Genomic DNA, 144179 nt, shown 5'->3' with positions numbered 1-144179 from the left:
CACCACCCAAAGGACATCCAGCCAACATGACACAACTGTGGGAAGCCTTAGTCAACATGAACCAGCATCCCTGTGGAATGCTTTTGACACCTTGTAGAGCATACCCCGACAAATTTAGGCTGTTCTGAGGCCAAAAGGGGTTGCAACTCAATATTAGGAAGGTGTTTCTAACGTTTTGTACACTCAGTGTATACCAAATAAAGACTTTTTCAGAAACAACCCAGCTGAAAATTGTATGATTTCATGTTTGTGTCACTAACGCAATACCCTTTCGGCGAGGGTATCTAATTCGATATTGCAGCTCTGCCAAGAGGAGCGAACGACAGCAGTTCAGCAGAGGACAATACCATGCTAGGCTTTGGCATCTTGGCACAGTATGCGCTGAGGGCAGGGGTAAAGCTAAGCAGTGACCCCTCCTCCCTCTAACCTAGTGCCCTCGTGACTCCCCAGGGATGCCGATCTCTGTGAGATCATATTATGTGATCATTACAGCTAATGCTGCCACTTGGAGAAGTGCCATGCCTTTCAAATAATCTAATATGCATGCACTGCTATACAAGTATTGGCATTACAAGCTATGCCATCCAACTTGAGGAGAAAAATATGAAATATATTCCTCTAAGACAACTGGAATTTGCCTTTATTTTCAGTTATGAACAACTTCTTATTTACAATGACAGCCTACACCGGCCAAACCCAAACAACGCTGGGCCAATTGTGCGCCGCCCTATGGGACTCCTAATCACAGCCGGTTGTGATACAGCCTGGAATCGAACCAGGGTGTCTGTAGTGATGCCTCTAGCACTGAGATGCAGTGCCTTAGACCGCTGCGCGACTTGGGAGGCATAAGGATTTGCTGGATGGAGATTCAAGTTCTTTATTATTTAATACATTTGTCTGGGAACATTTATCAGACATTTGATATATTTCACTAGGATTTAGCACAAGCTACTTCTTATCGGCAGTCCCTGGTTCTAGAACAGGCAAACCGGTTTCATTTATTTAATTTTGATTGTTATTGATCTAGTTTTGTCTTTTGGGGCATTCTATAAAATAACTTGAATGATATAGTTAATTAACTAGAAGATACTCTTAAAACGTTGCAGCTGTGATATACTATTTAATTACATTAGATACGTTGTGGACACCAAATAGTTTAGGCTCCATTGAATCCATGCATTTCCTTAAGTCTAGACCACATGTCAAACACAAGCCTGCGGGCCGAATCCAGCCCCTGACACATCTTTCCCGTGATTTGACACAATGATTTGTGTTGTCAAATAATTTTGGCCCGCTTCCATGTCGCCCCTGATGCTCTACACTACAAGTCACCGCAAGTACTGCCAAAGTACTGCCAATGCACTGCCAAAAGGCAGTGCCACACACACACCCCACTCCTCCCAGACCCACACAACCTAATCTTCTACCGGACCGAAACTTTAAACATGTTGTAGGCTAAATGTTCATGCCAAGTTTCTGTTCTAACAGGTCATTGCTGAAAATGTAATCTTGGTTGTCAAAAAGTCATGAAATAAAGGATTTGCACGCGGACAATAGGACACACAGCGAGTATAAATAAGTAAACAGCTGAGTCATCTACTCTATGGAATTACAGCCTGATGCACTTGCATTGGGTGAATGCAATGTCAATTGCGCTGCTTTCGTGTGTCCTGTTTACAGGAAAGTGTACAGACTAGAGGCCGATTTCAAGTTTTCATAACAATCGGAAATCAGTATTTTTGGGCGCCGATTTTCCGATTTCTTTTTTTATTTCTTTCTTTTTTTACACCTTTATTTAATCTTTATTTAACTAAGCAAGTCAGTTAAGAACACATTCTTATTTTCAATGACGGCCTAAGAACGTTCTGCCTCGGGCAGGGGCAGGGGATCCAATCTTGCAACCTTACAGTTAACTAGTCCAATGCTCTAACACTGATTACATTGCACTCCACGAGGAGCCTGCCTGTGCCGCGAATGCAGTAAGCTAAGGTAAATTGCTAGCTAGCATTAAACTTATCTTATAAAAAACAATCAATCAATGACTGTCATTGCTCCAATGTGTACTTAACCATAAACATCAATGCCTTTCTTAAAATCAATACACAAGTATATATTTTTAAACCTGCATATTTAGCTAAAAGAAATGCAGGTTAGCAGGCAATATTTACCAGGAGAAATTGTGTCATTTCTCTTGCGTTCATTGCACGCAGAGTCAGGGTATATGCAACAGTTTGGGCCGCCTGGCTCTTTGCGAACTAATTTGCCAGAATTTTACTTAATTATGACATAACATTGAAGGTTGTGCAATGTAACAGGAATATTTAGACTCATGGATGCCACCCGTTAGATAAAATACGGAACGTAATAAACGTTTTGTTATCGAGGTGATAGTTTCCGGATTAGTCAAAGGTATATGGTTTAGAGAGAAATAGTCGACGTGTTATAATTCCTGTAATAACTTGTGGCTGAACTTGAAAGGGGTTCCTTCGTTATTTTACCGTTCATGTCTTCCATAGAGAATGTCTTGATCTACTTCAAATGAGGTCTGTGTTTCGTGCAGGCTTAAACCGCCTCGACGTTTTGATACCCATGTAAATCTCACTAGGATAAGGTAACGTTTGTCAACATATTTTCATAAATCCATTCTACAAAAAAAATGATCTTCGCTTATATTTAGCCAATATTGATCAGAGTTACCTTGTCCTATGGATATCTACCGAGTTATAAAATTGGCAAGGTGGTGTAAGCCTACACGAAACACTGACCTTATTTTAAGTGAATCTAAAAATATCCTATGGAATAAATGAAGGAACCGCTTTTCAGATTTTGCTAGAAGGTGTCATGGGAATTATGACTCGCACTTTGGTCATCAATTCTTACCATGCCCATTATTAAAATAGGATTTCCTGCATATAGAAATGACAGTTTTTGTTTTCAACATTCATCACAGGTAACTTGAACTCTATTTTTATTCAAACAGTTGAGAGTTTGTCTCCTAAGCAGACTCTTCAGTATCATTGTCACTTCAGAGCTGTGTGTGTGTGTGTGTGTGTGTGTGTGTGTGTGTGTGTGTGTGTATTTATGTATTATATTAAGTTAAAATAAGTGTTCATTGTTCATTCAGCATTGTTGCAATTGTCATTATTACAAAAATGTGTGTGATATATATATAACATATATATTTTTTTTTTTATAAATCGGCCGATTAATCGGTATCGGCTTTTTTTGTCCTCCAATAATCGGTATCGGTATCGGCGTTGAAAAATCATAATCGGTAAACCTCTAGTACAGACAGCTTGGATTTTGGCATCTAGGCTACTAAAATGTTGCAGTCTGGCTTCATTCTTTTAAAGCTTGACAAAAAATAACCAATAACCAACCCAGGCCTATTACAGCAACATTTGAGCAGTGGCCTAGGCTGGCTACTCAACTACAAGACATATTGAGCGCACCATACAGCAATGCTGCATTCAACCTATGATTGCTATGATTCATTCAACACTGACCTTGACTTAATTTAACCCTCCTGTTGTGTTCGTTTCATGTTAATTAATGATGTGTTCCCGGTCCAAAATGACCACCCCATTATAGCTGATTATAAATCAATAATAATACATATATTATCACCTAATGTTGTGTTAGATCTTTTTATCAATTTAAGTTCTTGTGAACATTACAAGTTTTGAACTTCTATTTGCTATTTATAGCCTGTAGGCCTCATTGACCCGAGCTCATACAACTCATTTTTGAGTAAAAAAAGCATAATGTATGGATTATTTTGACTACAACAGACACTCAGATGAAACATATTGTGCTATTTATCACAGACTATTTTGTGTCAAAGTTTAACAAGGACTCTCTCCTCCTCACCAGTGTCATGATCAAAGATATGATCAAGAGCCTCACATACAGTGTATCGTTTGGTCATTGTGCTGTCGCAGAATTAATTGTGAGCAAGGCCTCAAAAAAGCTTTATATACCAGAGCTGCAAGAAAAGTTGTATATATTATTGAAACAATGTTGCGATTGTTTGTGAGAATGCCAACAGGTGTGGTTCCCGTGGGGGAAATATTCTATTGGGGAAAGGTTCCCGTGGGGGTTGCCATGGAAGAGTGAAGAGTGAAGAGTGAAGAGTGAGGAGTGAGGAGTGAGGTGTGTATGTGTGTGTTGTGTGTATGTGTGTGTTGTGTGTGTGTGTGTGTGCTTGCTCAAACACACATGCATGTGGGGGTTTGGGAGAGGAAGTGTGTCCATCTGATGAATGGGCATGTGCCTGAACTAAATTTTAAACACTAATTGTAGTCTCACCCATTAATTTCTAATGACCGGTCCGGGAACACCACAGCTGTACAAAAGTTAAATAAAACACCCAAAATGTTATGAAAATCATCAAAATGTATTTTGTGTGTTCAGATGCCCTGAGTGGACAAAGTCATGGAACCTTATGACAATCAGATCAAATTATCTACATTTTTCAAAACTTGTAAATCGGTCCAAATCTACAGGAACACAGCAGGAGGGTTATTATTAGAGCTGGGGGTATTTCGGAAAGGTTGTTTTTATAGTTATTAGTTACATATCCAACAATACATGTATAAAAAAAAAAAAAAAAAAAAAAAAAAAAGTTATTTCTACACTATGCTAATAATATCTGATAATCATTCATCACCAATATCTTGACTTTCAGTATTGACAACTAATGGTTTCACAAACATGTCTGTGCACAGAACTTTAGAGAGGATGCGTACCTAAGTACTTTATCCACTCCTGTCTGGTCGCAGGGATCAGAGCCCTTTAGGATTGTGTTCAGTGATTCATGGATCCAGTGGAGAGCGGCCATCACAGAATCCCTCCTCTTATCATTGTTGATATTGGTCACACCACTTGGGTCCTGGAAACTGTTGTCGAGGACCTCACTGTGGCTTGATATCACAGCAGAACATGTCGTCTAAACACAAAGACGAAGGGGGAGGAGGGTTTTAGCAAGAAAAAGCAGTGGGTGGAGGCAAAACCTACTATGATGCCTTTTAGAAGAATGATGATGCTGTCTACTACATAATCTACTATAGTCCTAGGAATACCATGATACAGTGCCTTGCAAAAGTATTCATCTCCCTTGGTGTTTTTCCTATATTGTTGCATTACAACCTGTAATTAAAATAGATTTCTATTTGGATTTCATGTAATGGACATACACAAAATAGTCCAAATTGGTGAAGTGAAATGGGAAGAAATTACTTATTTCAAAAAATAAATAAAAACGTAAAAGTGGTGCGTGCATATGTATTCACCCCTTTTGCTACGAAGCCCCTAAATAAGATCTGGTGCAACCAATTACCTTCAGAAGACACATAATTAGTTAAATAAAGTCCACCTGTGTGCAATATAAGTGTCACATGATCTGTCAAATCATCTCAGTATATATACACCTGTTCTGAAAGGCCCCAGAATCTGCAACACCACTAAACAAGGGGCACCACCTCCAAACAGGTCAGGGACAAAGTTGTGGAGAAGTACAGATCAGGGTTGGGTTATAAAAAAATATCAGAAACTTTGAACATCCCACAGAGCACCATTAAATCCATTATTAAAAAAATGTAAGAAAATGTTTTTCCATCGGCAGGGACTGGGAAACTGGTCAGAATTGAAGGAATGATGGATGGTACTAAATACATGGAAATTCTTGAGGGAAACCTGTTTCAGTCTTCCAGAGATTTGAGACTGGGACGGAGGTTCTCCTTCCAGCAGGACAATGACCCTAAGCATACTGCTAAAGCAACACTTGAGTGGTTTAAGGTGAAACATTTAAATGTCTTGAAATGGCCTAGTCAAAGCCCAGACCTCAATCCAATTGAGAATCTGTGGTATGACTTACAGATTTCTGTACACCAGCAGAACCCATTCAACTTGAAGGAGCTGGAGCAGTTTTGCCTTGAAGAATGGGCAAAAATCCCAGTGGCTAGATGTGCCAAGCTCTTAGACATTTTTTTTTATTTCACCTTTATTTAAACAGGTAGGCCAGTTGAGAACAAGTTATCATTTACAACTGCAACCTGGCCAAGATAAAGCATAGCAGTGCGACAAAAACATCAACACAGAGTTACACAGAAACAAACGTACAGTCAATAACACAAAAGAAAAGAAGAATAAAAAGATCTATGTACAGTGTGTGCAAATGAAAATGAGTAGGGAGGTAGGCAATAAATAGGCCATAGAGGCTAAAATAATTACAATTCAGCATTAATACTGGAGTGATATATGTGCAGATGATGATGTGCAAGTAGAGATACTGGAGTGAAAATGAGCAAGAGGGTGAGTAATAATATGGGGATGAGGTAGTCGGGTGTGCTATTTACAGATTGGCTGTGTACAGGTACAGTGATCGGTAAACAGCTCTGACAGCTGATAGTTAGAGAGGGAGATATAAGACTCCAGTTTCAGAGATTTTTGCAATTTGTTCCAGTCATTGGCAGCAGAGAACTGGAAGGAAAGGCGGCCAAAGAAAGTGTTGACTTTGGGCATGACCAGTGCCATATACCTGCTGGAGCGCATGCTACGGGTGGGTGTTGCTATGGTGACCAGTGAGCTGAGATAAGGCGGGGCTTTACCTAGCAAATCCTTATAGATGACCTGGAGCCAGTGGGTTTGGCGACGGATATGTAGTGAGGGCAGCCAACAAGAGCATAGAGATCGCAGTGGTGGGTAGTATATGGGGCTTCGGTGACCAAACGGATGGCACTGTGATAGACTACATCCAGTTTGCTGAGTAGAGTGTTGGAGGCTATTTTGTAAATGACATCGCCAAAGTCAAGGATCGGTAGGATAGTCAGTTTTACGAGGGTATGTTTGGCGGCATGAGTGAAGGAGGCTTTGCTGCGAAATAGGAAGCCGATTCTAGATGTAATTTGGGATTGGAGATGCTTAATGTGAGTCTGGAAGGAGAGTTTACAGTCTAACCAGACACCTAGGTATTTGTAGTTGTCCACATATTCTAGGTCAGAACCGTCCAGAGTAGTGATGCTAGTCGGGCGGGAAGGTGCGGGCAGCAAATCGGTTGAAGAGCATGCACTTAGTTTTACTAGCATTTAAAAGCAGTTGAAGGACACGGAAGGAGTGTTGTATGGCGTTGAAGCTCGTTTGGAGGTTTGTTAGCACAGTGTCCAAAGAAGGGCCAGATGTATACAGAATGGTGTCGTCTGCGTAGAGGTGGATCAGAGAATCCCCCGCAGCAAGAGCAACATCATTGATATATACAGAGAAAAGAGTCGGCCTGAGAATTGAGCCCTGTGGCACCCCCATAGAGACTGCCAGAGGTCCAGACAACAGGCCCTCCAATTTGACACACTGAATTCTATCTGAGAAGTAGTTGGTGAACCAGGCGAGGCAGTCATTTGAGAAGCCAAGGCTATTGAGTCTGCCGATAAGAATGCGGTGATTGACAGAGTCGAAAGCCTTGGACAGGTCGATAAAGACGGCTGCACAGTACTGTCTTTTATCGATGGGGGTTATGATATCATTTAGGACCTTGAGCGTGGCTGAGGTGCACCCATGACCAGCTCGAAAACCAGATTGCATAGTGGAGAAGGTACGGTGGGATTCGAAATGGTCGGTGATCTGTTTATTAACTTGGCTTTGGAAGATTTTAGAAAAGCAGGGCAGGATGGATATATGTCTATAACAGTTTGGGTATAAGCTGTCTCCCCTTTGAAGAGGTGGATGACCGCGGCAGCTTTCCAATCTTTGGGGATCTCAGATGATACGAAAGAGAGGTTGAATAGACTAATAATAAGGGTTGCAACAATTTCGGCGGATAATTTTAGAAAGAGATGGTCTAGATTGTCCAGCCCAGCTGATTTGTAGGGATCCAGATTTTGCAGCTATTTCAGAACATCAGCTGTTTGGATTTGGGTGAAGGAGAGGGGGGGGGGAAGCAAGTTGCTGCAGGGGGTGCTGAGGTGTTGGCCGGGGTGGGGGTATCCAGGTGGAAAGCATGGCCAGCCGTGGAAAAATGCATATTGAAAATATCGATTATTGTAGATTTATCGGTGGTGACAGTGGGAGGAGGTGCTCTTATTCTCCATGGACTTTACAGTGTACCAAAACCTTTTGGAATTAGTGCTACAGGGAGCAAATTTCTGTTTGAAAAAGCTAGCCTTAGCTTTCCTAACTGACTGAGCATATTGGTTCCTGACTTCCCTGAAGAGTTGCATATCGCGGGGGCTATTCAATGCTAATGCAGAACGCCACAGGATGTTTTTGTGCTGGTCAAGGCCAGTCGAGTCTGGGGTGAACCAAAGGCTATATATGTTCTTAGTTCTAATTTTTTTTAATGGAGAATGCTTATTTAAGATGGAGAGGAAAGCACTTTTGAAGAGCAACTAGGCATCCTCTTCTGACGGGATGAGGTCAATATCCTTCCAAGATACCCAGGCCAGGTCAGTTAGAAAGGCCTGCTCGCCGAAGTGTTTTAGGGAGCGTTTGACAGTGATGAGGGGTGGTCGTTTGACCGCGGACCCATTATGCACGTGCACGCAGTCAATGAGGCAGTGATCGCTGAGATCCTGGTTGAAGACAGCAGAGGTGTATTTAGAGGGCAAGTTGGTCAGGATGATATCTAAGAGGGTCCCCATGGTTACGGATTTTCGGTTGTACCTGGTATGTTCCTTGATCATTTGTGTGAGATTGAGGGGATCTAGCTTAGATTGTAGGACGGCCAGGGTGTTAAGCAAGTCCCAGTTTAGGTCACCTAACAGTACGAACTCTGAAGATAGATGGGGGGGCGATCAATTCACATATGGTGTCCAGGGCACAGCTGGGGGCTGAAGGGGGTCTATAACAAGCGGCAATGGTGAGAGACTTGTTTCTGGAAAGGTAGATTTTTAAAAGAAGAAGCTCGAATTGTTTGGGCACAGACCTGGATAGTATGACAGAACTATGCAGGCTATCTCTGCAGTAGATTGCAACTCTGCCCCCTTTGGCAGTTCTATCTTGTCTGAAAATGTTATAGTTATGGATGGAAATTTCAGGATTTTTGAAGGCCTTCCTAAGCCAGGATTCAGACACAGCTAGGACATCCGGGTTGGCGGAGTGTGCTAAAGCAGTGAATAAAACAAACTTAGGGAGGCTTCTAATGTTAACATGCATGAAACCAATGCTTTTACGGTTACAGAAGTCAACAAATGAGTGCGCCTGGGGAATGGGAGTGATGCTAGGGGCTGCAGGGCCTGGGTTAACCTCTACATCACCAGAAGAACAGAGGAGTAGGATAAGAGTACGGCTAAAAGAACTGGTCGTCAAGTGCGTTCGGAACAGAGAGTAAAGGGGGCAGGTTTCTGGGCACGGAAGGATAGATTCAAGGCATAATGTACAGACAAGGGTATGGTTGGATGTGAGTACAGTGGAGGTAAGCCTAGGCATTGAGTGACGAAGAGAGGTTTTGTCTCTAGATAAACCATTTAAGCCAGGTGCGATATGTGTGGGGGGGTGGAACAACAGGGCTAGCTAAGGCATATTGAGCAGGGCTGGAGGCTCTACAGTGAAATAAGACAAATATGACTAACCAAAACAGCAATAGACAAGGCATATTGACATTAGGGAGAGACATGTGTAGTCGAGTAATCATAGGGTCCAGTGAGTAGCTAGGCGAGCTGGAGGCACGGAGATTCAGACAACTAGCAGGCCAGCAGATGGGCCTCAGGGGGACGTCGCAACGGGGGAGCCTGTTGAAAGCCCATCGGAAGGTTACGTTGGCAGACCAGTCGTGATGGATCGGCGGGGCTCCGTGTCGGCAGCAAAGGGTCCAGGCCAATTGGCAAAAGAGGTAATTGAAGCCCAGGAATTGCTTGATAGAACTCTTCGGCTAGCCGGGAGATGGGCCTAGATTCGAGGCTAGCTCCAGGCTAACTGGTGCTTGCTTCGGGACAGAGACGTTAGCCAGGAGTAGCCACTCGGATAGCAGCTAGCTAACTGTGATGATTCGGAGTAAAGGTTCAGAGCTTGCGGTAGGAATCTGGAGATATGGTGGAGAAAAGCAGTCCAATATGCTCTGGGTTGATATCGCGCTGTGCAGGCTGGCAGGAGTTGACCGGGCTGAAGCTGGCAGATGTCCCAGTTAATGGTGATGGCTAACTAGCAGTGGCTAACTGACTACTAGCTAGTTAGCTGGCTAGCTTCTGAAGGGGGTTACGGTTCTAAAGTGTAAAAAAATAGCAGATCCATACCGCATTGGGTGAGGCGGGTTGCAGGAAAGTATGTTCAGTCCGTAGATGGAAAAATGTGATTGAAAATATATACGAAGAAAGAATCGATATATACAAGGGATGGGACAAGACATATCCCAAGAGACTTGCAGCTGTAATTGCTGAAAAAGGTGGCTCTACAAAGTATTGACTTTGGGGGGGGTGAATAGTTATGCACGCTCAAGTTCTTCGTTTTTTTGTCTTATTTCTTGTTTGTTTCACAATAAAACATATTTTGCATCTTCAAAGTGGTAGGCATGTTGTGTAAATCAAATGATACCAGCCCCCCCAAAAATTTCGATTTTAATTCCAGGTTGTGAGGCAACAAAATAGGGAAAAAAGCCAAGAAGGGTGAATACTCCTCGCAAGCCACTGTATACAGTAACGGTCTGTAACAAGTTTTACCATAATAAACAGAGATGTTACTCAATCCTTGTGCGAACATAACATGGAAACCAGAAAAATCACTATGGTCACACCTCCAATACCAACAAATTATGGGGGGGAATTCCGACCCAAGTTAAGTGTGCATAAATGGAAGATAATTAACTTTTTATGCACTTTTATCTCCACGCATATTCTGACCTTGAGTTTAAGCATGAGAATAGCATGCTATCACCATCATATATCATTAATTTTCTTTCCTCAGTCACGTTCGTGTGGTAATTCCTGAGGACCGCTAGCAACAGTGGATCCTATTAGACTAACGTATTACAAATTGTGCAATAATTTGGGACATGTAGCCTATTTGAATCATTATATAACGCGGACCATACATAGCAGTGTAAACCTGGAGCCTGGGGTACACTGTTCACGACGACTGGACCGTTGTCATCACAGTTCCGTGATTAGGGAGGATTATATGGGTAGATTTATAGGACTACTGTTCAACCCCTCGTCCACTTTTATAATTAAAAGCTACACCAAATTTAAAGGGACGGCTTCAGATAAATGTACTGAACGCCCTATTGAATGAAAACTCCATGAGAACATCTGTTGTCCGGTAAGCGGGAGGGTTTCAGCAGTTCAATTACATTTATACAGCATGTGCAAGGGAACAATGCCTGAAAAGCCCTTTACGCACCTATAAAAGGTTAGTCTGAATTCCAACTACTAAGAAGTATGAAGGAAAGGCACACATTTCCTAAGTCTGAATCGGGCCCAATGTCAACAAACAATAGAGATTTGTTTTGGTTCAATTAGGGGGGAAATATTTAGACAGTTAACCAGAGTGTCACAGTGTAATAAGTCAAACAAAAACAGCATCCGTCAAAAGCATTGCCACTGACTGAGTTAACATGGCTCAAGGTGTGAAACAATCCAAATGTTGCACTGTGGCGGGACAGTGAAATAAAGGTTGGTTTGGATTTGTGCCTCCCTCTGCCTCGGCTGCCATCTTAAGAGTGGTCCCAGACTGTGATGAGCACTAAGGCAGGCAGCGCTGACACCGGCACCTCCCACTGACCTGAAGCCAGCAGCATGGTTAGGAGGTGGAATATCTGAGTTAATTATCCACTCTCTTCTCTCTCTCCCTTTAGGTTCAACCACTAGCCTCGCTGTTCCCTGTTATGGCAGATTACCATCAGCCATCTCACTGTATCTGCCAAGTGGGCATGGTAATAATCCAAGAGCATCACTTTAAAGGCTGCGTAAGCCACTACTCTGTCCCTTACGCCAACATTTTTCTCTGTCGACTGTGAGAGAGGTTTCCTGTGTCGGATCTATACTGAACAAAAATATAAACGCAACATGTAAAGTGTTAGTCCCATGTCTCATGAGCTGAAATAAAAGATCCCAGAAATGTTCCATACACAAAAATCCTATTTCCCTCAAATGTTGCACACAAATGTTGTGCTTGGGACAATAAAAGGTTGCTCTAAAATGTGGAGTTGTGTCACACAACACAATGCCACAGATGTCTCAAGTTTTGAGGGAGTGTGCCAAACATACCCTCCTAAAACTGACTATCCTACCGATCCTTGACTTCGGCGATGTCATTTACAAAATAGCCTCCAACACTCTACTCAGCAAATTGGATGTAGTCTATCACAGTGCCATCTGTTTTGTCACCAAAGCCCCATATACTACCCACCACTGCGACCTGTATGCTCTCGTTGGCTGGCCCTCGCTTCATATTCGTAGCCAAACCCACTGGCTCCAGGTCATCTATAAGTCTTTGCTAGGTAAAGCCCCGCCTTATCTCAGCTCACTGGTCACCATAGCAGCACCCACCTGTAGCACGCGCTCCAGCAGGTATATTTCACTGGTCACCCCCAAAGCCAATTCCTCCATTGGCCACCTTTCCTTCCAGTTCTCTGCTGCCAATGACTGGAACGAACTGCAAAAATCTCTGAAGCTGGAGACTCTCCCTCACTAACTATAATTAAGCACCAGCTGTCAGAGCAGCTCACAGATCACTGCACCTGTGCATAGCCCATCTGTAAATAGCCCATCCAACTACCTCATCCCCATACTGTTATCTATTTATTTTGCTCCTTTGCACTCCAGTATCTCTACTTGCACATTCATCTTCTGCACATCTATCACTCCAGTGTTTAATTGCGATATTGTAATTATTTCACCACTATGGCCTATGTATTGCCTTACCTCCCTTATCCTACCTCATTTGCACACACTGTATATAGACTTTTTGTATTGTATTATTGACTGTATGTTTGTTTATTCCATGTGTAACTCTGTGTTGTTGTTTGTGTCGCATTGCTTTGCTTTATCTTGACCAGGTTGCAGTTGTAAATGAGAACCTATTTTCAACTATCCTACCTGGTTAAATAAAGGTGAAATAATAAATACATGTAAAAAAGTGTGCAATTGGCATGCTGAGTGCAGGAATGTCCAACAGAGCTATTTCCAGGCAATTTAATATTAATTTCTCTACCATAAGCCGCCTCCAACTTTGTTTTCGAGAATTTGTCAGTACATCAAACCGGCCTCACAAATCGCAGACCACATGTAACCACGCCAGCCCAGGACCTGCGGGATCGTCTGAGGAGGGGGAAGGGAGTGCTGAGGAGTCTTTCTGTCTGTAATAAAGCCCTTTTGTGGGGAAAAACTACTTCTGAATGGCTGAGGCTGGCTCCCCAGTGGGTGGGCCTATGGCCTCCCAGGCCCACCCATGGCTGCGCCCCCTGCCCAGTCATGTGAAATCCATAGATTAGGGCCTATTTATTTATTTAAATTGACTGATTTCCTTCTATGAACTGTAACTCAGTAAAATCTTTGAAATTGTTGCATGTTGCGTTTATATTTTTGCTCAGTGTAAAACTGCTGGCCTCAGCACAGTCTGATGTAAATGAATTCCCAGGCGTTGTAGAGGCGACTGTTTAGTAAAAACTGATAGTTCATGATTATGTTTCTTTGCCCAGACTAAAATACTGAAAAACTGAAATGGCAAGGGGCAGGGGTCAGTGGTTGTCCTCTGATGACTACCCTCCTAGCCTGCTTGTTTCCCCAGCTGCATCTTCACATTAGAGCTCCCTGAATGGCCGAAGAGCCCAGATAATGTCATGTCAAACATGACCATACTGGTAATTCCAATTGAAAACCTTATCAGAATTTTTTTTGTCAACAATGCCCCCACTTGATAGCAACAAATACATTTGATTGAATATCCATAATATGACAGATGAACAAACTTTTCCTGGACTTGTGCTAGAAATTAGGTTACATTACGAACCTACTGCCAGTGGTGTAAAGTACTTAAGTAAAAATACTTGGAACTACTACTTCAAGAGTTTTGGGAGGGTATCTGTACTTGATATTTTTGACAACTTTTACTTCACTACATTCCTAATGCCAATGATGTCATTTTTACTCCATACATTTTCCCTGACACCCAAAAGTACTCGTTACATTTTGAATGCTTAGCAGGTCAGAAATGTATCTGGCTGACTGACTAAACATGCTTCATTTGTAAATTATGTCTTGTTGCAGCGTGCCTAGAAACTAAAAACTAGAAAATGGTGCCATCTGGTTTGCTTAATATAAGGAATTTGAAATGATTTATACTTTTACTTTTTACTTAAGTATATTTTAGAAATTACATTTACTTTTGATACTTAAGTATATTTAAAACCAAATACTTTTAGACTTTTACTCAAGTAGGATTTTACTGGGTGACTTAATTTACCTGAGTCATTTTCTATTAAGGTATCTTTACTTTTACTTTACTTTTACTCACGATTGGGTACTTTTTCCACCACTGCCTATTGCAACCTCTACAGAAATTGATCACAGATTTGGCTATATGAAATGAACATTTGGGAAGTGAGTGGGCTACTTAAATTTCCAACAAGGAGAAGATGCACAAAACTGGAAAGAACCTCGTACAAGGAAAAAGGAATTCCCTAGCTAGCTTCCTCATGAACTTACCTTTTCTTCGTTTTTGATGATGCAGAGGACCTGTGCCTGCAGGGATAGTTGACCCTTTCCATCATACGTTTCTTTCCCCAATAGTCTGCTTATCACAGGTGGCGATGATAATTTTGAGAAGTAATTTGCCTAGAAAATGTTATAAAACGTTTAATAATCACAGAAGAAAGAAACAGCAACCTGGATATTGGGACCACAACAGCCGGTGCACTGCAGTGCCACAGCCCAGCAGGATTACTGATTCAATTAAGCCTAAACAAGGGCATGATTTGGTCATCAGTGCTCAGTAACACTAGTGCTCGACTAGAGCCAAAACTAGCTAACGTTAGATAGCTTACCATGTAAACAAAAAACAGCTAAAACTAAATAACGTTACCATTAAGTCAGCTACAGAAGCTAATTTAGCTAGCCGACTAAACTCAACTCTACGATTTACGATGGAGTTGTGTAGCCACTACTAGGGCGGACTGGAGCTCAGACATCGCATACAATTTAGTTTTTATTTAAAAAACTACTAATTTCAGCACCCAAACACTTGCCAGCATTTACACATGACTTCTGGCTCCAGTAAATTAGCGGATTAATTTAACATTGATTTAGCAAACTAGCTAGATAGAAAGCATGATAATATGTTGGTCAGCCGTTTTAAGGAATCAATACATCATTGTCAATCATACCAGGTAACCATAAATATCATCGGGCTTATCAAAGAACATGTCGTTCAGGACACCCTCCATCTTCTGTGGGACGCCGTTTGCCCTATAATATTCAGCAGCTTTAATTTTTAAATCATAAAACTCCTGCTCTTCTTTGGAGACACGACTGTTATAATTTATAAAGCCTTTATAAGACATAGCTATAACGTTCTGTCGGAGTATTGTAGAGAAAATAAGGCTTGTATTCGCAGTCGACACATCCAGAGAAACGAGCTACCGACAGTACTGTAGCTACTGCTACTGTTCACTTACATGGATACTACACCAAGCAAACTGTCAACAGAGCCTTGTATTTGTGTACAATACTGGTTGCTTAGCAACTTAAATGTGACATAACTTCCTACATTGAACGATATCATTTAAATGTTTCATCAGAGAGAAAAGAACGTAACAAGATCGTTAGGAAACAGATCTGGTTACACTTTCATCTATAAACTGAACTATAGAAATGTGGAGAGAAATCGCTGGTGTGCATTTAAGCCCGGAACAGGGCCTGACAGGCAGCCTTGTCTCCCAGGCTGCGTGCCGCCCGAAGACCAGCGGAGGAATAACAAGTAAAGACCCTGAGGTGTCAAGGAACAATGCGCTATCAAGCCACATTCAAACAGCCAGAATCCTGAAGCCTATAGGGGGAAAAAATATTTAGCTAACATCTTTCTAAATTGAGGCAACTTTATACTGATATGTCACAGATATTATATCAGACTGATTTGTTTTAGATTAACCATATTTGTGTGTTTTTCGGTAGCTTGCTTGCTAGCAGGGCTGCTAGTCTTGTGAGCCAGGGTTTCCCAAAATCGGTCCTGCCCCCTCACGTTTTTGCCTTAGCAGTGCTAATGTAACAGTATAACTTTAGTACGTCCCCTCGCCCCGACGCGAACCAGGGACCCTCTGCACACATCAACAACAGTCACCCACGAAGCATCGTTACCCATCGCTCCACAAAAGCCGTGGCCCTTGCAGAGCAAGGGGCAACACTACTTCTAGGTTTCAGAGCATGTGACATAACTGATTGAAACGCTATTAGCGCGTACCCGCTAACTAGCTAGCCATTTCACATCCGTTACACTCACCCCCCTTTCAACCTCCTCCTTTTCCGCAGCAACCAGTGATCTGGGTCAACAGCATCAATGTAACAGTATAACTTTAGACCGTCCCCTCGCCCATACCCGGGCGCGAACCAGGGACCTTCTGCACACATCAACAACAGTCACCCATGAAGCGTCGTTACCCATCGCTCCACAAAAGCCGCGGCCCTTGCAGAGCAAGGGGCAACACTACTTCTAGGTTTCAGAGCATGTGACGTAACTGATTGAAACGCTATTAGCGCGTACCCGCTAACTATCTAGCCATTTCACATCTGTTACACTAAGTTAGCACTACACAGTTGATTCAAATAACCAAAGCTTGATGATTGAGTTGGTTATTTGAATCACCTGTCTAGTGCTAGGGAAAATAACAAAACGTGCACCCACGGGAGGCCCTAGGACCCAGTTTTTGGAACTAGCTAGGTAGTCTTGTGAGCTATCAGCTAATTAGTTATCTATGCTGGTTGTTAGCTTGCATAACTGATCTGTGTATAATTATAACAGACACTTCGTGTTTTGTGGTTAATATTTACATATACAGCGCTCCATTCCTGACAGGCTGATCAGATTAGCTCTTAGCCTCGGAGCTTGATCAGATTGTAGGCTGTTTCATGAGCAAAGCTCCTTGCAGACATATAAGCAGTCAACATGCCTTATAGGCTAATGCATATGATCCAGTGGGTGAGCGCTATTCCTGGCAGGCTGATCAGATTCAATAGCAGCCTCAGAGGCTGATAAGTCAATATTCTGCAGGCTGTTTCATGAGCAAAGCTCATTGCAGGTATATTAGCAGTCAAAGTGCCTTTTAGTTCTACTGAAATTACTGATACTTTTAAGAAATACTACGAAGACCTCTACACTTCCCAATCAAGCGATGATCTATCAGAGATCGACTCCTTTCTCTCCACCTCCCATGCCTGTCAGAGGAAGACAGAGAGCGCCTGAGTTCTCAGTTCTCAGTTCCTGAATTGTTGGAGGCCATTAAATCCTTACCTTCTAATAAATCTCCCGGGGAGGATGGCTTCCCTACAGAGTTCTATAAAGAATTTAGGGAGCTGTTGGTCCCCTACCTTATAGAGGTACTTAAAAAAGCCGGGGAAGACAACTGCTTTCCAGAGTCTTTCTCTCAAGCAGTGATTACTGTAAGAAAGGGAAAAACACGCTAAAGTGCGCCTCCTATAGACCAATCTACCTCCTTAAACACGGATTGTAAACTGGTCACCAAGATGCTACCTAAGAGCCTGGAGTCATGTCTTCCCCTGTTGGTCAACCCAGATCAGACTGGTTTCATAATTAATAGATTGTCCTCCAATAATCTCAGAAGGTTCTTTGATATAATTCACCTTGCTAACAAAAACAACATACCTAGTGTCGCAGTCTCCCTCGACGCTGAAAAGGCCTTTGATAGGGTTGAATGGCCATACCTCTTTCGCGTCTTGGAAAAGTTTGGTTTAGGTACCGTGTTTGTAAATTTGATAAAATCACTCTACAAATCTCCTAAAGCTAGGATTGCTACCAATGGGATTACTTCCTCCTCTTTCCATCTCTATAGGGGAAACAGACATTGTTGCCCAATTAGCCCTCTCCATCGAACTGTTGGCTGAGGCTATTAGAATGTGCCCTGACAAACATGGCTTTGAGGTGAGCCCCCATACCCATAAATTGTCTTATTTCTAACAAACCCAGAACACTCCCTCTCTCACTTGCAGATCCTACTACAGTGTTATAGTTCTTTCTCTTGATATAAGATCAATTTTGATCAAAGCGAAATCTTACTGTTGTCTGTCTTTGACCACCATACCATTATTAAGCACAAGTTTCCTTTTAGATGGTCGCCTATGGGCTTCACATATTTGGGCATAATGGTGGTTGGTAACCTGAGCAACCTATATAAACTCAATCTGGCCAGCTTGTTGCAAAAGGTGGAGGGTGACCTTTGTAAATGGATGGACTTGCCTCTCACTCTACCGGGTAGAATAAATGTAATTAAAATGAATGTCCTGCCCAGATTTCTATATTTGTTTCATTCTCTCCCTATCCCTGTGCCAGCAGCATTCTTTTCCTCTCTCGAAAAGCTGACCAGACGGTTTATCTGGCACGGCAAAACCCCTAGGGTTGGCCTGGATAAACTGACCCTTGATTACGGTCAAGGGGGCTTAAACCTCCCCAATTTTAGAATGTACTACTGGGCTGCACAGTCTAGGTTTCTGGCTCAGAGGTTTGACAATGGTCCCTCTCCCTCATGGTTGAACATTGAAAAGTGTGAGGTAAATGATGACACTGGGGCAGAATTGTTTTACAAATGGGACAGAAAATCTATAAAAACCATCACAGACAACCCTTTAATCATACATTCTGTCCTGGCATGGTGCAAACTGCATGAGCTGTTCAGATGAGGGGGATTTCTTTCCCCTAAAACCCCTTTATGGAACAATAGATTGATTCCTATGTTTTTCCAGAATAGTAACTTTAGACCATGGTCTGATAAGGGTATCACTCATCTGGAACATTGTTATGAGGAGGGAGTTCTTATGTCTTTTGATCAGCTGAAACAGAAATACCACTTGCCTAACAGGGACTTCTTTAGCTTCCTACAACTACGAAACTTTATTAGGGTGACTCTCAAGGGACAATGGAACCTACCTAAGATGTCATCTATTGAACAACTCTGCCATGCAGACCAACCACTGTTCAAGACCATTTCCTGTGTTTACGATGCGCTTATTTCAGGACTAACCTTGCCTGAGCTAGATAAACCCCGACTTAGATGGGAAAAAGATCTGGGTATTGATCTTGATGAGGGTCTATGGAGTGACCTATGCAGGGATGGTGTTACATCCACATTGAACTCCAGATAGACTGATCCAGTTTAATTTCCTCCATCAGCTCTATATCACCCCATCTAGACTGCACAAGTTCAACCCTGATATCTCCTCCCTATATTTTAGATGTGGCTCAGATGAAGGAACATTCCTCCATTCCACTTGGCAGTGTTCAAAACTACACGGTTTCTGGCAGGGAGTTTGCGATACCATATCCTCAATTCACGGGGTTGCATTCCCTTTAGACCCGGAGGTCTGTCTACTGGGTAACTTTACTAACTCCCAATCTTAGGCAAAGTCATACTATAAAGCTAACAGAAATATTGCTAGCGATTGCCAAGAAATGTATTGCCAAGAAATGGAAATCGGATTCCCCCCTGCCAGTTGCAATGTGGCTATCGGAAGTTAATAGTTGTATCCCACTGGAGAAAATAACTTACTGCTTGAGGAATAAGTTAGAGACATTTTACAGAATTTGGCAACCTTTTATTGACTATATGGAGAATCTCCCCTCACATCACATTGATTGAACGTCTATTTAACCCTGATATAATGTTTCACACGTAATGTATAATATGTAGCTTACGGCAGGTGACCATATGATCCAATGTCTCATTATTATTATTTTACTCTTTATTTTGACTTATTTATTGTATGTTTGTATAAAAAATTATTATTATTTATTTATTATTTTACGCTCATCTGTTACTGTCACTTTGTCCTATTGCTGTCTAATATATTTTCACTTTTGTTTTGAATGTATTTAATTGGAAAATGCAAAAATAAAATATTCAACAAAAAATGCATATGATGCATATGATCCAGTGGGTGAGCTCTGTTCCTGCCAGGATGATCAGATTCAATAACAGCCTCAGAGGCTCATAAGTCAGGATGCTGCCATTCACGCTCCTTGTTGACTCAATTAACCCCTTCCGTCCTCTCCGTCAGCTCCCTGTACCAATCCAGACTAGCCAGGTCTCTCAACCTGGTCTCAGAACATTTAGTATTATTCTGTACGTAAATCAGTGACACTCCATTTAGTATGATATGTGACATTTCGTATGGTTACATAAGACAGATGATTACTGAGGACAAAAATAGGGTGGTAGGGTGGTTGGTCAAGGTGGATGGGTATAACGCGAACATCTAGCAACCCAAAGGTTGTGAATTCAAGTCTGATCACGGACAACGTCAGCATTTTAGATAATTAGTAACTTTGTAACTACTTACTACTTTTTAGCTACATTGCAACTACTTAGCATGCTAGCTAATCCTAACCTTAAAACTTTCACTAACCCTAACGCCTCGATCACACCGACAGCTTCATTGCATTTTGGTACACCAGAAGTACATTCATTTCCAATGGAACGATGCTTTTGCCTTGCAGCATTGCGTTAAATATAAATATATTGCATTTATCGAAGGTATGCATCAAACTATGCGTAGACGGCTTGACAGAAATGGTAGCAGGCCTCCTGAGTGGCGCAGCGGTTTAAGGCACTGCAGTGGTTGAGGCGTCACTACAGATCCGGGTTGAATCGCGGGCTGTGTCACAGCCGGCTGCGACCGGGAGAACCCATGAGGCGACATACAATTGGCCCAGAGTCGTCCGGGTTAGGGGGAGGGTTGTCCTTGTCCCATTACGCTCTAGAGACTGCTGTGGCGGGCCGGGACACATGCACAATGAAACGGTCGCCAGTTGTACAGTGTTTCATCCGACACATTGGTGTGGCTGGCTTCCTGTCACGACTTCCACCGAAGTCGGTTCCTCTCCTTGTTCGGGCGGCATTCGGCGCACCGGTCTTCTAGCCATCGTCGATCCACTTTTCATTTTCCATTTGTTTTGTCTTGTTTTCCTACACACCTGGTTTTCATTTACCTCATTAATTGTTGAGTATTTAACCCTCTCTTCCCTCCATGTCTGTGTGTGGAATTGTTTGTTGTAAGTGCTTGTGCACATGTTTACTGGTGCGCGTCGGGTTTTGTACCCGTGGTGGTTATTTCTTTATGCTGTTAGTTTTGGAATTAAACTGCTCCGGCTATTACCTAGTTCTGTTCTCCTGCGTCTGACTTCCCTGCCACCAGTTACGCACCCCTTACACTTCCGGGTTAAGCAAGCAGTGTGTCAACAAGCAGTTCGGCTTGGCATGTTTCGGGGGATGCATAGCTCTTGACCTTCGCCTTTCCCAAGTCCATACGGGAGTTGCAGCAATGGGACAAGACTGTAACTACCAATTGGGGAGAAACGGGGGTTTAAAAAATGGTAGCAGAAGGTGAATGTTGAACTTTTGTTGCACACATATCCAGTTGACACTGTCGTTTTCATTGAGGCGTAACCCTAACCTTAACCCTTTTAATTAACTCCTTAACTTTACCCTAACCCCTAGCGTAGCTAATGTTAGCCAGCTAGCTAACGTTAGCCACCTAGCTAGAATTCATAACATATCATACGTTTTTTGCACACATTTGTTTACATCCCTGTTAGTGGGAATTTCTCATTTGCCAAGATAATCCATCCACTTGACAGGTGTGGCATATCATGAAGCCGATTAAACAGCATGATCATTACACAGGTGTGCCTTGTGCTGGGGAATATAACAGGCCACTCTGAAATGTGCAGTTTTGTCACACAACACAATGCCACAGATGTCTCAAGTTGAGGGAGAGTGCAATTGACATGCTGACTGCAGGAATGTCCACCAGAGCTGTTGCTAGATAATTTAATGTTGGTATTCCCATACTGGGGGGTATGTGCAATGCAGGGTACGCCAAATAAAGATGCGATTCACTTTTTTTTCACATTTTCAAATAGTGTATTTATATTTTCCAACATTTGGGTGAGGTTTTTTTCTCGCCTGAGTAGCCTCATTTCACTGCCAGAAATAAAATTTTACCATCTAGTGTTCAGCGAAATAACAACACAATGTCAAATACAGGTAGCCTAGTCAAATAATTAACATCCAATCACATTAACAGTTACTCTCTCGCAGGAAACCGTCCCTCTTGCGCAGACATTTAGAAACATGACAATTAAAAAAATAAGGCCCCTGAACTCTTGTGTATTTTCTGCATTATGCAATGATATGGGCAGCAACCATGTAACGCTTTTACAACATACAGAAGTACGCTGGCTATCAATTGGCAAAGTATTGACACTTAAAGAAATATATATATATTTTGAATTTTACCCCCTTTTCTCCCCAATTTCGTGGTATCGAATTGTGTTAGTAGTTACTATCTTGTCTCATCGCTACAACTCCCGTACGGGCTCGGGAGAGACGAAGGTCGAAAGCCATGTGTCCTCCGAAACCCAACCCAACCAAGCCGCACTGCTTCTTAACACAGCGCGCATCCAACCCGGAAGCCAGCCGCACCAATGTGTCGGAGGAAACACCGTGCACCTGGCGACCTGGTTAGCGTCCACTGCGCCCAGCCCGCCACAGGAGTTGCTAGTGCGCGATGAGACAAGGATATCCCTACCGGCCAAACCCTCCCTAACCCGGACGACGCTAGGCCAATTGTGCGTCGCCCCACGGACCTCCCGGTCGCGGCCGGCTGCGTCAGAGCCTGGGCGCGAACCCAGAGTCTCTGGTGGCATAGCTAGCACTGCGATGCAGTGCCCTAGACTACTGCGCCACCCGGGAGGCCCCGACACATTTTTTTAAATTGAGAGACAAGTTTAAAGTTCTCTTTACCGACCATCATTTTCACTTGTCTGACCGCTTGCATGATGACGAGTTTCTCACACGACTGGCCTATCTGGGTGATGTTTGTTCTTGCCTGAATGATCTGAATCTAGGATTACAGGGACTCTCCGCAACTATATTCAAAATTGAGCCTATGATTAAGAAGTTGGAGCTCTTTTCTGTCTGCATTAACAAGGACAACACACAGGTCTTTCCATCGTTGTATGATTTTTTGGGTGCAAATGAACTGAAACTTACGGACAATGTCAAAAGTGATTTAGCGAAGCACCTGAGTGAGCTGAGTGCGCAATTACACAGGTACTTTCCCGAAACGGATGACACAAACAACTGGATTTGTTATCCCTGTCATGACCTGCCTCCAGTCCACTTACTGATATCTGAACAAGAGAGCCTCATCAAAATTGCAACAAGCGGTACTGTGAAAATGTAATCAGAAGCCACTGCCAGGTTTCTGGATAGGGTTGCGCTCAGAGTTTCTTGCCTTGGCAAATTGCGCTGTTAACAAACCTCTCTAGGGTACGTGAGACGGTAGCGTCCCACCTCTTCAACAGCCAGTGAAACTGCAGGGCGTCAAATTCAAAACAACAGAAATCCCATGATTAAAATTCCTCAAACATACATGTATTTTACACCATTTTAAATATACACTTGTTGTAAATCCAGCCACAGTGTCCGATTTCAAAAAGGCTTTACGACGAAAGCAAACCAAACGATTATGTTAGGTGAGTGCCTATTCACAGAATAACACAGCCATTTTTCCAGCCAAAGAGAGGATTTACAAAAAGCAGAAATATAGATCAAATTAATCACGAACCTTTGATGATCTTCATCAGATGACACTCATAGGACTTCATGTTACACAATACATGTATGTTTTGTTCGGTAAAGTTCATATTTATATCCAAAAATCTGAGTTTACATTGGCACGTTACGTTCAGAAGTTCAAAAACATCCTTTGATTTTACAGAGAGCCACATCAATTTACAGGAATACTCATAATAAACATTGCTAAAAGATACAACTGTTATGCATGGAATTTTAGATGCACTTCTCCTTAATGCAACCGCTGTGTCAGATTTCAAAAAAGCTTTACGGAAATAGCAAACCATGCAATAATCTGAGCAGAGCCCAATCAAGACACAAATATATCCACCATATTGTGCAGTCAACAGAAGTCAGAAATAACATTATAAACATTCACTTACCTTTGATGATCTTCATCAGAATGCACTCCCAGGAATCTCAGTTCCACAATAAATGTTTGTTTTGTTCGATTATGTCCAAATTCCTCCTTGTTGTTCTAGCATTCAGTACACTTCCCAAACTAACAACGCGTGGGCAAAGTACAGACAAAAAGTTTAAAAAGTTATATTACAGTCCGTAAAAACATGACAAACGAAGTATTGAATCAATCTTTAGGATGTTTAGGATGATAATTCTTCAATAATGTTCCAAACGGAGAGTTCCTTTGTCTTCAGAAGTGCGATGGAACAGAGCTCGCTCTCACATGAACGCGCATGGTCAGCTCATGTTCAGCTCATGATAGAACTTACTCAATCCCCTCTCATTCGCCCCCACTTCACGGTAGAAGCATCAAACAAGGTTCTAAAGACTGTTGACATCTAGTGGAAGCCTTAGGAAGTGCAACATTACCTATATCCCACTGTATCTTCAATAGGAGCTGAGTTGAAAATCGACCAACCTCCGATTTCCCACTTCCTGTTTGGATTTTTTCTCAGGTTTTTGCCTGCCATATGAGTTCTGTTATACTCACAGACATCATTCAAACAGTTTTAGAAACTTCCGAGTTTTCTATCCAAATCTACTAATAATATGCATATCCTAGCTTTTATGGCTTTGTAGCAGGCCATTTACTCTGGGCATGCTTATCATCCGGACGTGTAAATACTGCCCCCTACCCCAAAGACGTTTTAAGACACTGATGCACTTCGCAACCACGTACCTATGTGAGAGTGGATTCTCCGCCCTCACTAGCATAAAAACTAAATACAGGCACAGACTGTGTGTGGAAAATGATTTAAGACTAACACCGATGTCTTGCTCAAAGACAAACTAAACAGCTTCGTTGCTCGCTTTGAGGACAATACAGTGCCACTGACACGGCCCGCTACCAAAACCTGCGGGCTCTCCTTCACCGCAGCCAACGAGAGTAAAACATTTAAACATGTTAACCCTCGGCCCAGACCGGCCCAGACACACCGGCCCAGACGGCATCCCTAGCCGCGTCCTCAGAGCATGCGCAGACCAGCTGGCTGGTGTGTTTACGGACATATTCAATCAATCCCTATCCCAGTCTCCTGTTACCACATGCTTCAAGAGGGCCACCATTGTTCCTGTTCCCAAGAAAGCTGAGGTAACTGAGCTAAACGACTATTGCCCCTTAGCACTCACTTCAGTCATCATGAAGTACTTTGAGAGACAAGTCAAGGATCATATCACCTCCACCCTACCTGACTCCCTAGACCCACTCCAATTTGCTTACTGACCCAATAGGTCCACAGACAACGCAATCGCAATCACACTGCACACTGCCCTAACCCATCTGGACAAGACAAATACCTATGTAAGAATGCTGTTCATTGATTACAGCTCAGCATCTAACACCATAGTACCCTCCAAACTCGTCATTAAGCTCGAGACCCTGGGTCTCAACCTTCTGACAGGCCGCCCCCAGGTGGTGAGGGTAGGAAACAACATCTCCACCCCGCTGATCCTCAACTCTGGGGCCCCACAAGGGTGCGTTCTCAGCCCTCTCCTGTACTCCCTGTTCACCCATGACTGCGTGGCCATGCACGCCTCCAACTCAATCATCAAGTTTGCAGACGACACTACAGTGGTAGGCTTGATTACCAACAACGACAAGACGGCCTACAGGGAGGGCCCTCGGAGTGTTGTCAGGAAATAACCTCACACTCAATGTCAACAAAACAAAGGAGATGATCGTGGACTTCAGGAAACAGCAGAGGAAGCACCTGCCTATCCACATCGACGGGACAGTAGTGGAGAAGGTGGAAAGTTAAGTTCCTCGGCGTACACATCACGGACAAACTGAAATGGTCCACCCACATAGACCTCAGGAGGCTGAAGAAATTTGGCTTGTCACCGAAAACACTCAAACTTTTACAGATGCACAATCGAGAGCATCCTTTCGGGCTGTATCACCGCCTGGTACGGCAACTGCTCCGCCCACAACCATAAGGCTCTCCAGAGGGTAGTGAGGTCTGCACAACGCATCCCCAGGGGCAAACTACCTGCCCTCCAGGACACCTACACCACCCGATGTCACAGGAAGGCCAAAATGATCATCTAGGACAACAACCACCCAAGCCACTGCCTGTTCACCCCACTATCATCCATTAGGTGAGGTCAGTACAGGTGCATCAGAGCTGGGACCAAGAGACTGAAAAACAGCTTCTATCTCAAGGCCATCAGACTGTTTAACAGCCATCACTAACATTGAGTGGCTGCTGCCAACATACTGACTCAAATCTCTAGCCACTTTAATAATAAAAAATTGGATGTAATAAATGTATCACTAGTCACTTTAAACAATGCCACATTATATAATGTTTACATACCCTACATTACTCATCTCATATGTATGTACTGTACTCATACCATCTACTGCATCTTGCCTATGCCGCACGGCCATCACTCATCCATATATTTATATGTACATATTCTTATTCATTCCTTTACACTTGTGTGTATAAGGTAGTTGTGGTGAAATTGTTAGATTACTTGTTAGATATTACTGCATGGTCGGAACTAGAAGCACAAGCATTTCACTACACTCGCATTAACATCTGCAAACCATGTGTATGTGACCAATAAAATATGATTTGACTCTCTACACTACAACCCAACATTGCAGAGTTATGTGCATCCTTTCAAGCATTCCTTTCTCATTAACCTGTGGTGAGTTATTCACAATTTTTGATAAACAAATAAGGTTTTATATGTAAGATGGCTAACTAAAGAGCAAAATTATAGATTATTATTATCTTATTATTTGTGCCCTGGTCCTATAAGAGAGCTTTGTCACTTCCCACGAGCCGGGTTGTGACAAAAACTCACACTCATTTTTATGGTTAATAAATGTATATTATAGTGTGTGTGTGGCAGGCTTACAATGATGGCAAAAAACAACATTTGAGAGTACACTGACCCTGGTGCTAGAGGCGGTACGCAGCTTGAGGTTGGATGTTTGAGGGAGTACGGGACTATAAAAAGTTTGGGATCCACTGTTTTAGAGAATTCCAACTGGTCTCACAACCGCAGACTACATGTATGGTGTTGTGTGGGTGACCGGTTTCTGATGTCAACGTTGTGAACAGAGTTTTCCATGGTGGCAGTGGGATTATGGTATGGGCAGGCATAAGCTAAGGACAACGAACACAATTGCATTTTATCGATGGCAATTTTAATGCACAGAGATACCGTGACTAGATCCCGAGGCCCATTGTCGTGCCATTCATTCGCCGCCATCACCTCATGTTTCAGCATGATAATGCACGGCCCCATGTTGCAAGGACCTGTACACAATTCCTGGAAGCTGAGATGTCCCAGTTCTTCCATGGCCTGCATACTCACCAGACATGTTACCCATTGAGCTTGATTGGGATGCTCTGGATCGACGTGTACGACAACGCGTTCCTGTTCCCGACAATATCCAGCAACTTTGCACAGCCATTGAAGAGGAGTGGAACAACATTCCACAGGCCACAATCAACAGCCTGATCAACTCTATGCAAAGGACATATGTTGCGCTGTATGAGGCAAATAGTGGTCACACCAGATACTGACTGGTTTTCTGATCCACGCCTCTACCTTAATTTCCCTCCTAACAGACGCATTGTGTCCAGAGGATGGAAAACTCTGTTCTTTACAATCAATGCGCTTTATGAGACTATGGTATCAATTTCCCTTCCCTCTCCTCTTTCATCGTACGTCTCACTGCTCTGTTCTATGCTGTTGTGTTTGTGTGCGAGATTTGTCTCTACTCAACCTCTTCTCTTAGTTGCCCACATGTCCTTTATTAGGATTGGAATGGACAGATGGTATGCATAGTGAACTCTTGCATATGGTGTCATTCTTAATTGTTAATGGAAAGAAGACCATGTACTATTATTGAGGTTTTGTATGATCTGTATGTCCCTTTTATCTCTGCCTGGGAGTAACTGTGTGTCCCTTCAGTCAATCCATAACCATAGCTAGAGCCTGGTGTTCCGGAATCCTTAAAGGAGTTCTACATGAGTCCAGTCTACCTACAGCTCCTGCAAATTGAGATTTTGCTTTAATTTCTTAAGAGTGGTCTGGGTTCATTTTTACTTGAACCAGTCCAGTCAATGTTGATTAAGGGATGTTGAGGAAATCCGATGTCTCTAATTGGGAATAGGAAGAACGAGTTATCAGATATGATGAAGATGTAAACCGTGTTTGGTTAGTTTGCAATTAAATTTGCCAACCCTTTTATAACAGGGCACTTATTTTTTTTAGATTTCACTGTTTATATAATGGAGCAAAAGTATAACATAAATGGTGTGTGTGTCTTAAAACACTTGATTCCCTGTATAGTGCACTACTAGTCCTTGCCATAAGTAGTGGGAATAGTGTCATTTCAGATGTACATACTCGCTGCCTGCTTGTTTAAGTACTAGTAGAATGATGCCATAGCAACCCAGAGTGATCCTGAACTAACTAACATGTCAATCTACTTGTTGAAGGTCCTTCTGAGCTAGGCACTGCTCAGATGTCTTCTTAACCTTTGTATGATATGAGTTCATGCCCAGTTGTTTGGGAGTTGAGGTGTTTTGTAGATTAAATCATTTGAGAAAAGCCTAGCTCAAGTAGGCAATCTAGAACAAGCACAGTCTCTACTCGGGGTATGCTCTTTTGAGACCATCTTTCAGAATGTTGCAGATGGAAATGTAACGCAAAGAAGAACTTCTACGATTCCACTCTCTGGAATAATCAATGGCATTCTGCACTGTTGTGTTTCACTTAAAATGCCCCAGATTTCTTTCATTCTCCAGTGAAGCTTCCAGTCAGATGTCTTTTTTGCTGAGCTGCTGTACTTAAAAGTACTAATTCATTGTTTTCAGTATATCAAATGACTTATTTACAGTTTAAATATTTTTGTACTTCTTTTGATCCTTAGTAATCAGTATAACATACAAGATGTTCCTAAAGGGGCTTCATCTCATTCATGATTATCATGTAATAAATATCTGCTCAGAGAACATGAAATATACCAGCCTTTTTAAATAAAATACCACCACTTATACTCACCATTGTATTTGACAGTTATTTACTTTGAACCAGATTCTGACGTGTCAATTATTAAAGCATGGTGACATCCTGTACAAAAACACCTATATTTTCTGTTCATGGGCACCCCTCGCTTTTCACTGCTCACAATTTTCCAAGCGTTGTGCCTTTAATCTTGAATTCTGTACATATATTGTATACTTCACAGCTGGATAGTGGTTGCTGATCACAGGAGAGTATGTTTTTCCTGTTCTTAAGCTGTGTTTACACAGGCAGCCGAACAGATTTTTTGCAACAATTTGATCGGATTGGTCAAAAGATCAGAATTAGGCCTGTGTAAACACAGCCCTAGTGTTTGCTGTGATGAGTGATCTGAATGTTCAGCCTGTAGCTGTACATCTATGAAATCACCACTGAGGGACATAATGTAGAACACCCCTAACTGTAACTGGTAAGACTCAAGTGTGTAAAGGACAAAACAGACCAACTCAAACAGTCAGCCGTGTGCAGCAGATCCCCTGCCTGGTGTCGACGAATGGTGGTCATTCATAGAATCATTGGGAAATTATCAGAAAATGACTGCCAATATTCTATGGTCTGAGGCTGCGCAACTGCTGTGCAAGGCCGACGTTAGTGTATTTTGTATTTGTATTTATTATGGATCCCCATTAGGTGCTGCCAAGGCAGCAGCTACTCTTCCTGGGGTCCAGCAAAATTAAGGCAGTTATACATTTTAAAAACATTACAATACATTCATAACAGATTTCACAATACATTAAGTGTATGCCCTCAGGCCTATACTCTACTACCACATATCTACAACACAAAATCCATATGTACATATGTGTATAGTGCATATGTTAGCGTGTGTTTGTATGCATGTGTCTATGTTTATGTTGCTTCACAGTGTCCGATGTTCAATAAGGTGTATTTTTATCTGCTTTTTAAATTCAAATTTTACTGCTGGCATGAGTTACTTGATGTGGAATAGATTACCATGTAGTCATGGCTCTATGTAGTACTGTGCGCCTCCCATAGTCTGTTCTGGACTTGGTGGCATGTCTTGTGGTGTATGCATGGGTGTCCGAGCTGGGTGCCAGTAGTTCAAACAGACAACTCGGTGCATTCAACATGTCAATACCTCTCACAAATACAAGTATTGATGAAGTCAATCTCTCCTCCACTTTGAGCCAGGAGAGATTGGCATATTCTTAATGTTAGCTCTCTGTGTACATCCAAGGGCCAGCCGTGCTGCCCTGTTCTGAGCCAATTTCAATTTTCCTAAGTCCCTCTTTGTGGCATCTGACCACACGACTGAACAGTAGTCCAGGTGCGACAAAACTAGGGCCTGTAGGTGTCACGCCCTGATCTTAGAGAGCCTTTTATTCTCTAATTTGGTTAGGTCGGGGTGTGACTAGGGTGGGTACTCTAGTTTTTGTATTTCTATGTTGGCCTGGTATGGTTCCCAATCAGAGGCAGCTGTCTATCTTTGTCTCTGATTGGGGATCATATTTAGGCAGCCTTTTCCCACTGGGTTTTTGTGGGATCTTGTTTATGTATTGTTGCTTGTGAGCACTGCATAGCTTCACGTTCGTTTTGTTCTGTATTGTTTTGGTGAGTTTCATTTATTAAACATGTGGAACTCTACGCCTTGGTCAGTTTATTCAACACACGATCGTGACAGTAGGACCTGCCTTGTTGATAGTGCTGTTAAGAATGCAGAGTAGCGCTTTATTATAGACAGACTTCTCCCCATCCTACAGTAGCTACTGTTGTATCAATATGTTTTGACCATGACAGTTTACAATCCAGGGTTACTCCAAGCAGTTTAGTCTCATCAACTTGCTCAATTTCCACATTATTCATTACAAGATTTAGTTTAGGTTTAGGGTTTAATGAATGATTTGTCTCAAATACAATGCTTTAAGTTTTTGAAATATTTAGAACAAACGTATTCCTTGCCACCCATTCTGAAACTATCTGCAGCTCTTTGTTTAGTGTTGCTGTCATTTCAGTCACTGTGGTAGCTGACGTGTATAGTGCTGAGTAATCAGCATACATAGACACACTTTACACATAGCCAGTGGCATGTCGTTAGTTAAGATTGAAAAAAGTAAGGGGCCTAGACAGCTGCCCTTCCTGATTCTACCTGGATTTTGTTGGAGAGGCTTCCATTAAAGAACACACTCTGTGTTATGTTAGACAGGTAACTCGTTATCCTCAATATAGCAGTGGGAAAAGCATGATGAGACAAGCCATCAACATCAGCAGCGCATTTCTTGTCACAGGCCTAACTGAACATTTCCTTCATAGTGCTTCTATCAGAAAACAAGCCGGGAGGAGAAATAACAACAAAATGTACAAAATAACCAGTGTTGGAATAGAAAAAATCCAAACAACAGTGCTTAAATAAGAGTTAGAGTGCAACCCATTTCACCAGGAGGCAAATGTCAACAGGGGGAATCGTCATCTTGGTAAGCTAAGCCACTGGGCACAGACGTCAACTCAACATTTATTCCATGTTGGGTCAATGTAATTTCATTGAAATGACGTGGAAACAACTTTGAATCAACTAGTGTGTGCCCAGTGGGAAGGCAGAGAAGTCCTCAGCGTGGTCTGTGTTTGGAGCTAGGACATATACGCCTGGAGAGAAGCACAACAAGACATATGAACTTAGGATAGGATTCTAATACAAAAAAAAATCTCGAAAGAGTTTTCACCTCACAAAATGGTCAGATTTTTTATGGTTGTCTTGTCATTGTCTTGTCTGTATTTCGTTTAATATATTTTTTTTTTCTAAGGTCAAAACCGTTGCCAGCCATGTTCACTTAAAAATACAACTGCACTGTATAAAACTAATATAAAAACCCTCTGCCCTAATGTAGTTGGTTTCCAACATCTTGTCTAAAGGAGAGGATACCAACCCTGTGAGTCTTCTCTGCTCTTTAATGGCGACTAGTTGTTCCCCCTTTTCTCCATTTCTTGTGAAATGTCATAACTTTTAAAACCATTACCAGAGAGAGACTGTCAAAGAACACAGCAAAGAGATGCTGTTTTTACGAGTGAGTTCATGTCTAAATATTTATTCAGCACTATCAACACTTTTATTCAACATTTAAAAAAAAACATAAAACGCACTTCTTCCTACGTCCACTTGTGCGGCAATGAAAGAGTAGCCAAGTGTGCCCTGCGTTTTTGTTATTATTAGCAGCTCGTTGTGTCTATTTTAATATCTATGAATATCTCAATTTCTCTGGTCATAGGAACAACATGAATTTATGCATGAGATGCGGTGCGACTCGGGTTTTTCAATCAGGTGGAAGACGGTACCCACTCTCTGGTCAGTCTCACTGGAGAAAAGAAAGGAGATAGCAGGAACCGGGAGAGGCCCTCAACCGCTCTCTCTCCCTCCACTGAGACTGCCATGTTCAAAACAACTGGGATCTCAGAAATCGCTGACTTCCGAGCGTTCAAGACATATGGGACGTCACGCTGATTGCTTAGAGAGTACCACTTCCTACCTATTCGGCCCATACCTGGCCCGAACTTGGAACCTCGGACTCACAAACACTTCGCGCCACCTCAAAAGCTAACTAACGAGGCTGAGGAGTAAGTTTCACACATCCCAAAGTGCTACGTTCACCCCTCAAACTTACTCAACCAAATGTTTTGAACTTACATTTTTTTACTTTTTCTCCCCGATTGGTAGGTACGGTCTTGTCCCATCGCTGCAACTCCCGTATGGACTCGGGAGAGGCAAAGGTCAAGAGCCATGCGTCCTCCAAAACACAACCCTGTCAAAAGTCCTCCGAAACACAACCCTGCCAAGTCACACAGCTTACTTAACCCGCCAATGTGTCGGAGGAAACACTGTATAACTGGCAAACAAAGTCAGTGTGCATGCGCCCGGACCGCCACAAGGAGTCGCTAGAGCTCGATGGGACAAGGACATCCCGGCGGGCCAAACCCTCCCCTAACCCAGACGACGCTGGGCCAATTGTGCACCGCCTCATGTTTCTCCTGGTCGCGGCACAGCCTGGGATCAAACCCGGGTCTGTTGTGATGGCTCAAGCACTGCAATGCTGTGCCTTAGACCACTGCACCACTCGGGAGGCAACCAGGGATTGTCTCTTGATAAGTCTGTGAATTTGACCATTTTTCTGTCCTTCTAAGCATTCAAAATGAACCGAGTACATTTCGGTGTCAAGGAAAATGTATGGAGTAAAACGTATATATTTTCTTTTGGGAATGTAGTGGAGTAAAAGTAAAAGTTGTAAAAAATATAAATAGTAGCACAGCGGTCTAAGGCACTGCATCTCAGTGCTAGAGGTGTCACTACAGACCCTGGTTTGATTCCAGGCTGTATCACAACAGTCCCATAGAGCGGCGCACAATTGGCCCAGTGTCGTCCGGGTTAGTGTTTGCCCAGGGTAGGCCGTCAGTGTAAATAAGAAATTGTTCTTAACTGACTTGCCTAGTTAAATAACATTTTGATCAAATAAATGAAATTAAGTACAGATACCCCCCAAAAATACTAAGTAGTACTTCAAAGTATTTTTACTTAGTTACTTTATACCACTGTCCAAAACCTAATTCAATATGACTATCCCCTATGGATAAATAAATGTGGCAGTAACAACAAAAAAGTTCAAACCTAAGAAAATAATAAATGATTTCAGCTAACTGTGGTTAAACATGTGAGCCCCAAATAGAACAGTATGACCATAATACAACTGTAATGAATTGCATAATAAAAAGCTACTTAAGCACAAGCAAACACATTTCCTATCATTAATGATTTATTATTATTTTTGTTATTACTATTACTGTTATTATTAATAGCCTACTGTTATTAAAATGATTAATGTATTAATATTAGTATTATTAATATTAGAAACAGCATTAGGAGCTGAGGCTTATATGTCTTGAAGGGTCAGAAAACGATGGCTACAGTGTTCATTAGCCATGCAGCTGAGCCAGGTATCACTGCCATACAGAAACCAAATCCCAAAATGTTACAGTATAGGCTCCCATTGTTGGGAGAAATATCCATTCAAAGAATCAATCAATCAATCAATTTTATTTTATATAGCCCTTCGTACATCAGCTAATATCTCGAAGTGCTGTACAGACACCCAGCCTAAAACCCCAAACAGCTAGTAATGCAGGTGTAGAAGCACGGTGGCTAGGAAAAACTCCCTAGAAAGGCCAAAACCTAGGAAGAAACCTAGAGAGGAACCAGGCTATGAGGGGTGGCCAGTCCTCTTCTGGCTGTGCCGGGTGGAGATTATAACAGAACTATGCCAAGATGTTCAAAAATGTTCATAAGTGACAAGCATGGTCAAATAATAATCATGAATAATTTTCAGTTGGCTTTTCATAGCCGATCATCAAGAGTTGAAAAACAACAGGTCTGGGACAGGTGGCGGTTCCATAACCGCAGGCAGAACAGCTGAAACTGGAATAGCAGCAAGGCCAGGCGGACTGGGGACAGCAAGGAGTCACCACGGGCGGCAGTCCCGACGCATGGTCCTAGGGCCCAGGTCCTCCGAGAGAAAGAAAGAGAGAAGGAGAAAATTAGAGAGAGCCAAGATTTTCAAAATTTCCATAAATGACAAGCATGGTCAAATAATAATCAGGAATAAATCTCAGTTGGCTTTTCATAGCCGATCATTAAGAGTTGAAAACAGCAGGTCTGGGACAGGTAGGGGTTCCATGACCGCAGGCAGAACAGTTGAAACTGGAATAGCAGCAAGGCCAGGCGGACTGGGGACAGCAAGGAGTCACCACAGCCGGTAGTCCCGACGTATGGTCCTAGGGCTCAGGTCCTCCGAGAGAAAGAAAGAGAGAAGGAGAAAATTAGAGAGAGCCAAGATTTTCAAAATGTTCATAAATGACAAGCATGGTCAAATAATAATCAGGAATAAATCTCAGTTGGCTTTTCATAGCCGATCATTAAGAGTTGAAAACAGCAGGTCTGGGACAGGTAGGGGTTCCGTAACCACAGGCAGAACAGTTGAAACTGGAATAGCAGCAAGGCCAGGCGGACTGGGGACAGCAAGGTGTCATCATGCCCGGTAGTCCTGACGTATGGTCCTAGGGCTCAGGTTCTCAGAGAGAAAGAGAGAACGAGAGAATTAGAGAGAGCATACTTAAATTCACACAGGACACTGGATAAGACAGGAGAAGTACTCCAGGTAACCAACTGACCCTAGCCCCCCGACACAAACTACTGCAACATAAATACTGGAGGCTGAGACAGGAGCGGTCAGGAGACACTGTGGCCCCATCCGAAGAAACCCCCGGACAGGGCCAAATAGGAAGGATATAACCCCACCCACTTTGCCAAAGCACAGCCCCCGCACCACTAGAGGGAAATCCTCAACCACCAACTTACAATCCTGAGACAAGGCCGAGTATAGCCCACAAAGGTCTCCACCACAGCACAAACCAAGGGGGGGCGCCAACCCAGACAGGAAGATCACGTCAGTAACTCAACCCACTCAAGTGACGCACCCCTCCTAGGGACGGCATGAAAGAGCACCAGCAAGCCAGTGACTCAGCCCCTGTAACAGGGTTAGAGGCAGAGAATCCCAGTGGAGAGAGGGGAACCGGCCTGGCAGAGACAGCAAGGGCGGTTCGTTGCTCCAGAGCCTTTCCGTTCACCTTCACACTCCTGGGCCAGGCTACACTCAATCATATGACCTACTGAAGAGATAAGTCTTCAGTAAAGACTTAAAGGTTGAGACCGAGTCTGCGTCTCTCACATGGGTAGGCAGACTGTTCCATAAAAATGGAGATCTATAGGAGAAAGCCCTGCCTCCCGCTGTTTGCTTAGAAATTCTAGGGACAATTAGGAGGCCTGCGTCTTGTGAACGTAGCGTACGTATTGGTATGTACGGCAGGACCAACTCGGAAAGATAGGTAGGAGCAAGCCCATGTAACGCTTTATAGGTTAACAGTAAAACCTTGAAATCAGCCCTTGCCTTAACAGGAAGCCAGTGTAGGGAAGCTAGCACTGGAGTAATATGATCAAATTTCTTGGTTCTAGTCAGGATTCTAGCAGCCGTATTTAGCACTAACTGAAGTTTATTTAGTGCTTTATCCGGGTAGCCGGAAAGTAGAGCATTGCAGTAGTCTAACCTAGAAGTAACAAAGAATGAGGGGAATTATGTATGGTACTTTTGATAAACGAGTGCACAGAGCTGGAGACAAATGATTGAATAAAGAACAATTATTCCCCATCCCAACTCCTGGCTTTAACCACACAAAAAAAAAAAAAAATGTGTTTTTTTGGGGGGGGGGGGGGGCATTGGTATTTCACTCAAACCTCCACAAAAAAAAAATCGATAATAAATTCAGGTTAGTTGATGAAGGCCTGATTGGAGTAGGCTAGGTCTAAACCATTGAACGCGTTGACTCTCATGTATAGTTTAGTAAAGACCCTGAGGTTGTATTAGGCTAATTTAAAATAACAACAAAGGAACATTTCAAGATGATCAGTAGATGATCTTTGGATTTCCCATTCTCACTTCTGCTCTTCGACCTTCGGGCTACTACTAGCACATAGCATAGCACATCGGCATAATGTCCAATAATCTTTAACCTCATTCTGCTTGCCACATCTTTATTTTAGACTGCACTGCATCCCACTTTACCCAAATCTGGCTTTAAATTTGTCTAGAAATATGGCAATATCTTTTGCATTATCCACATTTTGGCTATCATTTTTTATAATAACTCATGTCACGGAAGAAGGCTGTATACATAATTAGCTGAGGTAAATCTGGTGATTAATTGAGGTTATCCGTTAGATTATCCATAGACAATAGGTTAGATTATCCAACAGTCAACAGTAGGCAAACGTCTACTTTTCAATGGGTTTCCAAACCAAATTTAATTTAATGCAACAAAAAAATATATATAACAAACCAGAAAACAATGCCTTACAGAAATGGTCATGCTTTGCAGTTGAACGCTGCTATTCATTCTCAACCAACACTCATTTAGTTTAGACAATAGGAGCAACAGTTCATGGTCACATGGCTTGAGTCACTGGTGATAACAATACATCGATTAGTTTAAAAACAGAGGTTGATGTCTGTTTAATTCCAATTCATAGCCAAATCAATGTGTCTATAGGCCCAAAAATAAACATTTAACGAGTAGGCCTACAGACATCAATACACCTGGGTTTTCTGACAATGTAATAATAGCCTTCAACAACTAAGCACATCTTTAAACATCACTGTGGAATAAATTATTACTATTTGCATCTTTGCCATATGAAATAGGTTTCACTTCATGATGTAAGGATGACAGCATTCCGTTCTCTTTCCTTTAAAAAAATAAAATATAGGCTAATCCCGAGTTTGTGACTTCACTTGGGGTATTCCATGGTGAACTTCTACCCTATTTTAAACCCTGTTATAAAGGATTATGGGTGATCCTATCTAACACGTAATTATATTACAGTCTCGTGTTTAAGTCAGAAACACTATTACACGATCATAAGTGACAACAGGACTTGCATAGGGGTGTATCAGAGTATGAGGAGCGCAATAAACACAATTCAGGGATGCTCTTGTAATTGGTAATCACTTTCCCCAGTTTGGTGCTCATGGAGAATGTACGGTGAATTAGAATATCCCCGCAAATGTGCGTCAGATTGTTTAATCTTCGTCTTTATATTTACCACGTCCACTTCTAATAATAACACCCGGGCATTCAAGTTTGGCAGACAACCAGGGTTAAATCCGACAACACAGGGTCGAATAGCCGGAAGAGATTTTTAAGACCAATGTGGCTATGTCTCGTTTTTTTTCCATTAAAACCAGTCTCGTAAATTGACAGCCGTTGGTTGACAAAGAGGTCACAGATGTTAGAAGAGACAATGTTTGACATCAAAATGCGCACTTGCTGGAAGAAAACACTGCAGTCGTTCACATTTGGCATGCTGAAATAGTCTTTGAAGGAAAGGAAATAATTGCATGAGGCTCATGTATAGAAACTGAATATATGACTGTAGAGTTGAACATATTTTCCAACCTCTTTAAATTAAACAGTTACAGAAAATGCATACTGTTCCACAGTCAGATTCTTTTTTTGTAAACATATTTACATCATGGCGAAACCTTTATTCGAGTTAGGCTGTATTTGGCCAAAATGTATGTTCAATAGGCTACAAACACCTACATAGTAGCCTACAAGTTCGGTTGAGGTGGTTTAATATCTGACATTATAATTTACATATATTATTTCCATGTTTTAGTCAGGCCTATGTTTTATAACTCTTTAAAGAGCATCAATACAACGTAAATCGTTGGTGGAAGAAATAAAAAATAATAGCCTACATGGAAAATATAGGCTAGTAGTGCGTCGTGTGGGAATATGTGTGTGTGTGTGTGTGTAAAATCAGCGCATCTGCTAAAACATCTATGCGTTCATTATTTCGACGTTGAAACAAACAAGCAACGCTGCTTAGAATGTGACTCTACTTAAAAAACTATGCAGCTATTCACCCCTATCTCTACCCAAATGTATACGGTGGCCTACACTAAGCAATCCTAAAACCGCATTGAACTAACAACCGCACCGGTCAGGAGGCTAGTGTATCAGCTCAAGCCTGTGATCAGGGTTCACACAAAAGGGCAGTTTGCCCCAGGACAGGAAATCAACGAGGGCACCAGTGTCGGCGACATCACGGAATCGAGCGCATTCATTAGCTAGTTTCCAGGTTGTGGCTGGGTGTGCAGATGCCACTGACACAAATCATATCTGACACACAAAAAAGACAAGCTTATCTCCATCACATTCACATAGTAGAGCATGCGTATTGGGTTGTTTTATTTAATGAAAGCACAAATGATTAATCTAACAAAGGCATTTCCCCTGATGTGAGTCCAGTGAAACAGGACTAATTCTAGAGTTGAGTTGACTGTATATGGTGACTAATTAACCTACTAGTCAATAATGATCCATCGCTGTTCTCAAGATAAGACAAACCAATTTAGTCCCTTTCCTTCAGAAATAAATGTAATTTGGGAAAACGTCTTATTTGGATAACCGGCAGTGATTACAATATTGGTCCAAAACCAAGCAGTCAATGCAATATATTGTTTTGCACATTTATACATGTGTATTGTTAATTATATATGCATGATTATTAGGTCATGTGGAGATTCATACAAATAGTATGATTGCTTGTTACTGCCACCATTAACTGGACATAGCTGAAGTAATCACACCTTATGGTTTCAATATTCAGAAACACTCATCTATATTAAAAATTCTATTCCACCCTCCATGTGTCATCATCACTCTAAAAATGAAAGCTTCCTGGTGGATACAAGCATTTCGCTACACCTGCCATAACATCTGCTAAACACGTGTATGTGACCAATACATTTGTATTTGATTTTGATCCTTAAGATCATTTAAGGTTAAAAAAGGAAACTTAAGGTTATTTCATGAACCTGTAGGTTAATTGAAGAACCCATACTCTGCCATCAGATCGTTCTTTAAACTTTGCAGATGTGACGGGTGGCTTGGGAAACCCTTTTCAAAGAAGGGTTCATTTTGGAACCAGTAGGATGCTTGTGCATATAATTCTAATTTGGTCAAAGAAACACTAGGGAAGTGCGGATGGTTGGAGATAACCGACGTGTTCGGTTTGCTTCTAGCAGAACTTGGCTAGGCAAAGCAACATCTGTGCCTTACATAGTCTCTTAAATACCTTAGCTTGAAAAACGAGAAAAAGCAGCAACATTACTGTTTGTCCCTCTTGAGATGCAGTAGCAACAACACAGCCAGTATCAAATATTATGGCTATACTGACAATATACAGTACTTGTCTCTCCTCCCTAACAATGAGAGTCCTCGTCCACAAAGCGGCATGGTAGTCTAGCTCTTGCCTATCCTTTCGTTGGATTGGTGGATACATTTCATTATTTTAATACTTGTTTGAATATTTGATGAGAGTTGTTGATGTCAACTGCCTGTATTCAATGGAGAGAGATGCTATGCCACAAGCCTCTTGCCATCAATATGAATAGCCATCTGTTTTTTCTCAAAATTTCAGGGATGTCACTTGTCCTACTTATATCAGTACACTCTTAACACCCTAAGCATTACACAACTTCTATTCAATCAAATAAACCTCATGTAGCAAATAAGGCATACATTTTTTGTTGTTGACCAAATTCGACACTCTCATTGACCTCCATACAAAAACTCCTTGCTTGGTGGGTAGAAAAACAAAGAAAGAAGAAAAATGCCACCTGCTGGAGGGAGACAGCTTTTCTGCCGAGTTGGGCCTCTCTCTTTACACTTCCTCAAAATAGTCTGAATTAATCTAAAACAGGAGTCTCCAACAATGTTCCTGGATAGCTACCCTCCTGTAGGTTTTCGCTCCAACCCCAGTTGTAACTAACCCAATTCAGTTTATCAACCAGTAATTATTAGAATCAGGTGTGCTAGATTAGGGTTGAAGTGTGAACCTACAGGACAATATCTCTCCAGGAACAGGGTTGGAGAGCCCTGATCTAAGATAAATTAGTAAATATTAAACTAATTGTAACGTTTTTGACAAGGAGGTCTTAGTCACGCAATTTTACACTTAACTAAGATGTCTGGTGCAGTATTTCTCAAGTGAAAAAATTTGAATGGAAAGTAGTTGCCTCTCTTTAAATGACAACAAACACTTAATTGAAGAATCCCATCCATAGTTTACACTCCTACTAGGAGTAGTACTGTTGACCAATCACAGATGAAGGAGCATAGACTTCGGCTACCGAACTTTGACTTGCCTCAAGAAAAAAAATTATATTGCCGAACTGTTTCAACTGGGAACCATGCGACAGTTTTAACCAGAGCCATATCTTTAAATAGGCTACATGGCTCTTGGGTAAATGTTAGCTATTCGCTAGCTAAGATAATTAAATAAACTACTATGAAAAAACAATACATAATGTAGGCTACTCTTCGTTTTTTCTTCAGCTAGCCAAACAACATAGCCTGTAATGTTAGCTAACTAGTTTTTGCTAGCGAGCTATCTACTGTAGCTAACGTTAGCGAGCTAGATTCACTATTGAGAAATGTTAGTCCCTATTTAAACCCACGATACTCTTTCACCATTTTCCATCCTCTGTCCATTAGTCCCTGTCTTGCCCTGCCCACTTGTAGAGAGTTTGGGTGCTGTGAAAGACAAACTCAACCTCCACAAACAGGTAAGACACAAGCATGACCCAAAGTATAGGTTATGTTAAACTTGACAAAAAGAAAAATAAATAAAAACAGATTAGATATTAGATGCATTATCAAGGACTCATGTTGTTTATGTAGTGTTTGTGTTTGAGCAATTTATTACCTAGCAAAATTTGATAGGCAGCTCCGGTTTTGGATTGCACTGTTGGCCATTCCTGTCTCATATGTTTACTAAATATACTGAACAAAATATAAATGCAACAATTTCAAAGATTTTACTGAGTTACAGTTCATAAGGAAATCAGTCAATTTAAATAAATAAATGAAGGCCTAATCCATGGATTTCACATGACTGGGAATAAAGATATGCATATGTTTGTCACAGACACCTTTAAAAAAAAGCCTCCCGAGTGGCACAGCGGTCTAAGGCACTGCATCGCGGGGCTAGTGGCGTCACTATAGACCCAGGTTCGATCCCGGGCTGTATCACAACCGACCGTGATCGGGAGTCCCATAGGGCGGCGCACAATTGGCCCAGCGTCATCCGGGTTAGGGGAGGGTTTTGCCAGGGGGCTTTACTTGACTCATCGCGCTCTAGCGACTCCTTGTGGCAGGTGAACAGTGTTTCTTCTGACACATTGGTGCAGCTGGCTTCCAGGTTAAGCGGGTGGGTGTTAAAAAGTGCGGTTTGGCGGGTCATTTTTCGGAGGACGCATGACTCGACCTTTGCCTCCCGAGCCCATTGGAGAGGAGACAAGATCACAATTGGGGGAAAAAATATATAATTACAAATAAGTAGGGGTGTGGGTCAGAAAACCACTCAGTATCTGGTGTGACCACCATTCCCCTCATGCAGTGCAACACATCTCCTTCGCATAGAGTTGATCAGGGTGTTAATTGTGGCCTGTGGAATGTTGTCCCACTCCTCTTCAATGGATGTGCGAATTTGCTGGATATTGGCGGAAACTGGAACACGCTGTCGCACACGTCGATCCAGAACATTCCAAACTCAATGGGTGACATGTCTGGTGAGTATGCAGGCCATGAAAGAGCTTGGACATTTTCAGCTTCCAGGAATTGTGTAGAAATCCTCGCGACATCCTCTGTGCATTATCATGCTGAAACATGAGGTGATGGCAGCGAATGAATGACACAACAATGGGCCTCAGGATTTTGTTTACACAGTATCTCTGTGCATTTAAATTGCCATTGATAAAATGCAATTGTGTTCGTTGTCCATAGCTTATGCCTGCCCATACCATTACCCCACCGCCACCACGGGGCACTCTGTTCACAACGTTAACATTGGCAAACCACTCGTCCACACGATGCAATACACATGGCCTGCGGTTGTGAGGCCAGTTGGACGTACTGCCAAATTCTCAAAAATGACGTTGGAGGCGGCTTATGGTAGAGAAATTAACATTACATTATCTAGCAACCGCTCTGGTGGACATTCTTGCAGTCAGCATGCCAATTGCAAGCTCCCTCAACATGAGACATCTGTGGCATTATGTTGTGTGACAAAACTGCACATTTTAGAGTGGCCTTTTATTGTCCCAACACAAGGTGCACCTGTGTAATGACCATGCTGTTTAATCAGTGTCATGATATGTCACACCTTTCAGGAGAAATGCTCACTAACAGGGATATAAACAAATTTGTGCACAACATTTGAGAGAAATAAGCTTTGTCTGTGTATGGAACATTTCTGGGATCTTTTATTTCAGCTCATGAAACATGGGACTAACACTTAACATGTTGTGGTTGTATTTTTGTTCAGTATAAGACTGAAGTACTCAGACAACTGAACGATCAGAAGTTCTATAAGACACTCGCTACAAACCCCACAAAACAGCTTTTGGTATATATATCAAACAAATTGTCACTGAGAACCTACACTAAGGTGAATTCACCCAAAGAGATCAGATTTCTGGTGAGCAAAAACTGGTCCATGCGGGTAATCTACACAGTCCCTAAGATACACAAAAAAAACTGGCCCAGTCCCCGGACGACCAATAGTGTCAGGAAATAACTCCCCTTTGGAACCCCTGTCACAATTCGTAGACCATATGTACAATGTTTTCCCTCATTATGTGAGAGACTCGTCTGACCTTATCCTTAAGTTACAACAACTCTGCCCGATAAGCACAACATCACTTTGGTCATTTTTGCAGGAGCTTTTATTTCAGCTTATGAAACCAACAATTTACATGTTGCGCTGATATTTTTGTTAATTGTACAACATTTGATCATTATATGTTAATAAATGGTCCTCATACTGTTTTCAGTTTGTCATGTTCCAACTGCGAAAAATATCCACTGGTGTGTGCATGCTAATTGATTATCATGGTAATCGAAGTCCATGTTAAGTCAATGGGACAAATTGCCTTTGTTGGCTAACTAGCTAGACACAAATAATATTAGCTAGCTAGCCATTTACAGTTAGGCCAACATTGTTTTTCATTTTAGATAGTTTTGTGTGTGTTTAACTAGCTGGCTAGCAGACACATACCATGTTTGTGGTGAGGGTCGGGGGATTGTCAGTGAAAAATTAAACGTTGTTTCCTTTTCTATCTTCTGTACTATACACTACATGACCAAAAGTATGTGGACACCTGCTCGAGGAACATCTCATTCCAAAATCATGAGCATTAATATGGAGTTGGTCCCCCCTTTGCTGCTATAAGTCTCCACTCTTCTGGGAAGGCTTTTCATTAGATGTTGGAACATTGCTGCCGGAATTGCTTCCATTCAGCCAAAATTGCCTTAGTGAGGTCGGACACTGATATTGGGTGATTAGGCCTGGCTCGCAGTTGGCGTTCCAATTCATCCCAAAGGTGTTCGATGGGGTTGAGATCAGGGCTCTGTGCAGGTCAGTCAAGTTCTTCCACACAGATCTCGACAAACCATTTCTGTATGGACCTCACTTTGTGGACGGGGGCATTGTCATGCTGAAACACGAAAGGGCCTTCCCCAAACTGTTGCCACAAAGTTGGAAGCACAGAATTGTCTAGAATGTCCTTGTATTCTGTAACGTTAACATTTCCCTTCACTTGAACTAAGGGACCTAGCCCGAACCATGAAAAACGGTCTCAGACCATTATTCCTCCTCCACCAAACATTACAGTTGGCATTATACATTTGGGCAGGTAGCGTTCTCCTTCAATCCGCCAAACCCAGATTTGTCCGTCGGACTGCCGGATGGTGAAGTGTGATTCATCACTCCAGAGAACATCTTTCCAATGGTCCAGAGTCCAATGGCGGAGAGCTTTACACCACTCCAGCCGACGCTTGGCATTGTGCATGGTGATTTTAGGCTTCCATGGAAACCCATTTCATGAAGCTCCAGACGAACAATTATTGTGCTGACGTTGCTTCCAGAGGCAGTTTGGAACTCAGTAGTAAGTGTTGCAACCGAGGACAGACAATTTTTACGAGCTAAGCTCTTCAACACTCGCCGGTCCCGTTCTGTGAGCTTGTGTAGCCTACCACTTCGTGGTTGAGCCGTTGTTGCTCCTAGACTTTTCCACTTAACAACAACAGCACTTACAGTTGACCGGGACAACTCTAGCAGGGCAGAAATTTGATGAACTGACTTGTTGGAAAGGTGGCATCCTATGATGATACCACATTGAAAGTCACTGAGCTCTTCAGTAAGGCCATTCTACTTACAATGTTTGTCTATGGAGATTGCATGGCTGTGTGCTCGATTTTTATTCACCGGTCAGCAACGGGTGTGGCTGAAATTGCCGAATCGACTAATTTGAAGGGGTGTCCACATTTTCGTATATATAGTGTACATCTCAATGCTTGTCAATTAGTGTCAAATGTAATTCAACTGTATTGTTATGTTGCAAAAGGAAACAATAACTACAATTGGAAAAAAAGGTTTCTGAAGAGTTCTAAATGCATCAGAGGCACAAATACAGTATGACCTCCCTATGATTGGTAATGGCTGGGAGCAAGAAGTTACATGTTCAATAAGATGCGGGTAGAGTGCCAAAAATAAGTGAAGAACATAAGCTCCTTACAAGACTAAATGAAGAGGACTTAGAGAGAGAACTTTGCATGAAACAACACAGCACCAACAAAGTGCACTCCGTTTGTCAGCCATTGTAAGGCAAAAAAAATCGAATAGAAATACATGATTTAAAAAAACACAACTATGTAACGTAGCTGGCTACTCAATGGTCCCATGAAATCAAGTGCCACAACATGTATGAAAATCCTAATCTTCTATTCCAAACAAAAACCATTTCAATAAACAGGTTACAATGATGGGATTCCATTTAAATAAATAAAAACTTACAGATTGTGGATATCCCTTTGCTTGCTGCCTCCCTGTGAAAATAGCAATATACCTACCTGTGGGGGGAAGAAAGATTAGTGGCATTTAAAACCAAGCATGTTCTGTTTGCTCAAATAGCTGACCATATTTTTTTATATAGGTAATGACAGCACAACCAGTAACGGCATCACCTGAAATAGCCTTACTTGAGAAGCAGATAAAAAAGTATACATGTTTCAATTGCAGAAATCGACCAGTGAAGCTAAAAAAAATATACTAGCTCCAAAAAAGACCAGACCCGTTGGCCCAACCCCTCGAATTTGTGGCTGCATTTGGGGCCAGCGCAATTATTTTACTGAGGTGGCCTGGTGGGGTGCCTATAGGCTTCGAAAAACCTACACCATTGCAACGTAGGCCCTAGGCTTTTGAAATAGACTTTTGCTTGTCTTTCCGAGGTGTATTTATTATGCAGTGCCCAATATTAATTTGGTGGCGCACATAGGCCACTTGGTAAAAAAAAAATGTATATGACCTGTTTTTGGAATCGGTCAATATAGACTACATTATGAATCCTTGAGAATTAAAAGCATTATAGGAAAGGCCTTTACATATATTTTGCAGAGGGTTGCACAAGCAAGAGTGTAATCTATAGTTATACAATGTTAGCCTATAAATCACCTGTTGCTGAGTTATACGCCACATTATTTCATAACAAATGCAATACCCGTCTGTGATTGTCAGAACAACCCAAGATAGGTGGTTAGTTTGCATTCACACGTTTTAATTGTTTAACTAATAATGTTAAACAGCTTACCAGGGGTGTTGGTGGGGTCACATGAAAAAGTGCAGTTTCTACCTAATTAGTGCGTCTTTTCCCATGAGCCTTAAGCCGCCAAATACACACCGGAGATGAGGTTGTCATCTTTAATTGGACCTAACTGAAATACCCGCCTAGTTATGTTTTCAATCTTGAACAGGTGTTTGCTGAATGGGGTATTGATGGTCTTTTAAACATATATTTATATATCTAACCTAATATTTCGCTCTTCTGTGAGAATAATACGTTCTTAAAGCTGTATAGTGGATAAAAGTTCCTCAATGTCTTTCCACCTTGGACTAACTATTTTTTCGACTTTAAACGGACATCCAAGGCAATACGTTTAAACTGAAATAATATTAGAATAGAACATGTTGTCCAGGGCCTACAAATGCTGCTAAACAAAATGTCCAATGTAACACAAAGTGGATGGTTGCTTGTGAATATTGAATCAAATAATACAATATTTAAATTAAGTAAATAGGTTGATTCTTCAATCGAACTTGAAGAGAACATTTTAATAAGGGTACTTAAAAATGATTTGGCTGCATACATCATGCTAATGTGAGTTGTCAAAATGTTAATTGAATCCTTAAGATTATCAAACCTTTTTGTAATCGGATGGTCGACCTAACTCCATTAGCTGAACTTATTTTCTTTCCGTTGAACTCTTCAAATACAGGTAAAACCTCAATGATGAGGATGTGATATATTCAAGGACTTTGCATTTAAAGGAGTATTCCACTACAAACCTTTATTTTGGTATTTTTTCCATTAGTCCACTGTTGATACAGCCCCAAAATGTTTACATGTCAGCAATCAAGTTTTCAAGATATACTGCTTTCAAAAAGCTAATTGTAACTTGCCACATCATCATGATGATGCAAAATGCATCATATGATGTAAAAGGCATCATGATAATGTGGCAAGTTACAATTAGCTTTTTAAAAGTCCTGTATCTTGAAAACGTGATTGCTGACATGCAAAACATTTTGGGACTGTACCAACAGTGGACTAATGAAAGAAATACCTAAATATAGTTTTTGAGTGGATTATTCCTTTAATAGGCTGTTTGACTAGTCTGTTACTGACTTGACATGCCATCACATGGGATTTGTCACAAAATTACAGAGTCCTTCAACTGATCAAACCTTTTATATAGGATGGTCCTTTAACTGAACAAAAATGTTTCTTGGTCATTTTCAAAAGGTGAACTATTTCAAGTCCCTGAAAAAGTTTCTGAACCCATTTACCTGAAACTCATATGTTTATAGGCTACCAAATGTTCAGTTAGGTCAAAAGGACCTAGTTGTGTATCATATGATATTCACCTGCTAATTGTCCTTGCCCCTTTTCCTATACATTAAATTACGTTTGACAGCTATTTTGGTTCTATGGTGGAAAATGCATACTCGTGAATTGTTGGCATTTTCGTTAGCTCCAGATGGTGACGAGGGAAGAAAAGTACAAATAATTTAACATATAATCCTCTGGCGTGTTCAGGTACCCAAGCAGAGCAGTTTCTGTGTACCATGTCCCTTTTCATAATGCAAAAAAAAATGGTCGACCTGTCTGTGAACTACCTCAGTGGGCTTAGGAGAGTGAATTAAGCAAGATTTAGCTAGTGAATTTATTAAGCCAAGTCTTAAGAGTGTACTTTACACAAAACCACTAATCTCCCTGTTTTATACGTGCCAACAACAATTGTATTCTGAAATGGGCACTTGAATGCCCCACTGAATGATGTTTCTTACAACCGTTGCGTATATGTAGGCTGGCTATGTATCAGACAGCCTACACTCTCAAGAAAATAGAACCTATTTTTCTAAGAGTGTAGAGTAGACTGCACACATCGATCAGTTCCTACATGAGTAGATTACATTAAGAGAAAATACATGAATATAGATATGGAGCACCATTAATAGAGGGTATTGTATAAAACCAGGTGTCATAGCGCCCAAGGACAACTTTGCTAAGGCTTTAGGCTATGTCCATATTGCAATCTGTTGTTGAAAAGAATCAAACAACAGAAGGAATAGAGTTGAATATTGTGTTACTTCTGATATCTCGTATAAGGATTTCAAATGGAAAATAATTGTCTAAACATTATAGGACCAAAACCTCTGTTAAAAAACGCAAGCTTAGAAAAAAGCATAGAAATCCCATTTAGATTGTTTACTTGGAAAAATACATAATAGTTCCATAATATCCATTAATGAAAACTTTTTTTAGCCATGTCAACACTTTAAACCTGTCTGACTAATAGTCCATCGCACAGCAAACTGCAGATGAGTGCGTTAGAAATTAAAGCAGTCCTTATACAGCAAGTAGGCCTAAATGTACATTATTTGTACAACATTTTGGCCAAATTTATAACTTTTCGAATATTGAGGTTTTTCATTTAGGCAATAGCATGCTTACTATTCTGAAAACATCACTTTGAAGAGCATTTAATTCCTCTTTTTGAAGAACGCATAATTCATTCCTCTTTTCAAACACATATTTCAATGATATTTAGAGAACATTCTCATCATGTCAGTCATATACAATAACACAAGATTTACGAGCATATATAAAGTAGTTCATGTGTACTAGCCTTATCAAAATATGTTGTTTATTAATTATGAATGGTTAAAGATAAGGTTGGCACACACATCAAATTGTACATAAGAAGAAATAATTGAAATAAAAAGTTAGCCTAAAAGGTTACTTATGCCCAAAGCTGTGTGCTGTGTGAAAATGGTATAATGGACAGAGCCTGTTTGAATAATTGAACATGCACTGAAATCATCTTATTCATTATTTTTTGTTAGTTCCTATAGCTAAGGTCTTGTCTCAAAACGGTAGCCTAATTCAAGGCCTGTATATACAACAGAGAATGATTATGAAGCAAACAACAAAACAATTAATCCAAACTTATTTTCTTTGTGTTACATTTTATGTAGAGTAATTGCGTTTGTAGCCTAGTCACTGAATGTAGATAACATTTCAAACGGTTGAGTTGGTTTTGAAAATGCAGGCTACAAATAACATGCACATTATTTTTATTATACTTATATTAATGATTTGTAATGATTATTTTAATTCTATTTTCCTATCTTCACGCACTTTTTGGAGGGTGGGATATAGGCTAGTAGCCGCGCTTGTAGCCTGCAAGTTCATCTTATCAGATCTTTCGGAATTAATTAAGTAACTTTTATAATGAGGCGGCAGGAAGCCTAGTGGTTAGAGCGTTGGACTAGTAACCGGAAGGTTGCAAGATCAAATCCACGAGCTGAAAAGGTAAAAATCTGTCGTTCTGCCCCTGAACAAGGCAGTTAACCCACTGTTCCTAGGCCTTCATTGAAAATAAGAATTTGTTCTTAACTGACTTGCCTAGTTAAATAAAGGGTAATAATAAATAAGTAATGCATTTTGAGGTATGGGTTTAAGATAATTATTAGATGACACCCCCATGTAAAGAATGAAACGTAACCTCCCCTTCGTAGGCTAATTCAGGTATGTATTATATTATGCTTGTTAGATAATGTGTTTCATTAATTTGTTGACCCTCCTGCAGGTGCTTCTTCCCTGAACACAGCGTGAGGGCAGAGAGAGGGAGAGAGAGATGGTCGACTCCACACCTGGCACAAGCCTTGACCGTTTCTGCACCGACACCCCCCTCTTGTGGATAGGGAAGTGGTGGTTTGGATCAGTGTATCATGACAAAGTTTCTGTATGAAACTATAACTTTTATGGGTATTTTCTAGTTTCCATGTGCTTCTGCGCGGTACTTTCTTTTTTCCCATTGATGTTCTATTTTTTAATTTTAACCAAACAAAGTTGTTGTTGTCAATGGTATGCATCATCACTATAACCTACTGTTGATGTTGTAAAGATCCAGCATAGCATACCTCTGAAATGCGTTTGTTGTTCATTTATCCGTTGGAAAAAGAGGGGTCCATCGTTGTCGCTTATTCACACAACACATAAATAGTGAAATACACTGGCCTTTACAGTTATAATTTCTAGTACATTAACTAATCCCAATTCAAGATGGTAATTGTTTGACGTAAATGGAAACAAATAGGCAACCAACAAAACATGTCACTATGTCATTGGATTTAGGTTAGAAGTTGGGTGAAGTTGATTCAACATCAGCACATCGTTTTTTGTTGTTGCAATGACGTGAAAACAACGTTGATTCAACCAGTTTTTGCCCAGTGGGAAGCGAATGGCAAAGAACAAGCATAAATGCGTGCTTCTGCAATCCGAGAAACAGAATCCTTCTTCCCAGTTGGATAATTCGTTTTGTGTGTTGACCATCCTTGAATATGTCTTGCACTCCAGGATTATGCGAGCATTTTCCAATTAGGCGGATATAAATTCATCATAATAATGCTGCAAGACTGCAACAAGAAACAACGCTTGTGACATCATTAGTGGTGGAACATGAATCCAGCTATACTTAAAATGTTGCCTGATTCATCCAAGCCTTCATGCGCTTTGTGATAGGAGAGAAGGGTCCTTGTCCTCACAACCAATATACATTTTTTATGGCACTTAAGCACCATCACCATTTTTTTCTCGTGTCCTAGCATCATTAATGGATGTTTTTTTCCTTTATTTTCCTTTAAAAAGGGTGATTACCAGGGTTTCAGAGATGCTCCACTGCACTTTATGGCCACTTGCACTGTTTGTGCATGCCAGACCTGGGTTTAAATAGGCATACTATTTATTGTATTCAATTATTTTCACATACGTCTTGAAGTAAGTTTTTTTTTCTTTGAAGATTGCATGTATTTGGAAATACACTTGAAAAGTTTTTTCAAATACAAATAATGAAATATTCCATGCATTAAAACCCAGGTATGTTTGATCCTAGGGGTATTTGAAATAATGTATTTGGAAACAAGTTTGTAAATAGTGTCAAATAGTAGCCTATTTATAGGAAAATATTTCAAAATACTTTCAAATACTTCATATAGAAGTAGTTGATTCGGCCACATTATTTGAAAATACTCAAATACACAGGAAATATGTATTTAAAATACAAAATATGCATGTATTTGACCCCAGGTCTGGTGCACGCACAATGTATAGCTTTCCTTGGAAAAGAAATGCCAGACAAATAAAATCCAAACTTTTTGAAAAATCTTAAACTATGTTGACTGTTTTCTGTTATAGTAATATACCATGAATTTAATACATTTTCTGTTAGACTTATGGATAAATCTGGGTGTGTTATATGTGTTTATTATATTGTCATTTGAAAGCTTGAGAAAGAACCAATAGTGGATGTCTTGGCAATTTTTTATTTGAAGTTAATGGATGTATGGCAGGGAGTTGCCTTGCTGTGTATGAGGATGTCATATTGCTGAGTCTACCTTTAGAAATAATTAGTGCTGATAAGTTATTATCAGTTAAAAATACATATTGACACAATGTGAGTAAACAGATTACTTCTGATGCAATAACTTGGGACTGTGGTATGGTGTGTGTACACTAAACCAGGCAGATATCTGAAGTAATATATTTTAATTAAAAAAATTGTGAACTATACCACATTGTTCGGACTTACCCAATGTGCACTTATCAGTCCACTGAATCAACATGTAGTACTACCATAATTGACTACCATCATTGTTAGTTGACTGTGAGAAAGTCACATAGCAGAAGACCACTAGATGGGGTAAGGAGCTGGTCGTTCGTGCACCACGGGCTAGGATGCTGAAGTGACCTTGATAGGTTCTTTTCTCTTTTTTTCACTAGTTGCTACAGTAACTGAATATATTTGGATCCTCTCAATGAGACAATAGCGGAGGAAAAATGTTTAAATTTTTTTCTGGCTAGTCATCTCTCAAATGACTCCATCTTTTCTGTTTGAAATGGGGTCGAGAGGAAGATTCCCCATTGTGAAGTATGTGCTGCTTTGGCTGTCTGGCTCTGCTCTGTCTGACTTTATTGGGAACTTCTTCTGCATGTGTAGCATCACTTCTCAGTGTAGCTCTTTTCCTTCCCTGGAAAATGGCACCTACTCACTCTATCATGTGGGGGAAGTGAGTTGAGTGTTTGATACATGATGGTACTGCTATAGTAGCACTCCACTGGAGGGCCGTGGCTACAGGAGAGAATGATGGATCCCATTTCATGTACTACACCCCACAATCCTCAAGCTAACCAATTTTTACAATGCAAGCTTTAGGTCATGGGCGTGGGGAGGTGTGCCCATTGCTGTCCAATGAGGTCATTTATAGACACTATTTCTGGCCATTTAGGGGACCCTATTTTTTCAAGAGCACCCCCAGAGGCACATTGTTGAGCATGTAACTTTAAAATTCCACACTGGCTACCACAGGGTTGTTTCAAGAATATGCATATTACCCTTTAGCAAGGCAGAATGCCGGTTTCAAATATTGTTTTTACCAACTGCTTAAAATATATTTTTCACCAACTCCTTGTTTACAGACTTTTTAATCAATTAACCTTGGCATTTCTTTATTCACTGATAGTTAGTTGTTTGTGTTGTGGTCAATGTTCATTGTTGTGTCAGTATTGGTTCAATCCAATTTCCCCTTTGGGATCAATAAAGTAGTCCTTACTAACTAGCAAGTGGGTGATTATTGGAGTGGTATTTGCGTCCCTCACCTTTGCAACCATGAAAAACACTTTAAAATGACAAATAGAAGCAGATTTCCTCTGTGATTTTGCCTGTGCTTACCTCCATTCCATTTATTTTTTATCCTGAAAAACTCCTCAGTGCTTAACAATTAGAAGCATACCCATAACATAATGTAGCCACCTCCAAAATATGGAGTGGTAATGTGTTATATTGGATTTCCCCCAAAGACAGCACTTTGTATTCAGGACAAAAAGTGAATTGCTTTGCCACATTTTTTTGAAGTATTACTTATTCTGTACAGGATTTCTTCTTTTCTTTCTGTCAATTTGGTTAGTATTGTGGAGTAACTCCAACGTTGTTTATCCATCCTCAGTTTTCTCTTATCACAGCCAATAAACTGTGTAACTGTTTTAAAGTCACCATTGGCCTCATGGTGAAACTTCCTTCCTCTCCAGCAACTGAGTTAGAAAGGACTCCTGTATCTTTGTAGTGACTGGGTGTATTGATACATAATCCGAAGTATAATTAGTAACTACACCATGCTCAAAGGGATATTCAATGTGTGCTTATTAATACCCATTTACCAATAGATGCCCTTCTTTGCGAGGCATTGGAAAACCTCCCTGGTCTTTGTGGTTGAATCTGTGTTTGAAATTAACTGCTTGACTGAGGGACATTACAAATAATTGTATGTGTGGGGTACAGAGATGAGGTAGTCATTAATAAATCATGTTAAACACTATTATTTGACACAGAGTGAGTCCATGCAACTTATTATGTGACTTGTTATGCACATTTACTCCTGAACTTATTTAGGCTTGCCATAACAAGCCTTAACATACTTAGTGACTCAAGACATTTCAGGTTTTAATTTATTAGTAGTTTATACAAATTTAGAGAGAAAAATAATAATTCCACTTTGACATCACGGGGTAGGCCAGTGACAGAAAATCTCAATTTAAACAATTTTACATTCAGGCTGTAACACAACAAAATGTGGAAAAAGTCCAGGATTGTGAATACAATACTTGTGAATACTAAGGCACTGTATGATGATATGTGTCTCTAAGTTTTATGTAATTGGTGTTGCCGCCTTAAAAATCCCTCATTACAAAGATATACATGGACCTTGAGCATTCCCTCCAGTGGCAAACTGTTATGGGGGAGGGGTCTAGATTAAAGAAAATGATTAGCTAATCATACCCTTTTAGTATGTCATAAATTGGAGGGTTCCATTGATATTCGGTGTGTGTCTAAATAAAAATAGTCATTGGAAAATTACATTGTGAACAAAATGATTAATCATATCACTTTAGTAAATGTATTTTTAAAGAGTTAATAACCTTAGATTTAAGCATCTGTGGCCTCCATTTATGAAAATCCTCAATTAACTGGTGCGCTGCACGAAATGAGTCCCTTTTGGGTAGTGTGGTTTTTACCACTACTCATTTTTTGTCATGAAGAACACATGCTCAACTTAATAAAAAAACATGTTTTCCCATCTCAAGAGGTTAAAAAAAATACTATAGTAAGTGCCGATTAAGTGCCAAATAAAGTATAAAGTAATGGGGTTGACCGTAACAGGTTAGAGAATTTCATCTTAAATCAGCCATAAATCCCCCTGTGACAGGGGGAATGGAAGCTTGTTGTGTGCAAAAGGGAGGGGCAATTGCATGTAAGCTTCCCCAAAAATATGTAATTGTTAAAACACTTCAATGTTTCTTTTAAAAATATATATTTAATAGGAATAGTTTGACCATATTAAAACAAGAGTTCAGTTCATGTAACAGGGTTGACCTTAAAATGAATGACAGTTTTTTGGGGGGGGGTGGGGGGGTTGCCTTAAAATGAATCACATAATAATGTTTTGCAATGACAACAAAAAGCAACAAAAATAAATATGGCTTTACAATGATGAAACTTGGAGAAATGTTGGGGTTAAGTGCTGTTAAACTCTGACGCCCTCTTGTGGCACTTTCTAAGTGGGGCGGCAGATAGCATATTGGTTGTTGGATCCAGCAATCCCCGAGCTGACAAGGTAAAAATCTGTCGTTCTGCCTCTGAACAAGACATGTAACCCACTGTTCCACGGTAGGCGGTCATTATAAATAATAATTTGTTCCTAACTGACTTGCCTAGCTAAATAAAGGTTACGTTTTTAAAAAATCAATTTAAGTGACACATTGTAAACTACCTTCATTCCATACATTTAGTTTTCAAAACAATAAGTCCTACAAACACATGCTTAGTATTGTTAGAAAGGTAAGAACTGTGTAATTCTGACAATGTGCAGCAACGCAACTATTACAGAGCCAGAGCAACAGGAGGCAAAGAAAATCTGAAAACAATTGTTTATTTATTTGGTTTGGGTTCGAAATTGTTCCCATTTTGGGAAATAAGAGATTTGAAATCTGGGTTTGAAATTAAATATTCCACCAATTACCATTCCAAAATGATTTAGTCCTCTTTGTAATATATATGATTTAAATGTCATATATTTTACCTAATGGTGTCGCTAAACATGTGCAAATTCCCATACAAACACAGCCATTAAAAAGCGTAAGACATCTCCCAGCCTGGTGGAAAGCAGACATGCCTCAGTTTTTAGTCTTAAAAGCTGAAGTCGTAACCTTTTCACTGAATTAATCAGATCTCATGTCTGATTCCCAGTTCATCCACTAGATTGCAGTAGAATATCACATGATGTGACTTGGCCACTTGAAACTAGATATGTCTAGTTTGAATTCAGTGTTGCCAATTTAGCGACTTTGTCGCTATATTTAGGGAGGTTTTCTGACCCCTCTGGCGACTATTATTGGTAAAAGATTCTAGAGATAAATCCAGCTAGTTTTTAGGCTGCCTTTGGGTAGTTTTGACAACCAGGTTTCTATGGTTTTGATAGCATTTAGCGATTCATTTAGCATTTAGCGACACTCAATTCTACCACAAACGACAGTGGGAGAAGCTGTCTGTACAACAGAAGTCACAGCAACGGTGCACACACAGGCAGAGAACCACAAGGGGAGGGCTGGTGCAGTGGAAGACGTTGCGTCGGGACCGCAGCTATGCCACAGCAAGGCAAATTGAGGCTGTGACGTTGTCGCGGCAACGGCAAAACGTAATCTAGCGACATCTAGCGACAAATCAAAGAGCCAATAGCGGATCTCACTGAAAAATAGACAACACTGAGTTTGATCTGGTTTGGGTAGTGACTCACTGTGCGAAAATGACTGAACGGATTTTCAAACCTGTCATCTTAAAATGACCCTAGTGACACAGACAGGCGAGGAAACTTCGAACCTCTTTTCCCATAAATTTTTCCCATTAGAAATGAGTGAGATAGATCAACGGTCAATATGGAGGATGCTTTTCATGGTAATTACACATTCAATGTGTGGATGTAGAAAGAAATGCATTGTATTATGATTATTATTACCCTTTCCATGCATACAACCTTTTTGCACTTTTGGTGACTTGACCTAAATTGCTAACTCTATGAATATGAGGCATTCTAAGGCATTCTTACAACATCGCCAGTAGGAAGATTTAAGCTCGATTTCCAAAAAGACAAGTCCTGTGGCTTTTAAATAATATGTCACTTTCTATTTTCTGACCGAAATTGACGGAGTGGGTACCAATTCAAGAATGACCCTGAATACATTAAACCGTTTTATACCGCAAAATTGTTGAATACTCATTTCTGATTGGTTGAAAGGGCATTCTAGAATGGGTATTAAAACTGGATAATGGACAATTGGAAAAAATATCAGGACACCTTGTGTAACAGTATAACTGTAGACCGTCCCCTCGCCCCGACCTGGGCTTGAACCAGGGACCCTCTGCACACATCAACAACTGACACCCACGAAGCGTCGTTACCCATCGCTCCACAAAAGCCGCAGCCCTTGCAGAGCAAGGGGAAACACTACTTCTAGGTTTCAGAGCAAGTGACGTAACTGATTGAAACGCTATTAGCGCGTACCCGCTAACTAGCTAGCCATTTCACATCCGTTACACTTGCAATCATGATGCAATATGCGCCTACACATGCTGACCATACCTGCTACAAAGTTAAAGAAAGCCAAACCAACAACCACACAAACTGAAATTGGATACATTGTAAACGCAATAACAAAAAGGCAAAACTAAGCTAGCTAGCTGATTTGTTTTTGCAGAGACATATTGCTTTGGAGCATCTGATGACCTAACGTGGTGAGTGATGAACAGGAATTCCTCAAGTCCCTACTGTTGCAGTCATGACGCAAGTGGCGCTACGCAGTCAAATCCCTCCACATGTTTTTAGTTTGACCAGCTGTTTTCAACAAATTATATGTTTTAATTTGGTTGTCATATTGGCAGGTTTTCTAGCCACAAACTATTTAGCTAGCTTCTAGCCTAGTGTTTGATATGCAATGCAGTCTCCTCGTAATGAACAGTGTCGAGTGTCCTGACAAGAAGGCAAACTTTTCTAGCTATGCCAGGCAAAATCAGGCATCATCAGCTAATTGTTGTGATGTATCAAATTAATGTCAATAGAAAACAGCTTAAACAAATGCAAATGCGGCTACTTTGCTTTTATTCTGGCTGTGTCAGCTAGCTAGCAAGATAAGAACGTTGCCAGTGAGCATGGGAACGGAGCATATAGAACGAACAACTGGGTCATGTTCATAAATATATGAACACAAAATATAAACACAACATGCAACAATTTAAAAGATTTTACTGAGTTACAGTTCATATAAGGAAATCAGTCAATTTAAATAAATTCATTAGGCCCTAATCTATGGATTTCACATGACTGAGAATACAGATATGCATCTGTTGGTCACATACCTTTAAAAAAAGTTAGGGGCGTGGATCGGTAAACCAGTCAGTATCTGGTGTGACCACCATTTGCCTCATGCAGCGTGACACATGTCCTTAGAATAGAGTTGGTCAGGGTGTTGATTGTGGCCTGTGGAATTTTGTCCCACTCTTCTTCAATGGCTCTGCGAAGTTGCTGGATATTGGCGGGAACTGGAACATGCTGTCGTACACATAGATCCAGAGCATTCCAAACATGCTCAAAGGGTTACATGTCTGGTGAGTATGCAGGCCATGGAAGAACTGGGACATTTTCAGCTTCCAGGAATTGTGTACAGATCCTTGTGACATGGGGCCGTGCATTATCATGCTGAAACATGAATTGATGGCGGCAGATGAACGGCACGACAATGGGCCTCAGGATTTCGTCACAGTATTTCTGTGCATTCAAATTTCCATTGATGAAATGCAACTGTTTTCATTGTCCGTAGGCTATGCCTGCCCATACCATAATCCCACTGCCACCATGGGGCACTCTGTTCACAAAGTTGACATCAGCAAAACGCTGATCAGCAAAACGTAAAGTAGAAATGGTACAGTTGAAACCGGGATTCATATGTGAAGAGCACACTGTTCCAGCGTGCCGGTGGCCATCGAAGGTGAGCATTTGGTCTCAGACGATCCCGCAGGTGAAGAAGCCAGATGTAGAGATCCTGGGCTGGCGTGGTTACACGTGATCTGCGGTTGTGAGGCTGGTTGGATGTACTGCCAGATTCTCTAAAACGACATTGGAGGTGGCTTATAGTAGAGAAATTAACATTCAATTCTCTAGCAACAGCTCTGGTGGACATTGAATGTTAATTTCTCTACCAATTTCTCTACCTCCAACATCCCAATATTGTTCACATTTCATGTAAATGTTGAAACTACATAACAATACTAAATAAACAATTGATCTAGGAAATCTTTAAGGAAAATCCACTCAAAACCACTCATTCCTTTAATTTACTGTGTAAAATTACACTAATATGTGAGAACAATAGTTTTGGTGAACAAATGTTTCATTTTGGCATTATAATAAGGTTGGTAGCAACATGGAAAATTGTTATGGGAATCTGTTGCAGCTCCAGTCAACTACAAAATCTGCAATGCTCTCTCAATGGGCTAGCTGGCTAGCTAGGTAGCAAATGTAGCTACACACAATAATACCAAAGTAAATATCTGCATATAAAATAGCTGGTTAGCTGTAAAATCGGCAAAACAAACTGCACTATCAATTTAGGAGCCTACAATCTCACCATGTTCAACCTGCAGATCGATGTGCCTCACAGAGTGGAGTCTGACATTCACAATGGCAGATATACTTTTGAGGAGATGGGAAACGTTGCCCATGCTACGCCAATGGGCCGTGCAGTGCATTCTGGGCGATTCTGGGACAAGAAGGGCTCTCCTTCAAGGAGTGAATGGTAGTCTATTGGGCGCTAGCTCAAAAACCCAACATTAGCACGAATTTTGTCAGCAAGAAGTACAACATTACAAATATTTTCCGAGATGTAAGATAATTAACTTGCTCTCTGTAATATCGTATTGCTTTGGAATCGTGACATTACGTACTTTCGAGGAAATAGGCACGTTTCTTGACATATACACTGACTTTGAGAAGGGATTGCGCGACCATTAGCTTAGCAACCGCGTGAAGCCTCATGACAATGTGAACGCGATTGGTCAACAGTTGGCTGGGTCGGGCATTATACGTTCCTTCATTCATTGGATTCCTATCTCCTTTCTATAATATCTCTGGCAACGGCACCATGCAATGCACCCTGGACTAAAGAGGCAGACAAATAGGAAAAAGTGGTAGACCCTCCTTTATATTACAAAAATATTATCAATGGCTGATTCGAGAGAAGACATTCTCCCGAGTTATTACATCGGCCAGTATTGAAATCTGACATGTGTGATTGACGTTTTCGCAATCTAAAAGTCATACTCCTAGTCACTTCCAGTGTAGTGAGAGTGATTCTATCACAGTGCTACGTCATACCGGCCGGATTTCTGCCTGCTTGAACGACAATAACTCAGATACACATGAAAACATGAAATGACCCAGGGAATCGATAGATCATCACTCAGAGATGCACAAAAACAATATAACATTCAAAATGGGTGAACCTTTCCTTTACATCTTTGCTCTTTTCTTCATTAGCATGCTGATGATTTTGAGGCTGTTAATATTGTGGCACTTGGCATAATGTTTTCATTGTGTGATAGATAACAAAGTTATATTGGGTTTATTTTCATCTGCTAAGACATTGAATACATGTTGTTTACTATATTTAGTAAATTGAGTATGTTTAGTTTGGTTTCTCTGTGGGCTATATCAGTCCTCTAATACAAGACTGTTAAAGGCAGAGTGCACTACTTTTGTGAAACTTTCTTCAAAAAATCATACATTTGGATTAATATATTTTTTTTTATTATTTTCAGCACCCCTACTTCCCGCAGGCTCACTAGCATGAAAGGTGAACACCCTATGCTTTGCACCAATAGGGTTAACCCACTTGATGGGAATTGTAATGTGGCTCATATAGCAAAAAAAAAAAACGCTACAATGTTTTTTAAACATATACCTGATTGCTAGAGAGCCCAGCCTTGACTGTCTAATCATGTATTGAACTCAGTGTGCATCATCAAGTGTCATCATGAATGTACAACAAACCCAGCAGCATAGTGCATTTTACCATTCCTAAAATGTTTATGCAATATTGCAGTACAAGTGTATTGATGTAGGCCTAATAGTCAAAAAGCAAAACATGACAGGTAACCTGAAAACCATTGTACAGATTTTTTTTTTTAGGTGGGGGGGGGGGGGGGGGTTCTTATTTGCATAGGAGATGACTAATGAAAATTTGCCAGTGCAGGAAAGCTAAGACCCTGATGATGTAAACCTAGTGCTGCATCCTAGAAGCCCTTACTGTATACTTTTAGGTCTGGATTTGGAGACATTCCTTGCCAGAACAGCCGTGCGAGCTGACGGGAGGGGCGGGACAGAGGGCTACCTAACAATCGGAAAGTAGCAGCCTGAGGTACTACCAGACTTCCTTGCTTTGGAGGTGTACATCGGCCAAACTCGACTACAAGCTTTTAGTTGAATGGGTCAACCCTGCTGTGCATCCTTTAAATGTTCTTTTTAGCGCGCCATCCATAGCAAATCCTATTTTCCAGTTAAATCTAATGCTTCAGACTGGCAAGTAAACAAGGACAAACTGAATGTGTAACTGTTTAGGGGAGACTCAAGGAAAGATAAAACAGCGGGACATGATGACTGAGAAAGAATCGGCAACAGACAAGATAATAGCAGGTAAAACGCTTTTGATTCTTAAGGCTATCCTTCAAAGGGCCCTCTATCTATTATTTCAGTCTCAAAGCTACACAGTAGGTGCGCTCATTATATCCGTGGCGGTGCGCATTAGAGCCTTTGAGATCTCGCCAGGAGACTCATTTTCCGTTTTCACGTTTGATTTGGGTTATAGTCGTCCAGGTAATGTGATGGCGATGTTATATAGAGGTATTCGCTCCTTTTAAATGTATTTAGCTATACAAAGGTTTGTAATGAAGCTATTATTGTAAAGCGTATAGGCTACAGTCGTGGCCATGCAGCTTCAAAATAGCTCTGCCGCAACATGGAGGAAATATGATAATCCACCTAGACAGAAACACATTTCATTATTAGAATCATTATTTTACTCTGAAGAATATTTTCCCTACAGCCCCAGAAAATCGCCACCAGTCGCGTTTAGACGCCCCTTTTCCTTGGGCAGAAAAGGTATGCTCACGCAGTAGAGTTTGGTCCTCCATAACCGTGCAGAGTATGGTCACATGGTCAGTCCCACGGGAGGCTTGACTCAATGCAGCAAAAGTATGCTTGCCAGACTATCATCCCAGGTATCGCAGCAATGTGGTTAAAACGTCGGATTAGAAGTAGGAATCGCTATATAATCTGAATTGATTAAAAGCAGCGAGTCCTCTATTATGGAACAAATGATATTATTCTATCTCAACCAGTGCTCTTATTTTCATGTTGTTTTACTTATTTGACGTTTTCTTCTAGGTTTTCACGTCCAACATGTTATTTGGGAATAGGCATATTTACTTTTATTTCCATCACCCACAAGCTCCATAGAGGTGTCATATCGGCTCCACAGCAGGACAGTAAATCATGTGACACCTCTCCTATGATGTAATATGGGGGTGTAGGTGAATCGTGTACAGTACAGTAGGCCCAGTGCATTCGTAAAGTATTCAGACCCTTTCCCTTTTTTGATGACTTCCCAAAATTCTATAAAGGCCTAAATAGTATCATTGACGATATATGACTTTAGAGTATGGTTACATTTCACCTGCTCTGTTAAACCTTTTAGAGAGAGTTTTTTTCCACAGTGTTATGAGTTTACAATGTATTATTTGATGGTGTTCATTGTTGATCCAGACAATATATCAACAAACATGCAAGTATTTGATTGGGAATCATTTACTGGGTTGTGACAGGGTGCTTCAAAAGTTTTAAACAGACTACGCATTTTACAAGCACTACGCTATTTGGGCAGTGCTGCCAATCCTAACCTCTCCTGCCAGGCACTCCTGACATTGTGAAATGGTGGGTGGGGATGTGCACTAACTGCACTTCAGTGAGCTCAGCTGCACATTGGGATGAGGCAGACGCAGTGGGACATTGCCAGATCTATCCCCCCTAACCCCAAAACGTATGTAAATATTTGACTATAAATTGTGCCTATCTGTATTATACTTATGATTTTTTTTTAAAAGTATTATATTCTAATGAGCCTTTTACTTTATGTTTGTATTCGTATCTTTTATTATTTCATTTTGTTGTTGCATTTTCGAAAAGGAACCTGCAAGTAAGGATTTCGTTGGACGTTGTATACCATGTGTATCCCGTACATACGACTAATACAACTTGAAACTTTATCTGAAGAGAGACTGCTGCTCAGTCTGCACAGCACCCACCAATCATATTTTGTAATGGGAAGTGCGGACAACTACCTCAGCATCACTGATATAGAGGTTGACAGCACAGTCACTGTGGAATCGATCAATATGTACATTTGAGCGTTGCAGCAGAACGATTGCCTGGTTACCCAAACTCCTTTCTCCGGCCAAATTCTACGTCACGCCCACGGACATTAGTTAGTACTCCGCAATGATTCTGGATCTGAGAATCTCCCCGACGATTTCTAGAATGCAAACACATTCTAACTATTCTGATTGGTCCCAGAAACCGATTGGTTTGGCCAGAGCCAGAACATACGTAGGTAAATCGGCATTTTTTAAATTTCATTGGCTTTGATACTCTGATTATTTAGAGATGATCCCATCACTGATGACTTTGTTTTGTACAAGACCCCTCATTCTGATGTCACCACAAATGACTTCAACGATGGCAGTCTCAGACTGCGGTATGTAGCGAATATAGAGCAGCGGAAGAATTCAGTTTGAGTCGTCAGGCAAGCAGAACGGGACAATGGAGTCCCCATACTATTCAGGGTGTGGTCACAGTCAGTGGAGCAGCACATGTTCGAATAGTAATGTTGAACCTTTTCAGATTATTGAAATGCAGTGTTTGCCTAATATTAGGCACTGTAATTGTGTGCAGTAAAACGTGTGAATGTGACAAATGGACCTAAATTGATATTGCACTCAGCTGATTACCTGAGCTACAAGGACAATTTCTCATCATGAGAGCTGTGCTCAATTCCTCAAGTACCTATTAGTGTGCTGATACAAATTCCAGAGATGACAAATAGCATCTAAACCCTCTGATACTGCTTGTAGACAAAACCAAAACGGCAATGATCTGTTTCAAATTATCATTACTTCTAATTGCCGATGTCACTATCATAACTTGCTAAGCACATTTTCTGTTGTCCGACTTTTGCTCAAGTAATTTATTTTAAAGAGCAAAATCCAAAACTATTTTGGACTGGCTTTAGCCAAGTGAGAACACCCAGTGACCACACTAACAGAGAGCTTTGTGTTCCCTTAGGGATAGCCACACATGTTCTACACATTTAAGGTAGAGAGAGAAAGGGAGAGCTCAGAGAGGGGTGGGGGAGTCAGACACAGACACTTATTTGGTTGGAATGTGATATTAATGTGACCACAGATTCCAAAATGCACAGATTCATCTCGTGTTGCCTTTGTAGATAGCATTGGTGACAGCTTGATGCAACGAGGCGAGGCGTTAACCTAAAAGGTGACAAATACAAAAGTCATCTATAACAAACTAGTTCATTAAACAGTCAGTCATACATTCTTGTCTAATCAATGCTCTAAACACCTGAAAGCGTTTCAATCAGCCCCAGTGTTTTTCTGTGGGTGGATTCTCCAGATCGACTGGTACTATGATCTAGGAATTCAATCAGCTTCACTGTGATCGCCAACTTTTAGCCCAGTCGTAAGCCCAGTTTTCCTCTGGTCTGCTGAGCTGCACAAAGTGGACCTCATCACTGGGCTATTTTCTGTGTGCTCTGTCCAGCTGTTCTACAGAATATCCAAGTACTTACGGACACTCCCACACATGTGGCTCCGGCCAACCAATGTGTGATGCCTCCTCATCAATTTCACTGAGAGGAGAGAACCGTTGTAGAGTGTTTTTAAAGACTAGGGTCAGCGTTGCACATTCCATGCATTCAAGGAACCAATCTTGAGTATCAATTAACAAGAGTGTAAATGTGATGAGGTCAGGTCAGGCGACATTTCAGAGAAGACATTGAAATGCTTTGAGTTTAGGAGACCTTTTACCATAAGTGTCACGTTCCTGACCTGTTTTCCTTTGTCTTGTATTTATTTAGTTGGTCAGGGCGTGAGTTGGGTGGGTTTGTCTATGTGTGATTTTCTATGTTGGGATTTTGTGTTCGGCCTGGTATGATTCTCAATCAGAGGCAGCTGTCAATCGTTGTCCCTGATTGAGAATCATACTAAGGCAGCCGGGGTTTCACGTGTGTTTTGTGGGTGTTTGTTTCCGTGTTAGTGTTTTCACCACACGGTACTGTATAGGTTTCTGCACTTCGTTTAGTTGTTTTGTATTTCGTGTCAGTGTTCGTGCCACACGGGACTGCTTTCGGTTTGATTCTCGTTTGTTGTTTTTGTATCTTGAAGTGTTCAGTTTACTTTCATTAAAATATGAACACTTTCCACTCTGCGTCTTGGTCCAATCCCTACACCTCCTCTTCTGACGAAGAGGAGGAAATCAGCCGTAACAATAAGATAGCATTGTATGAATCACTACAAGGTCATTCAGGTCATAAATCAGCTGGGTGACTAATAGGTGAACAGCAATAAGCATTGAAAAGGACTATACAATATAATACCTCAATGTGGCTCAGCACATCATGAGCAGTCAAAAAGAAATTGATCCACAGGTGTGCTGTCGTCATTGCACTCACAAATGCTGTAAACGAAAGATGGCGCTGCAGTGGATAGTAGCTGTCTTTGTGTTTTTTTTTTACACTGATCTTAACTTTTTTTGTACTTAATGTCTCAGCCATCATTTCCTATGACCTCGCACACCGACTTGGTACTGGTACTCCCTGTATATAACCATGTTATTTTTACTCATTATTTTTATTCGATATTCACTGTGTATTTATACCTCATGTCACTAGTTCTATTTTATCTGTATCTCTCTCTCTGCATTGTTGGAAAAGGACCCACAAGTAAGCATTTCACTGTTAGTCTACACCTGTTGTTGCGACATGTGACAAATAACATTTGATTTGATTTAGTGACACACAACATTCGAAGTTCCCATAGCAACCAACACATTATTGTCTTCTTGCAGAAGTGAGGGAGGCATTCATACAGCACAACACAAGTCGTGTTACAACTCCAGTGCAGCTGCATGCTACAGCAGTGATAAAGATGTTATCATTTTAAACATGTACAGCCTCTGTACGAGACATTTGAGCTCTAGTATACAATTGCCCTTTTTCACTCGAAGCCATTGTTGGCATCCATTTGTGAAATGCATGGGGGCTTTGGGGGTTGGTGGCTGGGCAAGGGGTTCAGGCCAGGGGAGGGGTTAGGATGCAGTCGGAGGTGGTTTAAGGCCTCAGGCATTAACGTCTCTGTTTGAGGTCAACCCAATGACTTAGAGTCCCTGAGACAAGAGCGGGAGGGGGGCTGAATCTGATGGGCCAGGGCCAGACAGGAAGTTGTCTTTCAGCGCCACAGAGGCCCTAAGGTCAAACAGATCCGATCGCTACTCCAAGACGAGACACACACCAGAGGGCCCACCACGACACAGGTGTGTTCTCTCAATCAAAGATGTCTTTCATGTTGTGACTAGGTGATAATGGGTGACATTAATCACATTACAGGTGTATTCTGTGTGGGTAACAGTTGACATTAGTTGGTTTTATACCAATAATGCTGTTATTACTACAGTAATAACATGGTTGCTACATTTTATGGAGGTTGAAAATAATTACAATTGGAAGGCAAATAAACTCGGAAGGGACAAGAAGTCCAATGCTCAGCATTATGTCATGACTAAGATATTGGCTTTGTTTACCCTCAAGAGGAGGCACCCATTCTGTTTTGGAGGGGCCATTGGATTGTAGATGTGAAAATAAGACCTAAACAGCTGTTAGACATCAGCAGTCTGACATCATTTCGATTACCCAAGAGGCCCTTCATGAAAATACTGTAATCTCCGTCTGTATGTGTCTCTCTCTCCTCCATCAAACACAGTGTACTCCACAGAAAGCTGTACTCTCTGTACTCTCACCACTGTACTCTTTGTGCTCTCACCAGTTCAATGTTAGAAACCAACGCCTACTGAAGCGCAAGCCTGTTTGATGTCCAACGAAGCCTAATTGGTTGCATATGTTTCAGTGGAATTCCAAGAATGTAAACACTTGGAAACACTGTTTCTTCACATCTCTCACTCCCATCCTGATGCTGTCAGATACAAGCTCTTCCTCACACCACAGCAATGTTTACATCCCATTGCAATGTCTACTGTACATCCACCTTTCAAAGTGTCTGGGACCTGTGTTCCCTTTGACAGATTTACGTAAGAACCTTTACTGAATGATTCTGTTGCTCTTAACTACCTCAGTTCAAACACAAAAAAACAGCAACAATTAAAGGACAACTTAAAAACTCACAAAAGTTGAATATATGGTGTGCTGTTTGATGACTAGTTTAGACTTGATGGAATTACTTTAATAGGGTCGTTCCACCAATCCGGTGCTTTTTGAGAAGCATAAGTTGGTAAAAAAAAAATATGTATTGGATTTCACCTAATTTTAACATTCTGTGATAAAGAGCACATGTTCAACTTCATAAAAAACATGATTTCCCATCTCAAGAGGTTACATTTAAAAAATACTGTAGTAAGTGCCTATTAAGTGCTAAATAAAATAACAGGGTTGATGATTCCATCTTAGTCAGCCATAAATCATCTTGTGATAGGGGGAATGGATGCTTGTTGTGTTCAACAGGGAATGGTAATTGAATGCAAGCTACACCCCACCCCCCAAGAAATCTAGCTTGTTTATTTACGGGTTGACCTGTTATGCTCGACCGTTCAGTTTTTCACTACAAAACACTAGAAAATTGCCAAAAATAGTAGGACCAGCTCACCTGTTTTAATACTATGATTTGACTATGTTTCTTTTGAAATAAGAGTTCAGTTTACTTAATAGTTTGACCTTAAAATGAGGGACAGATGTACAGTTGAAGTTGGAAGTTTACATACACTTAGGTTGGCGTCATTAAAACTAGTTTTTCAACCACTACACAAATTTCTTGTTAGCAAACTATAGTTTTGGCAAGTCAGTTAGGACATCTACTTTGTGCATGACACAAGTAATTGTCCTAATAATTGTTTACAGACAGATCATTTCAATTAAAATTCACTGTATCACAATTCCAGTGTGTCAGAAGTTTATATACACTAAGTTTACTGTGCCTTTAAACAGCTTGGAAAATTCCAGAAAATGATGTCATGGCTTTAGAAGCTTCTGTTAGGCTAATTGACATCATTTGTGTCACTCTTTGCTTGACATCATGGCAAAATCAAAAGAAATCAGCCAAGGCCTCAGAAAACAAATTGTAGCCCTCCACAAGTCTGGTTCATCCTTGGGAGTAATTTCCAAACGCCTGAAGGTACCACGTTCATCTGTACAAACAATAGTACACAAGTATAAACACCATGGGACCACGCAGCTGTCATACCGCTCAGGAAGGAGACGCGTTCTGTCTCCTAGAGATGAACGTACTTTGGCGCGAAAAGTGCAAATCAATCCCAGAACAGGGCAAAGGACCTTGTGAAGATGCTGGAGGAAACAGGTACAAAAGTATCTATATCCACAGTAAAACGAGTCCTATATCGACATAACCTGAAAGGCTTGGGCCAAAATTCACCCAACTTATTGTGGGAAGCTTGTGGAAGGCTACCCAAAACGTTTGACCCAAGTTAAACAATTTAAAGGCAATGCTACCAAATACTAATTGAGTGTATGTAAACTTCTGACCCACTGGGAATGTGATGAAAGAAATAAAAGCTGAAAGAAATCATTCTCTCTACTATTATTCTGACATTTCACATTCTTAAAATAAAGTGGTGATCCTAACTGACCTAAGACAGGGAATTTTTACTAGGATTAAATGTCAGGAATTGTGAAAAACTGAGTTTAAATTTATTTGGCTAAGGTGTATGTAAACTTCCGACTTCAACTTTAAATTATTCACTAATCACATAAAATAAATAATACTCTTCGGAAATGACTTTGTCAAAGCAACAAAATAACTAGGACTTTACAGTTTAAAAAAAATGAATATTGATGCACAATTAATACTTATATATCAAAGGGACGCAAAAGGCACTCTTTTCGTGGAAAGACCCAATAAACAACTGGGCAGATTCTTAGACAATTAAACTCAAAGCACCATCGCTATATGTAACCCATGTGTTTAGTTTAACACTGAAATGGATGATAGCACGAAAGCACTGATAACAAGGGTCATTGCCGAGCAGATGTTGCTGTTAGAGGATGCTTTTGAACGTGCAGTGTTAACGTGTCTGCAATACGTAAACAATGGGCAGCTATTTTTATCTGTTGTGTATCAAATTGAATTGTCTTATTATCAGCCATTGTCTTATTATTTCGCCGTGGCTTTGTTGTTATCCGGGTTTCCAACGTAGAGAGAGGAAGGAAGCAAGGCCATTGTTCTTTGGAGAGGTTTTATCAATTTCCTCAGTATGACCTAAACGCTGTGCCCTTGTAGGAAACCAGGCTCACTCCTTTCTTTCAAATTCCTCTTAACATTGTTCCATATTCTTGTTGTAGTAGTAAGGCCACACACTAAGAACTTTTACACTATTCTCATGTTTGATCTAGGTTATCTATCCAATAGGTGCTGTTGAAGCTTGGCTTACATGTCATTTTGAAGTGCTACATGAGTTGGAAATTGGCGACTAAAAAGAGAACCAAGGGAGGACAGGGGTACTCAAATGCTATTTGATAATGTCCGCTCACACAAATTTCCTAGGTGGCAAGGGTCCGGATAGATATTATAATTTGTCGGCATAGTAACACCCCCCACCTCACAACCCATGCAACCCCAAACTGTTGACACCCCTCTTGTTGGCGGAGAGAACATTTAGCAGTTTTAAAACACATTTCCTGCAATTCTACACATTTTGCCATGGGGCGAAGATAATGTTTTTGTTGTTGTTATTGTTGTTTCCCCCCCTTTTCGATCCAATTACCGTCTTGTCTCATCGCTGCAACTCCCCAACGGGCTCGGGAGAGGCGAAGGTCGAATCATGCGTCCTCCGAAACATGTCCTGCCAAACTGCTATTCTTAAAACCCGCTCGCTTAACCCGGAAGCCAGCTGCACCAACGTGTCGGAGGAAAAACTGTTCAACTGACGGCCAAAGTCAGCCTGTAGGCGCCCGGCCCACGCTTGAGCGCAATGAGCCAAGTAAAGCCCGCCCACGGCCAAACCCTCCCCTAACCCGGACGACCCTGGGCCAATTGTGCACCGCCCTATGGGACTCCCGGTCACAGGCAGTTGTGACACAGCCAGGGATCGAACCCAGGTCTGTAGTGACGCGATGCAGTGCCTTAGACTGCTGCGCCACTCGGGAGGCCCCCTCATTTTGCAGTTTTAAAGCTAATTTCCTACAATTCTACTTCACATTTTGCCATGTCTTATGTGCATTCGTATGATACCTGAGTGACTCAACAAATCATTGCGAGCCCTCTGAGGGACGAGGGCCCCATCGGCACATTATCTGGCCATGATTACTACAAGATTTAGATAGCTGTTTGTCTAACTTAGACTACCTACCTACATACAGTACCACTTCAATGTTTGGACACGCCTACTCATTCCAGGGTTTTTCATTATTTTTACTATTTTCTACGTTGTAGAATAATAGTGAAGATATCAAAACTATGAAATAACACATATGGAATCATGTAGTAACCAAAAAAAGTGTTAAACAAATAAAAAATATATTTAATATTTGAGATTCTTCAAAGTAGCCACCCTTTGCCTTGATGACTGCTTTGCACGGTCTTGGCATTCTCTCAACCAGCGTTACCTGGAATGCTTTTCCAACAGTCTTGAAGGAGTTCCTACATATGCTGAGCACTTGTTGGCTGCTTTTCCTTCACTCTGCTGTCCAACTCATCCCGAACCATCTCAATTGGATTGGGCCGGGTGATTGTGGAGGCCAGGTCAGAAAATGTACATTGACATTGAGCGAGCCTTGACAAACTGACAAATCTGTGTATGTTTATTGTTGCGCCACTGTTCCCACCATTTCCCAGCCGCTCCCCTGCTCAGTGGGCCAGTCAAAAGCACAAGATGTGTAGCCACTAAGCTGTGTACTTTGAGGCTCCTCAGGCAACTGATGTGCTGCTGTCAAAGTGTCACACTGATTTACCTCCAGACCGATCTAGAACAAGGACTTCTTTCTCTAAAAGGTCCGGCGGGGAGCCGCTAGCTGGACATGTTTATTTTACTATACAACAGTTAAGCAGATGTCCCTACCTCCCCGTCTCCTCCGCTCTGTTTGGAGGATACCTGAGAGGGCATTCATGGGTACTTTCTCAGAGAAACCATGTGGTTTCTGTGTTGCACCTTGACCATTGGAAACATGCAATACAATACAATGGTTGGAAGTCCCTCAATTTCTCACCAGTTATATTAGCTAGTTTTTCCACCCCTCTCATGCCATAGAGTTTATAATACTTGACATATAGGCCTACACCATTTTTTCTGCAGATAATGTAGGGGAAAGGTAGCACTATGCTACAGCACCATAGCAGGTGAGGATATGCTGATCAAGATAAACCTAGTTGTGTTCTATGGTAATCAGTTTACGCTTCACTCAGTGGAGCGGAGGTGTATTTCTGTCTTATCTGCAGATTCTCCACTGCTGGGATACCGTTTGACCTTGAGCTGCAGTAGACGCAGATCTAAAGATTGATTTCTGAGTCCAAGGCAGTTTTATATCAGTACCTTTCTCAGTGCTTCCTGCTAGTGTAGAAGGACATGGAGGGAGAATCTTTAACTGTTCATAATATGCAGGACTTATCACACAGGGATTGCATTTGTATATGGAAATATACTTATTAGTGTGTAAATTATGTGATTTTATATATTTCTTCTAACAAGTTGCATGTTTCACTAAATAGGCTGAATAATATTGACATATTCTCTGAAGCATCATGCCAAATGACCGTCCACCGTTCTCCCTACAATAGTGATTATCTGTAACTATTACACAATACATTCCACTCATCTGTGGAGGAGTATCTCAGTTTTACCACATTTATTTAAACAGGCCTATAGTAGTCGTAGCAGGACACCTGAAAAGCAGGTCTGGAAACAGTTAGATACGAGTGTGTGTATATGCATGCATGTGTGTGGACTATGAAGGGTGCTAGAAACTCTCCTAGCCACAGCTGTTGTCAGGCTGCTGCTTCTCTGCACTGTGTGTCTTGGCACTTGGCCAGCTGGATGCAGTTGATAAAGAGGGAGGGAGAATGAAGGCGGTCTCTCCCCCCCCCCTCCCCGCATGGCATGAATGGGACCTCAGATGAGGGAAGAAGTAGGACATTCTCTCAAAAGGAGAGCCACCCAAACTAATTTTCCCTTCATCCACATGAATGTAGCCTTTTGATAGGGATTTTTTTTGTGTGGCAGTGAATGTAATCTCTTTGCCTTTGTAGGCGTTGTTGATTACGCCACAAATTGCGTCTGCTGTCCCAACCAGTGTCCACTCTCTGGAGAAACGGTTGATCTACACATTCTCTGATGTTTACAGTATCTATACATGCCAGTTGTACTATATAATACATAAAAGTACAGAATGTCTTGAATTGATTACATGCACAATACACATGCGCTTGTCCTTTGTAGAATATCATTGTTGTCATTTAAGGCTGAAGTTATCCGTCTGTGTGCCTATGAGGCCTACAGTACCTTGTGAACTACTCTGGAACTGGTGCAACGGATTTCAAATAGATCTAATCAGACTTGCAAAGAGACAAGAATCTTACTTGTCTATTATTTTTTAAATTAACCTTTGAATGGACTGTGGACCGTGGTACGGTATTTAACATGCACTCGCTCGCCAGATGTTAGTTATTTAACAAAAATGTTGTGTTTATTTTTGCGCTAAACGTAAAGATTGTTTTAAAAATGTGGTTTATTGCTCCAAGGACCTATTTCTATTAGCTTAACATGCTTGGCCAGTTTGGCAGATTCCAAATATAACGATCTGTAGATTAGGTCTATTGGACAAGACACACAGGTTAAATCTAACCTAAGCAAGACATGAGAAGGAGCATGTTGACGTTCATCAGGCCTTGCACTATGAGATATTGAGTGCTCTGCTTCTGTCTTTAATGAAGGTAAAGTAAAGGATGGGTTTCAACACTGTCATTGATAATGCACCGATCGTGAACTCGCTTCTTGGTAAATTAGCAGATGATCCAAGATGGAGAAGTCCTTACCCTGTTCCTTTTCAATCAAATGTTAGTGCTAGCCATAATGAAAGACGAGCCTCTTTTTTTGGTAATTGCATGCATCTCTGAACAACAACAGCAATACAAGGAATGTGTTTGCTCATCGTGTTTATGCATCTTTTGCCTTTTTCTCGCTGTCATCGTCCCGTACGAGCAGCAATGAAATGTACTGGTTCTTCAATCTTATAGTATGAGAATTTGAGAAAATCAGAGACGACGTGAAGGACATTTCATGTGCGGCCATTTCTTTCCTTCCCCTCACACTTGAAGCTGTATTGAAGAGGTGGTGTGAGCCTAGCTATCTGGCCAGAGATGACAAGAGGAAGCTCTGACATCATTTCTCAGGGGAGTGCCACAGGGCCAGAGGTTAAAAGCGTGGATTGGATTGGCTTCTTTTTTCTTTATCACACAGGCACTCACTGAGAGTGGGCTATGATGATCACACGAGAAGAATCATCAATGTCATTCGATAGACGAAGAGCTTGTCGATGTAACCCGGCTTCTAGAGGTAGAAATAACCCGTTTTTCACTGTCTATTTGAAGCTATCCAAACCATTTGTGTCTTAAGGATTCAAATGAGTATTGTATGAAAACTTGTTAGTGAGGTATAGAGGCACAGGCATGAATTTTAAGCCTGAGTCCTACCCATGCCCGCGACATTCAGGCCTTGCCCGAAACCTGAAATCAGAAATGACTTCCTCCGTTAGTAAATCCATTAGCTGCTCCTTTCTGTGTGTCACTCGCTCCCTACGCACTGCTCGCTCTGCATGCGCACTGCTCATGGCGGCTCTGGGTCTGAGAGTATCCATAGCAACGGCACCGCTTGGGCTGCTCTGCTCAATGAAGAGACATGAGAGAGCAGTTAGCTGTTAGCTACTTTTTCATCACTCACAAGGAACATTATTCTTTTCGGTGAAATAATCTCTCCTGTCTTATATTTGATGAGGTTGAAGCACTTCTGACACCATGTTATGATCTTAGTCAGATATGACTGTACTGTGCTGCAGAGCACAAGCAAATGGCTCAGCTTACATTTTTTGACTGATCAATTGTGTGATACCCGAGCCCTGCCCGTACCCTAGTTATGAATTAAAAAACAGGCCCTACCCGGCCCAAACCCGATGTATAATGTCGGGGCCCATCAGGGCTCAGGTTGGTTAGCAAAGCTCTAGTGTGGTCTATGTATCTGACATATCCTAACTCTGCCTTTGCCTATATAATACCAAATATGCACACAGGAAAATGCAGTAGTAGCTTCTATAAACTTGTAATTAACTTTGACACCAGTTTTACATTCCTGTTCTTGCTGCTCATTTGTGGTATCGGAAAAACCTCCACTGTGCAGTCATAGATTGGGGCCTAGTTCTCCTGTATAAACCCATTCTGAGATCTGTACTGAGGGCCTGAAAAATGCAAAGAGTTGTTTGGGGAAACAGAGGAATGTGACGAGAACAGGAAGTAAAAGCTCCTCCTGCCGAGAGGAGAAAAAAGTCCAGGCACGAAAATCAGGAGCCTCTCTGAAAAAGTTTTCAACTTTATAGATGCAGGACACATATCTGTCTGCAGGCCTGTCAGTCGCTTATGGAGGAGGAATGGCTCTGCTTCCTGTCAGAATGTGTGTAGAACATTCCAGGCAGCAGGACCACTCTGCTAGGATGTAGAAAGGGAGGGGAAACAGGATACTCTATCTATGGCTTCATCTAGCAGCTCTTTTTGTGGTGGCTCAGTGTTTCTTTTTTCACTCTGATGATTAGAAGAAAATGATGTCGTGCTGTTGGGACTTGATTGTATTTTGACTATTAGAATTCAGGATTGTAGGCTATTCTAGGGCTTCTCCACTTCACTATTCAATCCAATCTCTCTGAAGTGAGCTACCTTCATTGAAACATTGATTCTTTAGCACTCATTCTGAGGAAACTTTGTTGGCAGTTGATAGGTTGAGCAAGAGCATTGTTTGCTTATTTCGGATTAATTATAAGCACTTTTTCCGAGCCAGACAGTAACAATAGTGTGGGATGTTGAAGAAAATCATTATATTGTTATATAACATTACAGTTATGTAAGTGTGAAGGCACCACACTATTAAATTAATAATGTATTTGCTGCCAGTTATGTAAATTTCTTACGTTTATATTGCCATCTCCACAATGTGATTGTCAGTGATTCATCGACTTCGACACCGCTTTCTAGTTTCTGGTTGACTTGTGTAAAGGATTTAATGGGTTATTCAATGAAATTGAAAATAAATAAATATAACATTCTCAACCAGATGCCCAAATCCACTTGCACCCAATAGTCTGAAAAAAGGTCTGCATTGATATTTTCAACCGCTTGTATGGAACTCAATACAAATTTGTATTACATTTCTCATGAAGAATTTTATGCTGCCAGGTAAACAATCTACACAAACACACACACACACAAAAACTCAGACTCCTTGATTTGATTTGTATTGCTCTCTTTTAAAGGGGAAATCTGCATTTTAAACAATAACCAAGCGCTCCCCACCACTGTTTTTGTAGCAGCTGAGGGATGCGGCTGAAGAAATTTAACCACTCTGAAATTCATAGACAGAGCTTTGTATACAAGGACTGACCATCCATGATATCAAAATTAAGTTTTAACCATGTTTTGAGGTGTTTGTTAACCAGTGTTTGTTTACAATTCTTATTTAATTTTTCTACAAAGAATGTTAAACAGGCTTATATTTTGGGTTCTGATGGGGTACACAGCCTGGCCTCAAAAACTAGACGTAACATAGTAAATGTAAATCTGTGACACTCAAATTATTATGATATATTATGTTTCAGGCACGTGCACAGATAGTGCCCTTTTAGGTGGTGGTATAATTTCCCCCCCAATAATTTTTTTGTATACATTTTTGTCATTGTTGTTCGGAACCCACTGCCCACAAGTCGTCGTCAAGTTTGCCACCCCCCACCCTGTCCGTTTGTTGCGCCTGTCTATCTGCCGTCTACAGAGCTTGTGGGTGCGGTTGCGCCTTTTTCACAGTAGTCTGCCCTGTACAGAAATTGCACACGCCCGGTATCCAAACATGCATGGCTTGAGAGATGCGGTCACCGGTAGAGTGTGTGTAGCTAGCTAGCTAGTTTAAAAATCAACAGTACTGCCATAGTAGCATAACATTTGATTAACACTTGATAACAATTTATTTAGCCTACATCATCATCAATATTCGGTCCGGTTGGCTGATATGTGCAGCAGAGAGAGGCAGAAAGACATACAGAGGTAAATCACAAATCAGTAAAAGAAATGAAGCTAGCTAACAATAAGATTTACAGCAATCATCAACATCAATGATCAGCTGATAGCCCAGCCTCTTTTCCCGATGCACTGTAAATAGCATGCTTACAATTTATGATGATGAGTGAGTGTGTTGGTCCAGAAATAAATAGGCATATGCTCTAAAAATTTTACATTTTCGCTACAGAGGTATTTGGTATGTTACTATATGAATTTCGAGATATGAATTGGGGGGGGGGGCCTGTTACAATCGGTATGGTTAATTAAACCCAAAGGTTGCGTGTTCGAATCACATCACGGACAGCTTTAGCTAATTAGCATCTTTGCAACTACTTACTACTTTTTAGCTACTTTGCAACTACTTAGCATGTTAGCTAATCCTTCCCCTAACCCTAACCTTATCCCTAACAATAACTCATAACCTTAACCCTAACCTTAACCCCTAACCCCTAGCCTAGCTAGCATTCGCCACCTAGCCACCTAGCTAACATTAGCCACAACAAATCGTAATTCATAACATACTGTATCATATGTATTGCAAATTTGTAACATATTGTACAAATTGCAATTTGTAACATTTCATAACATATCATACATGAAGGACATCCACAAATTAATAAATGTAACATATCATACTAAATGGAGGGAGACCGATTTAAATTTACCATGTTACGTCTACATCCAGGTTGCAGCACAACAGTAAGATCTCAGCTCATGCGGCCTTTATAAATGATGTTCTCCAAGAATCAATGTGTATCATTCATTTAAATGAAAAGGATGGATGTAGGAAATGCAGATTGCACTTTAAAATAAGACTCAAGGTTATGATTTTAGGATGGGGGCATGGGGGAGGGGGTGGAGAAAGTGGAGTCTATCCACAGGTGGTCCATAATTCCATACAGTAATTACCAAGCAAAGTGCATTGTGGGGATTCGGACCACTCAGCCACTCTGTAAGGGCGAGAAAAGGATGTGCCATGTGGAAAACGGACAGATAACATGATGTCCCATTGAGAGACCATCCCCAGACACTTAAAACTGTAGAGGAAGCACTGTTATTGTGCATTGTCAAAGGGCCTTTTCATAAGTGCTGCAGTATTAAGTGAATCTAATGAAAGTGGTGGCAAATGGACGAATACAATCTTTAATTCATTTCAAATGGCGTTTTGTTTAAAAGGCAGGTGCATCAGCCGTTTTTTCTTAAATGAAGAGTTGTTATATAGTTAAGAGTTTCGAATAAAATATTAGAATGGCAATATTCTTTGTAGTGTATTATCAGAGGATGACTGAACAATCATAACTAAGATCACAGCTGCACAATTTATATGAATGGTTGAGAATAGTGACTGACAATATACTAATAGACATACAGTATGTACTAATTCTCATTATTTTGATTGAGCTACAGTGGCTTGCGAAAGTATTCACCCCCCTTGGCATTTTTTCTATTTTGTTGCCTTGCAACCTGGAATTAAAATAGATTTTGGGGGGGTTGTATCATTTGATTTACACAACATGCATACCACTTTGAAGATACAAAATATTTTTTATTGTGTAACAAACAAGAAATAAGACAAAAAAACTGAACTTGAGCGTGCATAACTATTCACCAACCCCCCCCCCCCCCCCCACCTCCCAAAGTCAATACTTTGTAGAGTCACCTTTTGCAGCAATTACAGCTGTCTCTATAAGCTTGGCACATCTAGCCACTGGGATCTTTGCCCATTCTTCAAGGAAAAACTGCTCCAGCTCCTTCAAGTTGAATGGGTTCCGCTGATGTACAGCAATCTTTAAGTCATACCACATATTCTCAATTGGATTGAGGTCTGGGCTTTGACTGGGCCATTCCAAGACATTTAAATGATTCCCCTTAAACCACTCAGGTGTTGCTTTTGCAGTATGCTTAGGGTCATTGTCCTGCTGAAAGGTGAACCTCCGCTCCAATCTCAAATCTATGGAAGACTGAAACAGGTTTCCCTCAAGAATTTCCCTGTATTTAGCGCCATCCATCATTCCTTCAATTCTGACCAGTTTCCCAGTCCCTGCCGATGAAAAACATCCCCACAGCATGATGCTGCCACCCCCATGCTTCACTGTGGGGATGTTGTTCTCTGGGTGATGAGAGTTGTTGGGTTTGCGCCAGACATAGTGTTTTCCTTGATGGCCAAAAAGCTCAATTTTTGTCTCATCTGACCAGAGTACTTTCTTCCATATGTTTGGGGAGTCTCCCACATGCCTTTTTGCAGATTCTGGGGCCTTTCAGAACAGGTGTATATATACTGAGATCATGTGAAAGATCATGTGACACTTAGATTGCACACAGGTGGACTTTATTTAACTAATTATGTGACTTCTGAAGGTAATTGGTTGCACCAGATCTTATTTAGGGGCTTCATAGTAAAGGGGGTGAATACATATGCACTTACCACTTTTTCGTTTACATTTTTGGAAATTTTTTAAACAAGTTCTTTTTTTAATTTCACTTCACCAATTTGGAATCTTTTGTGTATGTCCATTACATGAAATCCAAATAAAAATCAATTTAAATTACTGGTTGTAATGCAACAAAATAGGAAAAACGCCAAGTGGGATGAATACTTTTCCAAGGCACTGTATCTGTTGTTTGTTATTGTTTTACCACTCGTTGTATCTACTTCTCTTTGTCTCCTCAGATGCAATGGCAACTCCCTCTCCAGCAAAGAGCATGGGTGACCCTGGCATCACCCCACTGTCACCCTCCCACATTCAGGTAAGAAACATTCCATGGAATATTCTGCGTGGAGATAGATCCATAAGTCAAACAACTCCATTACTTTGGTATGAGAGATTGGCAGGCGAGATTGGTATGAGAGATTCACCACACAGTCTTTCTAACTCATCTGCTTTTCCATCCAGAATAAATCACACATCTCCTTAAACGTTCTCCATTTGTTGACTCTGATTTTCTGTCCTCTCCACCTCAGCAAAATGACACGGACTCGAATGCCCACACGGGACCTTCGTTCATCGTGGTGGTTGCCATCGACTTTGGCACCACTTCCAGCGGCTATGCTTACGCCTTCACTAAGGAGCCAGAATGCATTCACACCATGAGGTGAGCCAAGCCAACGCTGCAATGCAGTCCCTGGTAGCAGGAGGAGAGAGAGAGATTGAAGGAGACATAGGGAGGTGCACTCAGGTCAGGCTGTTCTTTTCCGTAGCAATCTTATTAAATATTATCTGGCAGGTGATGCAGGAGAGATAGCTAATAATGATAAGAATGCATAGTTCTACTTTCTGGTCTTAACACTTGTCTATGCGTAATCATACCAGAAGGGTTGCTGATAGCCAGGTTAAACGTGTTCATCAAAGTATTGCTCCTCAAATTCATTGTCATCAAATGGAGATGTATAAGGGCACAGAGGCTTCTAACTGGATTCCCAATGACTGTCTTTAGAAGTCAAATGAAACAGTGTTTGCTCCCTCTCTCACCACTTATATGCCTCATTGGCGGTCATCATGGTCCCAGTCAGTGTAATGGTCCTGTTAGCGCTGGGAGGATGATCTGGTTCACTGAGCTGAGGAACCAGCTGGACTACAGTCCTGAGATCCTCTGACCCATAAAACACACAGGTCAAGTCTCTCCCCTGTGTGTGCCAGGCACCAGGGCCAACCTCCATACAGTGCAGTGCAGTCCCTCACAAAACCGACAGGTGTTTATATGGTTTCATGTGCTAGTTTTAAGGGGCCCTATTTGAACTTTGAGTTCATGGCATATCTTAGAGCAGGGTTGGCCAATCTTATCTGTAAAAGGCCATTGTGGTTGCAGGTTTTTGTTGATTTTAATAATTTTTTAATTCATAGTTAATCTTGTTGATTTAACTGGCAATCACCAATAGTTCTAATGAGTTTTCCATAGAGAAAGCATGTCTGGGAACTCTATATACAACTTGTTACAGTTTTATGCATGACTCTCGATCAAAATCAGCACTTTCCCACTTGCAAAATATTAACAGACAACAGGCACCAAAAAAATCAATTCTGTAGCAGTTTAAAAACTTTTGTTGGATAGACTACTAGGTAGAACAGTATCACAAGCCCCTACACAGAGATGTAGAAATTCTGTGCTGAATAAACTTCCAACTCTTTCTATGTCTTTGTTCTTGATAAAAATGGAGTATCGTTAATGTAACATCCCTAGGGTGATGAAACACAAAGACACACAGAGACACCAGACTGAGAGAAGCATCTATTGCGGAGTCCTTTCCTGTCATTAACTCCAGACATCAGATAACAGTTGAGCAATATATTTTTACTAGTACTACTAGACCTTGCAGTGAAAACACCCAGAGCTCTAAGATTATTTAGTTTGGATGGAAGCATCTTCTCCAAATCCTTACATAAACAATGGCTTCACTGGATAAGCCCTCAGACTGGATCTGTAAAGTTTGCCCATACCTCAAATGAACTATTTTGGGGTGCTGTAACATTTACATTTTCACATGATAGAGATTTCAGGGTAGAACTCCTCTTTGAATAGAGGAGGAATGCATTGGTGTATTGATAGTGAGCATCAGCTGTTTGCGTCTCTATGACATAGACATTAGTATTCATCCCCTGTCCTCACTGTCGCTGGCCCTCACAATGGAGCAGGAATCCAATTCAGTGATGGAAAACTACCCAATTGTCATACTTGAATAAAAGTAAAGATACCTTAATAGAAAATGGGCTCAAGTAAAAGTGAAAGTCACCCAGTAAAATACTACTTGAATAAAAGTCTAAAAGTATTTGGTTTTGAATATACTTAAGTATCAAAGTAAATTTAATTGCTAAAATATACTTAAAAATTAAAACATTAAAAAAAAAGATATAATTTCTAATTCCTTATATTAAGCAAACCAGGCGGCACCAATTTGTTGTTATTTTAATTTACGGATAGCCAGTGGCACACTCCAACACTCAGAAGTAATTTACAAATGAAGCATGTTTGATTAGTGAGTCCGCCAGATCAGAGGCTGTAGGATGACCAGGGGTGTTCTCTTGATAGGTGTGTGAATTGGCATTCAAAATATAACGAGTACTTTTGGGTGTCAGGGAAAATGTATGGAGTAAAAAGTACATTATTTTCTTTAGGAATGTCGTGAAGTAAAAGTTGTGAAAAATAGAAATAGTAAAGATACCCCGTAAAGAACTTAAGTACTTTACACCACTGATCCAATTGCATAGCTAAACACTCAAACCAATAGAAAACCAACCTGAGACAAAAACAGCTATTCCCGAAATGGCTGCCAGTTCCTGAAGTTCCTCAAGAACTTCCCAACACTCTTACTCTTTCAACTGACAATATTTTTTGGTGTGTTCATTTTTTTAGATAGAATTTCTGCTCCTGCTAAGTTTTGTAGTAAGCCATCCTTTATTTAGTAATATGTACTGTACGTGTACTAAGGCTTTTAGATTGTGATTATCAGAGGTCTGACCTCTGGCCTCCCACCGCTCTAAATCCCAGTCTTACATACTGTACGCACAGTGAAAATAAATGCATAATTTAAAGACTCTCACTCCTTAATGCATTATTCAGTGAGCTGTTAATGCAGTAAGGCATATTCCAGTCCAGACTATCTAAGGTTATGTTATACAGAAGGCTATTCTTCATCTGTTCCTACATGTAGATCAGTTTAGCAACACTGTGAGATGATTTGCATTCAGTGACAGTTTAAATCACAACCATGTTTTCATTTCTGTTACAATGACTAATACGCAGATGCAGTCACATTGAGGCTATGTTGTTGTTGCAATGTTGAATCATGTGACAGAATGAGTTTTGAATAAAAATGCGTCAGGTCTGGATTATTTGATTGTAACAAATGACTATGTTAATTAGTAACCAAGCATAGATTCGGGCTTCATAGAGCATGATCATGAAACACTGTGATGTGATTTGGAGTGGAGCAGAATTCTGTCTTTTCAAAGAGGATCACGACTCCCATATGGCTGTGGACATACCATCTAGCATGATGATGAATATGGTCATGACGATGGCAATGATCATAATGATGAGGATGATGATGAAGAAGAACATCTGAACTATCAATGATAAACTTGGATTGTGTGCAAAATAGCCCAAGATAATCTCCATTATAATTTAGATTAGCAGTGAGCCTCCAGTGGTTTCCCCCAAATTTTCCAATTGAGTCCGTCACAGTAGGCTTCTCCCCCAGTGAGACAGACCCATAATCTCATCAGGGCACTTAGCAAACATACACTCATCTCCAAGGGAAGCAAACTAATTATAGTTAGTCTTGATTTGCCCAGAACTAGTGTAGCTCAATTAGCGTGTAGGTCAGGTTCAGAAAGCCATTAGACTGACAACGAGGGACTGATGAGGACACACTACTTGAATTTGTGTGATTGACCTTGGTCGTGTCTTTAGTTTGCAGACATTTTAGTTCAGGTTGGAATATTGACAGGATACATGAATGTTCTTATGCATTCCACCTTATTGAGCCATATTGAGCCCTTTGACACAAATAGAGAAAATGCACTGTAGGGAACTGTCTGGCCCCTTAATAATTTACCAGTATCATTTGCAAGTAGGCCTACGTAGTTTTCAACCAGTTGTTTAAACATATGAAAGATAGATTCCACTGGGCACACACTGGTTGAATCAATGTTGTTTCAACGTAATTTGTCAACGTATTGTAACGTGGAATAAACGTGGGAAATACATTGGATTTGAAAAAAAGTAATCAACCAGTACTGTTGTCATCTCATTTGAACCTGCGTTGTAAACATTGAAATTAGAGTAAAACTTCATTTGAACTACATTGACTTAACCAAGTTGCTCATTGGTTTAAATGTTTTGTGTTCATTCCCAGACGCTGGGAGGGCGGCGACCCCGGAGTGTCCAATCAGAAGACGCCTACCACCATCCTCCTGACCCCGGACAGGAAGTTCCATAGTTTTGGCTATGCAGCACGTGACTTCTACCACGACCTGGACCCTACCGAGTCCAGGCACTGGCTCTACCTGGAGAAGTTCAAAATGAAACTCCATACAACAGCGGTAAAGACACACACACGCACACTCGCGCAAACACACACTTCCCTTATTACTCTGTCTGCACGTGTGCAGGGCTGGCAGCTTGGTAGCCCTTGATCAAGACTCTCAGTTCCATTACATTACACATAAGAGTCATTGGACGAAGGCGTCTTCTATATGGGGGAGTGTTGTTAAGAGCCCCGATGCTCGGTCTGTACATTAACACGCACCGCTTGCAGTACAGTTTTGGAAGCATACGGACCTTATCTTTCATATCAGCGAGAAATAATACAAAATAAATAAAAAGTTAAATTGAAACACAGGGTTAGTGTTAGTGTTCCCACACGGCCGTATCTCCATGTTAGTGTTTATGGAAAACAGACGGAAGATAGAGTCGACTACCTGTGCTAATTAGCTTTCTGCATCTCCTAACACCTGTGTTTGAACGTAAGACTGAAAAATACTGTCGGCTGCAACTGTGTTAAAGCCGGTAAAAACAGTGTACAGCAGTTCCTCAGAGGAAGTGGAGGACCATCCCTCAGTAAATTTCATAAAAATAAAAATAGTAAAACATTGGAAAAAGTTTTAGATAAAACTATACTAAATATATTCACGTCACCAAATAAATAATTGATGAAAACACACTGTTTTTCAATGAAGGTCTACAGTAGCCTCAACAGCACTCTGTAGGGTAGCACTATGGTGTAGCCGGAGGACAGCTAGCTTCCGTCCTCCTCTTGGTACATTGACTTCAATACAAAACCTAGGAGGCTCTTGGTTTTCACCCCCTTCCATAGACTTACACAGTAATTATGACAACTTCCAGAGGACGTCCTCCAACCTATCAGAGCTCTTGCAGCATGTAATGACATGTTGTCCACACAACCAAAGGATCAGAGAATGAATCTAGTACTGAAAGCATAAGCTAGCTAGCACTGCAGTGCATAAAATGCGGTGAGTAGTTGACTCAAAGAGAGAGAAAGACAATAGTTGAACAGTTTTCAACAAATTAGTTTCTTCAAAAATGAAGGAGGAGAGAGATTTCGTCATTTTTTTTCAGTTTCACTTATAGTTAGCTTACGAACTTTTGTACATCACGCAGTAATGTACAATTATTTTTGCGCGCAAAAAACGTAATACTCCCAGATCAACTGTAATATGAATACCATTGTAAAGCACAATTTCTCCCCTTTCCAGCAAAATCAATGACGAGGCCTTCATGATGCCCATCTCTGCATGACTGAAGAAGGCAATGAGCTCCGTCTGGTCTTTTTTTAAATTACGGGTGGGGAAGCGAAACCTACTGCATGATAGGGAAAGGGGGAGATAAGCCGTGTTGGGAAACAGCTTTTTTCACCGATCTGTCCAACTTATCACCTCTAAAATGTAAATAAAACACTATAAAGAGTTTATATAATGTTTCATTACATACCTATTTGAAGGTTTGTGTCGAATTTGAAATGGGTTTTTACGGCGGTGCTAAAGTTATCTTCAGAAGTAAACAGCGGCTGTCGCGGCTTTTGAGAGTCATGTTGGCTTGCAGTAATGACGCAAAAACTGTATGCATTCAGTTCGACAATTGACTAGGTATCCCCCCTTACCCAGTCCCTTTCTTGTTTTTAATCTGCGAGAGAAGCGCTACACCTGTGTAACAGTTTAACTTTACGTCCGTCCCCTCGCCCATACCCGGGCTCTAACCAGGGACCCTCTGCACACATCAACAACAGTCACCCACAAAGCATCGTTACCCATCGCTCCACAAAAGCCACGGCCCTTGCAGAGCAAGGGGAACCACTACTTCAAGGTCTCAGAGCAAGTGACATCACCGATTGAAAGGCTATTAGCGCGCACCACCGCTAACTAGATAGCCATTTCACATCCGTTACACCTGGTGGAGAGAGGCTGTACGACACAGAATGAGTTGCATTATGCGTGCTGTACGTTACGTCATGGCACGTCACAATTTAACATACAGCGTCAGGGGTTAGTCAACAGTACTTAGCTAGCAAATGATGCTGGCTAGTTTAGTTACTCAAACACCCGGCTCAAACAGAGGGATGCTATGTTAGCTAGCTGGCTATGACTATCCAACACAACACTGGAACTCAAGTTAAGCTTTTGGTTTTATTAATTTATTGCCACTGGGGACTGCGTTACTGCATGATTGTAGCGGGATTACTAATGCATTAGTTCTATTAACTAACGTTATGTTGACTAGGACGTTACTTTAGATAATATGGGGACAACGATGTAGGCTGTGTGTAGCGGTTATGACATGGTTTTGTCTTGGAAAGGTTTTTTCGCCTGGTCACATACAGCTGATGTGTTGTTCATTGAAGTCCACAATGAAGAAAAAAGGTGAGAGGAGGAGAGTGCATAGAGGTTAGAAGGAATACTACGGCTACTATGAAGGTGAACTGTGTTTATGGATGATCAGGGGTGTATTCATTTACACCCTAGATAAGATGATGTAGGCAAAAGAGTGTGCAAGGTGGTGAATGTGTCACTGTCTGTCATCTCAAATTTTTCTCTCGACTTGTGCGCACCTATGTTGTAAACTTTCATTCATAGGCTTGGTTGTAGCCACCTCATAATGGGTAAAGGGACAATTTGAGTATCATGTAGTAGCCTAAACCTATCGATGTTACATTGAGCTGGGTGAATGGAATATGAATGACAGTCATCCAACATGCTGTAATAGAAAGGCCATGCGCATGAAAGACATTTGTCCTTACTGGTGTACAGTAAGTGTATGCTTTGCATTTGTGAAATTATTTTGATGTGATATGAAAGTAAAGGGATTTATGTTTCCAGAGCCGTACTGCAATTGAGAATCGATTCACATTTAGAAGGCGTATTTGGCTGTTTTGGCTTCCAGAGCCAATTCGCCCTTTAAACAGAACATGTAAGGTCCTTGGACTATAAGGAGTAACGTTAGGCTCCTCTAGTCCATTATTGGGCTAGCAGCTTGGCTGGCCTGAGCTGACATTGCAGCAAGCTTTTGAAGTTCTGTGTTCTGTGCCAAGTAAGAGGTAACACTGCCAGTAACTGTTGGCTCAGGCTACTGTTATTGCACATATTTCACCATAGAGGTAAAGTGGACACAATTTGGATAAGGCTGAGTATGTTGACTGGGGTCTGTCTTAGTATTTATCAGTAGATGTCTGTAGGGTGTTTAAATGAAAAGATTACGATAAGGTGGAACTTTAGTTTTCTCTGTCGTCCCTTCTTTCCCCCAATCAGAATCTCTCCATCGACACAGAACTCCATGCAGCCAATGGGAAGAGAGTAAAAGCTATTGATATTTTTGCATATGCTCTGGCGTTCTTCAAGGAGCAAGCACTAAAGGTAAAGTATTACCAGGTTCTACTGCATGGTATAGTACATGCAAAAAAAATAATACATTAGTTTCATATATTGAATACATGTATCTTATATGAATTAGAAGTAGCATTTAATGCTCAGCGATAGTGCTGATGTTATGGTGGGTCAGGGAACATAGATGCCATGCTTGATGTGATCCCGTGCAGGAGTTGAGTGACCAGGCGGGTGCAGAGTTTGACAATGCAGACATCAGATGGGTCATCACAGTGCCAGCCATCTGGAAAATGCCAGCCAAGCAGTTCATGAGGGAGGCAGCCTACAAGGTGGGTTGGCCCCTGTCAATCAAAACACGTCTATGTGCACACGCATGCAATCACACAGGGAGGCACATACGCTCATGCATGCATATACACACATTGTAAGGTTGAAAGTCAAATATTCCTCGTTTCAAATTACTGTCTGTCTGCTGTAGTCTGCTTTCAACAGCTCAAATGACAAACTTTTGCCGCTCAAACCATCTATCTCCCTCAGAGTAAATGATGCGTCTGTACAGTCTCGCCATTAGCTCTCGTTTGGCAGAGGCACTGCAGGTACTTGGGAGAGAAAGTGATGACGGTGCATGACTAGCTTTACCACCCTGGCTGCTGCTGTGATTTATTACCTATAGGAGAGAGGTTGGTTGCTGCTCTGGAGCTGCAGTGCCATACAGTGACGACTACTCTCCTCCCCCTCTTTCTCTTGCTCTCTCTCCTGTATGGGGGTAGAGAGAGAAAGACTGATCCACCACGACAGCAGTAGAGGAGAGGACAGAGAGTAGAGGGAGGGCAGCTGGGGGGAGCCACCAGGGAGAGGGATCATTTCATCACTACGAGTCGTCCCAAGAGAGAGAATTTGAGGATAGGACAGTGAGACAAGGGATAGCAGGGAGGGGGTGCATACTGAGGATGAGAATAGAGGATGAGAATGAAGGGGCTATTGTGATCATTCTCAATAGGCTGTGAGGGAGAGGAAAATAAATAAGACAAATACCTTGGTTCGACTCTAACTCCAATGTATGCTATTCCACAATACACACATGCCAGCTTACAGCATAGTAAGAAAGGCAGGGTTGTTTGTTTCCCCCCAGAGGAGCACAGTGGTGGGAGGGAGCTGCAGAGAGCTGTGCGATGGGCACATGGTAGTGCAGTGTGGTACTCTGTGTAGGGGAATTTCAGGGGAGAGGGCTAGAGGAGTGGGTGTGTGAGGGGGAAGGGGTGGAGGGGTGGGAGTGTGAGGAGGGAGGAGGGAGGGGTGGATGAGTGGGTGTGTGAAGAGGGTGGGGTGGAGGAGTAGGTGTGTGAGGAGGGAGGGGTGGAGGTACAGGACATTAGTATGTGTGAGAGAGTGTCACATGGGTGTGGCAGTCTGTCTGAGGCTGCAGCCGCTGGATAGAGACACCACCCTCCCCTCTGCAGTGAACAAAGAAGATGGGCTGGAGAGAGAGGAGGAGGAGAGAGGGGAGAGAGCAATAGAAGGAGACAGGATAGGAGAGATCTGAGAGGAGGAGAGACGAAGAGGAGAGAGGCTCTTTAGACAGCTTGATCACCTGATATCTGCAGTGGAGGTTGAGGCACAGTAAGAGGGGGAGGATGTTTGGTTAGGGGCTGGGGGAGTGACTGCGTATCTGCAGTGACTCAGCATCCTCTGGCTGGATCATTTATTACTGTTACTGGGGGAAAAACAAAACACCCCTACCTTACCCACGTCTCCCTCTCCTCCTTTCCTCCTCACTCTCCTTGACCCCTTCACCGCGACATGCAGAATCTCACAAAGCACAGGGATGTGATAATTTGCCTGTCTTTTTCTGTGTATATTGTGGACAGAAACACAAACCAGCCAGAACAGCATGTTGATTGATAGGCCTTCAAGTTGTTCGAATGCTGCAAAAGCAGTTGTTGCTTGTGGATGTTTCGAGAAATGTAATAGCTTTTGGGAATTGCTTTTATGCTAGGATTGCATGATTTATCCCTTAAGTATTTTCCTATTCAAATCTGTGGCCTGCCCATGAGCCCAATACTTTTCCAACAGCCATTTATGGTTTAGTAGTGAACTAGATTATGTTTTAGATGAATGATGGTTGTGTTAAATTGTTCCATTTCAGCTGTATATGGTATAGTGTTGTATTACTGTGTAAGGGTATGTAGACATTGTAACTTTGATGTTCATAAATTAATTCAGGAAAAAGTTTGGTGTTGACGGCCATATTACTTTCTATTTTGAGGTATCTTGAATCCTTAACATACACTGAATATTAACCAATGAGCGATGTTTATAGTAACTTACTAGGACAGTTATTCACATTGCTGGTTTTATTGAGGTCATCTTTCTGAGACCTGTTAAGGAAAAAGCTGATGTCCAGTATTTCCTGTTTGTGCTCTGCCGTTCTCTAGGCTGGTCTGGTTCCCCGTGACAACCCAGAGCAGCTGATAATTGCCCTTGAGCCCGAGGCAGCCTCCATCTACTGCCGCAAGCTCCGCCTCCACCAGATGATTGACATTGGCACCAAGACCAACCAGAACGGTTTCAGCCCCACTGAGAATGTAGGGGCAGGGATGACCCAGGGTAAATCCCACCCCCCGTCACCCCACAGGCCAATCAGAATATCAGCATCACATTGAACGTCACAGTAATGTACCATGGTAACATTTTGCATCCCCCATGTAACGATTTCATATAGTATATGCCTCTGAAACGAATCTTGGACTATAGATTGGTTATTGGTCGACAAGCATGTTTATCATTCCAAAAAGAGTCAAATCTGTGTTTTTGTCTGTAGAATTCATTCTGGATAACTGTATTCACGATGGAGAGGTAGTGGTGGCCGGGGAAAAACCGTCTTCCCACTCAAGTCAGGTCACAGCTTACTGCAGTGATATTGTATGTTTATGTAAAATGCTGCTAATAGTCAAACAACCAGTGCCTTCAATGAATCTTAAACATACATTTCCTCTCAACGGATAATGTGTATGGGACAATATCCTCAACCCTAACATAACTTTCATTTTCATATTCAGATAGAAAAAATGCATGGACAAATACAAATCATCACATTCTCCATGTCTATTTGCTTTTGCTTCTTTTTCCTAAAATGTGCACGAGCCCTTGAATACTATGGGAAAATTAGCCAACAACTATTCGTATTCAGGATGTAGCACGGAAAATGTACTGATATCTGAATGTACAAAAGGTCATTCAAATACTAAATAATGCCACCTTAGAACTGGTCCGTATTATACAATGAAATCCAATCTCATATTTGACACCCAAGCGAATCAGCAATAGCAAATGACCATAAACTCCCTCAAGCCTTTCCTCTCTCTCACTCATCGAGAGTTTTGGTTCTCCATAGATCATCTAAACAAGAGATTTAGAAGCTTAGTGCCCTTCAGTCCTATCTCGCTATGCTGTTGACTAGGGATAGGACTAAACCATACTTACACTAGCATTCACTTGCTTGAATGCACTTATTTTAGTTCAACGGCGTACCTTATGCGTATTAAGGAGGTTGAACTTCTGTACAGAAGCTGAAGGCTATGTTATGGCTATATAGTAGTGCTGTAGCGTTAGTTGGAATTCAATCTGATTCGCCCACACATACAGTAGAGGAAACCCTTTAGGACTACAGTAGATATGGTATACTGTCTTTAATAAGAACTGCGATTATGTTATGGCTATATAGTAGTGCTGTAGCGTTAGTTGGAATTCAATCTGATTCGCCCACACATACAGTAGAGGAAACCCTTTAGGACTACAGTAGATATGGTATACTGTCTTTAATAAGAACTGAGATTATGTTATGGCTATATAGTAGTGCTGTAGCGTTAGTTGGAATTCAATCTGATTCACCCACACATACAGTAGAGGAAACCCTTTAGGACTACAGTAGATATGGTATACTGTCTTTAATAAGAACTGAGATTATGTTATGGCTATATAGTAGTGCTGTAGCGTTAGTTGGAATTCAATCTGATTCACCCACACATACAGTAGAGGAAACCCTTTAGGACTACAGTAGATATGGTATACTGTCTTTAATAAGAACTGAGATTATGTTATGGCTATATAGTAGTGCTGTAGCGTTAGTTGGAATTCAATCTGATTCGCCCACACATACAGTAGAGGAAACCCTTTAGGACTACAGTAGATATGGTATACTGTCTTTAATAAGAACTGAGATTATGTTATGGCTATATAGTAGTGCTGTAGCGTTAGTTGGAATTCAATCTGATTCGCCCACACATACAGTAGAGGAAACCCTTTAGGACTACAGTAGATATGGTATACTGTCTTTAATAAGAACTGAGATGAGAGATGACGTACTGTATACATTAGTATTTTTTGATGCTTATTACTCACTGCAACAATATGAAAACAGTATTTGCTCTGTAACTAGACACTTGTAACCTTAAGGTTCTTGGATGAAGATAATTGATTTGATTTAATGTTCATTGCCTCCATCATGGTTTACAATGCTAACCTCATGCTATTATAGAGTGGAAGTCTATTGGTGGCTCTTTGGAGCAGATGTTTTTCTTTTAAAGACTCTCTAATGACCTGCTTTAAGCTGTGTCTGGTCGGCTTAGGTCCGGGGCTAAAGCTATGATTATGAGCACATACTGTAAGACTTGCAGAGTTTATACAGTACCAGTCAAAAGTTTGGACTCACCTACTCATTCAAGGGTATTTCTTTATTTATACTATGTTCTACATTGTAGAATAATAGTGAAGACATCAAAACTATGAAATAATACATATAGAATCATGTGGTAACCAAAAAAGTGTTAAACAAATCAAAATAGATTTTAGATTTTAGATTCTTCAAAGTGCCACCGTTTGCCTTGATGACAGCTTTGCACACTCTAGGCATTCTCTCAACCAGCTTCATGAGGTAATCACCTGGAATGCATTTCAATTAACAGCTGTGCCTTGTTAAAAGTTAATTTGTGGAATTTCCTTCCTTCTTAATATGTTTGAGCCAATCAGTTGTGTTGTGCCAAGGTAGAGGTGTTATACAGAAGATAGCTCTATTTGGTAAAAGACCAAGTCTATATTATGGCAAGAACAGCTCAAATAAGCAAAGAGAAACGACAGTCCATCATTACTTTAAGACATGAAGGTCAGTCAACTTTGAAGGTTTCTTCAAGTGCAGTCACAAAAACCATCAAGCACTATGATGAAACTGGCTCTCATGAGGACCGCCACAGGAAAGGAAGACCCAGAGTTACCTCTGCTGCAGAGGATAAGTTCATTAGAGTTAACTGCACCTCAGATTGCAGCCCAAATAAATGCTTCACAGAGTTCAAGTAACAGACACATCTCAACATCAACTGTTCAGAGGAGACTGTGTAAATCAGGCCTTCATGGTTGAATTTCTGCAAAGAACCCACTACTAAAGGACACCAATAAGAAGAAGAGACTTACTTGGGCCAAGACACACGAGCAATGGACATTAGACCGGTGGAAATCTGTCCTTTGGTCTGATGAGTCCAAATTTGACATTTTTTATTCCAACTGCTGTGTCTTTGTGAGATGCAGAGTAGGTGAACGGATGATCTCCGCATGTGTGATTCCCACTGTGAAGCATGGAGGAGGAGGTGTGGTGCTTTGCTGGTGACACTGTCTGTGATTTACTTAGAATTCAAGGCACACTTAACCAGCATGGCTACCACAGCATTCTGCAGCAATACGCCATCCCATCGGGTTTGCGCTTAGTGGGACTATCATTTGTTTTTCAACAGGATAATGTCCCAAAACACACCTCCAGGCTGTATAAAGACTTTTTGACCAAGAAGGAGAGTGATGGAGTGCTGCATCAGATGACCTGGCCTCCACAATCACTTGACCTCAACCCAATTGAGATGGTTTGGGATGAGTTGGACGGCAGAGTGAAGGAAAAGCAGCCAACAAGTGCTCAGCATATGTGGGAACTCCTTCAAGACTGTTGGAAAGCGTTTCAGGTGAAGCTGGTTGAGAGAATGCCAAGAGTGTGCAAAGCTGTAATCAAGACAAAGGGGGGCTACTTTGAAGGATCTCAAATCTAAGATATATTTTGATTTGTTTAACACTTTTTTGGTTACCACATGATTCTATATGTATTATTTCATAGTTTTGATGTCTTCACTATTATTCTACAATGTAGAAAATAGTATAAATAAAGAAATACCCTTGAATGAGTAGGTGTGTCCAAACATTTGACTGGTACTGTATTTCTCGTATATCTTTACATTCTTGTAAAATGCTGAGTTTGTTTTCCAAAACGGTGCTCATAGTATCGCAAGTCTATATACTGGATTTTAGAACCGGCGACGACAATGTAGCACCATCCAACGGAATTATCTTCTACTCTATCATCTGTCTTTCCATAATAATTATGGGAAATGTAGTTGGTTTGAAATGAACCCTTTGATAGATGGTCAGTTTGTGTGTGCATTACCTTCAGTAGCAATGCAGAGGTCAGAGAGAGGTTGGACCAAAAGAAGGGGGCACAAGTCAATGTCCCCTCCCTAATGATGGTGTTTCCAACAGGATGTTATAACTCTTTTCCAACGGAGGTGTTTTTATGTTGGAAGGAAGCCTACGGGAAGGGAAAGTGTACTCTCTGTCCAGCTGCCGCTGTTTCCTCCTTACATTAACTCTCCCATAATGGCCGCTCCTCTATTCGAGCAGCTTCCACCATAGCTAACTCATAATGTTCTCACAGCATTCCCGGAAAGTTATTTCTTCATTGTGTTTTGACATGTCGACGGAGGAGTTAATGGTGACATAGATAGACCCCACTCTCACACTCTCTTGAGGACTAATGGGAGTCGGAAAGTCCTCCTTTCCCTTCATATTGTTTCCGCTCTATTGGAGAAAATGTCCTTCTGACATCTTGGTCGATGTGGTCATGCTACTACTACTGCTGTCCTGTTTTCAACCAGTGATTACAAGGTCCATATGCAATTAATGTCACCATTAGCCTGTAAGTACTGATCATAATTGCATTCTCCAGTTCTGAACATTTAGAGTAGAATGTCCTTTCCTTGGCCAGCGTTCGCTCCTCCCTTTGCAGCTAACACATTTTTTTCCCCATAGGAAGAACATTTCATCAGCATACAGTTGAAGTCGGAAGTTTACATACACTTAGGTTGGAGTCCTTAAAACTCGTTTTAGGCCTACCTTCAAACTCAGTGCCTCTTTGGTTGACATCATCGGAAAATCAAGAGATCAGCCAAGACCTCAGAAAAAAAATTGCGGACCTCCACAAGTCTGGTTCATCCTTGGGAGCAATTTCCAAACGCCTGAAGGTACCACGTTCATCTATACAAACAATAGTACACAAGTATATACACAATGGGACCACGCAGCCATCATACCGCTCAGGAAGGAGACGCGTTCTATCTCCTAGAGCTGAACGTACTTTGGTGCGAAAAGTGCAAATCAATCCCAGAACAACAGCAAAGGACCCTGTGAAGATGCTGGAGGAAACAGATACAAAAGTTTCTATATCCACAGTAAAACGAGTCCTATATTGACATAACCTGAAAGGCCGCTCAGCAAGGAAGAAGCCACTGCTCCAAAACCGCCATAAAAAAGCCAGACTACGGTTTGCAACTGGACAATGACGCCAAGCATACTTCCAAAGTTGTGGCAAAATGGCTTAAGGACAACAAAGTCAAGGTATTGGAGTGGCTATCTCAAAGCCCTGACCTCAATCCTGTAGAAAATGTGTGGGCAGAACTGAAAAAGCATGTGCGAGCAAGTAGGCCTACAAACCTGACTCAGAAACACCAGCTCTGTCAGGAGGAATGGGCCAAAATTCACCCAACTTATTGTGGGAAGCTTGTGGAAGGCTACCCAAAACGTTTGACCCAAGTTAAACAATTTAAAGGCAATGCTACCAAATACTAATTGAGTGTATGTAAACTTCTGACCCACTGGGACTGTGATGAAAGAAATCAAAGCTGAAATAAATTATTCTCTCTACTCTTATTCTGACATTTCACATTCTTAAAATAAAGTGGTGATCCTAACTGACCTAAGACAGGGAATTTTTACTAGGATTAAATGTCAGGAATTGTGAAAAACTGAGTTTAAATGTATTTGGCTAAGGTAAACTTCCGACTTCAACAGTATATGCTAATAAAATACAGTTTGAATATAAAAAAACGGAAAATGAAACACTAGATCCAAATAGTCTCACAATAGATTTGCTCGTTCCTGCAAGTCAACACAGTTTCTGGGATGGGTACCTGCAGGTAGGCTATGTGGACAATTCTGGAGTCCTGCTGCTGACTTCACACATCCATCCTAGACATCATATAGCCCTATCATCCTGTCGCTTGACTTACATTGTATGACCCACACAGCTTCACCAAAGCGCTTCCACCCTTCTCACGCTCGGTCATTCTCTCTCTGTCAATAACCAGCCAAGGAGCATGTCCGGAGCAAACGGCAGAGCCGCACCTTTTTGGTGGAAAATGTCATAGGGGAGCTTTGGTCGGAGCTGGAAGAAGGTAGAGTCTCTTTCTCTCTTTTACGCTTCCGTTTCTCTCTCCCTCCTCCCTCTCTATAGAGTAATTGCTCCTGCTGTTTCTTATGCTGCTGATCATGCATCGTGTTTGTTATTCGGTGCCTTGAAAAACAACAACCTTATGTTTATTGAGTGGGAGGATCTATTCTACTTAATATCGTTCTAGTTTTTGCTAATAACCTCATGCTTTTACAGTCTAATCGATTACATTTCTCTACTAATCAAATGCTTCCTGTAGGTTTGGCTGGATGTTGACATGTCAGTGACCGTATAGTTGATTACATGATCACATGGTGATTACTGACCAGTGTGACAGTGTGGGCATGGTGATAGTAGGTTATCTACTGTATAAAAAGACTGAAATCCAGTATAGCAATTGGCTTATCCTCTATCCGATACACTGTATCTAGTTCTCCAGTACCCACTTGGGGTTTTAGGGCGCGACGGCCTCATGACTACTCATGTTGACCATCCGCTGAGTGTGTCCCAAAAACAGAAGCCGCTTTTAGAGGAAATTGTCAGAAGTCATGCTTCAGAGGCGTTATTGGCTACCACTATAGTCTTCTGCTCCTTCGCCTCCAATGACGTTTCTCTCTCTCCGTGTCCCCAGGTGACCGCTATGTAGTGGTTGACTGTGGTGGCGGAACGGTTGACCTCACGGTCCACCAGATACGACTCCCTGAGGGACATCTCAAGGAGCTCTATAAGGCCTCAGGTAAAGAGAGTGCTCAATGCTCAGATAACAGCTCTCACTGAATACATGTTACACTGAGATGGATCTAGGCAATATCCTCAATTCAAAAATATTCACATTCTTCTGGCTGTTCTATCACATTCTGGGGTGGCTGCATGTGTAAAGGACGTCACACTGCTTGCTTAGCAAGTACCACTTCCTCCTAATTCATCCCATTCCTGGCACAAACTTGGGACCTCTGCCTTGCTAGCACATGTGACCGCCCTCCTGGAGTGTCTTACCAGTCTGCGCCACGCGGAAAGCTAGCTGCTCGCTGGCGCAAGTGGGGAAACTTCAGGCTGAGGAGTATATTTCACACATCCCCATGAGCTACACATGGACTCCTAGTCTCAAAAAAACACTTTCAATCAGGGTCCATGCATCCCCTCTGTTCTGTGGACTCGGTGTCATTTGAGCTCTTATTGACCGACACTCATTTTCACTTCCTCAGGCGGTCCTTATGGCTCCATTGGTATTGACTATGAGTTTGAGAAGCTCCTGTGTAAGATCTTCGGGCCCGACTTCATCGACCAGTTTAAGATCAAGCGGCCGGCTGCCTGGGTGGATCTGATGATCGCGTTTGAGTCCCGGAAACGGGCAGCGGCCCCGGACAGGACCAACCCCCTGAATATCAACCTGCCCTTCTCCTTCATCGACTACTACAAGAAGTTCAGAGGTCACAGTGTGGAGCACGCCCTGCGCAAGAGCAAGTGAGTGTGTGTGTGTGTGTGCATATGTGAGTGTGTGTATGATTGCAGAGGGTTCGAGGATCGGTATAGGATACGGAATACACTGAAAGTCCCTATTGAGTGATTACCCGATTACCCAAGCATGTGTCTGAATAAGCATGTGCTAGCTGTCGGATGTAATATACCTTTACTTGGTATCCAGGGGAATACACACACGTCTCCTCTGCAACAGATCTCAATTCCATTACCCAAACATTAAATGACCAACTTGCGACATATGACCATTACTATCCATTTGTTTGTGATACTGTGTGATAAATTAGATACATTTTATTATACCACCAGTGGAACTTCATTTGGGTACATGTGCTTAAAAAATAGGACATAATACCAAAACACACAATGCAATACGATACAGTAAAATGCATAGAAAATAGTGCAATATAAAATCTATTCAATGAGGATTACTTCTATCAATCTATCAGTTGTCCAGGCACTGGCAATGATTATCCATTATACAGTCTGAAACTGCCCAGTAAGCCAACCAGCGAATTCAGAATTCACCACCTTTCCCCCTCTACCACCTTACAGTCAGCTCATTAAGAGACGTGTCTATTGTACAATATAGTAGACTAGTGTCATTAGCTGACTAAGTATTCCCACTCTGGTTCATTCAGTTCAAATGACCTTAGATAAGTCTAACATGCTTTCTTCCTGCTTATACACAGTAGTATGTGCAGTAGTAGTGTTACACTAATAAATGTTTGGATCAGTATGTGCACTTGGATTCACTAAAGATGACTGAATAACTTGAAATAAACCTTGTGTATATAAAGACCTTGTCTCGCTTTGATACTATCCTGTAGTCTGGCTGTTAAAAGTACTGTCTTACATTAGTATAGATTTTCATCCTGTATTAAACTCATGGGACCCTTAAAGACATTCAGACGCCAGAAACCGGAGCCTCCAGGGGTCCTGCGGGTCCTCTGACTCATAGTCAGAACTGTAAATCATTTAGGATGTCTCGCTGTGCCGCAAAAGCCTTTCTGTGAAAGAGAGAGGTCACTGGCAAGCACACACTCACGTCTAGGAGAATTCTCGAAAGAGACCAGATGGATTCTATACACTCCTATAAGATCTGTTACAATACTAACACTGAGGGGGATGAGTATACCGTACATGTAGAAAAACAGAGAGCTTTTGCATGGAGGCAGACACTACTTATCTATTGTTCCCCTACAGACATACAGTACATGTATTCCACAGAAAGCTCACTGTGTTAAATCTCCATACAGATAATTTACCAAGAAGCACAATCGGTAAACATTTGTGAAAGATACAGGGATTTCATTATATTCATTCCAACTGTAAATCTTTTATTTTTTATTTTTTTTACATGTCATAAAGTCATTATAGGCCACCTACTGGCGAAGGAGGAAGTCTGGTTCGGAGTGTGTTGTATCAGTGCTTATACGGTAGCCTACCAATCTACTGGTAATCAGAGCAGCGTCAATAATGGCATGCTAATCTGTCCTCCCTTCTCTCTGCAGTGTGGACTTTGTGAAGTGGTCCTCCCAGGGCATGCTGAGAATGAACCCTGATGCCATGAACGCCCTCTTCAAGCCCACCATAGACCACATCATTCAGCACCTCAGTAAGTAGCCACTATTACTCATTTAAAAAACTGTTTTCTTGAAGGGACTTCTTAGTACGGACACACATATACAGTATACTGGTAGTATCTGAAAGATATTGCCTGTTGTCATTCTATATTTGGAAGCCAAACCTTAGGTGTAGCAATACTGCATCCTATATAATGTTCAGCTGTTGGCCCTGCTGCTGTCTTGACAAAGTGACATATCTCAATTGACCAAGATTAATAAAGCATCAGCATGATTATGTTTTCAGATTGGATTGTATGCATCACCATACTGTATGTGAGCACGCCCAGCCTGGTCTCAGACTAGACGTAACATAGTAAATTAGTGTGATATGTTACATTTGGTATGATTACATATAAAATAATGTTACTTAAGGCAAAAATGAAAGTAGGGTGGTTGGTCGGGGTAGATGGGTTGACGTATAATGAGAACATCTAGCAACCCAAAGGTTGCGTGTTCGAATCTCATCATGGACAACTTTAGCTAATTAGCAACTTTGCAACTACTTAGCATGTTAGCTAACCTTTCCCCTAACCGTAACCCTTTAACCAAACTCCTAACCTTAACCCCTAGACTAGCTAACGTTAGCCACAACAAATTTGAGTTTGTAACATCTAATATATTTTTCAGATGTGTAACATATTATACAAATTGCAATTCATAATATATTGTACAAATTCCAATTCATAATATGTCATACAATTTGTAATTCATAACATATACGAATTGTAATTCGTAACATATTATACAAAATGGATGATGGACATTCACAAATTAATACATAGCATATGAAACATAACATATCATACTAATTGGAGTGTCCCGGATTTACATTTATTATGTTACGTCTACCACTGAGTCTAGGTTTGCACTCCACCCAGGCTGAATTGAAAGCATTCCCATCCCATTCTCTAAGGAGTTGAGATCCCAGAAGAGATATCTGGGGAGTGCACACTGCATCCCAAGGCTTCCTCTCACTGTACAGTGAGCAGTCTTCCCAGTACTCCCACCCAAAATAAACCAACCTACTTCAATTATGCATGCAGTGTTTTTGGACAGAGAGTAAGAAGTGGGTCACATTACTTTAGCATGGTCTGCTTGGAGTCTGACGAACTGTCTGATAACTTTGGGACTCAAACAGGGAGGGGAGTTTGGAGATAAATATTTCAGGAAATGTTGTCCTCTGGCATAACACATAGCCATATGCTATTGCCTGCAGAAAACTGAAATTGTATTAATGCTTCACATACTATAGAGTAGAACTCTAGTTGAATAACAACTCTTTCCCTCTCAGCCGATCTCTTTGAGAAGCCGGAGGTGTCTGACATCAAGTTCCTGTTCCTAGTGGGCGGCTTTGCTGAGTCGCCCCTGCTGCAGCAGGCGGTGCAGAACATGCTGCAAGGACGCAGCCGCATCATCATCCCCCACGACGTGGGCCTCACCATCCTCAAGGGGGCCGTTCTCTTCGGCCTGGACCCCAGCGTCATCAAGGTGCGCCGCTCGCCCCTCACCTACGGCGTGGGCGTCCTCAACCGCTACGTGGAGGGCAAGCACCCGCCCGACAAGATGCTGGTGAAGGACGGCACGCGCTGGTGCACCGATGTCTTCGACACCTTCATCACTTGCGATCAATCCGTGGCCCTGGGCGAGACGGTGAAACGCAGCTACACGCCCGCCAAGCCCAGCCAGCAGGTCATCGTCATCCACATCTACTGCTCGGAGAAGGAACGCGTGGGCTTCATCAGCGAGCCGGGTGTGAGGAAGTGCGGCACCCTGCGGCTGGATGTGACCGGTACGGAGAGCACCGTCGTGCGCCGTGAGATCCAGACGCTCATGCAGTTTGGGGACACGGAGATCCGGGCCATGGCGGTGGACGTAGCCACTTCGCGTACCGTCAAGGCTAGCATCGACTTCCTCAGTCAGTAAATAGGGTGAAATGGAGAAATAAGGTCAAAGGGTCATAGGAAGTGAAACCTCCAGCAGCACACACACAATGAGCCAGGGGACAGTGGCTAGAATGTAGCAGTATATTGATCTTTGGGCCTTTTCAGATTAGCATGAGTGCTAGTTTGTTTCTGCTTTAGCTGACTCCTTGGTCAGAAACAAACTAGCATTCAGGTTTTATCCCTGTGTACCATCTGTGTGTGTATATAGTCTTAAGTGCAGGCTATATTGATGTGCTCTGCTCTAGAGATGTTTAGATTGGAGTATGTACAGAGATACAACACAGCTTTGTACTATAGGCATATATTGCTATTGATACGTACAGCCTTGTTTCAGGTCCATTGTGTGTTATCTTTGGTTGTGTGCTGTAGCTGTGTTAGGTCATGGTAGGTGGATACTGTAGTACTCCTATCTTGCAGCTCTTACAGCTACAACACTATGCTATGACACAATGCTCCACAAACCTATGTCCTCTCCAACCCTCGCTCATGGGACCAAATTTTCACAACTGCTATGACCATTAGGCATTTAAAACCAAACTCCTGGGGTTTCCTTGAACAACAGTTAGAAACTATCATTCAGATGCTTATCCTACTCATCAGACCAGAGTTTTATTGAGTCGGGGTTGGAGAGCACCTGAGATGAGGGAAGGCAGTGGTTCTCCAACAAAAACACTCCACTTGATCAGTTAAACTTCACTGGATAGCTTTCAAATCTGTATTTATCTCTACCATCTCCTGTGGTTAGGCATGAGATACCATAGAAAGGAGTTATATTACCTTATGAAAACAAACTTGGTGCATTAGCTTTTAAAATACATTTGAAGTCATGGAAACTCAGTTCATTTTTGGTCAAATGTAAGCAGACGGTCTCCTATCCTGTCAACAATATCTGTTTAAGGCAAAGGTTGGCTTCTAAATGTGGCTTATTCAGCACTGCAAACAAATCTATGTGTTAGAAATATAGAGAGACTAACAACTAGCTGTTTAGACGTCAGGCTTGATTGTCGAGACGTTCTATCATTTCTTACAAACAACGTAAAAATCCACCTCACTGTTTAACATGTTGCGCTGATCCACAACAAAATATAAATCCGAGAATGTGAAAAGTGGCAGAGTTGACAATGCTGCTAGCTGAACCGGCAAACTGATTTGAATATAGCCATTGCAATGTGCTTTGTGGTTGCCTTCATTTGTTATGCTTATGAGACGACCGAGGACAAAAAAGACACTGAATTTCCTTTTTGAATATCTGAAATTCAGGAGATTGTGTAGGCCGTTGAAAAGGAAAGATGAAATTGAAAATATGTTTATTTCTGTAAATACAGTATTTAAATATTGTACAGATTTTTAGCGTTATTATTTTAGCAGCTTTAGAACAGAGAGTATGTATGCTTTCACACAGACACCTTTTCCCACTATTCTCACCAGCCATAGCATGCGAGTCGAGGCAGAATTTGAATGCCGCATTCATCGACAATGAGTGAAAGTGAGCATCGAAAGAGACCTTGAATACCTTTGTCCTTAAAACATGAGTGGTTATTGTTATGGAACATGGAGTTTCTCTGGGTTGGGCAAATATTTGTGTTGGCTTTGTAACTGTCAATTTGTGTTTAGTTAAAATGTTTACAATAAAATGACAATTGGCTTTTGAAAACCTGTATTCAAAATATCAATAGCAAATATTTTTGGGGGGTCTTTCTAACTACAGTAATTGGCAAATCATACTGACAGACACAAGGTCAACTGAAACTATACTTCAACCACCCTGCAAATAATAGAAAATTACAGTTCCAAATCATTGTCTTTCTTCCCCAACAAATGTAATACAAGAGCAATAAAACCTTACAATTGCAAGGTATTGTTCCTTACCAAAATTTAACTCAACCATTTACATTTTTGTGCTGTGCTTCCATTTTAAATTTGTTTCAAGGCTGCAGCTGCCGGAAGCTGCTGTTGAAAGTATTATCCCCTAAATCAAGTATTGATGAAAGGAAACAACAGCAATATAAACAACTTCATATTTAAACATATAGATACAATAAATAGCTTTATACTGGAGAAGAAAAAAGTTTATGGCCCAACATACAATAATTTACCCAAATGAATGCCTAAGTTAAGATGAGATGTCAAAACTATTCAGCATATAGACACAATCCATGTCCCTAGTCTTGATTCAAGACAGAGGTAGTGTATTACTCACTAGTAACTGGGTTTGGATTTAAATTGATTTTGTTTTCTACCATAGCTGTTGTTTGCAGATGCACTCAATTTGAGTGGTTGGTAATAAGGTATAGCGCAGACCATAGCATGATTACCTGGTCTTCCAGCAGTGTTCCTCTCTGAGAACCCTACACTGAGGATTTCAAACTAATGTGAGGTAGATTCTCACAGAAAAACTCTGTGAATTTAAGTTGGTCTCCCTTGACTTGTTGACGTGAAAAAGTGCACATGCTTTGATCCCCGATGCTGCCTTTGGCACTCTCCTGCAGTGCACGTTTTGCATGATTAAATCTTTACAGATGATGAGAAAACATCATTTCTAACCACACTTTTTTAAGTTTGAGGGTTAGGTGTGGTGATAATGTTACACCACCATGTGTGGAGAAAAGTGTGGCCTTTTCAACTCTAGATGTAATGACAAATGAATAATTAACTGCGAAGGAAATGCTTTTACATGTACATGGCATGTCCCAATCAATCATCTCACACACTGTTATTGCAGCAGATCTGCTCAATCTCCATCCTAACAACTCATAACAGGTTAATCTATCAACCCTTTCCTCATCCTCATGGAGGTCAATGGATGACTATTGAGTTGAAGGAAAGAAAAAGACAGCATTTGTTTCTTTAATGTATTGCTACTTTGATAAATACATGTATTTTGTGCCGCCTCCAGTATTATGTATTGCACAATATACTGTATGTAGCGGCTTTATATTCAAAGCTTAGTCCGAATTGTATGAAGACATGTTTAGCTGAAGTTCGCATCGTATTGAGTTTATAACGCAGCAGAATATGACAATTGGCACCCTAAAGAGGGTAAATATGTCAAATTCTATGAAGTGTCATTTATTAACCTGTAATTGAATGGGTGGGTGGAGACAGTTAAGGAGCATCAGTTTAGCTAGCTTCTGCATACTACGACAGAAAGTGCTTAACTCTTTATCTAGAGCTTACAATATTACAGGACATGAAAGTTCACTGCTACTTGATTCTATGCGTGTCGTAGAACAAGTTACTTCACTATTCAACCAAAATTGCCACTCTTAACTGTTTCACAAATCATACGTTTTTCAGTTTATCCTTGGGTTTACGCACATGTGATTTTTCTACTGTTGAGTTACAAGTTTCCTGCTCTTACGAGTTGTATTTCAATGCCAAGTATTCACAGCCAAACTGTCATCCAATAAAATGTGTATTTCAAAGAATATCTGACTACCTGTCGTTGTTCGTTGCTGGTTTCATGACATGCTACACATGCATCCTCAAAAAGACTTCCCACATCAATAAAAGTAACAGGGGAAGAAGAAAACAGACTATATCATACTTTTTAATGAAATTATTTATACTTTGCATGTTTATTTAGGCCAAGACAGCAAGGTGCCGGTGCAGTGGCTATAAACAGTCACTGCTGTTTTATCACTAATATTGGAAACAGATACAATGTATTCTGCAATAAAACCAAAGTTTTGAAACCCAATTCAAGCTAATTCATATTTTTCTATGTGTTCTATTCAGTGTTAGCACAATTTGATGAGGTATATCCAAAGCAGCCACAGATTTGTATATGGGTGTGACCCATTTGGGTCTGTGCCCTCGGGCTGGGTAGGAGGAGAGAATAAGACTATCAGAAAAGCAACACTGCTCTCCAGTGGATATTTTGGTCACACTTTATTTGGGTACTCTGGATACTCCATCTGTGGATGCTCTACAGATGGTCATAGTATCAACAAACTATCTGTTGATAAGCAACTGCATGAAAAGGTTATGGTTAGGGTTAGGTTTAGAGTAAGGGTTAGGGTAAGGGTTAAGTTCAGGGTTAGGATAAGGGTAAAGGTTAGGGCTAGGGTGAAGGTTAATAGATGGAATATTCAAATAAAGTGTTACCAACATTTTTTGAAACTACACTACCTGAGACTACGTAATACAGCATTGAAATGATGGGATAACTAGTACAGTACTATGCAGTAGTGATACCCTGCTTCACCACCTGTGACTTGTTTTTGGTGTTTTCGCAACGGACGATTCCAACTCAGTGCACAGGAGGTTTGTGGCACCTTAATTGGGAAGAACGGGCTCGTGGTAATGACTGTAGCGGAATCAGTGGAATGGTATCAAATACATCAAACACATGGTTTCTATGTGTTTGATGCCATTCCATTTGCTCCTTTCTGGTCATTATCATGAGCCGTTCTCCCCTCAGCAGCCTCCACTAACTCAGTGGTCTATATCTCCATGATAATGACAGCTCGAAATGATTTCAAACTTTGCTGCTCATCTGTTTCTGATCTCTCCGCCCGGGCCAGATCAGTGTATTAGGAGAAAGAACCGTAGATCCAAAATAAGCTCCAGCTGTTTTTTTTGCTGAAATTCAAGACTCATTGACTTGTGCTGTGTCGAGTTGTGACGTTATGGAGACACGGGTTCATAACTGCCGGTATCTATTAGGCCTAATGGCTTTGGAGTGCCTTATGTATAGTAGTACTCATATAGTACAGCGATGATTTTTACAAAAAAAATCCCGGGTTTAATAACAGAGGTTGCGAAATAAGCACATGCTTCAAACCAACCTCAATGTGCTATTCTCTACTCCAGGGGTTCTCAAAGTGGGGTCCGCAGAAGTACTGCATTTAATTTTTTTGTATGAATATTACTAACAACAGATTAAAAGAATTTTGGCCAATGGATCCATGGAATAAATTGAGGGTGTAATATAATACAATAAAATGTCATATTATTAATCTACAATTTATGTTCTTAACCCTGGGCAATATTGGCCTGGGAGGCTCACAGGGATATTGGTATCCACGTTACTCCAGCAATTACAAATGTTTCAACTTAATACTTCTTGTATATATTTTTTTTTACATAAATGCACTGTAATTAAAGCTCTAAAACTGCAAAGTTCTCTCTGCCGTATGGCAAAATGTGTAGAATTGCAGGATATTAGCTTTAAAGCTGCAACAACAAAAAATATCTCTGCCCCATTAAAAAATGTGTAGAATTGCAGTAAATTTGCTTGAAAACTGTTAAAATTTCTCTTCAATGCCATGGGCCTTTAAAATGTTTATTCTCAGGGCCCGAGACTTGGTTTGTCAGGCCATGCACTGCCAAAGTCATAGCAAAACTCGCCATTTTGTTGTGTTCTGATTATGTGGGGTTCCCTGATTAATTTTCTATCACAAAAGGGGTCCCCGGACCCAAAAAGTTTGGGAACCCTTGCTCTACTCAGCTTGCAATACTGTGCCATTATTCATTTCACATGTACATACTTTTGGATTAAAAAGTCCACTGCTAAATTGTAGTTAGCCTCAAGCGCCCTCGCTAATGATCCAACAAGCTGAATATGAAACTAAACACTTCTTATTCAACCACTGTGTGCATTTAGGAGCGAGTGTGTTATTCTAACAGGAGTGTTTGTGGAGAGGCTCTCAACCCCACACAGGGCAAGGTTGTTTTTAGTTGTTGGATGTGTGCGAGGGGGATGGGTAGGGTGAAGGATAGGATAGGTGCACTGGTTGTCTCCGAAATGGCTGGAAAGTAGGGCAGTTGCTACGGCAATTTCAAGGGGAAACTCTCAAAGTAGGCCCTTGAGTTGCTGGTGTGATCCCTCCCACACATTCACACACTCATATATTCTGTCAGGAAAGCAGTGAGATTTGGAGCTGGGAGCTTTACATGTTTTCATTCCAGCGTGATGTTGCGGTCGATGTTCATGATGCCTGAAGTCTCACAGTTCTTCACACGTTTTCATTCCATTTGGAGCACGTTTGTGCTCTGCTGGGCCGTTCCCCCCTCTGTCAGGTTACCTAGCCATCATTTGATTTTATTAGTATTTGTTTGCTCAGCATACACCCTTATCTATGAGATGAGTGTCACTGCATGTTGATGAGAGGTCTGTTTGGGTAACATCCCTCCACACACAAACGTACCTGCACACCATAGGAGACTGCTGAGGAAGGCTCATAATAATGGTGGGAATGGAGTAAATGGAATGATATGAAGACATATGTAAAGCATGTGTTTGATAACATCTCATTAATAATTAATTCCATCAATTAAATTTAGCCAGTCCCCCCCAATTAAGGTGCCACCAGCCACCTGTGCTGCACACACACATATACACAGGCACTTACATACAAACAAATTGTGTACATGAGAGGAATGGCACTCCTTACTGTAACATATTCCAACAACAGAATCCAGTGTTGGAAAGAGTCAAGACAGTTTTATTGGACTGGATGGCTGACTGAACATGCGACTGCACGTGTGTATTTTTTGAGTGCGGGTTTTATATAAATAACTGTTAGATATTCTAGTAAAGTCATGGCATGAAAACAGCATGAAATCAGACCAGCAACCCTTTGTTCCTAATGTGGGCACACCAACTTCAGTTTGAGGAGGCCTTACCCACTACAAAGTAGTCTTAGTATGTTTAGGACAGGTACAGCTACAAAATTATTCTGGTGAGCTTTTTCCATTTGCCAGGAAACATCCTAATCCCTTTATCAATCTATGATAATCTAGATAAACCACATCCCAACCATATAAAGGAAATACAAAAACAATCAGGTTTTTGCTAAGCAATGATTTTGAAGATTGGTATTCAAGGTGTCCCACAAAGCCATTATCTAGTCCAACCATTACCTAATTCAAAGTTACAAAAACCTCTCTCTGTCATTCATATAGTAGCATCCTTTTGTATACACATCCAATTATATAACTGCAGACACATTGAAAAATCTGTTCTCTGTCATCTGTCGTGTTTTCCCCTGTTTTAAGTATACCTTGCTAATGCTTGACCTGTGTGTGCTTTGTTAGCTACAAAGCCACCCCCAGAGCCCTGGGAGCACTGATCAAAATGAAACGCTGTCATCCACAAATTCCCTCAGGCAAACAGACATAATTACTGGAATTAGCTAGCTATTTTGTCATTAGCCTCTGCATTCAATGAGCCTATTAAAAAGAAATCGAAAAGATAGACAGTGACGGATGTCTACGGCGGATTTGAAGACACAAGCATTCCCCCACCCCCCACCCCTTAGCCCCATATTCAATGCTATGTTTAATACCATAATGTAGTCATTCTCGGGGCTGTGGCTCTGCGGATTGTTCTGATTGGTATTGTGCGAATGCTGATGGCTCGACTCTGTTTAGTCACTGCATACAAATGCACTTTGTTAGCGTTCTGATGAAAATGGCAGCTTGCCTTTTAATGCTGTATTTTCCCTAGCCGTAATCACAGGGTGGGTATTCAAATAAATGATGCCAAAACAATGAGACCCAATCAGGATTTACTAAGCTGGTGAAAGGCCAGGGACACGTTAATGAGAGCTGTGAAGACACTAGGCCTCTTGGAAATACACGTATGACACATTAGGCAGGCTTTCTGGCTGGCTGCACTTTTTGTCTAAATGGGAAAAGGAGCGACATGATATTAACGTGTAATTTAGTGTAGATTTGTGTTTGCACGAATGCAGCCCCCAGTCTTTCAACATTTAGGCTAATAAAGAGACGCAGAACTTTCTTCCTGTACGCATTATGCGAACACACAATTCAAATCAGGATTTCAACCCGATTCTGCATATTCTTTCATATGATAGCTTATACACTTTTTTTTGCCATTCTAAGGATTACTTTGTCCTTGAACATGTCGGGATATACGTCTGTCCTTTTTCTTCCACTCATGTTGCTGCAATGCTTCATTGTGTAGATGTATTTGACTGCAGCTGCCGTACCCAATTGTAGAAACAATTGAAAAAGCACAGGATGTCATGTTGTGCTTCACTCAGGTCCGCATGGTTTAAGGGTCTGAAGCACGATCTCACGCACCATCTCGTTTCCACAGAACAAAAAGCTGCAACAGAGAGATATGGTGAGCCAGTGGAACATGAATGGACGAATGTTTATCACAGATGACGGTCCTATACTGCTCTCTAGGGTTTTACAGAGCATACATCTTTCAGAGAGCTGCTTTTTTCCTCAAAATTATAACTTGTTATATATTAGGAGGCTACAGTCCATGTTAGCTGGTGTACAATAAATACAATACAAACAGCGTGTTATTTAATGTGTTCGTCCCATCATAGGTTTACGCTCCAAACCAAATTAACACAAACGTTGGTAAAGAGGCGCATAGGCAGTAAATCCTATCGCAGTACTAGTTTTGTTAGGGCTGAGTCTGAAGCCTCAGGAGACCATTTTTGGCACTAGGGGCATACGGCTAGCATTAACAGAACGCCCTCGTTTGTCCCGAGGCGCAGACTGCTGCCAAACAAGTTGGACTGGCAGGGCAGACGGATTTCCCATTTCCCATCCTTCCCTCGCAGCAGCTCAATCTTGTGGGCGCCAAACTTGGGAAGCATGGGGTTGATGCAGAGGAACTTCACCTGAGTCACTTCGCCAATGTAAGTCATGGATGAAGAGCTCGTAGGTTTTACCAGGACTCAGGAGGCCACTTTAGGAAAGAACAGAAAATGTTAATTCCTTTAGTCCGTTTAGTTTAGGGCAGGATCAGTCAGTTGTCCTGTAAATTGATCTGTGATTCGTGTTCAGCCTTCAGAGGTTCAACTGATTTTATGGGCTATGATGTGACACTTACAAGTAGAACAATGTAAAAATGTTAAATGTGTGTGTGACATTACATGATCTCAACTCATCTATAAACTGGTTTATATCAGAAGTGTACCTGATACTGGCGTGTGTTGCCATGTGTAACGGATGTGAAATGGCTAGCTAGTTAGCGGGTACGCGCTACTAGCATTTCAATCAGTTACGTCACTTGCTCTGAAACGTATTTGTAGTGTTGCCCCTTGCTCTGCAAGAGCCGCGGCTTTTGTGGAGCGATGGGTAACGACGCTTCGTGGGTGACTGTTGTTGATGTGTGCAGAGGCCGTGGCCTTTGTGGAGCGATGGGTAACGATGCTTCGTGGGCGACCGTTGTTGATGTGTACAGAGGGTCCCTGGTTCGCGCCCGTGTCGGGGCGAGGGGACGGTTTAAAGTTATACTGTTACACATGCTCTCCATACAGCGCTATGTTCATTATCCCCGGCAGGGATCTGCTGCCATCGATGGATACATTTGCTTTGTAGCGATACCGTGGAATATGAATACATGGGGGGAAAACAAAAACTTAGTACTGTATATAGTAAATCATTGTTCATGCATTATTTGAGCCGCTGAAGCACGTGCTAAATAGTGTAAATAACCATGCCTATTTAATAGAGGTGTGAGAAGGCTTTTTTCACAGAGTAAAGCGGAGGGATATCTGATGCCCAAGTAAAGCCAGGGAAAGGCCACTTACGGGCAAAGGGCACAGCGTCTCCAGTGTTCAGGTAGAACTTAATCTTGGATTGGCCACTGGGAATTTGTCGGCATAGTGACCCATAGTGGGACATGCATATTGTCTGCACATGGTAAACACCTCTCATAAAAATAAATACAAATTACAGAATCAGGTGAAAACATTGTTAGACAGTGGATTTGTTAGCGCCAAGGGACCCGAATATAGAATATGACCATATATGGGAAGGTATAGAAACAAGAATGTGTAGATTTTTGTACTGGGAGACATTCAATTGAGGCATTTTAGTTTGAAAGTAAAGATTAAAGCTTAGTATTTATCCACAATTGCCATTTTTGGCCATTCACGAAAATGCAAAAGGACAGGCTATAAAAGTATTGGTTAGCTCGTTTTGCACGTTTGATAATGCATTATGAGTCAGTCCACTACAGTTAATATTCTGCCCAAGGTGAAATGTTAAGGGATCTTGCATGTTATGACCCATCGCTTTCCGCCTCTTTACGCCAAAGCAATCTGTGAGTACTCATCGTTTCTCACCCATGGCTTTGAGTACCCGAAATAGGGGGAACACACGCAAAGCTCCTCACAACTTTTAATGCGTCTTAGATCGCCACCCTATAAATATGTAGTTCAGGATGACACCAGTTTATAGTTGTGGGAACAGCAGGGTTTGGCTGTCAACAGGGCAAAGGAACAACACCCGAGGGCGTTTGCGACGTGAACAACGAGGCGTAGGTCAGCATCTCTTGGGACATACTCATACAGTGCCTTCAGAAAGTATTCAGACTCCTTGACTTTTTCCACATTGTTACTTTACAGCCTTATTCGAAAATTGATTAAATTGTCCTCCCCCCATCAATCTGCACACAATACCCCATAATGACAAAGCAAAAACAGGTTTAGAAATGTTTGCACATTTATTAAAACAAAAACCAAAATATCACATTTAAGACCCTATTAAGACCCTTTACTCAGTACTTTGTTGAAGCACCTTTGGCAGCGATTACAGCCTCAAGTCTTTTGGGGTATGATGCTTCAAGCTTGGCACACCTGTATTTGGAGAGTTTCTCCCATTCTTCTCTGCAGATCCCTGCAAGCTCTGTCAGGTTGGATGGGGAGCGTCGCTGCACAACTATTTTCAGGTCTCTCCAGAGATGTTCGATCGGGTTCAAGTCCGGGCTCTGGCTGGGCCACTCAAGGAAATTCAGAGACTGGTCCCGAAGCCAATCCCGCGTTGTCTTGGCTGTGTGCTTAGGGTCATTGTCCTGTTGGAAGGTGAACCTTACCCCAGTCTGAGGTCCTGAGCGCTCTGGAGCAGGTTTTCATCAAGGATCTCTGTACATCTTTCCCTCAATCCGGACTGGTCTCCCAGTCCCCGCCTCTGAAAAACATCTCCACAGCATGATGCTGCCACCACGCTTCATTGTAGGGTTGGTGCCAGGTTTCCTCCAGACGTGACGCTTGGCATTCAGGGCAAAGAGTTCAATCTTGGTTTCATCAGACCATAGAATCTTGTTTCTCATAGTCTGAGAGCCCATGAGGGCTGTCATGTGCCTTTTACTGAGGAGTGACTTCCATCTGGGCACTCTACCATAAAAGCCTGATTGGTGAAGTGCTGCAGAGATGGTTGTCCTTCTGAAAGGTTCTCCATCTCCACAGAGGAACTCTGGAGCTCTGTCAGAGTGACCATCAGGTTCTTGGTCACCTCCCTGACCAAGGTCCTTCTCCCCGATTGCTCAGTTTGGCCAGGCGGCCAGCTCTAGGAAGAGTCTTGGTGGTTCCAAACTTCTTCCATTTAAGGATGATGGAGACCACTGCGTTCTTGGGGACCTTCAACGCAGCAGATCTGTGCCTGGACACAATCCTGTCTCGAAGCTCTACGGACAATTCCTTCGACCTCATGGCTTGGTTTTTCCTCTGACATGCACTGTCAACTGTGGGACCTTATATAGACCGGTATGTGCCTTTCCAAATAATGTCCAATCAATTGAATTTTCCAAAGTAGGACTCCAATCAAGTTGTAGAAACATCAAGGATGATAGATGGAAACAGGATGCACCTGAGCTCAATTTCGAGTCACATAGCAAAGGGTCTGAATACTTATGTAAATAAGGTATTTATGTTTTTGTTTTTTTATACATTTGTAAAAATGTCTAAAAACCTGTTTTCGCAATGTCTTTATGGGGTATTGCGTAGCTTAATGAAAACAAAAATGTTTTTATCCATTTTAAAATTAGGCTGTAACGTAACAAAATGTGGAAAAAGTCAAGAGATCTGAATACTTTCCGAATGTATGAGGTCATGCACCATGCACCCGGGGCTGTTTGATTGGGATGCGACCCAAAGCAGGGATAAACTGCCATTAACGTGAACAGCTGCATTCCCTCCCATAGAAATCATGGGGGACGCCCGTCTGCTACAGTCTTCGCTGAACCCATTCCCGGCAAATCAACTTCTAAAACCAAAGAAACAGTTCACAGCCATATCAATGTCATGTACAACAGGTGCGTGCGTGCCCCCCCAGGACAGTCTTTGCAGCCAGCGATGCGCCTCCCCATCCCATGTGATAGCCGAGAGTAGTTTGTTAATGGAGGACAGCCACCCAGCCTTGGTCCCCTAACAACTCAGCGCAACCCCAGTAAGTTGGGGAAAACTTTCAAACCCAAATAAAGAAAACACTTACGGAGTCAAAACCTGTATCCCGTAAAGCCTTCAGGGTTTACGAGTCTGTCATTGTAGTACTTGTAGGATCAGAGATGGTTGCAGGCAACAACATTGCGCGTGTCTGGCACAATAACAAAGGGGGCAAAGCAGAGAGAGGGATGGGTGAAGGCCATGGGCTATGTTGTAGTCTCCCAGCATAGGGCAAGCACCAGGCGCTTCAAAAGCTGTGGCGCCATCTTCCACTCTTCTCTACAATCAAAAGTGGCAGATTCAGCTGTGCTGGCCCCCAAGGCAGCAGCACATAACTGAAGGGGCCTGCCACCATTTTAGAAAATATTTGTCCAGACCGGTCCAATTGAAAAAACTGGTGTTCTTTATGGTTTTACCATTCGTACCACTCCAATATTCCAGGGGATACATTTTCAGATGGCCAGACAAGAAAATGTGTGAGTCATTGTGACATGGAGTGCCTATGCTGCTAGTTCTGACCTTACACTACATAGAAAGTTACATTACGTCAACTTGTAACGGCTGGTTAATAGATTGGGGTCTCTATTCACTGACTGGCTTTGGCCATTCATACATCGATCAAGTGACACCATTCATTCCTATGTGAAGACTCAATAGCGCATTCAAGCCAAATGAAGTCTTAAGATAGTGTCTCATGGAGGAAAAACATGTGCAGTTTGAGTTAATCCATGAAGTGATGTTGCTGGCTACCTCTCATTGAGTAGCTCAAGTTGAAGGCCAACTGGGGTACTGCAGGTTGCCATTAGCAACTCAATTATCCTTATAACTTATTCTGTGTGCAATTTTGAAGTTATCAGTTCAAGGACATACATCTGGTTTATTAGAAGCAATTATTTGTATCATTTTGTTTATAAAAATAAAAAAAAGATTGCCATTTTACCATTCGCCGTAATGGGGGGATCCTGTTTTCCGCTAACAATGCCTGCAGTACTGCAGTTGGCATTCAACTTCTGTAGCTTCAATGAGAGGTGGCAGTCGTTCTCCCCTGGCTCTATTCAATCCGTATCGCAGAAGTTCAGCATTAGTGTTATTGAAATTTAGCGGCAACGTTCTGGCGTTAGCGGAGACTGCATTCACGTTGCCGCTGCTGCATGTCAGCTCAAATCGGAAGTTACATTTACATCACGCAATCGGGAGTTATTTTCCCTTGCGGTTGATCCTCATCTATCTTCACCTTTTAAGCATTTTCCCCCAATTCTACAGGTTTCAAGACACAGTACAAATATGCATACGTTCTCCCCTTCCCAAAGGCAGTCAATGTCCACAATGGTAGAGACAATGTTCTTGTCACAGTCAGGCATGTGCTCTCCTCCATTAGGGTAGAAGTCAATGTGGCCAACAGCCTGAGATATGACCTTGCATGAAATAAAAAGGATGATTTAGTCTTATGCTGTATTCTGCTCATATGAACATAAATATTTTGTGTAAGCCACGAATGTAAGCCAGGGTATTCGTCACACTCAAAAAGTGCACTTTATTTTGATATTTAAAAACAGCCATTGTGTCCCATAGCAACATAAGGGATGAAGGGCAGCGTGTCAGTGTGAATGACATCTACAAATGTGGCATCGGACTGGTCCAGGCGCACCGTGGCAATGAGGCCCTGGAAGCAGGGCTGTGCTGGGTCCAGCCCTGAGAGAGGAGGACAAACACACAACCTCTAACTCAGAATTTCAGTCAATCACTTTACATCTACACGTTTTCAACAAGGGTTATATGGCTCAGAATAGGAGTTGGGGGCTTGGGACCTGGGTTTCAAGCGTAGATCCATGACGATGTATACATGTGCTTAGCTAAGATCTGACCTGTGATGCGTCCTAGCATGCTGATCCTGCGGCCCACCTCCCCAGCAGCGTGTGCCCCCAGACTGTCCGATAACGTGGACCATGTTAGCCTTCCTGTGACAGAAAATGTTAAGGTGAGTGTTGGAGTGATAATGCTGTCTTTCAACCTAGAACGCTCTGTTTGCTGTGTGACAGTTGTGCGTCCATGCTGCCGCAACAGAAATAGATGTGTTTTTAGGTTTTAAACATTCTTGAGCTGTGAAACAACATATGGCATGTGCACGTGTAGACAGTCAGGGTCAATTCCAAAATAATTTCAAATTTAATTCACTTATGAAGTGGAGAATGTTGGATTCAATTAGAACTCCAACAATCTTAAAGTTATAGAATTGGACTACATTAGAATGGTGAAAAATGTCACTTCGGAATTTAAATTCAGTATTTTTCCATTTCCCAGTTAAACTAATGCAAAGAAATATAAAGGAAATAATGCAATTATAGAACATTTACTGCAGGATTTGAACGCCTAAAGTGGATTGATGCAGCCTTGTGTCAATCTAATTAAAATACTTACTTCTCCATTAGAATACATCAGTTTAAGCTAGACGTATCCGTTTTGTATGGGCTGTGTCTCATTCCACCGTATCCGCCCATGTCAGCCTTCCACAGCTGCGATGGAAAGTGGGTTTGCTACAGCGCTGTTTGTCAGACCAGGAGACATCCCGAAAATCGGTCTCTCATGAAAACGTCTGTGGCATCCCGAAAGGTTTGACCTAAAAACTAATATGACAACCATAGAAACATGACTCACGATGGTGTTCTCAGTTTTGTCACGGTACTCGTCTGAAGTTAACCCGGTACCAAAAAATGTATATAAGTGATTTTGTGCCCCCCACCCTTAAAGGGGTCAAATACATGTCCATTTAAAAAAAATAATTCCTGAGCCTTCTTATTTCTCCTAGATATAGGACAGAGACTTCAAAACATTATGACTTCCTTTGATTGTCTTTTGCCGTTTATGAACGTGTTACTCAATGCCTTTCAATGGGCTATAGCAGTAAAGGCCAAATTCTATATTTTATCAAATTGTAAATATATATCTACACAAGTGAATTTAAACAGCTAAAATATCCACAGTATATCTTAAAACAATTCCATATGTTAGCTTAGTAGAATTTGAATTGAATAAAATGTACAGGGAAAAGGAATTGTGGAATTCACACCAACCCTGTGTATACAGTACCTATGGTCCAGACAGTACTTACCCAGAAGACGTCAATCATGTGGGCCACCTGGGCGCCAACGACTCAGATGTTATTGGCTGCCTGTGTGCCGAGGGTCAGCCCCCCCCTTCTTCCAGTCCACACAGATGCAGTTGACCTCTTCCTCTGTCAGTATCGTCTAAGAACACAAACATGACATCAACCCCACACTGCTGTTCCCGGTGTTAACTATCACTTACTTCCTTGGTGTTATCCAGAGAACCACCCACTCACCCAAAAATAAAATATCAAGCATAGTACACAAGTCCCATTGGGAGGGACTCAACATGTAGTGCACTCAGACTAGAACTGAACACTGCCTACTTTGCACATTTCAATAAGCCAGTTCTCGTCACCCAAAAAAAGCATTAGTATTTACCGTACTCTCTGTAAGAAATGAATAAGTAACCAGTACTATTAACGACAGACATTTGTGCTGAATCTGTTTGCTCTTTTAATATACACTGATCTGGGCTACTCTTCTGTGTCTGGGAAACAGGCAGTTGGAGGTGTCAGATGTCACATACTATTGTGTACATACTATAGCATCAGTTCATGTCAAGGCCAAAAGATACACCATCTATATACAGTAGCATTATAACTGATCAGCACAGTACACAACATGAATCATTGTGGAAAAACTGACATTCACTAACACTTAAAGACTTAACAAAAGACTAGAAGTTGTTGTTTGTTTCCATCAGTCTCACGAAATCCCACAGTGAAAAAAGCTGAAATTCACTATTCTTCATCCATCTGCTTGCGCTGCATTCATATTTAGTCTCACGTTGAAGTGTTTTACCATTGTCTTCTCAGGACAACCAGGGCCGCAAACAGTAAACAAAACAATGACAAACTGCATTCATGTTTTATTGACAAATGTAAATAAAAAACCTGATAAAAATGTATTTATACGAATCCTGTAAATACAGAAATTCTTGGCTCAGTGGGAAATTATCCAACTAGTCAGTGACAACTCTGTGAAGTTTGAAGTTTGTGACAGCAACTATGTGAGTTTATTACAGTATTATAGACACTATGTCCTGGGATTTCCTAAGATCTTCTATGTTCAGGGGCGGCAGGTAGCCTAGTGGTTAGAGCATTGGGCCAGTAACCGAAAGGTTGCTAGATTGAATCCCTGAGCTGACAAGGTAAAAATCTGTCGTTCTGCCCCTGAACAAGGCAGTTAACCCACTGTTCCTAGGCCGTCATTGTAAATAAGAATTTGTTCTTAACTGACTTGCCTACTTAAAGGTAAAATAAAAAATAAATATGTACAAGAACCGCTTACCTTCAAACGACTCTGGTATCAGCGGCTGCAGAAGAAATATACGAATCCAACACAACAGCCCAGCAGTCAAAAGGGGTTAACAACGCTTAGATCACACAGACAGCTTCATTGCACTTTGGTACACCAGAATTACATTCATTTCCAATGAAACGCTGCATTTGCCTTGCAGCATTGCATTGGTAGAGGCAGTTGCAGTGTATTCGGTGTGGTGCATACGTTGGATTTATCGAAGGTATGCGTCAAACTGTATGCGTAGACGGCTTGACAGAAATGGTAGCAGAAGGCGAATGATTAACTTTTGTTCCATACATATCCAGATGATGCTGCGTACTATTTTGCGCAAGGATGCTGTCAGTGTGATCGAAGCGTAAGAAGTCCAAAACACACCGGCGTCAATCTAAAAGTTTAATTTATGTTCATAAACAGTATTTCCAGAGCAAATTACAACCATAAAAAGACATCCCAATTAAATAGGTCACACCTATTTAAAATGTCAGGCTACCTAATTACCTAGTTGAAATCAGTTGTGTCAATTAAGCCTCCTTCATACCTGGTGCTAACATTGTTCCTGTGTCCTGATCTTAACCACATTCTGATCGTGCCAACGTTGTTTGCGGTTTTACCTGTTGTTCTTTTGAACAATCAGATCAGATCTTTGCCAATAAATGGTCTGGTTGTGTAAACGCAGCCATTGTAGCCATTGCATCTACACATGGTAGTAAAATGTGTCTCTTATGCGTCCACTATGTCCACATTGTGACCAAATATTCTGGTCCCTCCCTGGATGCAAATTTTTGACAGATATTCTTTCAAAATAATATGAATTTATTTATTTAAAGACGTATATTTATGCCAAGTCAATGGCGTCACCTGTCAATGATTTTATAGGGTGGGATAATGATGATTTAAATGGTTTCACTGTCCAGATTCGTCTACACTTGTAAGATACGGTATATAGCCCCATTTATACCAATGCTAACATGGCTGCGTTTAACACAGACAGCCTAATTCTGATCTTATTGGTATTTTGACCAATCAGATCTTTTCCTCAGATCTATCCTCAGCCCTTTGTCCTCAGATCTCACATTCTGATTGCGCCCATATTTTTTGACAGGTGTAGATAATTAAAAGACACATTGCGATCTGATTGTGATCAGATCTTCCAGACCACCTCCTGAGAAAGTCAGGGACTCGTTGTGTCCGGATATCAATCAAGTGTAAACAGATCTGGATGGTCAAACCATTTAAATCATCATTATACTGGCCTCTAAAATCATTGGCATCAGTAATTGTCTTAAAATAAATAAATAAATATTATCTTGAAAGAATATCTGTCAAACAATTTGCTGACAGGAAGGCACCAGCTGATCTGGTCACAATGCAGAAACAGTCGATGGATAAGAGACACATTTTAGTCAAAACAAACCTTAATCAGATAGTGATTGGATCATATTAATCAGATCACAAAATGCACATGTTAGCGCAAGGTGTAAACAACGCTTCTGACTACCTCCAGAAGTGGTCGGGAAGATCTGATCACAACCAGACCACAAGGCGACTTTCAATCGTCTACACCTGTCCAAAATCTGGGCACAATCAAAATGTGGACAATATCAGAACAAAGTATGCATGTTACAACCAGGTATAAACGGGCTTTAGAAAATAATCAATTGCTGTAGTGTAGAGGTTGAGATTGTGGAAAAGTATGCTAGAAACTGTTCAAGGTTTATAAGTGACTGAATGAATAAGTAAACATACACAAAACACAACTTGCTCAATAAATCACTTTTGAATTACATGTTGAATGAATATGATAAAACTGGAATGTTTACGTCTTCCCAGGCATCTATTTCATGTGTATGTCACAGGTTGTGTCTTCTAGAAATTGGTTAGACCTGGTTCATTCTGACAAGAATATGTTTTTGTCAGTAATGTATAGTGTTTATAAGTCATACTGTTTGTTATCACCAAACTGATATCACAGCCAGCTCAGACATGTACACTGTGTACGTACAGTATGTGTACACCATATACCATGTTGTACTGTACTGGTGATGGCACTGCTGTTCCTAAGGAGTGTAGGTGTGTTTTCATGGGAAGTGGACAGCAGCCGGAAGACCCTAACCTAACCGCAAACTCTCAATGAACCCTAACCTTTAACTGTTACATCACCCAGCTGAATATCCACTTCCTATTTTGTGTTGTTGCATGCTGTTACACCGATACTGAACAAGAGAGACAGTAAATTGGCTTGTAGGTTTCTTCTTCTTTTTTTTACATGTAGATCCATTTTTGTATCATACCAATATACTATGCTTAAAAAGAAAATTATCCACTTGTACATTAAATTAAAACTTTGAATAAGTGAACGCTATCAGTACAATTTCAATTACAGGTTTTTCTCATTTCATTTTCTGTCAACTACTGTCCATTTCCAAGAGATGGCACTGGAGAGTAAGCAGTGGCAGTTTCTCTTTCGCCTCAATAACTATCCCTTTTATACTGAACAAAAATATAAACGCAACATGCAACAATTTAATATAGTTTACAGTTCATATAAGGAATCAGTCAATTTAAATCAATTCAATTGGCCCTAATCTTTAGATTTCACATGACTGGGCAGGTGTGTAGTAATGGGGAGCCAGGCCGACCCACTGGGGAGCCAGGCTCAACCAATCAGAATAATTTTGTCCCCACAAAAGGGCTTTATTACAGACAGAAATACTTCTCTGCACCCCCCTCCCCTGATCCCACAGGTAAAGTAGCCGGATGTGGAGGTCCTGAGCTGTCGTGGTTACATGTGGCCTGCGTTTGTGAGGCCAATTGGATGTAGTGCCAAATTCTCTAAAATGATGTTGGAGGCGGCCTATGGTAGATAATTAACATTACATTTTCTGGCAACACCTCTGGTGGACATTCCTGCAGTCAGCATGCCAATTGCACAGAAAACTTGAGACATCTGTGGCATTGTGTTGTGTGACAAAACTGCACATTCTAGGGGCCTTTTATTGTCCTCAGCACAAGGTGCACCTTTGAAAATGATCATGCTGTTTAATCAGCTTCTTGATATGCCACATCTGTCAGGTGGATGGATTATCTTGGAGAAGACTAACAGAGATGTAAACAAATTTGTGCACAAAATGTTTGAGAAGTAAGCTTTTAGTGTGTAAGGAACATTTCTGGGATCATTTATTTCAGCTCATTGAACATGGGACCAGCACTTTACATGTTGCATTTATATTTTTGTTAAGTGAATACACTGTGTATACCAAACATTAGGAACACATTCCTAATATTGAGTTGCACACCCTCCCCCCGGTCTAAGGCACTGCATCTCAGTGCAAGAGGCGTCACCACAATCCCTGGTTCAAATCCAGGCTGTATCACATCCGGCCGTGATTTGGAGTCCCATAGGGCGGCGCACAATTGGCCCAGCGTCGTCCGGTTTTGGCCGGGGTAGGCTGTCATTGTAAATAAGAATTTGTTCTTAACTGACTTGCCTAGTTAAATAAAATGTACATTTAAAAAAGTTAGCTTGATGCCCTTTGGGTGGTGGACCATTCTTGATACACACAGGAAACTTTTGAGCATGAAAAACCCAGCAGCGGAGCAGTTCTTGACACAAACTGGTGCGCCTGGCATCGACTACCATATCCTGTTCAAAGGCACTTCAATCGTTTGTCTTTCCCATTCACCCTCTGAATGGCGCACATACACAATCCATGTCGCAATTGTCTCAAGGCTTAAAAATCGTTCTTTAACCTGTCTCCACCCCCTTCATCTACACTGATTGACATCAATAAGGGATCATAGCTTTCACCTGGTCAGTCTATGGCATAGAAAGAGCAGGTGTTCTGAATGTTCAGTATATCCTAGTAGATATAGGAGATCCACCAATTTTATGTAACCAGGGGTTCGTATGTTTTATATGAAGTCAATGTATATTAGCAAGCTTCTTCAATACCTACCAAATTGAGGGTAACAAAACATGAATGACACTGTGAGTATGTCCAAGGAAAATCAAATACTGAAATACAATATACAATTTCAGAATAATTGTTTGGTAATTTAACTATTTATGATATTGCTACCTTGCAATTCTATTATCATCAAAAGGAATATAGCAGACACCTAACCTATCCAAAGCTCAAAAAAAAAAATTTGCACAGAAATAGTATAGAAATAGAAGAAAACTCGACAACATAATATATGTGAAACAGGGAGGGAGGGGTAATCTTTGCCAGATGATCCTGTCAAAGCATTTAGATGAGATGATCATTGTGGAGTTTCCACCCAGGAGGATAATCCCATGAGAAAACAGTCCTAAGGTGCTCTCTCTCCCCTGGGGCTTCTGGATAAATAATGTGGAATAGGAGGTGTCTGGGATTGGTTTAGTGAAGCACCCCATGGGTCAAATACAGTATGTGTGTTTATCATTTTGATTATTTCAAGACCAATGTGTGTTTGTGGCTGTGTCGTCTTAGTTTACTTGCTGCATTTGTTTATTTGCTCGATTTGTCTTTGCTTTGGCTATTAGGTTTCCACAAACAAGTGGCGAGATAACCAAAATTAAAACACAACGATTAAGAATACAGCAGTAACAAATCATCCCCAGCTCTAAAGATTTTTTTATAAAATTGCATGCACTCTGACTCGTCAATGTCATTGAATTGTCTTATTAATTTCCACATTTCTACAGTATAACATCTCACCACAAACCTGTCAAAACTAGCCCTACAACACATGTAGGTAACACCGGGAAAAAGAACCAAGGAATATTGTTAGATTCGAGAGATAAACCTTTGATGCACCATTGCACTGTGACACGTGTGTGAGGGGGGGCAAAGCGAGGCAGGAGAAGGGAAAATACGTGCAAGATGGAGCAGGCTGCAGGGCGGGGGGAAAGAGGACAGAAAAGCCGGCAGGTTCGTCTGCGGGGCTTACCATTGGAATGTTAATCCTGCTAATGTATTACAGTTGGAGAGGAGAACCACAGTCTGGAGGAGGAAGAGGAAGGAAGAAGGAGGGAGGAGGAGGAGGGGGAGTGAGGCAGACACAGCAAGGCTCTTATTACTGGAGAATTACACACAGGACCAGGCTGAAGCATCCAAGGGCAGCACCAAACTAACACAGCATGTGGTTTCTGTTGTTTTGTGTATGTGACTGAGAAAGCAGTTGGTTTAACTGGGGGTATAGTTGGACTAAATCCTTCAAATAGTGTTGAGCGGTACAGTAGGATAAAATAGCACCCCAAAACCACCCCTTCAAGGCCTCAAGTATATCCCAAGTTTGGCTCGCTGTTTCTGTGGCTTGCTAGTATGTTTGTTCCACAGATTCCCTGCTCCCACAGGGTACAGCTTGTCAGACATAACTCATGTTGTTCCTATTGTGAGTATTCAGATAGAGCCGAGTCTCTCCTATTGAAAAGGAAGGGTTTAATTGGATTAAACACAAACAAGGCATGCTCTACGTCTTGTATACAGTGTCATCCTTCATGAGGTTGGAAGTTGCAGCCGACAAAACGTGCAGTCTCTCATGTAGTTGTATAATCAATGTATTGTGATGATTAGTTAAATGACAAAACTATAGCAATTTAAACATTTAAGGACATGAATTTGGGCAGAACACCATCCCTAGCCATATTATAAAAGGATACACTGAACAAAAATATAAACACGACAAAGTGTTGGTCCCATGTTTCATGAGCTGAAATAACAATCCCAGAAATGTTCCATATGCACAAAAAGCTTTTTTCTCTGAAATTGTGTGCACACATTTGTTTACATCCATGTTAGTGAGCATTTCTCCTTTGCCAAGATAATCCATCCACCTGATAAGTGTGGCACATCAAGAAGCTGAACAGCATGCTCATTACATAGGTGCACCTTGTGCTGAGGACAATAAAATACCAATCTTAATGTGCAGTTTTGTCACACACCACAACGCCACAGATGTCTCAAGTTTTGAGGGAGTGTGCAGTTGGCATGCTAACTTCAGGAATGTCCACCAGAGCTGTTGCCAGAGAATTGAATGTTAATTTCTCTACCATAAGCCTCCAATATCGTTTTAGAGAATTTTGAAGTACGTCAAACCGGCCTCAAAACCGCAAATCATGTTTAACCATTTCAGCCCAGGACCTCCACATCTGACTTCTTCACCTGCAGGATTGTCTGAGACTAGCCTTCCGGACAGCTGATAAAATTGTGAGTTTGCACAACCGAAGAATTTCTGCACAAACTGTCAGAAATTGTGTCAGGGAAGCTCATCTGCGTGCTCTTCGTCCTCACCAGGGTCTTGACCTGACTGCAGTTCGGCGTCATTACCGACTTCAGGGGGCAAATGCTCACCTTCAATGGCCACTGGCACATTGGAGCAGTGTGCTCTTCACAGTTGAATCCCGGGTTCAACTGTACTGGGCAGATGCCATGGCATCATGTGGGCAAGCGGGTGGCTGATGTCAACATTGTGGCAGTGGAGTTATGGTATGGGCAGGCATAAGCTACGAACAATGAAGACAATTGCATTTTAAAGATGGGTCATTTGAATGCACAGAGATAAAGTGACTAGATCCTGAGGCCCATTGTCGTGCCATTCATCCGCCGTCATCACCTCATGTTTCAGCATGATAATACACTGTCCCATGTCACAAGGATCTGTACACAATTGCTGGAAGCTGCAAATTTCCCAGATCTTTCATGGCCTGCATACTCACCAGACACGTCACCCATTGAGAATGTTTGGGATGTTCTGGAACGACGTGTATGACAGCGTGTTCCAGTTCAATATCCAGAAACTTCGTACAGCCATTGAAGAGGAGCGGGATAACATTCCACAGGCCACAATCAACAGCCTGATCAATAATATGCCATTTAGCATATGCCATTAATCAACTCTATGCGAAGGAGATGTGTCACGCTGCATGAGGCAAATGGTCAGACTGCTTTTCTGATCCACGCACCTTCCTTTTTTTTTTTTAAGTATCTGTGACCAACAGATGCATATCTGTATTCCCAGTCATGTGAAACCCATACTGATTTCCTTACATGAACTGTAACTCAGTAAAATCGTTGAAATTGTTGCATGTTGTTTATATATTTTTGTTCAGTGTGTATATATACATCTTAATTCAAAACCTATTTCCAAAATAAACTCTCCACAATTAACTAACCTAAAACTTATTCAGTGTTGTACAGGTTGAGCAAACAGCTCATAAAGGAGAATCATATTAAAACACCACCGGGAGCTTCCTCCCATCTTCATCAATTTGTATTGTTAATAAGTTTGAAAAGCCATCTCAGCAGACTTTCATTTCCTTAATCCTCTTTGGGAACATACTGTAAAAAGAACTGCGATTCCTTCCTCATTCTGTTTGTGTTTTTAACACTAATTACTATGATGGCACTTTCTGCTCAAGTCCAAATTACATTTATGATATTCTCCTTCTTAATTTAGTCACTCTGGCTCATACCGTTGATTCACCATATCATAGACAAAGGTGGAATCATGATATGTAATTAAACCATAGTTCCCAATGATGTATGCAATTAACAAATTAGTTAACACAGGGCAACCTGAATGGATCCGTATATTACATTCTACTAGTCCGAGTATATGAGATGTAATAGCTGGCTTTTTAATTATTTATCATTATTGTACTCTAATTACAGAAATGATGTGAGAGTGATGTTAAAAAACAACACCTCTCTATTTCATGAAAAAATATATATATTTTGCAATACTTTTGGTTATGTTCCTTAGCGATTTTTGACACAGGCGGTCGGTCATAAGGACTTAAGGACAGATTGGTTACCTAGAGCCCTCATTAGAGCTGATCATCATCATAGAATCTGATGATTGATTCTTCATCAGTAGTAAATGAAAATATTATTTCATCATCTTTAATATTCTTGCCACTACCACAGTGTTCCCGAAAGGTGGCTGGCTGTAGCAGAGAGACTGTAAGGGGTAAAGGGAGATGTGAATGCTTGTCTTAATGCTAAGCTGTTGTTGACTGTAATTCTAGTGATATTGGTCCCAAGGAAGTTGAAGTGACAGATAAATTATAATCTGCTGATTTTGCTTGACCTTTTGGCGCTGAAATGCATGCAGGAACTAAATTGTTTTCATGATGTGCGGGACCTTCACATTTTTTTTAATGAACCATAGAATACTGTCCGAAAACTAAGACAATTATTCTATTCCTTCCCTCTGTATTCTCAAAGGTAATCGTTAACACTTCTAGAAGTTGTTTGGATTTTTCCAGACAAAGGTTTTGGACCCTTTTGAATGTGTTCTCCTTGTGCTGGGCAGTGTGAACAAAGTGGAATGGTGGGATGTTTCCCCTCCAGTGGAATATTGATTATATGTGTTATGTGGAGGGGGAAACCAAACACTGTGACTGCTCTACCTCGCTCCACAGACTACTGTGGTCCCATGGACAGGCTCTTTGGACTGCTGGGAGAAGAGACTTCTCTACAGAGTTGTGTTGTTGAAAAAGTAGCATTTAATAAGAACTACGCAATGTTCAAATAATTGTTTCTTTGTCTGCCTTGTTGTTCTAAAATGTGATAACTCAGTTGCTTTATGCCTGCAATTTTGAGAGTGATGTCTCACATTGTAGATGTTAACTAGTATGTAATACACAGAAAGGCAAAAAGTAGAACGTAAAAATGCCATTGTAGTAAAAGGCTGTTCTGTTACAAGCTGGACGGCCCAGGCTCAGCTGTCAGTCCGTTTGGTTGTACATGTAAGTCCGTAGGGACACCTACTGAGGGCTTATGTAATGTTGGCACCGGCCTCTGTGGCACAGCCCCAAGAATTCCCCCTGTTACGGGATAGCCTGGAGAGTGCGCTGTGGCTGTCGATTCAAAGAGTGTAGGTCAAACGTATCAGTGACCAGGCAGCAGGAACATCTTTATCTCACCATCTCTCTCCAGTCCCCACGTCCCCCGTTGCATTACGTTGCCATGGATGTTAGACAGCGTTTCCATGGCATTGACGCTTGTTCAAGGGGAACATTGTGTGTAGGACCTGTGTGTTAGTCACTCAGTCTAATGTCATAGAACATAGACGAAGACATGCAGTACCTGTAAGGGAAAAACTGGTGACTTTCTTTCAATGGTACTCACTTTTAGCCCATGGGTTGTTCATAAAAACAGATCATTTTTATTATGTTAATGAGACAAAGCAGGCTACACCAGGAAAAAGCTTGTTTTATAACTGCACTCTTACATACATTTTTACAGTCATGGACTCCCTTTTTATAACACCACACAAACTTATATATTCAATGGCTTTTTTAGGCTTTTCTTTAAAAGGTTTCTGATATTGGTTCTCTGACAGATGTGTAAATTGTTGTTTTGTCTCCGCTCCCGGTTATTTTTACTCTCTGAGGCTACATTCTGCTAGCTCCTCTCTTGTTTCTGATTTGACCTTTGACACCTGACCTTCTGAGGTGAGTGGAATTCATAACAAAGATTAAAATTCCTAAAGGAGGTACTCATAGTACATCAATCTAGGGTCTGCTCTTGAAGAACATGCTTTTCTCATCTCCAAAGTTCTACGTTTCATAGATAGTTTTGTCACATACAAAACAAAACAAAACAAGTCCATTATATACATCCTCTATCCCATATTGCAACCACAGGTCCCTTTCCCGTGATGGTGGCAAGCGTCACAATGATTTCATGTTTGACCACCAGTGCAGTTGGAGCATCCAAGTTTTCTTCATTTCAAATCCACTCTAGTCATGCAGTCCCAAAAAATGATCTCAGATTAAATTTAGAAATCCTTTTTAACAGTTGGTCGGTTCAGCAACAAAGTCTCACCGTATTTGAGAGAGTTCTTTGAAGCGTGGTGGTCCATCAGGGGATTTGTTCCAACTGTTGAAGATTATTCCTGTTGTGTACCATCAGTTAGACAAACAACATTTTCTTAACCAGTCCATGTACACTCTTAGAAAAACATCGAACCTAAAAGGGTTCTTTGGTTGTCCCCATAGTAGAACCCTTTGAAGAACCCTTTTTGGTTCCAAGTAGAACCCTATTGGGTCCCATGTAAAACCCTTTCCACAGAGGGTTCTACATGGAACCCAAAAGGGTTCTACCTGGAACAGAAAACGGTTCTCCTATGGGGACAGCCGAAGAACCATTTTGGAACCATTTTTCTAAGAGTGTAATGGTGATGTGTGCAGTTAACTCTGATTTACTGATGGAGCCTGGCAGGGACCAGGAGGAAGATGGGGGTCAGTGGGTCTGAGAGGGGTGGTTGGGGGGTAAAGGGCAGGCTGGGTGGGTGTGGGTGTTATTCATACCGGCCGGTCCACTGCGTACTGGCAAGGGCTTAGGTTTGACACAGTGTTTTGCACGGTCGGGTAGGCGAAGTTGGCATGCTGCTTGGCCTTGAGCCGGAGGCTGGCCAGGCTGGAGTTGCAGGTGTCTCTGTACATGTAAGGGCTGGCGGTGGTGGCGTAGGGGCAGGTGCTGGCGGTGACTGCGACCGAGTTCAGCGTGGGGCTATTGAGATTGTTGAGGTTGCCCAGGTTGTTGAGGCCCGAGCCGGCCACCCCAGCCACTGCCGAGGGCACCATGGAGGAGGCCATGTTCATGGAGGGGATGGAGCTGGAGGGGGAGAACATGGGCTGGGATGACAGGGGGCTTACATTCATGGAGTTGAAGAAGGGGAAGCTCTTGGCTGACAGTGGGCTGCTGGCCAGACTCTTGGTGGCCCAGTTGTTGTAAGTGTAGCCAGAGTACATGTCGTCATAGGGCTGCATTAATCCATTGAACTGGGCACCAAAGCCGTTTTTACACAGCTCAGCCTGCTGGTTCCTCTCCCTCTTTCTCCACTTGGCACGGCGATTTTTAAACCATACCTGAGAGAGAAGAACAGAGAAGGAGAAAAAGGCAAGATAATATGGGCTTTTCTTTTCAACATAATGTGAGGTGCTAAAAATTGGTATGCAATGACTGAGAATGTATATCTTTCAAAGAGTTTTGGCAAGATTCAGTATGTTGTTGCTCTGTAGACTTTCTGAAAGAAAGAACAATCCAGGCAACTAAGTTTATCATCAAACAGTCATATTAGCCATGGTTTATTAAAACGATCGGTTCACTTATTTGAATTATAATCTCCCAGTGAAAGAAATGTCAAGCTATAGAGCTGTCTTCACATTTTGTCATTTTAAGGTCCTATTTTTAGAGGGTATCAAATGGATTAACGTTTTCACGGCAAATCTAAAATGAAGGTACTTAATTCAGTTCCCGATTGGGGAAGTATTCATTTCTCTCTGAGCGTTCATTTTTGTGCTAGAACTTTCTCTTAATTCTCAAAAACACAAGACTTCAAAACTCCTCATTGTGTGGCAATATACCTATTATAGGAATTCAATACAGAAATGACAGAAATGGACTGTCATGTAGAGTTAAAATCTAATTGTATTAATCAAATGCATATTATTCCCATGTAAATTATTCTAATTTAAATGTAAAAAGGCCACTAACACTGCTGGGGCTAACTAATCTCCCTCCCTCCCTTCATCATCTAGAACCGCTGTGCCAGGCATACAGTATCTCATCCAAACCCCCAATCTGTGGTTCTGCCAGCCAGCAGCCCAGGCATCTGTTGTGATAGTAATAGAATGCTCTGGACTATTAAATGTGTGGGTACAGTGCACATAGCAGTGAGTTTTCCATGGTACCCATTGACAGTAGGGGAAACCCCACTATTGAGGAAGACTTCTTGCCTTTTAACATGACTCTTGGGCTATGTTGTTTAGGTATCATGGAAACATCTGAATGTCAAATGGTTAGTGAATGAGGTGATTGTGGCAAACCTTACCTCACTTTCCTAAAACTGTCAAATGACTGATACAAGACACTCGCTGTGACCTAAAGTACCCACGTCCATTGCTCACGACTCCGTTTCTCTCTGAGCGTTCATTTTGTGCTGGGACTTTCTCTTTATTCTCATATAGACAAGACTTCAAACTCCTCATTAAATTGCATAAATCAAGACGACAGGAGTAGTACTCGGGATATGCAGGGGGGCATCTGCGTCCATGTGGGATTAGCAGGGAACGAGTGAGGCTCAAAAGGCCACTGCTAGACATTAGGACCAGGCCGTGTGTGGTCTGTTGTTCTTTCAAAATAACAACCAAGACTGTGTGCTATGTGACCTTTTATCTGGCCAACATGAATTTGATCCATTACTCGCCAGGCAGGCAGTGATTTTATTGTCATCCGTTGGAATGTGAGCCCACCTGCTCCACACTGGGGGATGACCAAACCACTGGGCTTAGGTCATTTTAGGGTCAGGAGCTGAGCACACTTCTGACCTTTGCGTGACACGTGAAGCCTAGTTTTAGGTTATTGTACCTAATCCCTGGCTAGGTACACTCTTTTACATTTGTACCTTCAATTGCCTTTTTACCTTCAGAATTATGTTGAAATAATATGCTTGACTACCACAAACGTTTTGGTGAATGACATAGCTAGAGTAGAAAAGAGCCCATGTTTCAAAACAATGACTATTAGGTAACCCAAGAGGTAAAAGTCAAAATGTTAAATCCTAAAGAAAGTGGGTTTGGATTGCATTCAGACTGATGGGCACCTTTTCCCAATGTTTTATGTAATGGGGAAATAATAACAAAACTCAACCACTGGTTCAGTATTGGCTCAGTAGTGATTGTGTGGGGGACTCACCCTAACCCGTGCCTCTGTGAGGTTGGTCCACACGGCGATCTCCTCCCGTGTGCTCATGTCGGGGTAGCGGTTCCTCTGAAAGGTGGCCTCCAGCTCCTGGAGCTGCTGGCTGGTGAAGTGGGTCCTCTGCCTGCGCTGCTTCTTCTTCAGAGAGCCGTCCTCTGCGTTCGACTCATCTGTTTGGTTCTGGTGGGACTTCTCTGTGTCTGGGAGGCAACAACAGGGATGGAGAGTTACAATCAGTACAAAAAACAAGCCCAATACATTACATTTTCTACTAAGCTAAAATATGGAATTGTTTTAAGATGGCCATACCAAGGATCATTTAGCTATATGATTTTTAATTTTAGGATCCTTTTAGGTGTAAAAAAATATATTAACAAATTATTTAATGAAACATTGAATTTGGCCTTACTGCTATTAGCCCATAGAAACGCATTGAATAACAGGTTGATACATGTAGAAAACAGATAGTGTCTGTCCTATATCTGAGAGATATAAGATCCGGATTTTATTTTTTTCAATGATCCATGTCTAAAATGAAATTGGGGCACTAAACTACTTCCATATATACCTACAGTACAGACAAGTCTTGTGAGGTTTGTGGTCGTCCTAGAGCAAAACATGTATGTGTTCGTGAGAGTCTCACCTTTCCATAGAGGGGTCATACAGTATTAGTGTGTAGCCCAAACTGTTCGGACGCTACAGACAGAAGTTGGCACATTGGCGGTACCAACTTCAGACGAGTCCCGTGACGCTTGTGGGGGCAGTAGCAAAACGGAAACCACCATCACGTTCGTGAGAGTCATCTTTTCATCTTTTTTTAGTGGTCATATTAGTTTTTGTAGGCCAAACCGTTCTTACGCACAGACGTTTTCGTAAGAAGACCGATTATCGCAATGTCTCATGGTCTGACAAACACCGTGGTGGGGGATTGAGACGCAGCCCATGCAAAACAAAAACAGATACCTCTATCTTAAACACTCAGATTCTGATGGGGATTTTTTTATTACACTAATTGTATTTCAGCAGGGGGCATGAACATCGACTGTAGTGGGATAAATGATTAAAGCATGGGAAAAAAGTTGAGAAAGCACGTACGACTTTAACTCAATCTAAATGACAGGCATATTTCAATTCCCATTCAATTGTCAAGTATTTTTGCACAAGAGCACCAATCATCTCTACAGAGTGAAGTGTCTTTCCATTGAAAAGTGATCACACTTCTCACAGTTTTCTCCAAAGCATATTGGCAATAGTCTGTGACTAATTTAGACCGTCATGTTACCAGGTGTGCTCTTTTATTTGAAATTAATTAACTTAATGGACATACTTTCCCATGCTATTTGAAAAAAGTTTTTATTTATATTTTCTTCTAATAATATGCCAAATTGTTAACAGTTTCCACCTCAGACTTTTGCAGTTCTGTTTGCAATATTACAAGATTCATGGACTGCGTTTATGTATCCTCTTTTCAGAGTTGTCTAAAATGAATCAATAATTGAAATTGCCCGTGAAACCCGCTTGGCACTAACACCAGAACCAATCAGACATGTTATGTCTGCCCAAGATCCTTTCTCTCTTCATCTGAGTTCCGCAATTGGAGGACCCCACAGAAAGAGTGAAATTAGTTGGCTACCTAATCCCAGGGATCAGGCTTTTGTTACCGGGCAGGTTTCGGACTGTTTGGCAAGGGCTTAGCTCTCTGGGAGCAGTTAGAAATAGTCAGCAGGGTTTAAAAGACTCCACAGGGCCACTGGAAAAACCAATAGGACCAGGCCTTTGCTCTTATCTACTAGTAAACTGACACTGGTTTAGCCATCATTTGGCCAAAAACCATTTCCCCTCCAATGTCACAATACAGAAAAGAGGGCAGACCTTGAAAACCTACTATAAAGCAATCTCAGTGATGAGAGTAAATAAAGTCAATTTATTTTGCTTTTTCTGATTACGGATTACGCTGTTCTTGATCTCCAAGTAGAATATACAGCTTCGTAGAAAAGTGTTACTTTACTCACTGACATAATGCAAATACAATGAATATGAATAGCTGTTTTGTTTTTCACGTGTAATACATTGCCACAGGCATATCAATCAATTGGCTACACTACACACACCTACAGTGCACGGGCTAATATATATTCATGGTGTACAAATGTATAGAAGAAGGCATATGTCTGGCAAATACTGTATACCTTTGCAGCTTTTTGTAACAGCAACTTATTTGGTCAAACTGCCAGTCAATCAGCCAGCAAACAAACCAACCAACCAAATAATAGTCAGTCCCCACCACCACTTGCACAACTGATGAGATGTCGGAGAGTCAGTTGGAGAAGCAATGTCCTGTATCCACTAACCACTGTAACAACATGTCAGTCGAACACTGACTCAATTTTAGAGCGACCCTAAACATGATGATGAAAACTAATAGAGAGTTTTAGAGCAACAAGATGATAAATGCATGAGTTTAAGGGCTTTACAGTAAATTAGCATTATTGAGGAGCATATATAGAAGCCCCCGTTCCACTCATCATATTTCTTTGAAAGTTGTTTCAGCCTGACAGGCTGAGATATTCTCAGCACTAGAATGTCTGAAGCCCTGTTGGAGGGGGATTTATGAGTGCCAACCACACAGCAGACTTAGTTGTTAGGCAATTCAATCTGAATGTATATGCTTGACCCATTGGACAGGCAGAAAAGCACCAATGTAGCAGCATACTGTGTCTATATATCCAAATGCATGCACACATGCTTTGAAATACATGCATAGATACCCACAAATGCTGATGTATAATATAGCCTCTCTAGGCTGCTCATAATGCACCAAGGACCCTGCAATCTGAAGCATGTTCTAATCACTAGGGGTGTCCTCATTTTGTGAAAGAAATGATACATTCCCAAGTTGTATATTATCAAAAGGGGCTGAATAAAATAAGCCTACTGTAGCCAAACCTCTGTATCTACACAGCATGTGTTTCATTTATTTACATTTTGCTCATTTTGAAACTTCAGAGATGCCACTTGAGTGTGCTATTGCCCATGTGACATTTGTCAGTCAATAAGGCCAAATTCGAAGTGGGAGGGGGGGTGACATTTCTGGGGTGGCAGGTAGCCTAGTGGTTAGCGTTGGGCCAGTAACAGAAGGGTTTCTAGATCGAATCCCTGAGCTGACAAGGTAAAAACCTGACATTCTGCCCCTGAACAAGGCAGTTAACCCACTGTTCCCCTGTAGGCCATCATTGTAAATAAGACGTTGTTCTTAACTGACTTGCCTAAAGGTTAAATAATGAAATTAAGTGGATAGAATATTTCAGAGGTGATGCCCAGGTGTCTGTCATCATGGAGATACAGTTTATTTAATAAATATATATACACTGAACAAATAACCATTTAAGTGGACATTGAAAAAAATAACTAATTGGTTGACATTTCTAACAATATCCAATATCACACGAAAGAACAATGAATGAACTGCTTGTTTATTTTTCTACATATTATTTCAACTAGCTAAACCTTTTCTAGAATAAACATTCCGTAGTCAGTGAACAAAACAAGTAGGCTACATTGGAAATATTGCCACTTGATATTTTGGCCTCTATGCCTCATTATGTTGATGCTAGGTTATAGTGCGTAATCCATGGTTCACATTTAGGCGTTCTCCTAAATCCCTGCACTCACTCAGGACCGTCCATTTCGGAGTAAGTTTACATTAGTCACACTTTATGGGGTCTGTTGCAGACGCTGGATCCACAGAGATGTCATCTATTAGACCGCACCGGTATCACAAATATTTGCTTTTTCTCTGGCATAATTTGTTATAAAGTGACATGCAGACTGTTGAAATGCAGAGGCAGACATTTAGCTTTCAAGCCTGAGCAATAGTTGCTCAGGATATTCTTGTATGTCTATGACTTTAGGCTTATTTCCGTTCATTATGTGTTTTAGCTTTTAGGTTTTAATTGAGAGTGATTAAAATATCAGTGTGCAAAGAAACGCACAATCCAAAATTCCACAAAGCTGCTTCTCCGCCAACGCGCAAGGGGTTCATGACAGATGTTTACAGTAGCTTCCATTAAAGTCTCGCAGTTAATAACCCTTGCTTTATAAAAGACAAGCGTGAAGAATGAACTTGCAATTTCAGTTCATGAAGGAAAAGGACAAGTATCTAATGTGAATCATATAGGTTTCTATGCGCAGTACAAAATAACACATTTGGATTCGAATAATATTGGCATTCAAGTTAAGAAATTACAAATGTGGCAACAGTAGCCTAAGAAGCAAGCCAATTAATATCATTACATTGATATCCACATATAATTACGCACACTATTGGCTACAATAATAATAGGTATTGCAAGCTATAAACAACTTTAGAAAAGCATCGTGATGTTGTTTTTATGGTTATGATTAATATTATTAATCGTATTATTATTATTATTATATTAGGCTATTATTATTAGGCCTATTGTTATACAATTGTTTGATTGGTCGGCCTACATGCATGAACATATAGCCTAAGCCTATTCATCCGCAATTTCAGTCTGAGGACATCGGTCAAACACTCCTTTAATGTATATGCATGGTATACGTGGAAACTAACCGCTGTTGTCTTGGCCTTTGCATCCCTGATCATGTTGTGGGGTCCCGGAGTCCGAGAGCGATAGCGCCGGGCTACGGGCTTCACTGTCCGTCAGAAGGTTAAAATCCATAACCCCGGCCTCCCGGCTCTGCAACAGCAAGGCAATACATTTCAGCATAAATCAATATGGCAACATAATACAAGCATCCTCACCTCAGTTTTGGCCTCCAACCTAATTGACAATACAAAATAAACAACTAGAAAAATAAACAACTTGAAAGAACAAGAAATGATTACAATAATTATGTTGATAATAATTTTTATAATAAGCCTGAATTGTAATATAACAAATGCTTGGACAGTTAAAATGTTTTAGGCCTACAGCATGTTTTACATTTCAATATCAACACAGATTAACTAGGGAATAACTATGCATATCACACTTCCTTTACGTGGTAAAATCTTGACAAACTGCTAGTGCTAATCATGTAGGCTACAGTATGAGCAGGATTTAGAATATTCTCATATTTTGATAACATTCACGTTGCTGGTGGACTTTATTCATGATACAAGACGATCTCTGAAATAGCCTACCTATTCGATTAAGGGTGTGTTCGTAAATTCACTGCCCTCATAGTGCGCTCTGGGCATTCGTAAATTCAGAGCGATGTCAGATTGTCAGTTCGTAAATTCAGATCGTTTCACTATAGGAGCGTAGAGTTGATCCGAGCGTTCTGGCCTCACAACAGCAGTCAAGCACCCAAGCTAACTGGCTAAAATTGGCTAGCTTGCTAGCTACTTCCAGACACAAATAAGAGAACACCCCACTCTGAACATTTTACTCGTACTAGGAGAGCTGGTTAGGCTGTTTTAATGTTATCTAGAGCGCTGGTGACTGTAACTGTGCTGCCTGCAACAGTTTAATGGCGTTTTTTGTCGACGTTTACTGACATGGGTCAGATTCCACGGGTGTTGCCTGTTTGTAAATTGTCAGTTATTCTGCGCTCTCGCACAATCAGATGAGAGTGCTCTGAAATCGGAGTAGATAGCCAGAGTGAATTTACGAACGCACGCTAAATGTCGGCCTATATTACGTTGTAATAACTACGAATGTGTTCTGTTACTGTTAGTTCTATTTTTGTTCATTTGGAGTTATAGTGGTAAAATATATGATCCGAATAGCATCCTCGTGAGGGAGGCTGATACGCAATGAAGCCTAAAATAACAGGTCGTTTATTTATACAAGCGTAGTTAACACCTTGAAGATATGGGGGACACAATCGCTCCCTCAAAGCTTCTTGATATTTATGATGTCGTGTTACGTTTAACGACGGGGATAGGTTCCAATCCACTTAGCCGCCTCTCAACCCCTTTCCAGGCGTTCTCAAATTGGAGCTAATTGGTCTTTGCCTTGTACAAAAATTATTGTAGTAACACTGCCTCAACCATGTGCCATAAGTGACTGCGTATGTGTGTTTGTGTGTGTGTGTGTGTTTGTTTGTTTGTGTGTATTTGTACTGTGGTTCAGCAAAATGAAGGCAGTTATATACAGTACAATTAAAAATATTAAATTACATTTCACAACACATTAAGTGTGTGCACTCAGGCCACTACTCCACTACCACACATGACAACACAAAGTACATGTGTATCTGTATGTATAGGGCTTATGTTATCTGTGTTTTTGTGTGTCTCATCACAGTTCCCGCTGATACATAAGGTGTATTTTTATCATTTTTAAAAATCTGATTTGACTGTTTATGTGTGTATGCATGTATTTAAATCAGCCTTCTTCATGCCGGTCTCTGTCACTCTATAAGCCCCTCATTAGCTGTGCACCCTTTGACTCCTCTGGTGTGTCTCTGTGAACTATGATGTGAACGAATCACATGGTGGCCCATAGTGGCATAACATCAAACCTCACTCACTTGAGCTGGATACTCACTGGAGAAACATGCAGTTAAATGTCAAACTTAAAGTGAGCTTCAAGTTCCTTGACGTCCACATCACTAAGGACCTATCATGGTCCAAACACACCAAGACAGTCGTGAAGAGGGCACGACAACGCCTCTTCCCCCTCAGGAGGCTGAAAAGATTTGTCATGGGACCTCAGATCCTCAAAAAGATCTCCAGCCTCCCAAGTCATAGACTGTTCTCTCTGCTGCCGCACGGCAAGCGGTACCAGAGTGCCAAGTCTGGACCAAAATGCTCCTTAACAGCTTCTACCCCCAAGCTATAAGACTGCTGAACAATTATTCAAATGGATACCCAGACTATTTGCTTTGATCCCCTTATTTTATTTGAATTTATTTTGTATTTTTTGCACTGACACTCTTGCACAGGCTCGATGTACACTCACTGGGCTATAACCACACACTCACACATACTACACTGACACTCCCAACACACACACACACGGACATACATACACACACACGGACACAGAGACAAAACACACACGCACATGCATATTGACGCCACACGCACACACACACACACACACACACACACACACACACACACACACACACACACACACACACACACACACACACACACACACACACACACACACACACACACACATTTGCATTCACATTCCTTCACACTCTTCACATACGCTCCTGCTACTCTCTGTTTATTATCTAAGCCTACAGTAGTCATGTTACACCTACCTACATGTACATATTACCACAATTACCTTGACTAACCCCTGCACATTGACTCAATACCGGTACCCCTTGTATATAGCCATGTTATTGTTATTTTATTTTGTTACTATATTTCCTTTAATTTCCTTTAATAAAATGTTTCCTACCTACTTTTTAAAAACTCTGCACTTTTGGTTAAGTGCAGAGTAAGTAAGCATTTCACAGTGCATGTGACAAATAACATTTGATTTGATATGATTTGAACCACATTTCCCAGTCATTTTCATTCAAGTACGGTACTGAGTGGGGGCTCTGATCTGATCAACCAACTTGCTGACCATCAGAATTTGCAGACTAACTTGGACAGCTTGTTCTCAGTTTGAATGGTAAACACAATAAATCCTCAAACTGATTAATCATATCAAGCAAATACTAGCTGTATTTCCGTTTCCCCGAATTCTTTCCATTTCTACAGAATATCCCTGACAGCAATCTGCTCCTCTATGCGAGTGTCTCTGCCCCAGAGATCTTAGAAGAAGCCCTACACTCAGAAAAACGTGCTATCTAGAACCTAAAAGGGTTCTTCTGCTGTTCCCATAGGAGAACCCTTTGAAGAACCCTTTTTGGTTCCACATAGGACCCTTTCCACAGAGTGTTCTACATGGAACCCAAAAGGGTTCTACGTGAAACCAAAATGGGTTCTCCCAGGAACCAAAAAGGGTTCTCCTGCGGGGACAGCCGAAGAACATCTTTGGAACCCTTTTTTCTAAGAGTGTACATGATGAAGCCTCGTGCTGTGTTCTTTATGCACATCTCCATACATGTACGCCTATCAACATATTTGTATTCCACTTCAAAGAGTTGAAGAACTGCAGGAATAAAACAAGTGTTTATGATATGTCATGTTGGTCGACACTTTAAGATTTGCATTCACCATGACGGAAAAAGCAACAGAAGACAAGAGTCCAACTAAAAATATACACTTATGTTCAAGCATTTTTTAAAGTTTCATTGCATCATGTTTTTAGCAGTTATAATTTAGTATCTCATTATGAAATATAAAACGTTATGCTGTTTGGTACAAGTAGAGAAATATCAATACATTCTTATGCCAATGTAGTCCTCAATGTTTTAGAATCCTTATTGTGTATTATAAATCACAGTACACCTATTGTACCGTCACCCTTAGTTTATGACATGACATAGATCATCCATGACTTATAAATGTAACAATCCGTCAATGCTTTTGAAGAGTAAAGACCTTGTAAGCCCATATCCAATCACAACTGCATGGGAGACACAGGGGGCAGTGTTGTGATCATGTGCTTATTGCACTAATACAGGTATAATTTGACATGTGAAAAGAGCCATGCCAAAGCGATCCTTCACAAAATATAAAGCATTTTGGAATTATTCTATGGTGTTAGTTTCTTTCCCAAAGGCTTTGTTCTGGCCCATAGGTGAGAAGTGAGATTGCGGATAAGGTCAAATCTCACAGAGAGATTGCTTTACAAAATATACTTATTTTGCGTTGAGGCGATAGTACTAATAAGGTTCTGGTTTTGTGGGTTATAGTTGACTTGCAGGTCAAATGGTATTTCAGTTGATTGTTTCAACTTTGATATAAAATATTTATCTGAGGTCAATACAAAAGTAACATTGCTTATCATTAAGTACATTTAAGTCATCAAATATAATTACTGCTTAGGATTCTCTATTGTGTAAGCTTGTTAAAAATTCAATGTAAGGTTGTTGAAATCAAAAATCTGGTATGGGCCAAAGACATATCCGTTTGGTCTACAACCAAGACCTAAACTGAAAAAGAACGCATCCAATCTCATAGCAAAGCAACCCACCGAAAAACTCAGAGGCTACTTGCCTGAAAGAGAGCAACAGCTGCTGTCCTTTGTGTATAGGCTACGCCACCAGAGAAGTCCAGTATTTTGGTCAGAAATATGAATATGACACTGTCAGATACATATCCTTTGACAGTGATGTATGGGACCGTGTCATAGCAGTGCTGACAGAGGCTGGGCAGCTTGGCAGAGAGTGCGGGTGACGCACGCCCGCATTTAGTCTAGAACAAGGTATCAGTGCCTCCTTCCGAGGCGCGATATGACATATTTTGTATTCCAAATGAAGTCCCTTCGCTAGATTTAGATAAGGCCAACAACCCATCATGGTGATGGGCCTAACAAAGACACATGGATATAACTGAAAATAAGATTTTATGAATTTCAAGAGACCCTGTATGGGATGTCCCCAGTTCAATAAATAATGGTGTGTTATTTAGTTGCAAGTGCATACATTTTATAAAGGTGCCTTGGTTAATTATACCAATCATTTCCGTTCATATTTGACAACATCTGTCACAATATCAATGAATTACTTCACCTAACGTCTATATAAATATTACAATTTCACCATGGTGGCTCGTTTAATTTATTATAGAAATTTGTATAAATATGTAGGCCTAGAGTTGAGGATGACTGATTATTTTGCACTCTATTTCAACTTCATCCATAAGTTACTCGTAATAGAGACAGACTGTACATAGCCTTGCTCACCCATTGAAATGAGTGATGTCAATCCAGTAGAGTAATATATTACAATTGGAATCCTTACAGCAAATGATGATACTATTCATAGTCAGGTTAGATCATTATTTTGTTGTTGTTCAATGGTCTACAAATCAAGTACAGTTGTAAAGACATTTGACAATATTTGACATTTATAGGCCTACTATGTTGATAGAGCTGTAACAGATTCTTGATCGTAACCTGCTATGCTGAAATGTTACAGGCAAATTGCTCGTCTGACAAACATAACCCATAGCAATTCACTGAGTGAACTTGGTACTTTATTAGAAGTACCCTGATATGTTCTAAGGGCTTGCGCTCGTGCTCGTGCACCATGCAATGTTCATTTTGGGATCACCACCACTTTTGCATCCAAATTCCATCTCTGTGTTCCTCTGTTTTCTGTCTCAACGATGGCTTTAATACAGCGTAAAACATTGATGTGACCACAGATGGAAGTGTATGTTTACTCATAGTCTTATGAACTGAATGAAGTATACTCGTGTTCAACTGAGCAAATCAACATTAAGTAGGAGTCGATGCGAGATGGGGTGTGTAGTTTGCATAAGTAGAGTGCCTTAAGCAGTACAACACCGGGCTCATTAAAATATATATCTAATAATAAAAAATAATGGAAGCAGAAATCCTCTCATTTTTCAGAAGATTGGTGGGTCCATCTGTTGGTAAGGCAGAGGCTCACTGCTTACATTTCCACGACTTGTGCATGCCTTGGAATTATTCATAAAAACGCGTTGAGAATTAATTCCCTGGATTAAGACTTGATTAAGATGTATGTCACTTTGCTGTCTGAGAATTTATTAAAGGCCTCCTCGAGGAGGCGGCAGATGGAATTTCGGCCCAATGTTTGTAGATGTTAATTTCTCCCCTCCTAACAAACATTTGCATATGACTGGGAGGGTCAAAGCGAAGTTTCTCAACATGCGCACAACAAACTCGGATTTCTCAAACTCCGAGTTAGTCAATGGATAGTAATGCTATCCATGTTAATTCGATGTTATAAAGTCCATATAATAATAATAATGATACGTTTTATTATAGGCTATTATTATCATTAATATAAATGTTTTATTACAGATTATTTGCCAATAAATGACAGTTGATTGGGCTGATAGGCCTTTGTGAAAAACGTTATAGCTTTGCCTAGGCATTCATATTCACAATAAAACATTTTCAATTAAGAAACAGAAAGCAATCTGAAAGAGGAGCAATTCAAAATATCAGTTATAGCCTACTATATCTATCGCTCATAGAATCGAATAATAATTATATATATTTTGAATGAAATGTATGCAAAATGTAATGCAAAATCAGGCCAATTTTTTTTTAAATTTTTTAAATACATTTTTATTTCACCTTTATTTAACCAGGTAGGCCAGTTGAGTACAAGTTCTCATTTCCAACTGCGACCTGGCCAAGAGAAAGCAAAGCAGTGCGATCAAGTCAGTTAACAAGTAGTCTACTACGTAGGGACAATTAAACAATTTCAACAATGAATAGGCATATAAGAAACAACTTTTAGGCTAACTGTCACATGGCTGAGGCCCATAGCATGATCACATTTTACAAGTGAAAATTATAAGACCGAGAATAATAGGTTATTTGGAAGGCATGCTTGCACTTGCACCCTAAATTATAGGCCTATCCCTTGTCGCAGTTTAATTCAACAGTATTCCATGCTTTGTCGCTGAATTAACAGAATAGACTACGCCAAAATCTTTCGTTCAAACAGCTCAGTGGTTTTAATTTCAAAACCGGATGATTCCGTAATACAAATATATTATTTACAATACAGTCAAATGATCTCATCTGATATGCCCTTGATCTTTAACTTCACTTGTGAGGTGGTACATGTCAGACTGAAAACCACAAAATAACATGCAATTAAAAAATTGCACGGCCTAAATAATGCAATCTTGGTGCCATATCACTTGTTAAATAAATTATAATGGTTGGCCATATGACCTTGAGTAAAATCGAATTAATGGAGTGACACTTGTTGCAGATGTGCAAATCAGTTCAACGTTGTAGGCTATTTTTTTCTTATTCCCACTCAATAAATATCTGTATATATCTGTATATATATATATTTGTGGTATATATATATATGTATATGTATATATAAATGTATATAGATCTACCATATCTAGGCCAAGATGTTTAAGACACGTTGCTAGCAAAGGCTAAATACATTTTAATTGTCACGTCAATTTATTCACATTTCTGTATGGCATCTCTCTAAATCATATATTCATTATTGTAAACATCTATATAGTTAGAATGTAGGCTAAATGTAGGCTAAATAAGTAGGCTAAATAAAGTTGAATTCGTCAGGTATATCCTCTTTAGATATATGTTTTCCATTTTGTTACGCAGATAGGCAAATAGGCCACACACATGGATAGACCCAACAAATGATTGTTAGCCTATATGAAACAATAGCAGTGCGTTCTTTATAGGCCTGTTATCTTACTTTAATATAATGTTTAATTTGCTATAAGTTCGTCATAACAAAGGAAATAAACTGAATACGTTTATGTTCAGGGGAGAGTGAGTGCACGCACGCATGTTTGTACGGAGAGAGTTCCGAGGCCTAGACCGGAGCGGGCAGAGGGTAGAAACTCAGTTTTTCTTTCTTGTGGATCGGGAGCACCTGCCACCTATCAATTTCGGATAGACCCTCAAATATTTTTTGACCTAAGACATATTCTCACAGAGAGCGCTCTCCCATGTAAGTCAAAACTTAACTATGTGTTTTTACATTGTGGTGATTTAGTGGTTAGACCGTTGGGCCAGTAACCGAAAAGTTGCTGGATCGAATCCCTGCGCTGACAATGTAAAAACATGTCGTTCTACCCCTGAACAAGGCAGTTAACCCACTGTTCCCCGATAGGCCGTCATTGTAAATAAGAATACATTTTTAGCAGAAGCACGTATCAATAATTTACAGTAACATGCACATACATTTTCGAAAGTATTTGTACCAGTCCCTCGTGGGTATCGAAACCCCAACCCTGGCCTTGCAAGCGCCATGACCTACCGCCGGAGCCACACCGGAATTAATGCATAGCATTTCGAAAGCACTTATAATTTGGACAAACAATGAGCAAAATGTGTTATATATTCCGATCAATGCTGACATAGGCCTACTAACTCTACATACAGCATATTTGTTCCAGAAAACTATTTTATTTAGATTTATAAGGATGGAAACTGTGACTTATGTTTCAACTTAATTAAAGCAAATTAACAATTCACAAGAGGAGCAGATGCACGGTTTAAAAAGTGTATCCCCTAAAATCTACTGAAGACACGAATCAATGCCAAAATTACACTCTAATGTTAGATAAATTGTGGTCTACATTTCCAGTTTTATTGTCAAAGTAAACAGGCTAGGCCTAATAGATGTTTGTTTCATTCAGCTAGGACATGCACATTTGGTTATAGTAACATTGAGCACTCTTATCACACAACTGAGTTTGTAAGTGCTGGACAGATGTGACGTGACAGGTCATCATCATCTTCATCATCATGAATAATGAGCTAAAGTAAACTGTAAACATGAATCTATTTATTTACCCTGCTCTGCTCAATACGTTTAACCACCTAAATCATGGTAAAGGTGTTAACGAGTAGCCTATACTTTTAGTCCATCGCATCAGAGTAACTTGCTGGTAAAGTTTGAGTTCGTGAGGTAGCCTGGCTATGTTTAAGACTAGCAACCCACTATGTGATGTAGCTATAGGCTTCGTTATGGATTTACATGATGGTTCAAACAATGGTGATCTAGTCTAGTCTAATTCGCTTGCCTAATGCACATGCTAATGCACATGCTGACATAACATTCAGTCCGACACAACCATGACGTTTGAAGTTTACTGGGAGAATGAAACTATCATACGCGCACTTACATGAAATCCTGGTCTGGTCTGGTTAAATTAATCCCCCGAAAAGGCAAGCTTGATGTATAGGTTAATGATTGTCCGAATGAGATGCTGCTGACATGAAGTTCCTCCGGCTGTAAAGTAAAAAAGTGACAGTTTCCTTCTTTCAATGTTGTCAGACATGAAGGCAGTCGAAGAGTGAAAGCCTGAACCCCATACAGCGGGGGGAATGACTTTATGCTAAATATCTTGTGCGACAAGTCCACTACAGAAAGGACTGCCCACTTCACTTCACAGCTTTTACTTGTCCCCCACAACCCACACAGTGCACGCTCGTGCGCAAGGAACCCCCACGCACTAAAGCACGCACGCACGCACACACACACACAAACTCTCTCTCTCGCGCGCTCTACATCGCTTTATCTTGCAGCCATGCATGCACTCTCACACGAATGCGCCCTCTACCCAACACTTTCCTCTGTAGCCTCGGCTTGCATTGCGTTTCGATTAGTCCAGCTGATATCCATCCGAGTCAAAGTAGCCAATTCACACAAACGTCGATTCAACGTCTATCCCACGTTGGTTCAACGTAATTTCAGTGTGTCCAGGGTATTTTTTTTAGTATTTAAAAAAAAATCGTTACAAAAAACGTACTACAATATTTACGTTTTTTGTTTGGATGTGTCATCTTCTGGGCGGCAGGTAGCCTAGTGGTTAGAGCGTAAGGGCAGTCACCAAAAGGTTGCTGGGTCGAATCCCCGCGCTGACAAGTCTGTTGTTCTGCCCCTGAACATGGTAGGCAGTCATTGTTAATAAGAACGTGTTCTTAACTGACTTGCGTAGTTAAACAAAAAATATATATTGATACAGACTCCTAGACTTTTTCCCACATTTTGTGGAATTCCAAAATTGATAAAAATTGATATTTTTTCCTCTACACGAAAACAGGTTTCAGAAATTTTGGCAAATGTATTAAAAATAAGTAA

At 41.2% G+C, this 144179-nt stretch overlaps 3 protein-coding genes, 1 long non-coding RNA gene and 1 pseudogene across 7 annotated transcripts in view; 1 reads left to right on the top strand and 4 right to left on the bottom strand.

Moving 5' to 3' along the window:
- The window catches only part of eno4 (enolase 4), a 38558-nt gene extending 22973 nt beyond the window's left edge, over window positions 1–15585 (bottom strand). For both annotated transcript variants that reach the window (XM_071393128.1, XM_071393129.1), the window contains exons 1-3: window positions 15305–15585; window positions 14628–14756; window positions 4749–4948 (exon numbers count right to left, since the gene is read on the bottom strand). In XM_071393128.1, the coding sequence (XP_071249229.1) occupies window positions 4749–4948; window positions 14628–14756; window positions 15305–15481 (506 nt within the window). In that variant the 5' untranslated portion in view covers window positions 15482–15585. The remainder of the gene's footprint in view (window positions 1–4748; window positions 4949–14627; window positions 14757–15304) is intronic.
- A 19017-nt stretch (window positions 15586–34602) lies between these two features.
- Window positions 34603–46109, bottom strand: LOC139570852 (uncharacterized). Its single transcript, XR_011674175.1, has 3 exons — window positions 45953–46109; window positions 45768–45823; window positions 34603–35361 (listed from the first exon to the last, which is right to left on the bottom strand). It is a non-coding gene; the product is annotated as an uncharacterized lncRNA (long non-coding RNA).
- Window positions 46110–60883: 14774 nt separating this feature from the next.
- Window positions 60884–103654, top strand: LOC139570821 (heat shock 70 kDa protein 12A-like). 2 transcript variants are annotated; one of them, XM_071393028.1, is made up of 12 exons: window positions 60885–61328; window positions 78978–79054; window positions 79269–79399; window positions 83160–83346; window positions 86566–86670; window positions 86853–86969; window positions 89076–89247; window positions 95094–95180; window positions 95808–95912; window positions 96382–96640; window positions 98170–98273; window positions 99575–103654. In XM_071393028.1, the coding sequence occupies exons 1-12, from the start codon at window positions 61238–61240 to the stop codon at window positions 100204–100206; spliced, it is 2067 nt and encodes a 688-aa protein (XP_071249129.1). In that variant the 5' UTR covers window positions 60885–61237; the 3' UTR covers window positions 100207–103654. The 2 variants fall into 2 exon arrangements, with proteins under 2 accessions (XP_071249130.1, XP_071249129.1); XM_071393029.1 differs by lacking the exon at window positions 95094–95180 and having other exon boundaries at window positions 60884–61328.
- A 4805-nt stretch (window positions 103655–108459) lies between these two features.
- Window positions 108460–116295, bottom strand: LOC139569814 (pancreatic lipase-related protein 2-like; annotated as a pseudogene).
- Window positions 116296–125921: 9626 nt separating this feature from the next.
- On the bottom strand, window positions 125922–143451 carry LOC139570820 (pituitary homeobox 3-like). 2 transcript variants are annotated; one of them, XM_071393027.1, is made up of 5 exons: window positions 143221–143451; window positions 140666–140719; window positions 134083–134209; window positions 129483–129688; window positions 125922–127654 (listed from the first exon to the last, which is right to left on the bottom strand). In XM_071393027.1, exons 3-5 carry the CDS (start codon window positions 134189–134191, stop codon window positions 127088–127090), a joined length of 882 nt encoding a protein of 293 aa, XP_071249128.1. In that variant the 5' UTR covers window positions 134192–134209; window positions 140666–140719; window positions 143221–143451; the 3' UTR covers window positions 125922–127087. The 2 variants fall into 2 exon arrangements, with proteins under 2 accessions (XP_071249128.1, XP_071249127.1); XM_071393026.1 differs by lacking the exon at window positions 140666–140719 and having other exon boundaries at window positions 143221–143449.
- Between the last annotated feature and the right edge of the window lie 728 nt (window positions 143452–144179).

The sequence above is a fragment of the Salvelinus alpinus genome, chromosome 3 (assembly GCF_045679555.1).
Source record: "Salvelinus alpinus chromosome 3, SLU_Salpinus.1, whole genome shotgun sequence".
NCBI classification, from domain to species: Eukaryota; Metazoa; Chordata; class Actinopteri; order Salmoniformes; family Salmonidae; genus Salvelinus; species Salvelinus alpinus.
Note: the sequence above shows the minus strand (reverse complement) of the source record. Positions and strands in the feature narration are given on the sequence as shown.

Excerpts from the sequence above, each read along its gene's own strand:
- LOC139570821 (XM_071393028.1), top strand. The coding sequence starts at position 61,238 with ATGTGTAACTGTTTAGGGGAGACTCAAGGAAAGATAAAACAGCGGGAC. Across the intron at positions 79,400-83,159 it reads GAATGCATTCACACCATGAG|ACGCTGGGAGGGCGGCGACC; the intron begins GTGAGCCAAGCC and ends GTTCATTCCCAG. Across the intron at positions 89,248-95,093 it reads AGGGGCAGGGATGACCCAGG|CCAAGGAGCATGTCCGGAGC; the intron begins GTAAATCCCACC and ends GTCAATAACCAG.
- LOC139570820 (XM_071393027.1), bottom strand. The coding sequence starts at position 134,191 with ATGGATTTTAACCTTCTGACGGACAGTGAAGCCCGTAGCCCGGCGCTA. Across the intron at positions 129,689-134,082 it reads CAAAGGCCAAGACAACAGCG|ACACAGAGAAGTCCCACCAG; the intron begins GTTAGTTTCCAC and ends GTTGCCTCCCAG. Across the intron at positions 127,655-129,482 it reads TCACAGAGGCACGGGTTAGG|GTATGGTTTAAAAATCGCCG; the intron begins GTGAGTCCCCCA and ends CTTCTCTCTCAG.